Source organism: Nerophis lumbriciformis, linkage group LG06 (assembly GCF_033978685.3).
Source record: "Nerophis lumbriciformis linkage group LG06, RoL_Nlum_v2.1, whole genome shotgun sequence".
NCBI lineage: Eukaryota > Metazoa > Chordata > Actinopteri > Syngnathiformes > Syngnathidae > Nerophis > Nerophis lumbriciformis.
This window is the reverse complement of record NC_084553.2, coordinates 32,769,724-32,913,902: the sequence shown is the minus strand read 5'-3', so window position 1 is coordinate 32,913,902 and position 144,179 is coordinate 32,769,724. Positions and strand designations below refer to the sequence as shown.

At 39.9% G+C, this 144,179-nt stretch overlaps 6 protein-coding genes across 7 annotated transcripts in view; 2 read left to right on the top strand and 4 right to left on the bottom strand.

Annotated features, from left to right (window-relative positions):
- The first annotated feature begins 2,285 nt into the window (after positions 1-2,285).
- On the top strand, positions 2,286-4,830 carry foxf1 (forkhead box F1). Its single transcript, XM_061964182.1, has 2 exons — positions 2,286-3,466; positions 4,560-4,830. The coding sequence occupies exons 1-2, from the start codon at positions 2,494-2,496 to the stop codon at positions 4,724-4,726; spliced, it is 1,140 nt and encodes a 379-aa protein (XP_061820166.1). The 5' UTR covers positions 2,286-2,493; the 3' UTR covers positions 4,727-4,830.
- A 2,690-nt stretch (positions 4,831-7,520) lies between these two features.
- Positions 7,521-18,349, bottom strand: mthfsd (methenyltetrahydrofolate synthetase domain containing). 2 transcript variants are annotated; one of them, XM_061964181.2, is made up of 8 exons: positions 17,754-18,349; positions 17,551-17,654; positions 17,294-17,407; positions 14,914-15,027; positions 14,735-14,825; positions 13,461-13,573; positions 13,011-13,136; positions 7,521-8,382 (listed from the first exon to the last, which is right to left on the bottom strand). In XM_061964181.2, the coding sequence occupies exons 1-8, from the start codon at positions 17,779-17,781 to the stop codon at positions 7,654-7,656; spliced, it is 1,419 nt and encodes a 472-aa protein (XP_061820165.1). In that variant the 5' UTR covers positions 17,782-18,349; the 3' UTR covers positions 7,521-7,653. The 2 variants fall into 2 exon arrangements, with proteins under 2 accessions (XP_061820165.1, XP_061820164.1); XM_061964180.2 differs by lacking the exon at positions 17,294-17,407 and adding an exon at positions 17,128-17,241 and having other exon boundaries at positions 17,754-18,348.
- A 4,245-nt stretch (positions 18,350-22,594) lies between these two features.
- Positions 22,595-55,315, top strand: dbndd1 (dysbindin domain containing 1). The gene is made up of 4 exons (XM_061964179.2): positions 22,595-23,003; positions 28,387-28,542; positions 35,540-35,677; positions 53,804-55,315. The coding sequence occupies exons 1-4, from the start codon at positions 22,973-22,975 to the stop codon at positions 53,956-53,958; spliced, it is 480 nt and encodes a 159-aa protein (XP_061820163.1). The 5' UTR covers positions 22,595-22,972; the 3' UTR covers positions 53,959-55,315.
- Positions 55,316-56,227: 912 nt separating this feature from the next.
- On the bottom strand, positions 56,228-85,895 carry LOC133608706 (mitochondrial inner membrane m-AAA protease component AFG3L1-like). The gene is made up of 17 exons (XM_061964177.2): positions 85,646-85,895; positions 75,747-75,837; positions 75,579-75,638; positions 75,389-75,504; positions 75,147-75,296; positions 74,990-75,064; positions 73,563-73,687; positions 73,207-73,477; positions 72,963-73,100; positions 72,552-72,705; positions 72,362-72,469; positions 68,545-68,670; positions 68,375-68,485; positions 66,298-66,413; positions 66,033-66,233; positions 65,557-65,751; positions 56,228-57,944 (listed from the first exon to the last, which is right to left on the bottom strand). Exons 1-17 carry the CDS (start codon positions 85,763-85,765, stop codon positions 57,705-57,707), a joined length of 2,397 nt encoding a protein of 798 aa, XP_061820161.2. The 5' UTR covers positions 85,766-85,895; the 3' UTR covers positions 56,228-57,704.
- A 2,660-nt stretch (positions 85,896-88,555) lies between these two features.
- On the bottom strand, positions 88,556-105,617 carry def8 (differentially expressed in FDCP 8 homolog). Its single transcript, XM_061964176.2, has 12 exons — positions 105,482-105,617; positions 104,408-104,533; positions 100,997-101,091; positions 100,753-100,902; positions 100,482-100,623; positions 100,115-100,279; positions 98,113-98,240; positions 96,826-96,939; positions 96,527-96,607; positions 95,194-95,334; positions 92,914-93,023; positions 88,556-90,289 (listed from the first exon to the last, which is right to left on the bottom strand). Exons 1-12 carry the CDS (start codon positions 105,486-105,488, stop codon positions 90,202-90,204), a joined length of 1,347 nt encoding a protein of 448 aa, XP_061820160.1. The 5' UTR covers positions 105,489-105,617; the 3' UTR covers positions 88,556-90,201.
- A 23,957-nt stretch (positions 105,618-129,574) lies between these two features.
- mc1r (melanocortin 1 receptor) overlaps positions 129,575-144,179 on the bottom strand; it is a 19,140-nt gene continuing 4,535 nt past the window's right edge. The window contains exon 2 of the mRNA XM_061963525.2: positions 129,575-131,113. Within this exon, the coding sequence (XP_061819509.1) occupies positions 130,134-131,108 (975 nt within the window). The 5' untranslated portion in view covers positions 131,109-131,113 and the 3' untranslated portion in view covers positions 129,575-130,133. The remainder of the gene's footprint in view (positions 131,114-144,179) is intronic.

The window sequence follows — 144,179 nt, the reverse complement described above, 5'->3', positions numbered from 1 at the left end:
TATAAGCTGATTGAACTGGGGTTTTAGTTTGTCTTTATTTCAAGAGAGCATGTTTACATTTTGCCATGTAAACATCCTGCCTTCTCATGTTTATCTTCTGCAAAACTTGGGAGGGTGGTTTCAAATGTGAAGAGCATATACCTTCTGAGGTTTAAAATAAAACATGACACCTTTCTAACGGTGGTGCATGCACCAACATTATTTGTATGTGCTTTTAAAAACAAGCGAATTAAAAATATTATATCTGTTTTGGATTCAAATTTATGGGGTGTCCAATCTTTTTTCCACCAAATACTGAAAGGTCAAAGAATGCAAGGCCATTTTGATCATCTTTTATATAGACAAAATGCTGTAAACAGAACTTATATGCATACACACAAAATTTAGTGTCAGCTTTGTGTTATAGGTGACAAAGTATATTGTTATTAGAAACATCAGCTTGTTTTCCCATTACATTATGATGCAAGCCAACAAAAATGCAGCTGCGGGCTGGAAATGACCCCCGGGCCGCAATTTGGACACCCTTGAGTTAGGAAGTCAATTCACAAATCAATGTGAGCGCCTACAAAAAATTGCAAATGCAACACTGTAAAAAAAATTATGGTGAATTCACAGCAAATCACTGGCTAATAATTGCATTACTTATTTACAGTCATTTACTTAATCTTTGTAGATTTTAATGTAACTGCCGAGCTCTGATTTGACGGTTAATTACAGTAAAGTAAAACAATTATGTCACAGTTGTAGTGTAATTGCAATTAACTATAAAATTACAACTATATGCTGTAACTTCACAATTGTAATTTTAGTGTGAATTACTTTTGGTTAAACAGCATATATACCATCACTGAGTGTGCAATGTAGTCTATGCAACCCCTTGAGAGACAAATCAATCAGTTTGGAGTACCATTAATTTGTTGTGATATTACATGTGAATATGATTACAGTGATTACTGTGAAATATAAGGGTATCATCATTTATACAGTCATTTGTTGTAATATTACAGTACATTTAAAATATAGTATCTTACTGTAAAAAAAAAAAAAAAAGGACTGTGAAATCATGCTGAGTAAATGTTTACAGCAAGGTTTTCCAAGATGTAGTGTGTGAATGTGAGTGTGGATGTTGTCTGTCTATCTGTGTTGGCCCTGCGATGAGGTGGCGACTTGTCCAGGGTGTACCCTGCCTTCCGCCTGATTGTAGCTGAGATAGGCTCCAGCACCCCCCGCCACCCCAAAGGGAATAAGCGGTAGAAAATGGATGGGCAAGAAATAAACATATTCATTTAGCAAATGACTTGCTAATAATTGCATTACTTTTACAGCAGCATATACAGTAAATTACTGTGAAATAACTTTACAGCAATTTACAGTGATTGCAGAGCTGTGATTAATTACAATAATGTTACAACTAAATGCTGCATTTACAGCTATGTTACTGTTAATTACGCTCTACAAGAGTGTGCAACATAGTTTGAATTTACAGTAATTTCGACAAACTTTTTTCACCAATACAACCTTGGAAAATACTTGGCTTTCCATGTATAGCATCATAATGACAAATATTAAAATACAGCGTGGTAGACCTAAATACTCATAAAAAAAAGTTTTATTTAACAACACATAGTTTGAACAGTAACACTTTGTTTGAATATATAATTAAGTGATTTTGTGGTTTGGCAACACTAAATTGGCCCTAGTGTGTGAATGTGAGTGTGAATGTTGTCTGTCTATCTGTGTTGGCCCTGCGATGAGGTGGCGACTTGTCCAGGGTGTACCCCGCCTTCCGCCCGATTGTAGCTGAGATAGGCTCCAGCGCCCCCCGCGACCCCAAAGGGAATAAGCGGTAGAAAATGGATGGATGGATGGATGATTTTGTGGTGTACCACTAGATAGAGCCCGCATACCACTGTTTGAGAATCACTGATTTAGACTATGATTACAGTATTTTACTGTGAAATAACAGTTAATTGCTTTGAATATATTGTCATTTGTTTTTAATGATACAGTATATTTTGATGACAGTATTTTACTTTGGAAAAAATATTGCTAAATCCTGGTGATTATTTACAGTGGAGTTTTGCAAGAATGAAGATATGTTTAATAAAGCTCTAAAATGAGATTTTTCAAGCTAAGGGAAAAAAGAAAAGTAAAAAGTGAGTGCACCCAGATGTGCAAGCTTATAGCCCACCATTGGAGTAGGAGGGAAAGTGGGCGGGTCCCACTTTTTTTTTAGGATGGCCAGAAAGACATGCTGCCTCCAACGCGCTGATGGCAACAGATAAGTAAAAAAGTCAGCAGGACAACACACAGCAAGTCAAAAAGAAACGTCGCTCCTGTTCTGCTGCGACTCTGGACAACTTTTGAACGAGAAAGTCGGCCAGAGGATTTTCCTAGACTTGCGCACTTCAGAAAAAAGCTCAACTTTTGTGTCTCTTTATGCCGGTGAGTTGACGTCGTCTTTTGACAAGAAGCTGCTGTAAGGTTTGACTGATGACGGCAGAGATCCAGCAGCCCCAAGCGCAGACTCCTGCCCAGAGCAGCCCCATGTCTGCTCCGGACAAGGCGCACGGACAGACGGCGGTGATGGAAACCGCCTCCTCCACCACCAAAGCCAAAAAGACCAACGCGGGCATTCGCCGACCGGAGAAGCCTCCGTACTCCTACATCGCCCTCATAGTCATGGCCATCCAGAGCTCTCCCACCAAGCGGCTCACCCTCAGTGAGATCTACCAGTTCCTACAGAGCCGCTTCCCCTTCTTCAGGGGGTCCTACCAGGGCTGGAAGAACTCGGTGCGCCACAACCTATCCCTGAACGAGTGCTTCATCAAGCTGCCCAAAGGTCTGGGTCGACCGGGGAAGGGCCACTACTGGACTATCGACCCGGCGAGTGAGTTCATGTTCGAGGAAGGCTCCTTCAGGAGGAGACCCAGAGGCTTCCGGCGCAAGTGCCAAGCGCTGAAGCCCATGTACAGCATGATGAACGGCTTGGGCTTCAACCACATCCCAGACTCGTATAACTTCCAGGGGAGCGGAGGAGGGCTGTCCTGTCCGCCCAATGGCTTGTCTCTGGACAGCGGGATCGGGATGATGAACGGACACCTGGCCGGGAACATGGACGGCATGGCGCTGTCCGGCCACTCCATGACGCACGGCGGACACTCGTACATGGGCAGCTGCGCCGCGTCCGCCGCTGCTGGAGATTACGCGCACCACGACACCTCCGCCTCGCCTCTCCTCACCAGCGGCGGGGTGATGGAGCCGCACCCGGTCTACTCGAGCCCGGCCTCAGCGTGGGCTCCGTCCCCGGCCTCGGCGTCCATGAATAACGGAGCTTCTTACATCAAGCAGCAGCCTCTATCTCCGTGCAACCCCGGAGCCAACCCGCTGCAGCCCAGCCTGCCTACGCACTCCCTGGAGCAGCCATACCTGCACCAAAACGGCCACACGGCCACAGACTTACAAGGTAGGCTCCGTGCGTAAAAAGAATGATAATACCAGAGGGGTAAAGTGTAGCAAATGCTGTGGACAAATGCAAATAAAGACCGACCACATAATTATTAGTGCTGGCCCATATAGTTAAGTACTTTGTTGACCATATGCCAACATGGGCCTTTACTGACACAACCTCCTTTTTAAACTATTCAAGAAAATAAAGTGAACACTTAACTCACAATGAAATCATGTTCAGAAAACAGATGTAAATTATGTGGAAGCTCCAGCTTGTTTTGTTTGATACAATTTATATTTGATTTATATGTTTGACATGCACTCAATATAAATAAACAAGGAACACTGTCATGGCATTTATTAAATATAATGGTAAAAATGCTTGTATTTTCTCATTGAGGAAATGTTTTTGTTTCAACGTAATTAAATATTTAGATTTAGTATAATGTGTATGTTCTTTTATTTCTTGACGAGCTACTGCACTTTTTAGGGAATCACAAAGAAAATATATTTTCCAAAAAACTAATCTTGTATTAATGTGTCATAGCAAAAAAGTTACTTTTAATTTATAGTCATTTTAAATTAAATACAATTTAACTTTTTTTTTAACGAACTTATGCACTTTAGGGAACAATTTATAAAATCAATAATCTCATATTGTCTAATAACTAAAAAAAGTTTGTTTTAATTTAATTAAATTGTTATATTTAATGCGTGTACTTTTTGGGAACCACCACTTTATAAAATATTCTCATATTAATGCCTCACAGCAAAAGGTTTGTTTAAACTTATTTTTTATTTGTTTTATATTAAGTATCCAACTGTATGTCTGCACTTATTTATGAGCTAATGTACTTTTTTGGGAACCACACAGGGAACAATGTATAAAATAAATAATCTCATATTAATTATTAATAAGAATAACTGCATTTTCTAATGCTTGTTTTGCATAGGAAAACCATAGGGAACAATTTATAACATCATTTAATATGTCTCATTGCACACAAAAAAAGTGCACATTATATTAGGTTTTGAATTTGTTGCAATTACTTTTGGGGGTGCATGTTTATTGTGTAACCCCACTCACCTGTTTCCTTGCATGCACGCAGGCATCCCTCGGTACCACTCCCAGTCCCCCAGCATGTGTGACCGGAAGGAGTTCGTCTTCTCCTTCAACGCCATGACGTCCTCGGCCATGCACTCGCCGAGCAGCGGCTCCTACTACCATCATCACCAGCAGGTCTCCTACCAGGACATCAAGCCGTGCGTCATGTGATGCTGCGTACATGCAATGAGAAGGAAGAGGAACCACTGTGGGACGTGAAGGCCTCACAAAAGAGCGCGGACTACTTTTTTTTTTTTTTTTTTTTTTTTTTTTTTTACTCCCACTTCCACCTCTCTCTCACAATCTCATATCAACAAGAGCAATAGTGATGATGATATAATAATAATATATAATAATACAGACTTTTACCAGTCGTCACCATGGGGCAGCGGGGTAAAATAACGTTGCTGATGTTTGGTACTAATTTCCTGCAGCGCGGATGATCACCACTCACTCCTTTTTTGTATTATTCTTCTTCCATTATGTAAAAAAAATGCACAAGTCTAATTTTCTGTTTTTAATTTTCTTCTGCATATCACACTCTTTTTGGACTCAGTGACATGAACAATCGTGGACATTGCATCTAAATGTCCATTATACTGTATAAAAATGATTAAGGCACTTTTTGAATAGCCTACGAGCGCAACTTTCTATTTATTCTGAAGGCCTGCATTTTTGTTATTAATTCAGGCGAAATGGCCAAGGAGGTGTTATGCTTTATTGGCAATATTTGTCAGAACGCCTATTTGTTTTTAAAATGAAAATGGAGGATATATTGTAAGCACCGTTTATGTCGTAGACCATTAATGTCAGCACTGTATATTATTCTATATTGTTGGAAAATTTAGCGAGGGTCATCTTTATTACAATTTGTAAGAAATAAAAATGAATCTGCAGCTTTTGACGCTTATATTCTCAGAAATATTCATCTTTAACAAATTCAAACCTGAGCTGACTGGGTCTTTTTTTTTTATCTGATTATATTTTTCTCATGTACACAAATTAATTGAATACGTAATATGAATGAATAATAATTTCTTGGATTGGTCTGAAAATGATCTAAGAAAATATTGTTCTTGTCTAAAGCCTCAATCCTAACCTATACAAATTACGTATTTAAATTACGTATTTTAATTATAACATAATATTTCAATGTTTTTGTTTTCCAAACAAAAACTACTATTGCAAAAAAAATTGATGCAAAATTGGTGTAGAACGGGGCTGGTTATGATTTTTGCCCTTGAAATTCATCTTAAAATAAGAAATACCCTTGCCAGATTTAATGCCGATTAATAAAAACACATTGCATGCCATTTAATAATTAACATATCCATGAGTGCTTTAGATTATATGTATAATTTGCATAACGGGTAAAATGCATGGTGCATCAAATCCACAGTAACTGTAATGTTGTATTTTTTCTTGGTTTATTGCCGACATACTTTATAAATATAAGGGTTGTATAATTTTGAGTACAAGTGAAGAAACGTGCAGTGGCATATTTCTCACATCACCAATAATGCTAAACTCATCTGGACAGTGTCAGTTCAAACGGCAGTGTCATCATTTACGGCTACAGTTTTGAGCTTGTGTCAACTTCTGGCTGTCATAAGATTTGTGCAGGCAGTACGTGGAAATTGAACTGGAATGCAAGTTGACTCTGAAGAATAATTGAAAGGGATAAGGTGCATATTCAAGTTTCTGTCTGGTTGATTTTGAAAATAATGGCAAATGTCAGTGTGTTTAGGAAACATTGATGCAATATATGAGGCATGGTGTTGCTCTATATAAAATGACAATATACAGTAATGGATAGGTTTATGGTCACTTTAGTGTGCACCTAGCACATGGGGTTTTGTATCTCTAACTGCAACGTGCATGTGACCGCCAAAACCTCAGGCCTATATAAGCACATGAGATGCAGGGCAGCAGTGGAATCTCACATTGATGACATTGGCTGAGGTGAGGAGCAAGATGACTAACCACAGCTGCTCCCTGACCTGCAGGCCTGCATGCCAGCACCATAAAAAGCCTGAAGGAGGCTGCTGGGTGCAGACTGACATGACTTACTGGATGCATGCGTGTATGTGTGTGTGTGCGCGTGTGTTCCCACACAAACAGCAAAGAGGTACTGTAAAGTGTGTCCAAGTGGCTATGGAGGTGACATAGGAGGCACAGAGGTGCATGTTTCTGAATAGGTGATGAAGCGCAGATGTGGCGTGCATGAATACTTGTTGTAAGACTGACCTCTGCTCTGTTTGCACCCTGGGCTGCAGTTTTCTATGGGAAAACCATCACAAGTGTGGCAAAAGAAGTATTCAGTCACGTTGAAGACATTGCACCATATTTTGCTGGGATATGTTGAATTTCTCCATCAGAATTGCAACAACTTGAGTTTTTAGGTAAGCTTGAATTCCCATAAGTCACCCTTTAAAATTTACACCTAAAGATATCTCGCCAAATGTCGGAATCTCACTGTTCTTGTACAGTTCAGTCATGCGGTGCAGAATGACTATCAGGCCATTTTAATCAATAACAGCACATACTAGCCAAGATATAATTTGATGCGGTTGTAGTTTTAAAATAGTCAACATTCAACATAGTAAACCTCTTACAGAAGATGAACTGGGGTCATTCAATTTAATTAGATTAAATTAAACAACCAGTCAAACTACAATCACAATACAGTTAACATATTGTGAAATGGCTACCGTTAAAAGTGAACATTATCTTTGTAAAGGCAGAATTCTGCGAATACAGCTTGTATTGGTCCAAGACCTGATTGTAAAGAGAATATGTTACAACAGGAGAGACAAATAAAAACAACTTTGCCACAGGGCGGCGCTATTTGCACTTGTCTGACCTTATATAGTGGGAAACCCCATTATAGTACTTGGTACATAAAATGTAACGAACATTGAAATAAGTTAAGAGAAAATAATTAAACAATGTTGATATTCATAAGTCCATTTGTTGCATATTTTATTTAGATGTTGCTCAATATACATTTCTGGCTCTACTGCAATCAATCAGATACATTTCAACAAACCAAAGTGTTATAAGGCATCTCAGGGTTAGTGCAGTTATTTTTTGTGTTTTTACTGCTCAATCTCTTCAGGAGCGTCGCTCTTTGAAACGGTTGCTTCTGCATCACACGTCGGAGCAGTGGGCGGTTTTGGTCTGCGATTAGACGTGCCGGGTCTCTTGCTGCGACGTTGGCTCTTGGCCAGCTCGACCTGCACGCTTTGACCATTCAGACTGAGCCCCTGCAGAGCCTCCAGGGCCTTCTCGGCAGCCTGCTGGTCGCTGTAGTCCAGGAATGCCCGGTGCTGAGCTCCCTGCCAGGTGAGCCTGAGTGGCCCGGCCTCTTTCTCTCTGAGGGCGATCTTCAGCTCACTCACGCGCAGCCCGGTAGGAATCCCGCCCAGATACACAGTGGTCACACCGGGAAGGCAGTTACTTTGGGTCAGATCTTCTCCTCCGCTCTCCTGACTCTTCTCTTTCCTATTACCTTCACCTCCTCTTGTTCTCTTTCTCTTTTCAACACCCTCTCCTTCACTTCCTCTGCTTTCTTTCCTCACTCGAGGTGGACGTCTTCTTGTGTTTGGTTCTGCTTCCCCACTTCTTTCCTCATTGAACTCTTCTTGGCCATCTTCTCTGACTTTCTGCCTTGGCTTGCGTTGGTTTTGCCTTTTGGGGCGAGCGTTTTGTAAAGGTGACTCGGTTGCAGGAGGCTCTGGCCCAAGTGTGACGTCCTTCCCTGCCTCCTCCTCCAAGGCCAAGAACTTCTTCAAGATGGGGATCTTCTCCAGCTTAGCTGTATGCAGCTGAGGACACAAAACTGGGCAATCTCAGTCAGACTGAAAAGGGGCAGGGTATTCTACTGTACATGTAATCCTCCCAAAAAAGCAGCTTACCAGTGGGTTAATAAAAGGTGGACAGCGAAATTAATTGGTGCTACTTCATCATGCCATGTGAGAATAAAGTCCTTCCACAACTGCGGGACATTTCACTTCCCAAGCAGTTATAAATAAAACCACCGTCTTGATTTGTTGCGTCTTGGAGTGCGTTCGGCAACCTTTGATGCTGACCAGTCCAGAGGAGAATATACGAGGCTATTGTTTTTACAGTGGCCCGTTTGACCTGACACTCCAACCCCGCCCCGCCAGCCCCCGCCTTTGTGGAGACGACGCTTTGATGATCACACATGGCCTTCCTGCCTGTGAGGTCAGCGGGTCCTGTTTACTTACACAAGTGCCTTAAGGAGCCCAGAGGTTTGCACACAAACTGTTTGCACTTTTAAGACAAATGTCACTATCATGTCTAATGGGAGACAAAACACACGTCATCGTCAACTGTGTGACTGAATTAAAAGCAGGCTGAGGCCTAGACTTCTGCTTACAGTCAGTGACTTATGGATAAATGTATTAACACACGCCTCAATCAAAAATATAAATACTTTATAAAATGCTTGCAACAGGTTCCAATGCACAAAGCAGGACATTTTCCTTTTAGAGTTAATGTAATGGTCATGTGTCCCAATATTTTTATTAATCAATATTAATTAGGGATTTATCGATAAAGCCGCCACCGATCAATATCCGCCGATTTTCTTGAAAACGTACGTGATCACCATTGTCAATTAAAGCCTTTTACCGTATTTTTCGGATTATAAGTAGCAAGTTTTTTTCATAGTTTGGCCAGGGGTGCGTCTTATACTCTGGAGTGACTTATGTGTGAAATTATTAACACATTACCGTATATCAAATAATATTATTTATCTCATTCACGTAAGAGACTAGGCGTATATCAGCAATCGTCACACACACACGTCAACCAATAAAAATTTGGCGGGGGCGGGTCATGGCAGAAGTGCATTGTGAAAAACAAGATGCTACCTGCTACTACTTCCGTACCTATGAAGATTGATCATTTCAACATTAGCGGTAACTTATAAAAACTGAGATTAGCGATTAAGAGTGACCGCTTGTTTGGTAAACGTATAGCATGTTCTATATGTTATAGTTACTTGAGTGACTCTTACCATAATATGTTATGTTAACATACCAGGCACGTTCTCAGTTGGTTATTTATGAGTCATATAACGTACACTTATTCAGCCTGTTGTTCACTATTCTTTATGTATTTTAAATTGCCTTTCAAATGTCTATTCTTGGTGTTGGATTTTATCAAATAAATTTCCCCAAAAAATGCGACTTATATTCTAGTGCGACTTATGTTTTTTTCCTTCTTTATTATGCATTTTCGGCCGGTGCGACTTATACTCCGGAGCGACTTATAATCCGAAAAATACGGTAATTATGGCAAAAAAATTATCACTATTATTTTTTCATATCATCTAATCACGATTAATATCACTTTTTTTAAATTTTTATTAAAAGGTGGTTTGTCCCGTGCAGGATTATAGCAAGTACCGTTGCAGCCCTACTATTCACTACCGCAGTATCTTGTAACAGATAATTCCCGCCATGCCTGATGGACAGCTGTCATTTTGTTCATATCTATAATTGTGTTTACTACAGGTGCAACGGCACAGGCAACCCACCGTACAGTTAGTACCTGCTTCTAGGGCCACTGTTTTGCTTCTTTTTTCGGTACATTTTGTGGGGGTAAAAAGATCAACTATTTTTCTTCTCAAAGTTCTTTAGTTTTCAGTGGTGTAGTTTTTCAATATCAGTATTTCACACTTTCAAATGGTAAATTATTATTTCTATACTTTATTTGTACATCAGTGCTTCTCATCAGTGCTTAGGCAAATGGCAAGCGATGACCCAGTGGAGGAGTTCTTTAAAACTCAAATACTGTAGCTTATATTTAATAAAAGTACATTGAAGTGCAGATTGAATTTGAGGTACTGTAACATAATGTGTACCAACACATAAAAATGTTTAATAATCATTGCAGGAGCAACATGTTTTTATCCATAAACTCAAAAATTATTTGAACAAAAAGTGTCTGCAGTTTTTTTTTAAGTTTTTTTAGGTGTTATTTCAGAGTTAAATCTTTGCAAACACATTAACAAAAAGTCTGATTGAAAATATTTAAATATAAAATTGTATTTGTCTGATTTAATTAGTGGGTGTGTTTATTCTCCCAGTCGGCACCACTACTATATATATCAAATACAATAGTTCAGTTCAGAAATTTTTTTGAGTGCCTGCAAGTCCGCATTTAGGGCCGGATTACTGGTGATCTGCCGCAGTTAGTGAAACTAAAGTCTGTCACTAAAGCTGCTGCTCCTTTTAAATGTTGTTTTTCAACTTCTATGCTAATGTTAGTCATATTTCTTAAATTTGTTCTTCTGGGCTGCACTTTCAGCTGTGAAAGGAGGAAGAGGTACAACGTTGATGGAGATTAATTACGTCATGACGAGCCTCACATTTGCAATGGTGGAACGGGAGGTCGCCCACACAGACATTTTCACAAAAACACACACAAACACACACAGGATCACGTCAATAAAGGCGGATTGTTTTGTGCAGGATAATACCAATCGTACACCTACGGTTTACTACTACGGTAACTTCTAACAAACATTTCCATCATGTTTGATTGAGGTACTAATGCTAACAGCTGATCACCATGATCAAATTCAAAATAATCGCGACCATTGATAACGATTATATAATTGTCCAGCCCTGCATTCAATGTCAATCACAAACGACGATCCCTTCTGGTTGTTATTGTATTCATCTTTAGTTCCCCGGCTGACAAACTTGCAGCTAACAGTGCATCTCCATACACAGTGTGGAGCCGCTCCCCTACGTTAAAAATAATCACCTCTATTACAGCAAATTAACCGCATTTCTTAGTATCTTAGTTATCATTATGAAGTATTACAAGAAGGCTAAACATGTTACACACCTAGAATAAGTCAAGAGGAGGGAAGGCACTAAACTAGCTAGAAACAACAGAATAAATAAGTGCATCGTAAACTTTAAGAAGTGTAGATGGAACCACATTGCAGCAGAAAGTAAGGAGTTAATAACAGGACACTTGGTTGAGGCGGTTGCATTTTTCCTCCCTCTCTATCGTTCCCCGCGTCGCGTCCCATCGCGTCGCGTCCCGCCCCGCCCCGCCCCGTCCCGTCCTGTCTGCAACTTGTTTATGTGTGCTATGGCGATTTAGGTTTTTTTTCCTGGCCTCAGTCTGGACCTCCTCCCTTGGAGTCCAGCCTTAGACTGAATATTGTTTTACTCATCCCCCGCGCCAATGTTTACCTGTTTCCCACCTTTTTAAGGGGCGCCGGAAGTAGGCTGACCCGTCAGCGGTCCTGTTCTGTCTCCCTGTACTGTTTGTCTGCTCTTGAGTGGGACTGTGCTGAAAATGTAATTTCAATTCCTTGTATGTCTTGTACACGTGAAGAATTGACAATAAAGTTGACTGTTGCCTGTTATGACAATAAGTAGATTAATAAGAGTTTAGAGAGAGGATAATACACTATAACAACAACTGCTAGTGTGTCAGCATTGTGAAGTGAAGTGAATTATATTCATATAGCTCTTTTTCTCTAATGAGTCATAGCGCTTTTACATTGAGAACCCCATTACCTACATTTAAGCTACATTAACATTGTTGTGGATGGCAGTGACAATGATGGCTGAAGTTGGATTCAAACCAGGAACCCCACAAGTTTCTGGCCAGCTGCTCTACCACCGAGCCACGCCACTCCTTTCACAATCAGAAGTCCACAACACTTAAGAGGGCGGATCGATCCATAAATTGGTGGTGTCAACACCAAAGTTGGTACTACGGTGATTGGATCGATATATCAAAATAAATTTTTATGTTAATAATTCCCTGGACACAGGCTAAAAAAGATTTCAATGAGTACCGGTAATAGATAGTATATGATTTTGTTAAGTTATTGTGTACTATTAATTTTTTTTTATCAAACAATTGTAAGTAATAAAAGAGAATAAGGAACTAGTTAAAAAATATTGTGCTGATATTGCTGATATAAACGGTCAATAAACCTCACCATAAACAAATTAAAAAATGTACAGTTAATACATGTGATCGGTATTGGTATTGCCCGATTTTACTTATGGTTGATCGGAATTGGCAGCATAAATCCCTAATATTAATATTTGGATGATTTTTGGGTGTTTGCCAAACTATTTTACCATCCAAAACGTCTGACAAACTGTACAGACACCATATGTCCGCTAGAGGGCAGGGCTAATTAGAAATGTGGCATGATGGGTTGCAGGGCAAATCTCATCTCTGTGATTAAAGCCAAATCACACTATGCACTTCTGTGACAAAATGTATAATTAAATACTCAACATATAAACCTGCTTTACAAAGTAACCACTTAGTTATTAATGGTTGCCATTTCATACATTTTTGGTGAAATGACAGCAGAGATGTTCCCTGCTTTTTCTTTTTCTTCATCACACCGGGTCAGCAAAATACACACATTTTACTTTACCTTGGTCCAAATGATTCCTTGTGGTTTCCTAGACTGGCAGTTTGTCTGAATAACTCTGCTTGGAGTGAGTATGTAGTCCACAGTCAGGTCGTGACTTTCCATCAGCTCATCAGGAATGTCCACTACCTGAAGGACCAAGTTTACAAATGAGTGATGGATTTTTTTATTTTTTTTTCCCCCAAAGGTGATGGCATTTTGCCACTATATTTTGGTAAGAATTAGTCCTCTGCACTTTTATATCTGATTAAAAAGTAGGACTCACCGTAAATTTACCTACACACAAATCGCAGTATTATAAATATTTTGGTTGTATATACTGTTGTGTGTGTGTATAGGTGATGCAATGAATCATACTGAAAGTTGTTGCTATTTTTTTAGTTACATTATTTAGATACCTTAAAAATAAACTCCACATTTCTTTAGAAATACAGTCGTAAACACCCAACTAACCTGACAGTCGTGGACAATAGTGACCACAACAGTAGACTCATTCACAGCTCCCATTGAGGCCATCATTCCATACTCCAAATCTGCGTAGCCTTCACCTTTTCCAATGCGGACACCTGGAACAGCCAGAACAAATTTTAAGTTTCATTTAAAAGATAAGATGCAATCAATTACTCAAAAAAACAACGCTCAAGTTAACTGTCGGTGTAGTGAAATCTGTGTGATTACAAGAAAAGTATGCCAAATAGAACATAATATTTATTTATTTAGACCTGATTTTTTTTTTTTTTTAAGAAAAAGCAATCATAATACAGAAAGTCTACATTATGAAAATACATTTTATTCGGAGACTGAAGACCGTAAGAAATGTATAGATGCAGCAAAGTGGAGACTATGTAGTACTACACTACAATAATCTACTATAATACTTCTGCATTCAGACAGAAGGCATATCAACTGTGTGAGCACATGTTTGTCACTTTGAGCAAAGTAGCCTTAAAAATGACAATGATGCAGCAGCAACCAGCTGTACCAACATCAACCAGACATCTAAGATGTTTTTTGATTGGGCTGTGAACCTCAAAAGAAGAGTTGGTTTTGTCAGAATTTACTTCTGTGTTGAGAGCAATATTTTAAAAATAATAAAACAATGTTTTATAAACTGCAGCCCACTGGGGCCTCTGCTAAACCCTGCGCTTAAATGAAAACCATGTGGCTTTGTCCACTTAGAACCATTTGGGGTTCGGCTGTGCTGCATCAGTTATCTCAGGGAAAAAATGAGCATGAGAATACACTGCGAGAAGAGAGAGGGCAGAAGCCACAAGTAGCTGAATTGATCTGATTACACACAAAGTGCACCGATTCTCATGTCTGGTCTTCCTCAAAAACCTCCAAGAGGTAGAGCGACAATTAATTCTATGATTGCAATGGGATAGACCTAAGGCAAAAGCTCCAACAGTTTTCCAGAGATTCAATTGGACACTTTTCATTAAGGGTTTCCCCATTTGTAACATACAAGATAGTTAATCACAACAACATGGAGCAGACAGCAATGTGCAGTAAAGTTAAAGAGTTTCAGTTGTCTGTGGCTCAATTGAGAAATTCCATGAGTTTAGTGTAGCGTGCCAACTTGGGACAGACATTCTACTTTTTCTGATAGCGTGTTTCACTCTGTAATCACAAAACACCTTCAAACTATCTTGAAACATAGCCAAACTGATAAAACTATTCACAGCTGTGTCATATGTCAATAAAAAGTTGTTACATGGTGTCCTCACCTTTCTCTGACACAGCCACAGAGCCAACCACCACAAGGTCAATCTTGACTTTGCCGTCCAGGTCAATCGGCACGCTAAACTCTTTCACACCCTGCAGACAAAAAACCCTAATATGTACAAAAACAACTACATGGCTTATAAGACAACTTTGAGTGTACATTTAATATATAAGGTTTCACCTGTGAGGAAGAGCATATGCGCAGCTGTTCTTTGTTGGCTCCCTGGGGAGGAACAATCTTGTTAAAAAGGCCAGAGCGAAGACGAGGGGTTGGGACCAATAACGTTTTGTGTGCCTGTTTAAAAATAGAGAGAGAAAAAAAACTAACATTATTACCTTGTATCAGCTGTGAATCAGGTGAATAAACTATTACAACGTAATAGAGTAAGAACTATGTATACAAAACATAAACTGCTGGTAAGAATGCCATTCTAATAAATCATAATCAAATATGCTACAGTGGAACCTTTTCAGTTAAATGGTTGCACAATTCTAACTTAATACAGAAAAATGTTTTCCTTATGTCACACAAAACTTCAAATGCTGAGCCATTGTTCTTGGCTTTATGATCAAACAAAATGCCCAGCATGCTTGTGCTTTAAATAACAGATGTCAGCAAATCTTGTAAGGTCTCACTCAGCTCAGCATATATTTAATTACTATGGACCGATGGAGTGCCTTTTCCTCCAGGTTAAAAAAATAAGGTATTCCAAAAGAAGGACCAATCTCAACACAGGGTTTTACAAAGTAAAAAAAAAAACACGTTATTACAATACAGACTACAACAAGTACACATACTTACATTTAAAACAGAAAGCGTCCAGCGTCAACATTGATGCATTGCGAATGTTAGGAGTAATTTTACATACTTATTTTTACTTGCAAGTATGTTTAAAAAGTGAGATGCATGTGAAGTATCGGCAACAATTCACTTATTAAAAGTTATTAGCCTTTATATGACTGTTTTTTTCTAAACTCAAGGTCTACCAACATACTCGTAGATTTTGTATGACAATTCACATTTTTTCAAATAGAAATAAAGATAATTCTTGTTCATTAAATTTTGAAATTAGTACAAATAACTTGAGAGCTAGTTTACATGAGGCAAAAAAAGATGCAACATTGTTTAAGGCCCTCCCTATGGGCAAAACACGCACTGAGCGTAAGGCTCCAAGATTCATGGGGACCCTATTTTGCGTAAAGAAGCACATGCAAAATGGCAATTAATGAATGTCAAGGCACTTCATATGAAAATTGACCGCAAACATAGTCCGAGCTTCTTCCCGTTTTGTCATTGATAAGAACGTAACGGCAAATTTCTCCAAATATTCTAATCGTCTCCTGTGGCGCACAGTGTTAATGCTGGGCTGGCAATTTGACAGAGTTATAAAGTCCCTATTTGGGTTGTGCCAGGAACATGAGCAACTTTATGTTTTCATTATGTTAACTTTGTTATCCATCCATCCATCCATTTTCTACCGCTTGTCCCTCTTGGGGTCGCTGGGGCCTATCTCAGCTGCATTCGGGCACAGGGCCAACACAGATAGTCACATTCACATTCACACACTAGGGCCAATTTAGTGTTTGGTATTTGCACAAAAACAAATTATTCAACAATACTGTTCCCATTAATAATTAATTAATTTAAGTTTGATTATAAAGTTGTTGTTTTTTTTATACAGTGTGAAATGTTATTTTAATGGTGGCAAGGGTGCTCAAAACAAAATTCTGCTTAGGGCCCCAATTCGAGGGCAGCCCTGTTTAAAGTGGTCATATTATGATTTTTTTCTACGTTTAAAACATTTCCCTGTGGTCTACATAGCATGTAATGTTTCTTTGGTCAACATTTTACATAATTATGTTATAGACCACATTCAAACCGCTTTCTGACCGTCTCTTGAGTATGTGCCGTTTTGTGGGCGGTCTTCTTTACATGGTTCCACTTTGACAGCGTCTTCTTCCCATCAGTGCTTCCATATCGAGTAAACTGACATAAAAGTTAGAACAATAATCTACTTTGTATTCGAAATGGCAACCGCAGAGGATGCATGAGTATGTACGAGCCAGTCTGCCCTACAACAAGGAGCTTATGGACTACAGCGTCGGATTGCAATAGCAGGTTGGTCTAAAGATCTTTGAGTGAATTTCAACCATATATGGCGATATCCACTGACGTCACAGGTCAGAAAACGTCACATGATAGAGCAAATTCTAAACGTATCGTTTAGAATTTGGACTAATTTCAATTTATTGGGACTTATTGGATCTGAAATACAAAAGGGCAGGTACCATCAAGTAAGAAAAGTTGGTTTTGTATAATAGGCACCCTTTAAGACCAAAAATATGTCCGTAATACAGCCATGTCGTAGTAATTTTTGGTTCTTGGTGTTTGCACCTCTAACACTGCCAGTCGAGCACCCTCCAGAGGTTTATCAGGATCCACCTTCACCTCGACTGCCTGGGTGAACACTTGCAGCTCAGACACCTTGGCGCAGGCCGTGGAAGAGTCCTGGTTGGAAATCAGAAAAGGGTATTGCAGCTTTATGTCAGCACCAACTTACTTGCAGCGTGATAAAGCGGGCCTGCTGCTGAGGTCTGTCTGGGTTTATTTTAACTGTCTGGCTTAACTTGAACTCCTGCAGGTCAGCAAGCCTGTCGCAGGCTTGACTAGCACCCTGGTCAGTAAATACACAGACAGGACAAATAGTGCAGAATATTAGCTTGCACTGCTGTGAAGATCTGATGCACTTATGGCAGCTCGTGTGTTCCAGCGTGTCACGCTCTCAAGCGTTCATATCGGAAACGGGTTTAAACTTGCCTTGAAATTGGGGATTCTGTTATGAACGGGCCGGGGGAAGTTAGCCAGATTGTTGTCTTCGATGTAGTCCCAAACTTTCCCACGAATGTCCCATTTGGTTGCTCCTGTCGAGAGAAGAGTAGCAGGCTAGCAGTATGTGCTAAATGATTAGAGTAGTAATGGCGTCGAGTTACGTCCTTCTGTCGAACCCGCTTAAAGCTTACCTGGGTTGATTTTTATCAGCGGCTCCATGACGTTTTGTCACAGAAACAATTCTTCACGATATATTTCGAAGGAAGAACTTCAATGTGAGATGTGATATGTAAGTAACGTAACACGACAGGAACAGCTGCGTGACAATGTTTATTCTCTCTACGGCAAAGCAGGAAGGTCAAATCTGTCGAAACGCAAACCTTGCCACAATGCGGAAATAGGACTTGTGACGACACAGCACGAAGCAAATGATATAGTTTACATTTCAACAGCAGTTCAACACACCATGTATTGTGTTATAATCCAACGTATAGCGTGGTTAGTTTAAAGACAATGATAAAGCATGACGATGGTTAACCTATTTATTCGTACAAGCGTTATGTCCATATATGGTCATTGAGATTTTTAAAATGTTACGGTAATACAAAACTTTAAATGATTTTAATTACATGGTCTCTTTGTATATACTAGTCCACAAAGAACACATACTAGTTTTAAAGGTATAATCATAGCAGACGTGGAGTAGCCAAATGTTACCAAAATGGAAAGCAGTCACAACAAAACGTGAACACTCACTGTCAATCACATACATACGCAAAAAAAAGAAGCCAATTCGCAAGGAAGGTGGTTGTTTTATTAGCGCCACCTCTTATATCACGTGACCAAATTACCGTACACAACCAAACAATTGTGCAACCAAAATACACTATATTGCCAAAAGTATTTGGCCACCAGCCTTGACTCACAAATGAACTTGAAGTGCCATCCCATTCCTAACCCATGGGGTTCAATATTATGTCGGCCCACCTTTTGCAGCTATTACAGCTTCAACTCTTCTGGGAAGGCTGTCCACAAGGTTGCGGAGTGTGTTTATAGGAATTTTCGACCATACTTCCAAAAGCGCATTGGTGAGGTTCCACACTGATGTTGGTCGAGAAGGCCTGGCTCTCAATCTCAGTTCTAATTCATCCCAAAAATGTTCTATCAGGTTCAGGTCAGGACTCTGTGCAAGTCAGTCAAGTTCATCCACACCAGACTCTGTCATCCCGCTCTAAACTGTTCCCACAAGGTTGGGAGCATGGAATTGTCCAAAATGATTTGGTATCCTGGAGCATTCAAAGTTCCTTTCACTGGAACTAAGGGGCCAAGCCCAACTCCTGAAAAACAACCCCATGCCATAATTCCTCCTCCACCAATTTTCACACTCGGGACAATGCAGTCCGAAATGTACCGTTCTCCTGGCAAGACTCGTCCATCAGATTGCCAGATGGAAAAGCGTGATTCATCACTCCAGAGAACACGTCTCCACTGCTCTCGAGTACAGTGGCGACGTGCTTTACACCACCGCTTCCGACGCTTTGCATTGGACTTGATGATGTATGGCGTTGATGCAGCTGCTCGGTCATGGAAACCCATTCCATGAAGCTCGCTGCGTACTGTACGTGGGCTATATGGAAGGTCACATGAAGTTTGGATCTCTGTAGCAACTAGTGATGGGTCCGCGGCAACACCGATGCATCGGCACATGCGTCGAGCTCATAGAGCAAAACACTGTGTCGGTGCGCGTACCGCTTTTAGAAAGTCACGTGACCGATCATGAGCTGTTTTGGTCACGTGACCGATACGCGAACTGTGTCGCACTGACGCCTCCTCTGTGCCCTGTGAGCGTGTCTTTTCTACAGCCGGTGAAATAATAACTAAGAAGAGAAATCGTCTAAAATGTAATACGTCGGAAAAACTTTTTTTTTTTTTTTTTTTTTTTATAAAAATGTGTAAAAAAATAAAATAAAAAAAATTCCCAGTCCACAATCATCCACAACACGTTCTCTTAGATGTCCATGTTATGATACATGTTCACATTATTTATTGACTGTATCTAAAAAAGATACAAATATATTTTTATTTAAATGAAGATATGAAATAATCCTAAATGAAATACAATGACTTGGTTTATATTATTGTATACCTCAATCTCGTTACCTTGCGTAATGACAATAAAGCTGATTCTGATTCTGATTCTGATTCTGATATACTAGGGCAGGGGTCACCAACGCGGTGCCCGCGGGCACCAGGTAGCCCGTAAGGACCAGATCAGTCGCCCGCTGGCCTGTTCTAAAAATAGCTCAAAGAGCAGCACTTACCAGTGAGCTGCCTCTATTTTTTAAATGTCATTTATTTATTAGCAAGCTGGTCTCCCTTTGCTTGACATTTTTAATTCTAAAAGAGACAAAACTCAAATAGAATTAGAAAATCCATGAAAATATTTTAAAGACTTGGTCTTCACTTGTTTAAATAAATTCATTTATTTTTTTTACTTTGCTTCTTATTACTTTTAGAAATACAATTTTAGAGAAAAAATACAACCTTAAAAATGATTTTAGGATTTTTAAACACATATACCTTATTACCTTTTAAATGTCTTCCTCTTCTTTCCTGACAATTTAAATCAATGTTCAAGTAAATTTATTTTTTTTTCATTGTAAAGAATAATAAATATTTTAGCTTCTGTTTTTTCGACGAAGAATGTTTGTGAAATATTTCTTCAAACTTACTATGATTAAAATTCAAAAAAGTTATTCTGGCAAATCTAGAAAATCTGTAGAATCAAATTTAAATCTAATTTCAAAGTATTTTGAATTTCTTTTAAAATTTTTGTTCTGGAAATTCTAGAAGAAATACTGATTTGTCTTTGTTAGAAATATAGCTTGGTCCAATTTGTTAAATATTCTGACAAAGTGCAGATTGGATTTTAACCAATTTAAAACATGTCATCAAAATTCTAAAATTTATCTTAATCAGGAAAAATTACTAATGATGTTCCATAAATTATTTTTTAAATTTTTTCAAAAAGATTCAAATTAGCTAGTTTTTCTCTTCTTTTTGTCGGTTGAATTTTGAATTTTAAAGAGTCAAAATTAAAGATAAACTATGTTTCAAAATTTTATTTTATTTTTTTTCGTGTTTTCTCCTCTTTTAAACCGTTCAATTAAGTGTTTTTTTCATCATTTATTCTCTACAAAAAACCTTCCGTAAAAGGAAAAAAAAATGTACGACGGAATGACAGACAGAAATACCCATTTTTTTATATATATAAATTTATTTATTTAGCTATTCTTGTTTAAATCACACTTACGTGTAACTTACAAATGACAATATATTTATTTATTTAAGTGTGTATCAAACTGGTAGCCCTTCGCATTAATCAGTACCCAGGAAGTAGTTTTTGGTTTCAAAAAGGTTGGTGACCCCTGTACTAGGGCATAAAATCAGTGTCAGTTGAGTCGGTCCATAGGTTGCCTGTAGGGATTTTTAATGTCCAGCAGATGTCAGTATTTAGTGACACAGTATCGACACAGTATCAATACAGTTTTGCAATGTGTCGAAACGCTTCATGACGCCTCATCAACCCATCACTAGTAGCAACTGACTGTGCAGAAGGTCTTTGCACTATGCGCTTCAGCATCCGCTGACCCCTCTCTGTCAGTTTACAAGGCCTAACACTTTGTAGCTGAGTTGCTGTTGTTCCCATACTCTTCCATTTTCTTATAATAAAGCCGTCAGTTGACTTTGGAATATTTAAGAGCGAGGACATTTCACGACTGGATTTGTTGCACAGCTGGCATCCTATGACAGTTCCACGCTGGAAATCACTGAGCTCCTGAGAGCGGCCCATTCTTTCACAAATGTTTGTAGAAACAGTATCCATGCCTAAGTCCTTGATTGTATACACCTGTGGCCGGGCCAAGTGATTAGGACACCTGATTCTGATCATTTGGATGGGTGGCCAAATACTTTTGGCAATATAGTGTATACATGAAATGTACTCTCTGCATTTGACCCACCTTCTCTTAAAGAGCAGTGGGCAGCCACTGTGCTTCTCAAGAAGACATCTTGAGATGTTGAGTGGTATATGATTTGTTGGGGTTTGTCCAATTACTTTGTTATTGTTTATAAAGGTAGAAATCTGAGTGTTTTTGGTATTAATTTATTTTTAGTTTGTAATCAAGAGTTTGAGGTGGTTTTCGTAAAACTATATAGTTTCTGAGACACTTATTTCTATAGACCTTTGTGGTGGACATGATGACTTGGAGTAGCCGACTACTACTTTGTCATATACAATAATGAAGGTGCAGAAATACAGATGTACAACCAAGAAAAACAAAACTGCTTCATATCATTAATAATATGACTGGAAAAATGTGTCATGAAATTTACAAAAAGAAAAGTTCAAATTTAACAGTTTTCAGTGTATTTTTCAATGTCCAATGTTGAATTAAGTGTAGAATTAGATCATTTAATGTATTGTATTTAAAAAAATATGTCCTGTTCCTCTTATCAAAACAGTAGATAAGATGATAATAAATTATTCAGTTAGTAATAGATGGTATTGTCCTGTGCTAAGGAGAATGCATAAAAAAATCTGATAAAAAAACAACTATTGTGTCATATTGTTTTCACGTAAAATTATGCAAAAAAAGCCAACTTTTAATTTTCGGTATCTTTTTACATGACTGCGCGCAGGGCCACATTTACACCACAAGAGGGCAACCTCTCCCTATGTCGGCCAAGGGAGCATCAATGTTTTACAGTGAAGGTGTGGTTTTGGGGCAATACATCAAATGACAGATGGTAATATTAAGGGCGTGAACCTGACTCATCATCATTTGCTGTGACATTTCTATTCCCACATTTTTACACTACCTACCAGAAATCATCTTTCCTTTCCAGGCACATAGTCATACATATATAGCCACCCTCCAATATAGAGCCCTCCCCGATGCCCCATGCTTCCCTCTCTCTGTCTGGGCAGAGAGCCAAGCTACACCCTCCCTTTCTCTCTCTTTCTCTCTCTCTGGCTCTGGATCTCAGTGGATTCTCTACATGTCAAGCAAAGCCTCACAATGCTGCGCTTCCTAAACCCAGGAGCTTAGGAATTTGCTGTGATGTGGCTGTTCCCAGAACCCTCTTTCGTCCCTCTTTGGCGGATTCACTGTGTGAGGCTCTGATGGACGAGCTTGGCAGGTGGACCAAGTGAGCGACATCACCTGTTTGGGAAATCTGTCTTTAGGGAGCTGAGATCTTGCTCTTGCTTACCCACCCTCTTCCTTGCACACACACACACACACACACACACACACACACACACACACACACACACACCTCACACACTTGCCTCTCCCTTCCTTGGATGCTGGTGTAGTGAACAGCAGGATTCTCTCGGCTGAGCCACATGGAGGCGCAGGGAGGGGCTCCCAGCCCAGGTAAGAACCCGTTCTATTGCATCTCAATAATGCTTTGTTTGCTTCTTTGATCATTCTGGATGCGTAACCTGTTAATGGTCATCCTTCATGCCCCTGGCCTTACCCTCGGGTTTTTTTGGGGGTTAAACCCACATGTGGTAACACATTGTGATCATTGTCCTGACATACCATGACAGTTCTATAAACTCTCAAGTTGCAGAGGAGAGGGCCTCTTTTCAAGCATAGGTCAGTCATGCAGAAAGTGTACTGATGAGAGACAAATTTGCGTACAATAGTGGATGCATTGTGTGAAGGCCAATCCGGGGAAGCCCGCTGTATGGGCACCTCACACAATGCCCCTCCATGCTGCATTGCAATGCAACATCTAAACATTGTTGACAGTGTGTAAACTTTGATGCTGATGATTAAAAAAAAAGTTGGGTAGTAAATTATGCATCAGGTATACAAACATTGAGGTTCAGCTCATAGTTGGTGCTGAAACTGCAGTCCTGCATCGAACTGCCGTTATAGAAGGTTATTACTTTAGACTACATCTGCATGAAATAACTCTATAAGCTACTTTGTCAGCATATACTCAGACCCACACTTGTTTGAGGTCCATGATGAAAGATTATTCATTTATGTAGATGAAATTCAATAAGCCCAAACATATAGATTCATTTATGGGCTGGAGGGTCACAAGGAGTTTTATTATGATATCAACGTAGAGGCCACTTTATTAGGTACAGTAGGTATAGATCTGAATTTTCCATTAAATAACTATGCCTCTGAATATCAGAAATACATCCATATATGATGCAGTGTAGCAATTATTATCAATTCTTTATGTATACCTAATGAAGTGTCCAGCAGTGTACAGTATATCAAAGTATAGTTGCTGTTGACGTCACGTTGTTCTGATGAAAGTGAGATTAATTCTTTCTGCCAGTGCTGCAAATGAATAACTATTGATTTATGTTGCTGAGACACTTGGTTTAGCATTTGGCAAACCCACTCCATATATATTTTTTTCTCGTTTTGTCATCCATCACCTTCTGCCAGTCTGAATCACATGGAAGAATGACAGCTTGAGGCAGGCTCTGTTGAAGGTATTTTATATTTCCATCAAACTACCCATGTACCACATATCCCCATCCACAGATGGCCTAACCGATCCCAATTCAGACACCATTTGTCAGGAACCTCTAAGCAGTTTAAAGAGAGGTGTGCCCAAAATGAGAATTTTGGCACATCCAATCCTTTTATTGGCCAAAAGGGTATTCTCCCAAATTTCAGACTGACGTCTTTCAAGCTCAAACAATAATTGAAGACATTTATGGAAGGCTAACTACTGGATGATCTCTACCATAGGCGCCGATCCCGTGGGTGCTCGGGCCCTGAAGCACCCACGGGACAATGCCGAGCACCCATGTGGGATTGATGGCAAATTCTTTCTCACCACCAAGCAAAAACCGCGCATGCTCAGGCCCCTTCTACAATAAGCCGGCTAAGGTTATCGAGGGTAAATCCCACCTAACCTTATCCTTGTCCACACACACAATGGTCGTTTAAGACCCCCTCCGTCAGCCGGCGCAACGCAACCTAATATGCATGCGCGGAAAATATGCAATTCATAGTCACCTCCAGTGTTGCTTTGTGTGCAAGTTCTTATATTTAACTTATCTGAACAATATCCAGTGTTGTGGTATTTCAATTAACTGGAATCCAGTGGGCTGTGGGACAATATTGTAGTGAATCACACCTGAGCCATTATAAATGAATCAAATTTAATAAACATGTGAAAGTACACAATGTGACTAAAAATATTTGACAACAATCAATCTCGGGATTTAGATATCTGAACAGGACACTCCTCACTCTTTTGCCTTCACCTTCATTGTCCATTTGTTTTTGGTGACTTTATATACTCTGGACTTAGACGTTGAGTCTGTGACATACATGGCGGACAATAACTGATACAGTCTGCTTTGCCAGCACAAAAGCATTCGCTGTTTTCCATAGTCTTCCCTCGTTGGCCAGGTAATACAAAGCACACGCTACCTTTTTTTATTACATCCACGGGAGCCCGCATTCTCGTTGACTCTCCTTCGACAAATGGACAAAGTTTTTTGGTAAGTATAGTCACAGCTGACCTGGACAGTTCTCTTACCGTCTGAGAAGTGTTGTATCGGAAATAGCTGCAATCGCTTTCTCTTAAGGTATTTATGTGTGATTTCCACAAGCGTCTGTACAGGCGGAAGGAGAAACATGGGCATGTTTGGATGACTCGCCTCCATATTTCCAGTGGTTACCTCCGAGTTACGAAACCGCTTTATTGTGAAGCTGGCTGTGGCACGTTCTTTCTGACGTCACTTCCTGTGTGGGGCGCTGTCTTTCTGGCATCACTTCCTCTCCGAACTCAGTTTGTACACGATCAATGAGTCCATACAAAGCTAAGAGCTGGAGATTCAAGAAATAGACGGCGCACTTACCCGTGTAAAAAATTGTCCGAGGAGGGGACCCTTAAACGATAGTTTAGTGTGGCGAAAATGGGGCTTAGGCTAAATAATTATTATCCAGCTTAGTGTAGACATAGCCTCATAAAAGTAGCGTCAGATTTGCCGCCCGTCCGAGCACCCACTGGCAGAAATGTAGATCGGCGCGTACGATCTCAGCTACATTATATATGGCGGTATGGGGATAAACTCTTCAGTCATGGGGCTACTGTAGGCTTAAACATAGCTATGTTTGGCCCGCAGCCCATTGACACATTTTTATTTTGGTATTTAGAGGCAAAAAGTTTGGGCACCCTTGCTCTAAGTAGTAGGATGCCAGATTATCCTATCACACCCAATTTCAGCGAGACACATACTCCATATTACATCATCGGGGTTTATACCCCAGAGGTCACCAGTTCCAAGAGTCTTTCTCAACTGAATACGCCACAAACAGCATCACAAATGATCATCTTACTTCTACGCCATTTTTATTGACATACTGAAGACTAGTAACCTCACAACACAGATTTGACCCTCAGTCCTTCGGATTGGAAAACCTAAACAGTGACAACAACTCTAGAGAACCAGGCTATTAGTAATGTTAGCCAGACTACATGGACAACTGTAGTGACGGCATGTACTCGCCCACTGTCTCTCATTTCCAGAGGCGGGTGCATGTCTCACACAGGCTCAACATTCTGATTATCCGGGAACCTGTCCCATATACATTGATCTAGTGCAAAGAGCAGTGGTAGCCTACACCCAGGAGCACCTGCAAACCCCTTTGGACCAGTTCAGCCCAGCTTGCAAAGACTTTAGTATACCCATCATCAAAGGCAAAACAAAGACAATGGGACAGGGTATTACACACTGCAAGCCGCAAACTTCTTAACCAACCTTGGATCCACAATCACTGACAACCTGTCACTCGATGCTGAACTCAGCAGCCACATTGGAAACTCTGCTAGCATTTATTGAAAGCTCACAAGTCGAGTGTGGAATAATGGAAAGCTCACAGTCTACACAAATACGCAGGTTTACAGACCTTGTGTCATCAAAGCACACGCTTGAATAGCAGCAAAACCAGGACGCTATACTCACACCAAAAGCATTGTCTGAACTCTTACACCTTCGCTGCCTGAGGTGCTTACTGGGCAGACAGAATCACCAACAAGACAATCCTGGAGAGAGCACAACTTACCAGCATGTTCTCGCCTTTGAGGCAGCACCGTCTCTGTTGGCTTGGCCATGTCCGGCGGATGGACGATGGACAAATGCCAGAAGATATCCTCTTTGGGCAACTGGCATCTGGTAAGAGATCCATTGGCCGCCCCCAACTACACTACAGGGACGTCTGGAAGCAAGACCTTAAGTCTTTTGACATCAGTCCAGCTACTTAGGAAGCTAAAGCTCACGACCGCTCAAATAGCAGCTCGTTGTCCGCACCGAAATGCTCCCATATGAAACAACCCTGGCCAAAATCTACGAAGCAAATACGAAAAAGAGGAAGCAACTGCAACAGGACACCATACCCCATCATAAGGATTGACCTCTATCTGTGGCTTTTGCCGCCGGAGCTGCCTCTCATGTATTTGTCTTATCAGCCACAGAAAATGTTGCACTAAAATCTTACTCCCAGACACGAGAATTCCGTGCTCTCCAAAGACTGCAATGATGAAAACGAGTGCACAGAGATTAAAACTAGGCACATCACAAATGGCCACACAGATCCAACTTCTGACACCATTTGTCAACGAACGAAAAATCATTTGAACTTGGGCATATTGGATTGAAAGCTTTGTCGCTCTTCCACAATATACTGGAGGAAGGCCCATGTCCTACACTGTGCCCCATTTAGTCATCAACATCTTCGGGTTCTATCGCCCATGGGTCACCTGTCTGAAGAGTTGTTCTAATCTCGCACATAATGGATTGCTTGATTAAATTTGTCATGATAGTCTTAAAAGTACTTGACTTGCCTTTGGCCTTTGTTCACACTTTGAATTTTTTTGCCCATATGCGACCTGTATTGGATTTTTTATGTCAGTGTGAACAGTGCAATTCCAAATTTTTTCATATCCGACCCAGGCCTTTTCGTATGTGGAAATAAATCTTATATACATTCAGGCCCATTCATCCGACCAAAATATCAATAAAAATGATATAATTATTCATTCACTATATTAATTATTCGTTATACTTATTCGCCAAAACAGACTGTTGCAAATTAAATAGTGGACAACAGAGCAGAAAATAGGTTAAAACCTAGAATGAGGTTACTACTTCTCAGAGTTCTATGACACGAATAAGCTAAAACAAATCAAAGCTGTTTTGCGGTGTAAATATTAAGCATTCTAACAATGCCAACAGCAAACATTATGTTATTGTTATCACTCTCTGAGGCAAGCAATCAATAGAATTCAATGATCAATGATAGTGTGTCATGTTCTCTTCCTATCTTCACATATTTTATTTGTTAGGAGATAAAAAAAAATAATCATGCGAACGTAAATGACACTTGCCATCTGGCACAGCCCATCAGCCATCTGTTACTCTTTCATCACACAAAAAATATACACACAACTGCTGCATCTTGCAAAATGCCACTCAAATCTGGCCTAATCAATGCTGTATTTGTAAATGTCTGCATTTAAAGTGCCTAATTCAGATACAACGTGCAAGATACGACAATGTATGAAGAGATGCCAGATAAAAAATGTAAATGCCCAATGGAGTAAAATTTTCTACTTACTTCCCTTTGACGTGTTGCTCAGTTTTACTTTGAGCTTTTTTCCGCATTTGAGTTTTAAGATCGAAATGTTAAATGAGCCAAACATCCACTGAAGTGCATATGGCTACAACTCCCATTACCAATGTCTGCATCCTGTGTGTTTGTGCTCTATTAGAGCCTAATAAAGACATCCAGAAGCTGCTAAAGCTCTCCAGCTCAGGTGACCTTTCTCAGGAGCTGTTCCAGCAGTATGCTGCAGGCGAGGAAGAGGAGGAGGAAGCTGGCTTCGCAGGACACACCGCCAGCCTTCTGCACATCTCCGAGAAGAGACGTGAGTACAATGGAAGGCGCGACAGAGAGAGATCATGAGATGTTGATAAGGATATAAAGTAGGTACTGGTTGGTAAAGGGGATGTCTTAATGGGTGGATAATTGCTTTAGCACATGGGTGTCAAACTCTGGCCCGCCATGTAATTTAATTTGGCCCTTGAGGCAAAATCAAATTAACATTAGAGCTGACCCGCCGGTATTATACAGCGGCGGTGCTGCTGTATAATACCACATTCACCGCAAATACTCATACTTGCCAATCCTCCCGATTTTCCCGGGAGTCTCCGGAATTTCAGTGCCCCTCCCGAAAATCTACCGGGGCAACCATTCTCCCGAATTTCTCCCGATTTCCACCCGGACAACAATATTGGGGGCGTGCCTTAAAGGCACTGCTTTTATCGTCCTCTACAACATGTTGTCATGTCTTCTTTTCCTCCATACAAACAGCGTGCCGGCCCAGTCACATAATATATGCGGCTTTTACACACACACAAGTGAATGCAAGGCATAGTTGATCAACAGCTATACATGTCACACTGAGAGTGGCCGTATAAACAACTTTAACCTGTTACAAATATGCGCCACACTGTGAATCCACACCAAACAAGAATGACAAACACATTTCGGGAGAACATCCGCACCGTAACACAACATAAACACAACAGAACAAATACCTAGAACCCCTTGCAGCACTAACTCTGCCGGGACGCTACAATATACACCCCCGCTACCACCAAAACACCGCGCCCCCCGCCCCACCTCAACCTCTCAACACAATGCCTCAGCTCCGCACCCAAGCTGCTCAATTGCTCTCCGTGTTCGGCAGCACTTATCTATGTAAGCAACTTTTCTCCTCAATGAATATGACGAAAACGTCTCACAGGATACGTCTGACTGATGAACACTTTCGTTTGATAATGAAGGTTGCCTCAGCTCAAAGCCTGAGCCCCGACATTAATGAACTAGCATCCAAGAAAAGATGCCAGGTATCTGGCTTGGGCACATCAGATTAGATCAATGTGTCACAAACTGAGCAGTAAAAAGGCCTGAATGGTTAATTTATTCATTGTTATTTTATTTTAAAATTGATTAGCCTCTGGAAACAGTTAATGTTGATATTTACCTCAGAAGGCTGCAAATAGAAAAGAGGCATTCCATTTTTTATTTAAATTGTATTTAATATGCCGTTGATGTTTTCCCGTTTGTTTTTTGAAAGTTGATTTTGCACTATTAAGTTATATAAGCATTGCTTGTTCCATATTCAGTGTTAAAGCAAATCAGTGTAGCAAACTGAGCAATAATTAACGTTTTATTCATGCACTTTCTCTTGCCACTTCAAGGCTTGAATGTTTGATTCATTCATTATTGTTATTTTATTTTCAAATGTATTATTAGCCTGTGGAAAAAGTTTATTTTGATATTTACCTCAGAAGGCTGCAAATAGAAAAGAGGCATCCAATTTTTATTTACATTTTATTTGATATGCCATTGCTATTTTTTTATTATTATTAGTATTATTTGAAACTCGATTTTGCATGTCACTATAAAGTTATATAAGCCTTGCATGTTCAATATTCAATGCAAAACTTGTTTGGGTCGATATTAAAAGGTTAATTTGTTCAACCTTGGCCCGTGGCTTTGTTCAGTTTTAAATTTTGGCCCACTCTGTATTTGAGTTTGACACCCCTGCTTTAGCAGGTTAACTGATTAATATCAGATGTGTCTAATCATCTATGCAATAAGGATCATTCAAATAAAAAATATGTTTATATTTATTTTTATGCTTTAAAGTACAATTCAATCAAAATGAATGGTTTACTTTCCGTTGTAAAAAGCCTATTATTAACTAGACATTTAAAGTACACTATTAAATCCTTAAACGATGGCTGCAGCACAGGGTTGTAATGCTGAAAGCTCTCATTGTGCATCAGTGCTACACAGCGCTGAATACTGGGGCTCCATGGGTGACAAGGCAGCTTTTATCTGCTTCACTAACTGAACCCTTTTTGACAGCTCATCCGGAGGCTAATGTCTGTGACCCACTAGCCAGCCTTGCCACCTGGCAGCGCAGCTCACCTGTGGGCCTGCTTACACGGCTCCACAAGTCCTCACTGGTTGAGGATACGAGCAGTGCTAGCCAGTGAGCTAAAAGCCACAGGCTGTCGACTCATTGTCCAGCATAGAAGCAGGTTGACACAGCGAACTGTCGCACAGGCATCCATTAGCCCTGGATCATGGCCGTATTTAGACCCTAAAAAATACCTTTGGCAATAGTAGTAATTATAATGTATTTTAATAATCATTTCAAACATTGACTCCAACTCTGAGAGACTGACGACCATATTTTAGTCTACACTAGCCAGTTAGTATCAATTTAAAACACATTGATACTACAAGTCCCACAATGCATTGCAACAGCTCTTGCATTGTCACTTCCGGACGACTTCGAAGCGATTCTGTACCATCATCCGCCGCCTCAGGAAGGGGAAGCAGTGCAATGTCAACACCGTGTACGGTGAGGATGGTGTTCTGCTGACCTCGACTGCGGATGTTGTGGATCGGTGGAGAGAATACTTCAAAGACCTCCTCAATCCCACCAACACGTCTTCCTATGAGGAAGCAGTGCCTGGGGAATCTGTGGTGGGCTCTCCTATTTTGGGGGCTGAGGTTGCTGAGGTAGTTAAAAAGCTCCTCAGTGGCAAGGCCCCGCGGGTGGATGAGATCTGCCCGGAGTTCCTTAAGGCTCTGGATGCTGTGAGGCTGTCTTGGTTGACAAGACTCTGCTACATCGCGTGGACATTGGGGGCGGTACCTCTGGATTGGCAGACCGGGGTGGTGGTTCCTCTCTTTAAGAAGGGGAACCACATGGTGTGTTCCAACTATAGTGGGATCACACTCCTCAGCCTTCCCGGTAAGGTCTATTCAGGTGTACTGGAGAGGAGGCTACGCCGGATAGTCGAACCTCGGATTCAGGAGGAACAGTGTGGTTTTTATCCTGGTCGTGGAACTGTGGACCAGCTCTATACTCTCGGCAGGGTCCTTGAGGGAGCATGGGAGTTTGCCCAACGAGTCTACGTGTGCTTGTGGACTTGGAGAAGGCATTCGACCATGTCCCTCAGGAAGTCCTGTGGGGAGTGCTCAGAGAATATGGGGTATCGGACTGTCTGATTGTGGCGGTCCGCTCCCTGTACGATCAGTGTCAGAGCTTGGTCCGCATTGCCGGCAGTAAGTCGGACCCGTTTCCAGTGAGGGTTGAACTCCGCCAAGGCTGACCCTCTGTTCATAACTTTTATGGACAGATTTTCTAGGCGCAGTCAGGGCGTTGAGGAGATCCGGTTTGGTGGCTGCAGGATTAGGTCTCTGCTTTTTGCAGATGATGTGGTCCTGATGGCTTCATCTGGCCAGGATCTTCAACTCTCATTGGATTGGTTCGCAGCCGAGTGTGAAGCGACTGGGATGAGAATCAGCACCTCCAAGTCCGAGTCCATGGTTCTCGCCCGGAAAAGGGTGGAGTGCCATCTCCCCTGAGACCCTGCCCCAAGTGGAGGAGTTCAAGTACCTCGGAGTCTTGTTCACGAGTGGGGGTAGAGTGGATCGTGAGATCGACAGGCGGATCGGTGTGGCATCTTCATGGAAGGCAAAGTTCTCAATTTACTGGTTGATCTACGTCCCCATCCTCACCTATGGTCATGAGCTTTGGGTTATGACCGAAAGGAAAAGATCACAGGTACAAGCGGCCAAAATGAGTTTCCTCCACAGGGTGGCAGGGCTCTCCCTTAAAGATAGGGTGAGAAGCTCTGTCATCCGAGGAGCTCAAAGTAAAGCCGCTGCTCCTCCACATCGAGAGGAGCCAGATGAGGTGGTTCGGGCATCTGGTCAATGCCACCCGAACGCCTCCCTAGGAAGGTGTTTAGGGCACGTCCGACCGGTAGGAGGCCACGGGGAAGACCCAGGACATGTTGGGAAGACTATGTCTCCCGGCTGGCCTATGAACCCCTCGGGATCCCCCGGGAAGAGCTGGACAAAGTGGCTGGGGAGAGGAAAGTCTGGGCTTCCCTGCTTAGGCTGCTGCCCCCGTGACCCGACCTCGGCTAAGCGGAAGAAGATGGATGGATGGAAGTCCATTGGTCCCAAAAAAAGTCTAATTTAAAAAAAGCAGATCAACTTTGCATGTGCTACTGAGACTGTTAAGTCATGTGCAACATGTCATTTTAGCATGCTGCAGACAAAAAGCCTTCAGTAATTGCTATGATACGAATAGGGGTATAATTAAATAAGCTCTGCTTCTTCCTACTCCTTTACGGACATGCTGTAATGAGAAACTGTAATTATGTGATGTATGATATTATAATTGTATGCATGTTGGGGAAAAACTAACACAGCTCGTTACCATTAAAGGGAAACTGCACTTGTTTTGGAATTTTGCTTATCGTTCACTATCATTTTGAAAGACATGATGACGGTGGTATTTTTTTTAATACATTTGAAATATTAAATAATCGTAAATAAAAGTCCGCTTACAGTGGAGCCGATGGGAGGTCCTCTATTTCACCCATAAAATCCAATAAATAACCATTGAAAAACCGACAACAATACTCCATTTACATTTCGTAATTTGAATATTGACCAAGTATCAGTGATATTGTTCTTATAATCGCAAACGTAGACAAACTTTTTCATAGCTGCGCTGTGATCACTTCTGTGTGTCACTATGTTTACATCATGGTCTGCTGCTTCCTCACTTCCTTACTCCCTGTAAGTTTATTCTAGATCATAAATCATGCATCTCACCTGGACAAAAGACATCTGAGTAGGTATTCCGACAAGTTGGAACACTTTGACAGCCATTTAGGACTCGGAAATGGCCAGAACGACACGAAAAGACGCTAGGTCCACCCCGCCCTCCGCACACACCATTTCTTTGTGAGGATTATGAGTCATTCTTCATCCAGCAGTCGGCATCCTAAAAACAGCAGACATTGTACAGTAAGTGATGTTTTATAATGTTTGTTGGCTCTCATAAAGTTCGCAGAAATCAGTGATCAAGAAAAAAAAAAAGCAAACGTTGTGATGCGTTTTTTAAATTAATGCGCTGTAAATTAAATGTGCTTGTTACTACATTACATATATACTTACATCATGTATATAAAACTAATGGAGGTGTTTGGATGTTTTTTTAAGGGATTTATAGGCAAAATTGCGTGGCTCCCATAGGCTCCATTGTAAGCAAACTTTTGATCACATTAATTTAATATTTAGAATGCAAAAAAAACCCAAAACATTCATCGTCATGTTTTTCATAATGATTGTGAACAATAGGCAAAATTCTAAAAAAAAAAAGTGCAGTTACCCTTTAAGCTACAGACTACAGATTAAGCTACAGACACACACAAAACGGATGTTCGCAGTAGGGCTGGTGACTAAAAGTACTTTTAAGCCGTTTAAATGTCATTAGGAATACACTATAGTGGGACGTCTGGGAGACTTCTTTTAAATTGTTGCAAAATAGCATCTTGGAATTTGGAGATTGATTAAACAATAATTATATCTGTCACATTCATTAGTGGACATGCAATCATTTTCTGTTTCTTGTAGGATCAATGCAAATGCCACATTATATATAGTTTCCCAAATTAATTACCATACCATTGAGGCCTGTACTTCCCACAAATTAATACAATAATAATGAATATTTAGGATGGGATTAAAGGCATGCTGGCAATAGCTGCGATATGTCAAATGATTCGGTACACATTTGACTGCCGGGTACAGCTTTAAATCTTTCATTTGTGGTTTAACCCAGGTGTCAATTCACACACAAGCAAGGCCTACCCTGATTAGCTTTGGCGATGGAGGCAGTTTTTCACCCTGTCTGGGAGACAAAGCGCACTGATCAATTATTTAAGGAGAAGGGGAGTGGGGTAGAGAAAACAAGAGGAATGGGGATTAAAGAAATAGAAAAAAACAAGCCGTGCATAAAAAGAGGTGTTGACATTTTTTGGAAACATTTTCATCATGTATTCTATTTCTTCACTTTCACATTACCATCCCATTCCTTTCATCTCCTCTCCCTCGATAGTGTCTTGGCAGGAGAGGTCTGATCCGTCAAAGCGCCACAATTTATACTGTAATCAGGGATGGGTCATTACTGAACTCCCCAAGGGAACACTTCCATGTGCATCTCAGCACAGAATAGAAAGCCGACAGAGAAAGCTGCCATTTGTCTTTGTTTTCCACAGCAGCGTTACTGCAGCCTGGAAGAGAATATTAACAGCTTCTCGTGGAAGCCTTTTGAACACCCACACAGCCTGTGGAGGGATTCATCCACAGTTGACAGGCTGACTCGACTCACGTGGAAACGCCTCAATCTGCTTCAGAATGAAGAAAAATAGATACTTGCCTTTTGTAGCTGTGACAGCTTCCATTCGTCTGAAAAGACAAAATATTGGAGTGGGCACATTAGTGAGGTCAGAGGTCGCTCAAACTCTCAAAGGACGTATGTCAGGTTTGTTTCACACCAAACTAATTCAAGCAGCCCTTCATGTACCATCCAACCTGCTCAGTGGCCTCGTGGTTAGAGTGTCCGTCCTGAGATCGGCAGGTCGTGAGTTCAAAACCCCGCCGAGTCATGCCAAAGACTATAAAAATGGGACCCATTAGCTCCCTGCTCGGCACTCAGCATCAAGGGTTGGAAGTGGGGGTTAAATCACCAAAATGATTCCTGGGCGTGGCCACCGCTGCTGTTCACTGCTCCCCTCACCTACCAGGGGATGAACAAGGGGATGGGTCAAATGCAGAGGACACATTTCACCACACTTAGTGTGTGTGTGACACTCGTTGGTACTTTAACTTAAACAAATGTGGTGAATTAGCGTTTACATATGCAGAAGGCAAGGATCTGTTTTTGTATCACATAAGGAAGTAGTACAAGTCAACTTCGTTTAGATTTGTTGCTGCCTTTGCAGATTCAAATGTGTGCCTTTACTCTTTACCCACAGAACCTCTGAGCAGTGTGTCATCTTTAGAAGTCCACTTTGACCTCCTAGACCTCACCGAGCTGACCGACATGTCGGACCAAGAGCTGGCTGAAGTCTTTGCTGACTCTGATGAGGAGAACCACAATGAGTATCCACCAGGTGGGACGTAGCACACTAGCACAAAAAACACAACCGATGAGCTGCTCTTGTTGATTTCGTCAGGGTTCGCCACTCACAGAAATGGGTAAGAGCAGTGGTAGTCAAACTTTTTTCACCAAGTACCACCTCAGAAAACACTTGGCTCTCCGAGTAAATATGCTATAAAGTGTAAAATTAGGTGGCAGGAATGTTTAGGATAAACACACTTACTGTAATTGAACACAAACATAATGCTCAAATATTTTAATCATATTCATTACGGCACACATGTATGTTTAAGTGCAAAGAATTGTGCAGGGACATCCACTGTTCCAAGCAAATATTAAAAAAGACATACAGTTTAGTTACTTTAAAGTTATAATAATCCAGTGTAGCACGATAATGTTCACTTCAGTCTCTTTCAACTTTTACTTTATGAGAAACAGTGTCCTCTACATTGGACATCATTGTACATCAGTTCGGAAAATGCTGTTTCTCAGAAATGTTAACTCACACAATGACTTTTGATAATGGAAATGCCTCATAAACTGATGTTTAGCTTCACTGGCTTCCAATATTGATTGATTGATTGAAACTTGTATTAGTAGATTGCACAGTACAGTACATATTCTGTACAATTGACCACTAAATGGTAACACCCGAATAAGTTTTTCAACTTGTTTAAGTCGAGGTCCATGTTAATCAATTCATGGTAACATATAAAATATATTTTCTCTTGAGAGAGACAAGCAGTAGAAAATACATGGCTGGATTGAGGATTAATCAAGTAGTTTGGATTGAGGATTAATAATGTCGTTTTTCATTTTACTCATATTTCCTGCAGTGTACAGTTTTTTTTTTGTTAATTTCCCTCCTTGCGGTGCGCGGTGACCGGCTGGACTGGGGCGCTTTGCTTTTGCAGAACGCAGACTTTCTAACCTCCGCCAAAGAGGTTATGTTTTGGCCAGGGTTTGTTTGTGTGTTTGTTAGCAACATAACTCAAAAAGTTATGGATGGATTGGATTTTGATTATTTTTTCAGGAAATGTCCAAAAAACTATTCCTCTTATCTACTACGAACACACTTCACTTCCTGTCTACGGCGTTCCACACACAGCTTTGTATGCGGCTCTCGCACTGAACAAAAAGAACAAAGGAGATGTATTGAAGTCTGGCTAAAGCGCCAGAAAAAAAACTACACACCAAGTTTTTGTTTGATACCGTCACACGTCACAGCATCATTGTAAAGACTTTAAAATTGCATTACCATGGTATCTATAATAACATTACATCCCTAATATTTAATATTTTTGGCACATTACACACACAATGCACAAACATCATCAACAATGACACTCCACAGTTCATATTTACAGACTTCTATCGTGTACCACTAGACGGGCTACAGTTTAAGACTCACTGCGGAGTCAAGCCCAAAGCCCAGGGGCCGGATCTGACCTGCCAAATAATTTAATGTGGCCTGCGAAAGCCTTAAAATATGTGTCAGTAAAGTGCTTTATCTTTTCTTATAAATGGTATTTGTTCTTTGCATTTTGACAGACAAAACGCATTGCATGCTATTGCATATTTTTTAAACATTAACATTACTTAATGCAATAAATATAATACCATCATATACTGTATTTAAAACTTTTTGTTAGTTAAAATAAAAATAACATCTGCTTGACTTGTAATTTCAAGGCAAGTTATCCATCAAATTGTACCCTACAAAAATGACAATAGATTTTATGGTAAATCTGGCAGCTTATTTGCCAGAATTTAACCATAATGAAACTATAGTACCGTTTTTGTATTTGCAGTAATATGCTGTAAAAAAAAACCTGTAAATATTACGAGAAAAATAAGCGACTGAACTGCCAGGTGAATCCCTTTACATTTATATTCATTAATTATTCACGGTTACAAGCGGTCTTCTGAAGACAGCCATACTGCGGTGTGGCCCTCAATGAAAACGAGTTTGACACCCCTGGTTTAGAGGGTAAAAGTATCATAGTACCTTGCAATGGCTTGTCAATGGGATGGTATTGCTTTGTATGTCATCAGGACTCTGAAATTGACAACTGATTCCTCTTAGTATAAGCAAATATTCTTTATAAGGAATAGCAATATATATATACTGTACATCAAACAGATGTGTACCGATCCGATATCAGCAGAAAAACAAGTACAACAATAAGCTTGCAAATAAAACTTCCGATATAAGCTCCGATACAAGCAGTCCTGCAGCATTTTTATTTGAGCAAAGTTAACAGCTAAATGTCTTTCAATAAGCATAGGGAATCAACATCACTGCGCCATCGTCCTCTGTCCTGGGCGATCTTTTCTAGCTCCCTCCACGTGTAACTGGTCTGCTTGGCGTCAGCCCCCAGGTCCTTTCTCCACGTGTTTCTTGGTCTTCTTCGCTTTGTCTTCCCCTGGGGTTTCCAGGTCAGTGCCTGGCAGGTGATATTAGATGTTGGTTTTCTGAGGGGGAAATCAACTCTCCTCCTGATCTCTTCCTCCACTGGTGCATGGTTTATTCTTTGCCAGAGATCTGTGTGGCTGAAGGTTTCCAGCCAGTAGATGTTGAGGATCCTTCTTAGACAGAAATTGATGAAGGTCTGTACTCTCTTGGTGGTGTTTTTTGTTGATCGCCATGTTTCATATCTGTACAGCTAGACAGATTTGATGTTCGATTTGTACAGGCAAATCTTGGTGCGCGTTGTGATGAGGTGGGATCTCCAGATGTTTCTGAGGGTGATGAAGGATGCCCTTGCCTTTCCAATGCGAGTTTTCACGTTCGTGTCCGTTTCTCCCTGTTGGTTCACCATACTGCCTAGATATGTGAAGGTCTCCACTTATTCCAGGTTGTTGTCACTAAGCTTCACTGGCTCTGTGCTGGTAGAGTTGATCTTCAGGATCTTGGCCTACAGGGGGTGGATGTGGATGCCAATTTGCAAAGCGGAATAGGCTCGATTTGACGTTTTTGCCGTCATCTGATGCGAGACGGGCAAAGATGTCGGCAAAGTCCGGGTCGTCTTGCTGTGACCAGCAGGTCCACTGGATGTCGTTTTTCTTTCCATTCGTCGTGTGCTTCATCACCCAGTCGAGGGTGAGGAGTAACAGAAACGGTGATAAGAGGCATCCTTGACGTACACCAGTTTTTATGTCAAAGCGTCTGGTCAGCTGGCCTCTGTAGACGACCTGGCAGGACATTCCCTCGTAGGATTTCTGGATGAGTCGGGTCAGTTTAGCTTGGATCCTGTAGTGCCGGAGGAGTTGCCACAACATGTCAGGCTGTTACAGGCCTTGAGGAAATTACAAAGTTGACGTACAAAAGGGAGTTCCACTCAAGGGATTGCTTGACAATGATGTGATCTGGTCGATGCATGATCTGTCTCGCTTGAAGCCCGCCTGGTGATCTCTGAGTCTGAAGTCCTCAGCCTCTCTATCAGGAGCGTAATGCCTCCATAGTTCTCGCAGTTACTAAGGTCTCCTTTCTTGACCTTGACCTACCTAAGTGGCTTTATATATCCTCTTGTGGGCGAAGATGCTGCCCCCGATGACGTTGTTGTTTAATCTGCATAGGTCTGCAACTTTCTCTCCATTCTCATTCATCTCTCCGAGAGCGTGCTGTCCAACCACTTCCTCGTACGCTCTGTTGTCTGATCCCACTTTTGCATTAAATGTTCACATCTTTGTCCTTCAGGTTGTTTAGGACTGCTTGTCGTCTGTTGTAAAATTATTATTTGGATTTTTCTTCATGATCATTTGTAGGTGCGTATAACTGGATCATATTCATTTTGATGTTCTTCTTCTTAGTCCTAAAACTTTCCGTAATCATTCTTGAGCCATGTGCTTGCCATCCAATTAAGGCTTTCTGAGCTGTACTTGAAAGCATGATTGCTACGTTCTCTGTGTGTGCTGCGTTTTCGTCTTTATGTCCTGAGTACAACAAGATTTCTCCCGTAGCCAGTCTTGTTTGTCCGGCTTGCAGCCATCTAGTCTCGCTCAGTCCAAGCAGGATGATGATCTGCGCATTTCGGCTGACACTTGCACTGCCTTCCCTGCCTCGTACATGGTCTTATAGTTCCATGCACCAATGGTGGTGGTTGCCCTAGTCAACATAAGGGTTGTGGGCACTGAAGCTCCCTTTCGGTTTTGGCTCCAGCGCGTCATATTTCCAGGACTTTCCTCTCCCAGGACTGGAGTTTCTTGGGTAGTCGTTTTTGTAGCTTCTGTAGTTTTTACGAGGTGACGGCGCTGACCTCACGCCCAACCTTCCTCGAAGGTCCAGGTTTCTTGTTCTGAGTTTTCCTTCTCCTAGATAGGACTGCCTACCAAAGCTAATAAGCTACATCTGCCCGGGTCAAGTCAAGTCAGACTTTATTTGTACAGCACTTAACAACAATTGAAGTTGACCAACGTGCTGCACAGGGCACATAAGACAATAAGAGCAGTAAAACTGTGAATACTACAATATACAGTAAAAAAAAATAACAGCAAATTTTAGTCGAAAGTGTTGTAAAACAAGATAAAATCAAGGTGGTAACTGCAGAGTGCTGGTAAAAATAGGTGTGTTTTTAGCAAGGTTAACGTGCTCAAGTGTTTTTGCAGCCCTAATGTGCGGAGGCAGATTGTTCCATAATTTGGGGGCAGCCACCGAAAAGGCTCTGTCTCCTCTATTTGTGAGTCTGGAGTGAGGGACAGACAAGATGTCAGGACCTGTTATATAGATGTTGTATTTTGGTACAGTGAGGAGAACAAGTATTTGATACACTGCTGATTTTGCACGATTTCCCACTTACAAAGCATGTACTCTTCAACTCCTGCACACGCAAGGTCCCCCTTGCTCAAGTCAGCGCGTGTCAAGGTCTATTTGAAGTTTGCCAATGATCATTTGGATGATCTAGAGGAGGAATGGGAGAAGGTCAGGTAGTCGGATGAGACAGAATTTGAGATTTTTGGTCTGAACTCCATCTGCCGTGTTTGGAGGAAGAAGAAGGATAAAAACAATCCCAAGAACACCATCCCAACTGTGAAGCACAAAGGCGTCAACATCATTCTTTGGGGATGCTTTTTCTGCAAAGGGGACACGACGATTGCATCATATTGAGGGGAGAATGTATCGTGAAATCTTGGCCAACAATCTCCTTCCCTCAGTAAGAGCAGTGAAGATGGGTATTGACTGGGTCTTTCAGCATGACAACGACACGAAACACGCCAAGAAGTGTCTTTTTAAGAATCATCTCAAGGTCCTGATGTTTTTGCGAAGTCGTGACAGGATGAGCTACTTGTGTCTCTTTGAGTCTCTTCCATTTAAAGTGTCTGTCTTCATGAACATACAAAATATATGCTGATCATCAGAACACTTACAATATTGCAATTCAACGCAAATATAATCATTCAGCACACACAATGTGATTGATCAAGACGGATCACTGTTCTGCAGGCACTATTTTGCGTCTTTAATTAGCACGTCTGAAAAGTATGTGCAAACTGACACAGTTACGTGCATGGCTGTGCTCATGCTGCAAAGACAAACGATGGATAGACAATCCTCTGTCCATGTGTGTCAACATATTTGGACATTGTCATAAATAAATATTAACCATGTCGTCTATTAAGTAATATCATTTAATAATTTTACAGTTCCTGCAAATTAAATTAATGTGTTTTGGTGTCGGCTGGCATGGTTTTTTTTTAAATGCTGTTAGTTTTTTAGTTTAGTAAATATATTGTTATAATACCGTTTTTTTTCGGACAATAAGGCACACTCAAAATCCTTAAATTTTCTTAAAAATCGACAGTGCGCCTAATGTACATCATCATAGTAGTTGTGAATATTGACCTCTAAGAAATTGTATTTGTTACATGTACATGTAGTAAGTGTGACATGTAGATAGCAGTCACACATAAGAGATACGAGTGGACTGCAAGTTGACGCCTGTTCAATGAATGACTCTAGCAAGTAGCTGTAAGCAAGTAACATCAAAATGTTTATGTTTCATTAGGAACAAAGAACATCACACATGGCCCTCAAAAATCTGTCAAAATGTTTTTGTATTTTTTAGTATGACTTTGGTACACCATAATACACTTATTATGGTGCGTGAATAAGGAACCCAAAATGGCACCTACTAGGTTATCTGGTGTTTGTATTTCCCAATATTATGCAAAAAACAACTTTTCTTACTTATTGGTAGTGGTGTTTATTTGGAATCTGCAAAGGTCTCAAAAATTGCACGCGTTCGTTGGTGGAGTCTGCGCCAAAGCCTTAGTCAAAAAGCTCTTTCTTTTTCTCTATCCTCTTGTTGTGGGACATTCATCCTCTGCTGTTGCCATGTCTAAAATAAAGTAGCATACAGTTCTAACTTATATCTGCAATTAGACTCGCTATGGAAGCGCTAACAACAACCAGTACAAAAAAGATGACGGGTAGAAGGAGCCCACAAAATGGTGCATCCTGAAGAGACAGTCGGAAAGCGGCTTGAAGATGGTCTGTGAAACATAATCTATCGAACCTTTTAACCAAAGAACCACCATTACATGTTACGTAGACCACAAGGAAGTGTTTTAAATATAGAAAAAAACAAAATCATAGTATGAACCCTTTAATGCGCCTTACAATCCGGTGCGCCTTTTGTATGAAAATAGACCTGAATAAACCCCGCTCATCAGCAGTGCGCCTTATAATCCGGTGCACCCTATGGTCAGAAAAATACTGTATATCTCCTATATGAAAAGACGTCTTTCAACAAGCATTTTCTTGCGTTTGGATCATTACAGACGCATGAATGCGCTGCAGTTACGATGCAGAGCGCTAAAAATAGTTTCTGTTGTCTTTAGATTGCGATTCTAAAATTGTGGAAAAGGTGGTGCAGATTATAGATGTGTGCTGTTAGTTCAACAACATCGCACACAGGTTGGAGAGCAGATATGTGTGGAAGGCAAGTCATGCCAGTAGAACATGCAAAAACTTCATTTAAAATAGGGCAGTCTGCACCACTTTTCATTTGTAGTCTTAGTAGATCACATGCAACACGCCCACTGATAGTAAAACTGTATACGTTGCACATGCTGTTTAGCACATGGTTTTTAGATCTTAGCAGATCAGGCCCTTAGTCAACAATGTGTGTTTGATCATACAAAAACATGAAAAGCTTGATGATAATTTTCGGCCAAGACACAATCATACTAAAATTAGGGTAACACTGCACTTACAAAAAAGGCAAGGACAAGGTCATTGGCGATACTTTCTATACTTAAATGCACCAAAAAGTCATCAGCATCAGGACCAATTAGTGATTCTGGCCTGGTGGGGCTCAAGGGCACTTAGACACCAGCTGACTTTGGAGGTGACACAGTACACGGCCACCATACCCTCTTGAATATTTATAATGTGTATTATTAAAATGATTTGTCTTATAGCCATCAGTGGAGTAACTGGAAATACTCTCACATTTAAAAGCAAAGACGTGAATCCCTCCTCATGGTTTCATGCATGTATGCATAATTGAAAAAGGCACATGAGAGTCCATCCTGCTTGTATTTCACGGCAGCGAGTGCATGAAAATACCTTTGACGCTTTTCCAAAGAAGGCAAAATTGTCCTCCATGTTTTATTCATGACCAGGGTGCCTCATCCTGCATGCAAACGGTGAACTTGCTCGTGTTGTTGCCAACCAGAAAGCTCACCAGATTTTTATGCCAGCCAACACTCCCAGATAATGTCCTCAAATAGAGTATAGAGTGTGTGTGCGTATATAGTTCAAACATGTGATTGTTTCTTGATGAAAATGACACCAATGTGATACATGGAACTTTGTGATAGAGGTGAGGCATGGGCAAGCTTATGCAGCGCCAAAGTGTTAGTTATCATTGTGAAAACAAATAAATGGTACCCAGCAAGCATTTTAAAAAAATGACTACTACCACCTGCAGGCCTGGTGTGGAACATTATCAACTGCAGTTTGCAAAGCGTAAAAGCAAGGTTTGCATTTCTGCCATTCATTTGGCGGAGGTCTGTGCTTTACTGAGTGCTCTTGCAAACTGAGTGATAGTTCAGCTCCAAATATTTCATACCATCAATTAAAATTTTTGGAATGAGCTTTTAGATGAAAATGACAGAAGAAAGCGAAACAAATAGTCTTAAAGGGCCTGATTTACTAAAGGTGTGCGTGTACTAAAACGCGTGCAAACCTGACACCACACGCAAAGCTGATCTACTAAACGTCTGTTAAATGAGTAGAATAAGGCGTGCCATCCATTTTCCGTCTCTGTCTTCATTAATGTACAAATATATGCTATTCATCAAAACGCCCACAATACTGGGAGAAAATGCAACTCTTAACTATTTAGCACGTGCAATATGAGTCATCAACAATCATCACTATTTTGCGTTTTATTTTGCACGTGTCAGAAGGACGTGCAAACTGACACAGTTCCAGACACGGCTGCAGGATCAGTTCTTACGCTGCAAAGACAGACAATGGACAGATGAGAATGCTCTGTGTGTGTTAACATTTTTGGAAGGTCAGAAATAAAATGTTTTAGACATATCGTCTGTTCAGCAATTAATTTTTCATAATTTCATAGCTGCTGGATGACTAAAGGGGCTGGTTAAAATGAATTCAATTGATGCGTTTTGGTGTCTGCTCTGTTTTTTTTTATGTCAATCGTTATTTTTATTTAGGAAATATATTACTAATGCGCTGGTGATGCATTCAACAAGCATTCACACTCACATTGTGACACTTATATTTCCTTTAAAAACAGATCTGGTCCACTACATCATTTTATTGTGACCCGGCAAGTCATTTAAAGTGGTTGTCCGCCTCATATGTGGTCCGCCAACCTATTTTATTTGACCGACCATACAATTTTATGTGGCCTACCATGTTTTTAAATTGCTGCCCAGCGCAGTATTTTATTGTGGTCCACCACATCATTTAATAAGGGCTGCATTATGATTTTATATGTCATTTCATTTGGGCTGCCGTGTAATTTTATGCGGTCCACCACATCATTTTACAGTGGGGAGGCTTCATATGGGCCCCTTCCTGGGTGGATCTCGCGCCAGATGAAGGTGGGGGCTTAAATAATAATTTTGCAACGCAGTCTGTTGAAAATGATGGAAAGTGCCACTCCAAATAGCATTTGACAGCTGTGGACGAAGTTGGAATTGCCACAAAACACATTGTAAGATATTCAAAACTCTACTGGCAGCTAAATTGCCACAAATTCGGCACGTTTCATGTGTCAGTAAACCACTAAGAATGGGGCCATATGAAACCCCTTCCTACTGTATGTGGCCCACCACATCATTTTAAATGGCCCGCCATGCAATTTTTATGTGGTTCACGTATATGTGGCCTGCAAAAAAAATGGAAATAAAACAGCGTTTTCTGGCTAGGTGTATTTGTTCTTTCAATTCCATCCTTCCATCCATTTCCTACTGCTTGTCCCTGTAACAAAAACATTTACTGCAAGCAACTGCATGTAATCTGCATTTTAATATTATTTGATCATGCAACAAGATGCTTTAAGCTTATTTTTAGTTATCAAAAACGAATACTTAAATATCTGCTTGTCACTTTGACTTACAATTTCAAAGCATGTTATCCATCACTCTTTGTAAAAAATACAAAAATCAAAACAGTTGTTCTTGCAAACTGTGTATTGAGACTATTATACTTTTATATTTGTATGTTATTCATTGTTACAGTCAATACTCTGAGGGCAGCCATAATTGCAATGTGGCCCCTCAATAAAAATGAGTCTGACACCCTGCTTGAAAACCTTTTGTCAGCAGCAGAACATTCACTAACTAACACCTTCTACAGGAAACTTCTTGTTCTGGAATCTATTGTCTGCTGTCGTGATTATTCATTTTGGGGCTAACACTTGTTAACACAATGAACCCTGCTTGAAACATCTTCATTCTTTTAAAAACATACACGGTACTATTATTGGGGACGGCGTGGCGAAGTTGGTAGAGTGGCCGTGCCAGCAATCGGAAGGTTGCTGGTTACTGGGGTTCAATCCCCACCTTCTACCATCCTAGTCACGTCCGTTGGGTCCTTGGGCAAGACACTTCACCCCTTGCTCCTGATGGCTGCTGGTTAGCGCCTTGCATGGCAGCTCCCGCCATCAGTGTGTGAATGTGTGTGTGAATGGGTGAATGTGGAAATACAGTCAAAGCGCTTTGAGTACCTTGAAGGTAGAAAAGCACTATACAAGTATAACCCATTTATTGTTTCTGTGTGATATTGCACTTCTCGGTGCTGCTTGTGAAGTGTGACTTCTCCTCCAGTTGGGCCATCTGCGTTATATACTTTAGTCTGCTCTGCAGCAGGTTTTAAAGGCGGTATACATCATCCACTGCAGATGAACATTGGGAGTGCTGTGGTGGTGTGAAGACGCTAAATGGAGAATGGGGCATTATCTTTAAATCTTTTTCACTGTACAAAAAAAAACACTCGATAACTGAGTGCAAACAATTTCATGTATGACCTTTGGTTCCAGCAACCTGAAGTCTGTAGGACTACGCAACTTTTTACATTTTCCTTCTGTGACATGAAATAACCTTCTCACCTTTTTTGGCTCAGTGATGTAAAAATAGAACAATTGTTTATCAAGGGCGACATAATTAAAGTGCTTCTATTGCAGGGGTCGGCAACCCAAAATGTTGAAAGAGCCATATTGGACCAAAAATACAAAAACAAATCTGTCTGGAGCCTCAAAAAATTAAAAGCCATATTACATACAGATAGTGTGTCATGAGATATAAATTGAATCAAGAGGACTTAAAGGAAACCAAATGAGCTCAAATATAGCTACAAACGAGGCATAATGATGCAATATGTACATATAACTAGCCCAAATAGCATGTTAGCATCGATTAGCTTGCAGTCATGCAGTGACCAAATATGTCTGATTAGCACTCCACACAAGTCAATAACATCAACAAAACTCACCTTTGTGCATTCACGCACAACATCAAAAGCTTGGTGGACAAAATGAGACGAAAAAGACGTGACATAAAACACGTCCGAGAAAGTCGGAGAAAGTTATACATCAAACTACGGTGAGTTCAACGACCGCCAAAATTAGTAGGACAAAACGGCGCTCGTCAAATACTCGAATCAGTGAAGCATGTTTAATATAAACAGTGGGATTTATAACAATTAGGGAGGTTTGTGTCATGTTTGTCCTCCTACACAAACCATATTAAAACAAAAAATAACAAATTTTCCCCTCATCTTTTTCCATTTTTCATACATTTTTGAAAAAGCTCCAGAGAGCCACTAGGGCGGCGCTAAAGAGCCGCATCGGCTCTAGAGCCGCGGGTTGCCGACCCCTGTTCTATTGTGACCTCATGATCACCTCTATTTATTTTTAAATGTATCATCTGCAAGAGAAAACAGATCAGTGATACAAGATGCAGCAAACATGTCTTTTCAGTCCCAAGTGTCGCTGACTTTTTGCTCCTCCCCAGCGCACACACCCAAGCCACAAAGACTCTCCTTTATGACATTTGCTTTCATATACCTGTCATTTTTTTTATTTTTTACAATTTTGAACGTAGGCCATAGCGCTCACCTTTTAAACACCTCATTTCAGCATGTTTATCTTTTGTGATCTTTGTTCTATGGAACCATTAAATTATGCTTTTCACGAATGTTCGACGGCTCTGCGATGAGGTGGTGACTTGTCCAGGGTGTACCCCACCTTCCGCCCGTATGCAGCTGGGATAGGCTCCAGCCCCACCCCCCACCCCCGCAACCCAGAGAGGGACAAGTTCAGTTCAGTTTCAGTTTCAGTTTATTTGGAACATGCATACGATACATTGTAATGATCACATATTTCCAGTTGTTTCATTGCAGCACGTCCGAAAAGGAGTAGGAGGAGCAAAGCTTATTTAATTCTACCCCTTTTCATACCATAGCAATTTTATCCAATTTCCTTGTTCTTTGTAACAGAACAGTGAACAAATAAATAATATACCGTAGTAAGCAAACAAATATTAAATACATAAATAATCTTTGTCTCAATAAAAAAAAGGGTTCAAGATGTTCATCACAATTCTTGTTCTGTGTACTTTGTGAACACTTGTAGTTTGAACAGTCTCTTCAACTGAATCATATTGGTGCTTTGTTTGATTTCTTTGGTTAATCCATTCCATAATTTAATTCCACATACTGAAATGCTAAAGGTTTTATGTAAGCGGTAGAAAATTGATGCATGGCCAATGTCGACAAAGTGCAAGGCCGCTTGATGAAGGTCATGTGACTTAATGCAAGTGAGGATAGAGGTTTAAGGGTGAGAAAGTCCATGCTAAATGTGGCTCCTTAAATAATTAACATCCCCCTGAATGGAACACAACTGTAGTTCTGGATAAAAATACATGAAACTTTAAATTGCGAGGTTTGTACTTTGTTTACATCTTTTTCATCAAGCTACTTTGTTTGCACATTTTAACGGGCTAAAGAGGGTAATCACATCGATTCTGCAAAGTGACGTTAAACCAATTAGGATCTAATTTGAACAGGGAAACTAAGGAGATGGGGACTGTTGACAAAACAAGGCACGAGTAGGGTGATAGATCAGTGACGTGCGGTGAGGTTGATGGCTGGTGAGGCACTGACTTCATCACAGTCAGATTTACAAACATATGAACCCTAAAGAGTATCTTATTCACCATTTGATTGGCAGCAGTTAACGGGTTGTGTTTAAAAGCTCATACCAGCATTCTTCCCTGCTTGGCACTCATTCAAGGGTTGGAATTGGGGGTTAAATCACCAAAAATGATTCCCGGGCGCGGCGCCGCTGCTGCCCACTGCTCCCCTCACCTCCCAGGGGGTGAAGAAGATGATGCAGAGGACAAATTTCACCACACCTAGTGTGTGTGTGACAATCATTGGTACTTTAACTTAACTTTAACTTTAACCATACAAACTGTAGCACACAAAAAAGCACATTTAATTAAAAAAACCTTATTATGGTCTTACCTTTACTTATAAGTGCGGGAACAGTGGTGTTCGTGTTGGAGGAGTTGTGAATGAATGAAATATGAAATCCGTGCTGCAGTCTGCAGGTGTACATAATGTTGTGTCCCTGCAGTCGTTCACGGCTCCTCCGGGGCGAGCATTGTTGTTTTTGCACTTTTTGGCTTCTTGTTAAGTGACTTTTTTTGGGTGGATTCGGTCTTGCACGTGGAGGGTTTGAGTGTGGGCTTTGGTTGGTGTGGCGCTCCCGTCGGGGGGTGCACTCTGCGCGGGGGTGCATTAACCGGCACCAGGAGGCAGGATTACTGCGAGCCTCACACAGTGCGTCTTCGCAGCAGTTTTATGATTGCTCAGCACAAGAAATACTTTACACACATACAGTTGTTGACAAAATACATTGTACATTATATACCTCAGCTAACTAAACTATGGAAATGTATAATATAGTTCATATAGCAATACGGTCTCACTGCACAGCAGGCCAGCAGTTAGCAGAGTCCGCAATCCATGTTGAGGCACAATTGAGTGACGTGCCTCAACTGGCTGCTGATCACCGCAAGTCTCTTCTCAGTATTTGAACGGCAAATGTGAAAATTCAGCGATTTTGAATAAAAATAATCGAAAACTGGTGAAGTTAAATGGAAAATAACTTTATAGTATAATCACTGAATACATATAACAATTTAATTAATTTGTTTTCTTTTTACATTTTTTTTCTTTCCATGATGGCAGGTGAGGCCCCGCCTCACCTGCCTCTAGTGACCGCACGTCACTGTGATAGATGCTAGGAGAAGTAAAAAGCTGATTGGCTGAGGTACTGTACAAGAAGAGGTAGTAATATGGAGAATAAATTAGTTTGTGCTTTCAGAGAAACTACCAACTACAGTCACTCATAATCCATCCATCCATCCATCCATTTTTTTAGCGCTCGTCCCTTTCAGGGTCACGGGGGGTGCTGGAGCCTATCTAAAGTTAAAGTTAAAGTTAAAGTACCAATGATTGTCACACACACACCAGGTGTGGTGAAATTATTCTCTGCATTTGACCCATCACCCTTGATCACCCCCTGGGAGGTGAGGGGAGCAGTGGGCAGCAGCGGTGGCCGCGCCCGGGAATCATTTTGGTGATTTAACCCCCAATTCCAACCCTTGATGCTGAGTGCCAAGCAGGGAGGTAATGGGTCCCATTTTTATAGTCTTTGGTATGACTCGGCCGGGATTTGAACTCACAACCTACCGATCTCAGGACGGACACTCTAACCACTAGGCCACTGAGTAACTGCATTCGGGCGAAAGGCGGGGTACACCCTGGACAAGTCGCCACCTCATCACAGGGCCAACACAGATAGACACTCACATTCACACACTAGGGACCATTTAGTGTTGCCAATCAACCTATCCCCAGGTGCATGTCTTTGGAGGTGGGAGGAAGCCGGAGTACCCGGAGGGAACCCACGCAGTCACGGGGAGAACATGCAAACTCCACACAGAAAGATCCCGAGCCCGCGGATGATCGAACCCAGGACCTTTGTATTGTGAGGCACATGCACTAACCCATTAACCACCATGCTGCCATCAATCATAATAATGACTAACAATAAATTAATTATATTGAATTGGTACCATTCACTCTCGAAATAAATTAGAAATGTTCCCTTTTTTCAACTCTAAATCTGATAATACAGATATTGAACTACCCTCCGTGTGTGTTTTAGCCCGTCTTAAGCAACTTAACTTCAGTGTTCTACAAGGTTTCTATGGTGAAGATAACTATTTTGAGTAACATGGTTGAAAGGAACAAGGATTAATTGTTAGCATAGAACTAGCAAATACATGAAATATAGCCATAATAGCATGGTGACACATTGCAGTTATTCAACTGAAATATTTTTTAAAATCCAAAAACTCACACAGATTTCTAAAGGGTTTAAATTATTATATTTCATGGTAGGGTCTAATTTTAGATTACGGAAACAAACAACAAACACCATTTCACCCATGTTCAAGACAGTTTGAATTAATTTTTGTAATTATATCTTTAAATATGCATTTAAATAATATCCCTTTCGGGACAAACGGTAGAAAATGGATGGATGGATATGCAATCAGATCAATGTGCATAGAAAAACATTTTATTTACTGGGGGACGCAAATGGAATGGCCCTTGAAGACAGTCTAGAACAGGGGTGTCCAATGTGCTGCACAGGGGCCATTTGCACAGTTAGTTTATTTTTGACCCGCCACACTTTTAACAGGCAAAATAAACACGTCATGGATTAAAACATTACACAATAATACAAAGAAAAAAATGGAACTGGCCCAAATCCCTCTAAAAAAGGGGACCTGACAACCAAAATGGCCAACGACCTGTATACATTCTCTGTGCTGTTGATGATATTCGTGTGTCCAGTCATGATGAATGTGTACACATTTCTTGCAATATATGCAGGTTTTTGAGTGTGCTAAAGCCCTTAAAATGTTTTCATTGGCAGAATAATAATATTGATATTAGTCAAGAATAGTAATAAATTAAATATCTTAAGGTGGTTAATTGGACATTACACTAATGTGCTTTTGCTCAGATAGTTTAGCACACTGTTTCTTAACTTTAGGGCCCCCGAGAGGACGGCCAAAAAATATTTGTTCATCAGCTGTGATCCGTATGGGCCGCAGAGGTACTCAGCTGTAGTACATTTTTCCACCACTTGTGCCATCCATCCATCCATCCATCCATTTTCTACCGCTTATTACCTTCGGGGTCGCGGGGGGCGCTGGAGCCTATTTCAGTTTCTTAAGCGCAAAAAATATGACTAAAGTGGTGAAGCTGTATTTTCATTTGCACTAAAATTGTATTGATAGTTTATTTAAGAAACGTGTATATTATTTATTATTAAATAAATGGGAATTTATGTTGAGTTTGAGTTGTTGAGTTTGAGTTTATTTCGAACATGCAAGCATACAACATGATACATCACAATTTCCAGTTTGTCTATTCAACATGTTCGAAAAGGAGTAGGAAGAAGCAGATCTTATTTAATCCTACCCCCTTTCTTTTACATAACAGTTGCTAAATCTTTTTGTTCACTTCCTGTTCACAATTTATTCACAATATACTCCATAAGTAATCACAATAAAAATAAATAAATAATAATAATTTAATAATAATAATTGGTGAAGTAAGTCATATTTCATATGATGAGATAAATAAGTTTATTTTGAGAATGAATGAATGAATGGATGGATGAAATAAATTGAGAATGTTTGTCATGGTTCTTGTTCTTTGTACTTTGTAAACACTTTAAGTTTGAAGAGTTTCTTGAAGTGGATTATATTAGTACATTGTTTGATTGCTTTGCTTAATCCATTCCATAATTTAATTCCACATACTGATATACTGAAGGTCTTAAGTGTTGTACGTGCATACAAATGTTTTAAATTACATTTTTCTCTAAGATTATATTTCTCCTCTTTTTTTGAGAAGAATTGTTGTATATTCTTGGGTAGCAGGTTATAGTTTGCTTTGTGTATAATTTAAGCGGTTTGCAAATTCACTATGTCATGGAATTTCAGTATTTTTGATTCAATAAATAAAGGATTTGTATGTTCTCTATATCCAACATTATGCATTATTCTAACTGATTTTTTTTGTAACACCGTTAGTGAATGAAGTGCACTTTTGTAGTTATTTCCCCATATTTCTACACAGTAACTCAGATATGGTAACACTAGTGAGCAGTAGAGAATATGAAGTGATTTTTGGTCTAGAACATTGATTGATTGATTGATTGAATCTTTTATTAGTAGATTGCACAGTGAAGTACATATTCTGTACAATTGACCACTAAATGGTAACACCCGAATAAGTTTTTCAACTTGTTTTGCTTTATTCATTTATTATGTAATTTAGGACTGCGTAAAATTTGTGTAAATGTATTTTTCATCAGTTTTTTACAAGTCCCTTATTTTGCAGTATATTTGTTTAAGAAACGTGTATATTATTATTTATTATTAAATAAATGAGAATTTATGTAATTTAGGACTGCGTAAAATTTGTGTAAATGTATTTTTCATCAGTTTTTTACGAGTCCCTTATTTTGCAGTATATTTGATTGGTATATATTTTTGTAATCAGTCCAACCTAAGCCTTGATAATAATCTTTGCGATTAACACGTGTTTTATATCATTTGACAAGGTTTATCCTGTCAAGTGATATCATTATTGAATATGATTAAAATCAAGAGTAAGATTACGAATTCAGTCTCAGTATTTGAGTGGTCCTGAGGTCAGAAAGGTTAAAAACCCCTGGCTAAGCATGTATTGACTGATCTAGGTTGTATTGGTTTTAGAATCGTTAATGTACAAAATGTATCAAAGTGGCCCAAGCAATCTTTTCTGTATACGGCCCTCATTGGAAAAAGTTTGGGCACCCCTGGTCTCGAACCTTCAGCACCATGTATTAATTAAAAGTGTACGTATATGTGCCTGTATATAATTTGTGCAGACAATTCCTTTCGTTAAAAATCACTAGAGTTGTACATTGGAGGAAAATACATAAAATTATCTGTTAAAAAAACTCATTTGGTAAACAAAGTGAAAATGACATTTATGTCCATGATGTTCATGTAAACAACTAAAGTGCATGCAGCCACACAAATGAAAAATACCTACATAATAAGCAATAATAGGAATTAAGTGTCTGTAGTACAGCGGACTGATCTGAGCAGATCCTTCTCATGGAGAAGCCATCAACCTTCTCAGGTCAATATTTGCCCCCCGCCCTTGTGTGTGTGTGTGTGTGTGTGTGTGTGTGTGTGTGTGTGTGTGTGTGTGTGTGTGTGTGTGTGTGTGTGTGTGTGTGTGTGTGTGTAAAATGTGAGGATATTGATGTGGCTGTGCGTAGACTTACGAGCAAGCACTAAGAATAGTTGACTATTGACTCTTTGACTGAGCAATCAGATGGTCACTGACAGGCAGATTGTCTCCTCCTAATTTGCAAATGTTTCTAAGAGCTTGCACATTGCCACCTTGTGGTGATAAAAGATAATTGCTACAATACAGTATTAATGTGTGTACAGGTCACTCTACTGTTTTTACTGTAACACTGTTCAACGTGTACGTTATTGTGTGTGTGTTTGTCAGGTTCCCAGCAGTCAGTGCTGGCCAAAGGAGGTTACATGCGTTCCCCGTCGTGGACACGCTGCAGCAAAGTGGAGCACCCCAGGGAAAGGAAGCATCACAGCGACTCAGACACCACAGAGCCCTTAATGAAGCTGGAAAGGCCAAAACAACCTTGACTTGTGGGGTGTGTGTGTGACACAGGTGGAATGAAGCTCAGAGCAGACAGCCAGCACAAGAGTAGACCACACAGTGTTTTATGGCGCTGGTGAACAGTTGGGGAGTTCATGCTGAACTGTGGACACATTGCTGTATGTTCTAAAGATGTGCAGTAAACACACACACACTTGCCTTCCATCTCTGATTGCACTCTTGATGATTTGAAGTTTGGTTTTGGAGTGACAGACAGGGTAGTAAGACAAAATCTTAGTGGAATCACTGTTATTTCCCAATAGCCTCCATTATATTTTCTTTTCCCCCATGTTCCTAACATCGTGTAAAGTGACGACTGCCGCTATTTCTTCTCTATTCAAGTTGGTCATCCATAGCTCCAAAAAAGGCGAGAGGAAAGGAAGTAACTGAGCTAATGTGAAATTGCATGAATGCCAAACACACAATCAAAGTGCCAATACTTGTCATTAGACAGTCCACTTACTTGATTTGTTTTGAATTCAGCTTGTCAATACCTGGACAGATAATCATCTTGAATAGGGTGAGTGACTGTAAGAAGGAAAAAATAAAAGTCTTGGAAAACTGTGCTTCTTTGTTGTGAAATGCAATTAGTTAGAGAAAGATCCATTAACTATGACATGATTCTTTGGTTGAACTTTTTTAGGTTAGGTACTGTGGCGAATGCATATATTTTATATAGTTCTTTATTTTTCAATAGTCATGTTTAAAGCAGCTAATATTTTCCCATGTGTACACTATGTGCTTGTATCTTATGTCCGCTAGTAAACTCTGGGCCTTACCTTGAAGGCGCTGGAATGTTGGGGGTATAATGAACTCCCTTTTTACCTTATCTGCTTAGAACATTAAGGCTGTATTTCTGACTCTTTCCGTTTGATTTTTAGACCGCTTCTAGATGCCGCTATTAACGCATTGTATGACTGGTCTCCTAAAGCTTTAGTAAAACTTGGTAATATTGCTATTCTGTCTTGATGGTCCTTCTTACTCAACATATATGTCATCCGAAAGAATTTGGGATTGACCAGTGACTTTTATTCCCTGAGAGGAAAACTGGTCTGACGCAACAGTACCCACCTTATTGTTGATTGTTAATAGTTTCCCCCATAGATGAACAAGTCAGTCAAAAGCGCTTCTCTGTCACAGGCAATGCTGTGCTAATATCCTCAATCTTCGCATCAACACGTCGATCTCATAAATCACATCCTGGATTAAAAAGGCAAAATCATTAGTTTAACTGAAAGTTTGAGCAAAGCTCGGGGATTCAGGAGTTTAATTTTATAGTTGAAGAGCAGAATAACTGAATGCTGCCTTCCTAACTTCTGCTCCTGGGAACGTACAGTTAACCTTTCCCTGATGTTTGTCTCCAGCATTGTGGACCAGCTGGAAACTGTGTTTTAAGATACCATGACAATACTCAATTCTGCGAAAAATAAAAACTTTTATTTCATTGTCACTTTTTGTTGTTCTTTTTACATCTTTTACCTACTCCAATCTTTTTCGTAATAAATATTATTTATTTAATTTTTTGTTTGCATCAGGGTCTAATACTTCAGCATGACTGGTGAAAATCATTCATATTAGCACGTACATTATGTGTTAATACCGCTATATCATGCTTCAAAGCTCATGACTTCAGTACATCGCAGATTTTTTAGGCATATACTACATGTTGCCTAAATTAAGTGTTCGATTAAGTCTTATTTATGTATTATGTAGTGCAGTAATTGTTGTGGTGGTGTTTAGTTATTCATCAATGAGACAATCTCAAGTTGACCACATTTTGGCAGAACAACTCTTTGATGGACTTTATCTTCATCACCTGCCTCATCAACAACACATCTCCACATTAATGAGACTTTGATGCGAGTGGATTTCAATAAAAGAGACGCAAGACAGATCACACTCGATTATTACTGACAAGACTGCTCTCAGCTATCAGTGGTCTGGGTAATTTTAAATGGAGATGAATTCCTCAAGATTAGTCCTATTTATGTTGCAGCTACTATTATTAATTAATATTTTGTATCCATTTTCCAAATTAGTGCTGTTGTTGTTGGATGTTTTTGTTTGTTTTGAAGTGCTTGTCCATCTTAGTCTCTTTCTCAACTTCTTCTCTATTGTTCCACAAAAAGTGTATTTTATTTTTAATTCCAGAAATGTATTATCAGATTTTTGTCTAAAAGGACAACACTACCTAATCATTCATATTATTTTTAATAAACCTTCAACATAACGACTAAAAAAAATTGCAGGCCAATGTGTATAAAACATGTTTAATATTTGTGCATACCAATAGTTTGAAATTGTTTCCTTAATTTTCGTCACATCTTACTGCATTCAACAAGAAGTGAAACTTTTCAACAAAAAACAACATTCATGTAATAAAAAGGTAAACAAAATAAAAAAAGAAACACTTTCATTGATACTGAATAGGCACTTGTCTGAATTTTGTCAGCCAGTACAAACATTAAAACTCTTATTGCTCATATAGAAATCTATGTGAGCTGAGCCTAAATAACACTTGAGCAGAAATGAAAATATAATTGTCTTTATAAGCATTGACTGTGAGGTAGTGAGATTATTGCACTGCATCAAACACTCCACACACCAGTACAAGCCTTCCACAGTACCTATGATTTAAATTTATAAAATGCTTCCTTGTTAAAAAGCTATTGCCTGGTCAGACATGTTAACAGAAAGATTAGCTTATCATAGACACACAACCTTATAAGTGCCTGAATTAGCAACTAAAAAGGTGTCAAGTTTTTTTTAATTTTATGTTCCATATAGCACTAGATAACAACATAAATCATTAAAGCTACCTTTCATATAAAAATGGTATATAACTTATTCTTGTATTTAAACTAAATAGCCTTTTACTACTAACACTATTTATATGACTACATATAATTTAGTTTTGTTTGTTTAAAAGGAGCAATCATATCAATATAAAGATTTGAGAAATACCCGTGTGTCTGCACGTGTTTGTCCTACTCGTCTCCATCTGGTACACAGAAATGTTTGTGTGTGTGTGTTTTAAGGCAATGAGTATGTGTGAACATTATAGCTTTTTAAAATGACAGGAATATACTTGCGCTAATACTGTACATACATACATGGTGAATTATTTACTGCACTTGGGCATATGTATGCACACACACACACACACACACACACACACCCCTACCCCCCACCCCACGCCTTCACCACTGCTTGAATCCGTTAGGGGTGATGGACGGCTGAACAGCGCTTTAGATAGCAGCAGCCCGCCACCCTAGCCCCCACTCCCTCCCCTCTGTTGCAAGTTTTGTGGATTCTATGTAACATGTTTATGTGTGCATATGGCTATTGAGTTTTTTTCTTGGCCTCAGTCTGAACCCCTCCCCAGGAGCCAAGCGTGTATTTTTTTCCCACCCTATTAAGAGACGCCGGAAGTTGGCTGACACGTCAGCGTTCCTGTTTTGTCTCCCTGCAATGTACTGTATGTATGCTCTTGAATGGGATTGTGCTAAAAATATGAATTTCCCCTCGGGGACTAATAAAGTAAACGAATGAATGAATGGTAGAACATAGGTGGAAATCACTGGCAGTGACATCAGGCTACAAAATGGCTGCTAAATAGAAACTTATCCAGGCTATTATTGACTAGAACAGAACAATTGCACATATCACGATCACCATTGTGTTGACCAAAAAAAAAACAGGCGGCAGTTCACCTCTCTGAAAATCCAGAAGCTTATTTTTGTTGACAATGCATCAAGAAAACAGCAGATTTGTTTTGTTCCTGCTGTGGTTGTTTTTCGTCCCGTTTGTTCCAGTTCTTCAGCCCCTCAGGGAGTGCGGTGTCTTCCTCCAGATCCCCGAGCTCCTCCACAAACTCCTCATAAGAGGATTTCTCTCGAAATGGACGCGGCCCCAGTAGCTCCACCATGTCAGCCTTTTCTAGAATGTCTCTTTCTAAGAGACGTTTGGCCACCTGTGAAAAGTGAGCAAAAATAGACATACATGTATTTACAATGAATAAATCAATACATCATACTGGGCTGGATTAACATTACAGCTTGAGAAAAATAAAATATATTTAGCCTGCTAAGATAACATCAGCTATCGAGACAGGTGATCCCCGGTTTGCAACGTTTTGTGGTTTTGAACGCACTCCCATAAATGAATGAAAAATGTATTTTTGGTCCATCAACAAGAGATTGGGTCAAGAACTACTGTGGTTACAGGCCGCACAGGAAAAAAAATAACAGTAGTCTGTGTGTGCACGAAGCAGCCAGCCGCGTGTTTCCACTGAGTGTGAGACAGTTCAACTGAAGAATACAGTAATACAGCTTTTTTGTCCTCTTTTACACCCAGGCAGCGCGCCAAAGAAAAATAAAGTAATCACCATAGAAGTGAAAATTAATGTCATAAAAACTTCAGTGAGAGGACAAACACCCACCAATATTAGCATGAGACAATATTTTAAAAAGGTTAAAAAACACCTGCAAGCCAACCACATGGATAAAAGTAGGTGTAACAAAGGTATAAGCCCTCCTATTTGTATTATATCCTATACATATCCAGAACATATATACATACATACATACATATATACCTACATATACATTAGGGGTGTAACGGTACGTGTTTTGTATTGAACCGTTTCGGTACGGGGGTTTCGGTCCGGTACGGGGGTGTACCGAACGAGTTTCTAAGCTAAAGTCTTAACAAGCTGCTTTGCTTCTTCTGCCTCTGTCTCAGCACCCAGCATTGTCCCACCCACACAACCATCTGGTTGGTACACACAAAGCGGTAACAGCCAATCAGCAGTGCGTATTCAGAGCGCATGTAGTCAGCGCTTCAGCATCGAGCAGATAGGTGTTTAGCAGGTGAGCATAAGGCAGGTACTCTCCCCAAATTATAATATAAACACCTCCCAGTTAACTACTAGTAACATCACTATGAGCCCGTTGACCTTCTAGAAACTTCACTGCAGCTCAGCTCGCTCGCAGTCCTGGCTTGAGGTGAAGGCTAATTAGGTTTTAGCGTAGCGTTAGCTCATTTTGCGGTGTGTGTGCGTGTGTGTGTGTGTGTGTGTGTGTGTAGTATCTCGTATTGCTATTGTACCATTTTATCAGCTATATTTACATTAATCATTAGTAATGGAGCAGCCTAGTTTTGAATGGCAGGGTCCCTGCTATCACATGTTGATAAAAATACAACATTTACATAATACAAATCAACTACAGGCTTCCCAAATGCTGTAATAAATTAAGCATGATGAGTTGACTTGAAACTGTTCAATGTTGCACTTTTTATATGTAGAAGAAAGGTTTTGTCATTCCATTTAATCTGAGCATCAACTTGAGGCAGTTTAATGTTGATTAACATGGGCAGAATTATTATAGTGTTCCCAATGTTAAAAGGATAAAGCCATTGTTTAGAAATTTGGTAAATAAATAAACAAAAAATTTATATTTTGTTGTTTTCTTACTGTACCGAAAATGAACCGAACCGTGACCTCTGAACCGAGGTACGTACCGAACCGAAAATTTTTGTGTACCGTTACACCCCTAATATACATATCTATATATATACATTAGGGGTGCAACGATACACAAAAGTCACGGTTCGGTTCAATATTTTAGTGTCACGGTTCGATATTTTTTCGATAAAAAAAAAAGAGAAATTCCCACGCCTTTTTGTACTTATAGTTAATTAAAATTATCAACATTTTTATTTCAACTTAAAAGTACAGTTTTTAAATTAAATGTTATTTATCTGGTGCAGCTACACCTGCCCCATTTCTGCTGTGCATACTTAGCACCATATAAAACAAAAACAGCAGCTTGTAAAAATAAATAATAATAAAATAAAATAAATGCATCTGATAAATCACTCATCTTTTGTGGTGCATTCTTAGCAGCAGAGTAACTGTCTTGTTGTACAAAACAGGAACTACGGTATCTGTAAAATAGGTTTCTGAAGGGATCTTGTAACGGAGCTTAAGTGTCCGCAGCAAACCCTACATTTTCAACAGAAAAGGGTCGCATGTCGACAGCAATAAAAGTAGCAATCGCCCGATTGATTTCTTTTGCCCTCTTTAAATCATGTCCTATGCAGTGGTCACCAACCTTTTCGAGGCCAAGATCCCTGGTCTCAGTCAAAAACCAAAGAAAGATCTACCCCTCCGTCAACTATATACACACGCATATACATATACACATACATACATATATATATATACATATATATATATATACACATATATATATATATATATATATATATATATATATATATATATATATATATATATATATATATATATATATACAGAGTGGACCGACACCAGCAGATGACATGGCACCCCAAACCATCACTGATGGTGGAAACTTTACACTAGACTTCAGGCAACGTGGATCCTGTGCCTCTCCTGTCTTCCTCCAGACTCTGGGACCTCGATTTCCAAAGGAAATGCAAAATTTGCATGGTTGGGTGATGGTTTGGGGTGCCATGTCATCTGCTGGTGTCGGTCCACTCTGTTTCCTGAGATCCAGGGTCAACGCAGCCGTCTACCAGCAAGTTTTAGAGCACTTCATGCTTCCTGCTGCTGACCTGCTCTATGGAGATGGAGATTTCAAGTTCCAACAGGACTTGGCGCCTGCACACAGCGCAAAATCTACCCGTGCCTGGTTTACGGACCATAAAATTTCTGTTCTAAATTGGCCCGCCAACTCCCCTGACCGTAGCCCCATAGAAAATCTGTGGGGTATTGTGAAAAGGAAGATGCAGAATGCCAGACCCAAAAACGCAGAAGAGTTGAAGGCCACTATCAGAGCAACCTGGGCTCTCATAACACCTGAGCAGTGCCAGAAACTCATCGACTCCATGCCACGCCGCATTAACGCAGTAATTGAGGCAAAAGGAGCTCCAACCAAGTATTGAGTATTGTACATGCTCATATTTTTCATTTTCATACTTTTCAGTTGGCCAACATTTCTAAAAATCCCTTTTTTGTATTAGCCTTAAGTAATATTCTAATTGTGTGACACACGGAATTTTGGATTTTCATTTGTTGCCACTTCAAATCATCAAAATTAAATGAAATAAACATTTGAATGCATCAGTCTGTGTGCAATGAATAAATATAATGTACAAGTTACACCTTTTGAATGCAATTACTGAAATAAATCACGTTTTTCAAAATATTCTAATTTACTGGCTTTTACCTGTATATATACACATATATATATATATATATATATATGTATGTATATATACACACATATATATATATATATACCGGTATTCCCTCCGGGTACTCCGGCTTCCTCCCACTTCCAAAGACATGCACCTGGGGATAAGTTGATTGGCAACACTAAATTGGCCCTAGTGTGTGGATGTGAGTGTGAATGTTGTCTGTCTATCTGTGTTGGCCCTGCAATGAGGTGGCGACTTGTCCAGGGTGTACCCCGCCTTCCGCCCGATTGTAGCTGAGATAGGCTCCAGCGCCCACCGCAACCCCAAAGGGAATAAGCGGTAGAAAATGGATGGATGGATATATATATATATACACATATATATAAATATATATACACATATATATATATATATATATATATATATATATATATATATATATATATATATATATATATACATACATATATATTTATATATACACACATATATATATAAACACATATATATATATATATATATATATATATATATATATATATATATATGTATAAATATAAATACATATATATATATATATATATATATATATATATATATATAACTATAAATACATATATATATATATATATATATATATATATATATATATATAACTATAAATACATATATATATATATATATATATTTATAGTTATACATATATATATATATATATATATATATATATATATATATATATATATATATATGTATAAATATAAATATATGTATATATATATATATATATATATATATATATATACATATATACATGTGTATATATATAAATGTACATATACAAACCCCGTTTCCATATGAGTTGGGAAATTGTGTTAGATGTCAATATAAACGGAATACAATGATTTGCAAATCATTTTCAACCCATATTCAGTTGAATATGCTACAAAAACAACATATTTGATGTTCAAACTGATAAAACTTTTTTTTTTGTGCAAATAATCATTAACTTTAGAATTTGATGCCAGCAACACGTGACAAAGAAGTCGGGAAAGGTGGCAATAAATACTAATAAAGTTGAGGAATGCTCATCAAACATTTATTTGGAACATCGCACAGGTGTGCAGGCTAATTGGGAACAGGTGGGTGCCATGATTATAAAAACAGCTTCCCAAAAAATGCTCAGGCTTTCACAAGAAAGGATGGGGCGAGGTACACCTCTTTGTCCGCAACTGCATGAGCAAATAGTCAAACAGTTTAAGAACAACGTTTCTCAAAGTGCAATTGCAAGAAATTTAGGGATTTCAACATCTACGGTCCATAATATCATCAAAAGGTTCAGAGAATCTGGAGAAATCACTCCACATAAGCGGCATGGCTGCAAACCAACATTGAATGACCGTGACCTTCGATCCCTCAGACGGCACTGTATCAAAAACCGACATCAATCTCGAAGGGATATCACCACATGGGCTCAGGAACACTTCAGAAAACCACTGTCACTGAATACAGTTGGTCGCTACATCTGTAAGTGCAAGTTAAAGCTCTACTATGCAAGGCGAAAACCGTTTATCAACAACACCTAGAAACGCCGTCGGCTTCGCTGGGCCCGAGATCATCTAAGATGGACTCATGCAAAGTGGAAAAGTGTTCTGTGGTCTGACGATTCCACATTTCAAATGGTTTTGGAAACTGTGGACGTCGTGTCCTCCGGACCAAAGAGGAAAAGAACCATCCGGATTGTTATAGGCGCAAAGTTGAAAAGCCAGCATCTGTGATGGTATGGGGGTGTATTAGTGCCCAAGACATGGGTAACTTACACATCTGTGAAGGCGCCATTAATGCTGAAAGGTACATACAGGTTTTGGAGCAACATATGTTGCCATCCAAGCAACGTTACCATGGACGCCCCTGCTTATTTCAGCAAGACAATGCCAAGCCACGTGTTACATCAACGTGGCTTCATAGTAAAAGAGTGCGGGTACTAGACTGGCCTGCCTGTAGTCCAGACCTGTCTCCCATTGAAAATGTGTGGCGCATTATGAAGCCTAAAATACCACAACGGAGTCCCCCGGACTGTTGAACAACTTAAGCTGTACATCAAGCAAGAATGGGAAATAATTCCACCTGAGAAGCTTAAAAAATGTGTCTCCTCAGTTCCCAAACGTTTACTGAGTGTTGTTAAAAGGAAAGGCCATGTAACACAGTGGTGAACATGCCCTTTCCCAACTACTTTGGCACGTGTTGCAACCATGAAATTCTAAGTTAATTATTATTTGCAAAAAAAAAAAAGTTTATGAGTTTGAACATCAAATATCTTGTCTTTGTAGTGCATTCAATTGAGTATGGGTTGAAAAGGATTTGCAAATCATTGTATTCCGTTTATATTTACATCTAACACAATTCCCCAACTCATATGGAAACGGGGTTTGTATATACCATATTTTTCGGACTATAAGTCGTTCAGGAGTATAAGTCGCACCGGCCGAAAATGCATAATAAAGAAGGGAAGAAACATATATAAGTCGCACTGGAAGTATAAGTCGCATTTTTTGGGGAAATTTATTTGATAAAACCCAACAGCAAGAATAGACATTTGAAAGGCAATTTAAAATAAATAAAGAATAGTGAACAACAGGCTGAATAAGTGTACGTTATATGACGCATAAATAACCAACTGAGAACGTGCCTGGTATGTTAACATAACATATTATGGTAAGAGTCATTCAAATAACTATAACATATAGAACATGCTATACGTTTACCAAACAATCTGTCACTCCTAATCGCTGAATCCGATGAAATCTTATACGTCTTGTCTCTTACGTGAATGAGCTAAATAATATTATTTGATATTATACGGTAATGTGTTAATCATTTCACACATAAGTCGCTCCTGAGTATAAGTCGCACCCCCGGCCAAACTATGAAAAAAACTGCGACTTATAGTCCGAAAAATACGGTATATATATATATATATATATATATATATATATATATATATATATATATATATATATATATATATGTATGTATATATATATTAGGGGTGTAAAGGTACACAAAAATTTCAGTTCGGTACGTACCTCGGTTTAGAGGTTACGGTTCAGTTAATTTTCGGTACAGTAAGAAAACAACAAAATATACATTTTTTGGTTATTTATTTACCAAATTTGTAAACAATGGCAATCATACATATACACACAGAGTCCATTGCCAGGGTTAATGTGGTCAACATATATAAAATAAAACTAAATAAGATAAGGCTCAAAATGGTTTCTTAACAAAACCTTTATACATATAAAGTGCTTTTTTTGATTGATTGATTGATTGATTGATTGATTGATTGAGACTTTTATTAGTAAATTGCACAGTACAGTACATATTCCGTACAAGTGACCACTAAATGGTAACACCCCAATAAGTTTTTCAACTTGTTTAAGTCGGGGTCCACGTTAATCAACATTAAACTGCCTCAAGTTGTTGCTCAGATTAAATAAAATGACAAAACTTTTCTTCTACATATAAAAAGTGCAACATTAAACAGTTTCAGGTCAACTCAGCCTCAGATTACGGTAAGTTTTCTCCCCCCCCCTAGCCTGGCTAACTTGGCAGTAAGAGGATATATGGGCTCATTGTTCTTCCACCATAGAATTGGGTCAAAATCTAGTTTTTAAAGCAATATGGACTTTTATCGGCTGCTATAAAAACATTTGTTATTGCTTTAGCCCTGCCTGACTCGCCGAAGAGAGGGTGCTTGAATGCGGTGGTGACGCTTCAAATGGGTTAGCATGTGTTATGAGAGTAGCGTATGTGTGTGTGGCCCTTTAATATGTGACAGCATGTGAGGTGAGTGTGTGGGCGAGCGAGGTGAGGGAGCGGTAGCATGAGTGCGGGGAGTGGCTAGTGTTTTGTTGGATTGGGTGCGTGCAAGACCTCAATAAAGCCACGATTTTCAACTAATCGCCGGACTTGTCAGTTACCCTGGAGTCCGGAGCTATGGAGACCCACTGCCGGGTAGAGTGAAGGGTGTTGCCCCCGAGAATACATCGGCCCTGCAGGAGTGTCTCCCCTGCACTCCTCGACTACGGTCTGGGAGCCGGAAGCAGGAAAGGTGCAACACATGTTTGACGTGTTGTCAGAAGCAGCCAAAGTGTTCCCAAACGGGAGATCTTAACGAGGCAGGAGGGTCTTCCAGCTCTGGCTTTTACATGTTTTCCTAGCCCGGTCGCTGCGAGCATGTGTACTCGTTCGGTACATCTCCGAACCGAACCGAAACCCCCGTACCAAAACGGTTCAATACAAATACACGTACCGTTACACCCCTAATATATACATATATACATATTAAAATTGTTTCTGCATTGCATCATATACAATCGCCTCCAAGGAGGTCTCACCTTGTCCACCATGGCTTTTTTCTCAGTGAGGAGCTGGAGTGTTCTCTGGAAGGCGGAGTCAATGAGCTGGCGGACTTCCTGGTCTATGAGTTGAGCTGTAGGCTCACTGAAGGGCTTCTCTGTCACCATGTCCCCCTGCTGGGGGAGCTCAAAAGACATCTGACCTACTGCCTTGCTCATTCCAAACTGCACAACCTGAAATATAAGAACACATTTGAAGTGATGGCAAAATAAAACATGGCAAACACTTCTACTCCCTGTCATGTGCCAGATTTACTGAGGCGTAGTTACTAGCAAGATACAGTAGTGTTTAGGATTTTTGAAGGATTTGTTCAAAAATGAACATAAACTCAAATATTTAGTACAATATTGGTGTATTGTTTCTATTTGACAAAAAAGCTAAAATCGTGTATTGTAGTATAAAACATATCCACAAAACATTAATATGAGGTTTAAACACAGTTAATGGTGATCACCTGTGCGTACGCAGACTGTGTGACCTTACGTAGGTCATCGTGCGCTCCCGTGGTGACCCGACAAAAAAAAACCTGTTCAGCCACACGGCCCCCAAGCATCATGCACATTCTGTCAAAGAGCTGCTCTTGTGTGAAGAGGTGCTGCTCCTTAGGTAGATACTGGGCATAACCCAGGCCCTTTCCTCTGGGAACTATAGACACCTGCAAAACGGACAATGCTTAACATTGAAAGATGCTGACAATGCAAAGAAAAAGATGTGTCTACCTTCAAAAGCGGGTCTGCATGTTCTAGTAACCAGCCAGAGACAGCATGTCCGGCCTCGTGATATGCCACAGTGGTCCGTTCTGGAAGCTGCAATACCTGAGATTTTTTCTCTAGACCTGGGAGCCAAGATATGTCCTTTATTAGAATGACACTAGACCAGACAACTGTCAGGGTTCTACCTCAACTGACATCAGTGCATCTGCATGCCACGTCATGGTTCATGGAGGTCGACATTTGATGACTAGAGATCGGCATCAAAAACCGGTTCCATAATAGCACTGCTGCGGACTTACACAATAGTAGCCACTCCAAAAAAAGAAGTTATTATTTCGGTGCAAAATGAATGCAGACTCAGTAACCTGCAACCAGTGCTTCACAGTGATATTGTACAAATAACGTCTTGTATGTAATTTAGCATCCCAACAGCAGCACACAAAGTCTGAGGCTCTTTTTAAAGACGTGACGACGGATGTATTTTTTTTAATGCATTCTAACTCGTAAATAAAAGTCTGCTTACAACAGAGCCAATGGGAGGTCCTCTATTCCACCCATAAAACCTAATAAATAACCATCCAAAAACCGCCAACAATACTCCATTTACATTTCATGACTTGAATATTTACCACGTATTTGTAATACTGTTATTATAAACGCTAACTCACACAAACTATTTGTAGCAGCGCCGTAATCACAAGCTTGTGTGCCAATGTTGACAATATCGACTGGTCAGCTGCTTTCTTGCTTCTTTGCTCGTGGAAGTTTATTGTAGATCATAAATCATGCCTCTCACCTTGATAGTAGATGGATGAAGATGTAATCCGACAACTTGGTACACTTTGACAGCCAATTTATACCCGAAAATGGCAAGAACGACACGAAAAGACGCTTAATTCCACCCCCTTTTTTTCGCAAGGATTATGAGTCATGCTTCATCAAAACGGGCAAAAAACACAAATGTATCAGTTGGCATCTTAATGACAGCAGACATTGTGCAGTAAGTGATGTTTTTTTGTTTGTTCGCTCTCATGAAGTTTGCAGTGAGTTTTAATCAGTGATGTAGTTGGAAAAAAAGCAAATGTTGTGCCGTGTATTCCTAAAATAATCCAAAATACGTAAATATTAAATGTTATTATGAATGTGCCTGTTACTACATGACATATTTACTTACAATATGTATATAAAACCTTAATAGCGGTGTTTGGATGTTATGTTTAGGACTTTATAGGCAGGCTAGAGCGTCTCCTATAAGCACCATTATAAGCAGACTTTTGATTGCATTTATTTAGTATTTAGGATGCATGAAAAAATAAAAACGTATGTTCTTGTCTTACATAAGTTTTGTGAATGATAGGCAAAATTAAAGTCAGTAGTCACAACAACAACAACACAGGACTTCCTTGTTATGCACCAATGACAGTTACGGCGATGAAGGTTGCATTAAGAAACACCCAGAATTTTGAGCATCAAACATTACAACTCAAGTAAGTAGTTTTTTTTGCATGACCTCTATCTTCTGTATTGTTGCAATAATTACAACAATTGGTTGTGGATTTTATTACTTTTTTATGTATTACTTAGTTATCATTTAACCTATATCAGTGAAGTATTTAAATAATTAGTCTCGTTTAACATGAAAGTCATAAAATTCCATACAATTCAAAAGGCACAGTTTTTGTTTCACAAAAATGTGCATGTTTGAGTTTTTAGGTACCGGTTTGGGCACAGTTTAAGCATCACCATCGTTTTAAATCTAGCAGTGGGAATATGACTCAAATGGCAAATAGAGAAAATCCATTAGAAAATAACATAACATTACAAACCCATTAAGTGCCATATTTGTGTTTGTTAGTTGGTTGGCACCATCATATTTCCTGGAGTCTGACACTAACGTTACTTCATCATTAAGTATTACACCATATTGACTCGAACACAAAACTATAATTTTTCCACCCGGAGGAAAAAGCTTGTACACCAATAGGTGAAGCCAAAACAAGTGAGTAAAAGCTTTTCTTCCTGTCACTTACATACACCAGTGTTATTCAATACAGTAAATACATTAATACGGTTGATAACTCACCTCCAATGACCCGGTCGATGGCCTGTTCAAAGTGCTTGGAGTTGATATGCTGGTGGAGATGGCGTGCCGCTATTAGTGCGGCCTCATTACAGACATTTGCAATGTCTGCCCCTGGGAGAAAGATAATCATCACACGGATGTGACTAACAAAAAGTAAAAGAGTTACTTACCAGTAAAACCTGGAGTTAATGAAGCCAACTTTTTGGCTAAAGTTTCGACTTTTATACTAGGTGCCAACTTAAGAGTTCTCAGATGCACCTTAAAGATGGAAGCTCTGCCCCTTATATCTGGAGGACCTAGAGAGAAAGGGCAGCAATGAAAGGCAGTATTAACAGATAAAGATAGCTCGAATGATAAAATATTATTTAAAAGAGATTATGTCTGTGAAAATTCTCATTACTCCAGGTCATTAGATTCTGAGGTAGAGCTGCATGATTAATCAACATCAAATCGACATCAAGGTTTTAATTAGTGAGATTACAGAACCGCAAGAGGCTGAGGTTTTGTTTTTTATTCTCCACCGTTAACGGCATTTGAGTGACAGTCATTTTCACCAATCAGAATTGTTGAGGCTCCCGTTTGTTCATCTCTCACTTCAAACAGGAAGAAAGACGTCTCCCTCTTTGCATCACTCTCAGTACCTGAACACGTTTATTTAACAGTAGACTCAACTGAACAGAGTGACCCCTCTTTTCAGTCATTCACAATCTTTGTCTTGGCGGAGTCTAGAGTAGGGCGCCAGCTTTACGCACACAGGAACCAAAGATAACTCAGTGACCCACTTGAGAGAAGTGCCGCAAAGTGACAAAAATTAAGAGGTGTTGTAAATATCAGCTTTAAATCGGATGGGGGATATGAGCCCATTGACGAACGATGGCAACAAAGAAAGACAACGCCTATCCTCTTTTTTCCATCCATCCATCCATTCTCTACCGCTTGTCTCTTTTTGGGTCACGGGGGGTGCTGGAGCCTATCTCAGCTTCACACGGGCGGAAGGCGGGGTACACCCTGGACAAGTTTTCCAACTAGGAAAAAATGCACTTCAATATTTATTTCAGTTACATTTTTGCTTACAGAAATGAGGGTCTATCTTATTTTGTGTTTGTTTTTTTAATTTAAGATAAATGATTTACGTTCTAATCAAAGTACAGTGGTAAACATTTCTGGAGTAATGAGTAACAAAAGTGTATATACTTTTAAATGGTTACTTGCATTAATAATATATATTATGATTACATTACATTATAAATACTGTATAGTTGTTATCAATTATTAATTCAGTTAAAGAGCATAATGTAGACACAATCTCTGAGTCTAATTGCATAAAGTCAAATATTTTTAAAGTAAATTATTGCATATTGTTCTAATGTGTGGCACTTTGAGACAATCAAATGTTGATTGACATATCGGGGGAAACGCGAGCAGAGGAATAGACCTACAGGAATTATCTGCACCGGCACAGAGAGCCACATTTTAGTGATCACGACTAAGCGACTGAGTACCGGTATATTCACCACTAAATTCTCTCCGGATGTGCATGCTGAAACTTTACGCACTTATATGCCTGAGAAGTTGGCCAATAAGTTTGTCACATGTAGGAAGATTAAATCGCATGGCAGCAGATTCGGCTCATTTCATGTCACCGCAGATTGTAAAGAAGTGGCTGACATGTACAGTCCCCAAATTTGGGCAGCTCGAGTATATGTTAGGAGGTATTTTGAACCACGTTGGCACAAAGCCTCTGCTAGCAATATTCCTGTGGGTGGAAACGAAACTCTGGCTGCATCCTCATAAACTCTAATGCGTGTTGTCTCATATAACTGCCGCGGGTTGCGCCTTAGGGGGACAGAGCTCGATGTATCGAGGTGGATAAACTTCTTCAAAATTGGGACATTCTGTGACTACAAGAGACATTCCTCTCCAAACAGGATTTAGGGGGGTTGAACTCTGTTCATGATGACTTTCACGGTGCAGGAGAGTCAACTACAGATTTCTCTAAGAGCATCATCAGAAGGAGAATTCTTGGGGGCGTGGCTATCTTGTGGCATAAAAAGTTTGACACAGTGATTAATTTGGTAAGACTGGAAACTGACTGGTGCATTGGTATTCAGGTTAGGATGAATAACACAGAGTTTATTATTCTGAACATCTACACACCATATGAGTCTAGACAAAATTATGATGAATATGTGAATAGGCTGGCATTTATTAACTCTTTTATTGATGATAATTGTTGCATGACCTTTATGTTGTGGGAGACATGAATGCTGATATTTCGGATAATGCTTCCTCCTTTGCCAAGCACATGATCTAGATGTGTGAAGACAATAATCTGGTACAATCTGGCCAGATGTTTCTACCTGCCGACAGCTTAATTTATTACAGTGAAGCCCACAAAACAAGTGAAGTGAAGTGAATTATATTTATATATAAGCGGTAGCAAATGGATGGATGGATGGATAGCGCTTTTTCTCCAGTGACAACAAGCTGGCTTGATCATCCGATTTGTACTGTAGATGCTCATGCAACACTTGGGTCTATGAAAGTACTGTATGAGGCTACCACAACTGATTATTTCCCTGTTGAGATCACGCTTGACACTGGCAGTCTCCCTGAGATGTGGGAGGACAATAGCGCAAGTGAGGCTAAGATAAACTGGTCTCCTCAGAGGATGTGTTATTGGACAAACCCCAAAACCAGTGAAGTTGGCACGTTGTGTAAATCGTAAATAAAAACAAAATACAATGATTTGCAAATCCTTGTCAACCTATATTCAATTGAATAGACTGCAAAGACAAGATACTTAACGTTCAAACTGGAAAACTTTGTTATTTTTTTCCAAATATTAGCTCATTTGGAATTTAATGCCTGCAACATGTTTAAAAAAAGCTGGCACAAGTGGCAAAAAAGACTGAGAAAGTTGAGTAATGCTCATCAAACACGTATTTGGAACATCCCACAGGTGAACAGGCTAATTGGGAACAGGTGGGTGCCATGATTGAGTATAAAAGCAGCTTCCATGAAATGTTTAGTCATTTACAAACAAGGATGGGGCGAGGGTCACCACTTTGTGAACAAATGCGTGAGCAAATTGTCGAACAGTTTATGAACAACATTTCTCAACGAGCTATTGCAAGGAATTTAGGGATTTCACCATCTACGGTCCGTAATATCATCAAAAGATTCAGAGAATCTGGAGAAATCACTGCACGTAAGCGATGATATTACAGACCTTCGATCCCTCAGGCGGTACAATATATATACGTATATACTGAATATGCACAAGCACTGTTTTAATATTATGCGATAATGCCTTTTATACCGTATTTTTTATTGTTTTATGTACTGTATGTGATGGTATGTCTATTTGGACGTTGGAGTCTGCAATAAAGCTTGATTGATTGAAATATATCACTTGTTATTTTAAGTTTTTTGCATTACATGTATCCATCCATCCATTCTTCCATTCTCTGCCGCTTATCCCTCTAAATATAAAAATCACTAATTGAATCACATTCACAATTTCAAAAGAAAAATAGCAAGCCCTATTATTAGGGGATAGACGTTTTGTCTCTCGTCCGAGTATACTTCATTACTTCATGCTCTCAGCTTTACATAGGACAGCGAACATAGGAACATAAGCACCAAAACAAGATCGCCCTGACACATTCCCTCTACACATGTTCCAGTTTCTTTTTGTTTGATCTGAAGAGTAGTGGCCATAATGTTCTATGTTTACCATTAATTGCATTTTGGAAAGCACAGGGAACAAATCATGAACATGCTAAATGCCAAGATAAAAGGAAATAGCACAGGAAGTGCGCACATTACAGGCCAAGTACAGTGAACAGACTTGAGAAGAAAAACAGGCAAATCTAATAGCCTTGAAGCTGTCTTATGTTAACTGGGGTAAAAATAGAAAGCATATTCTAGTTTGTGTTACAGTGTGACATTCTGCAGGGAGCATGAGCAAATTATTTAACGTACCAATGTATATGTGTCGATCAAAGCGTCCTGGCCTCACCAGGGCGGGATCCAGGACATCGACACGATTGGTACCAGCCAAAATAACCACATTGGTGCTACTGTTGAAGCCTGCATAGAAACAGCACATAAAGACTTCATGAAATCTTGACACCAAGGTTGCATGGGCAAGAATAGTCACAATTTTGTTTACCGTCCATTTCGACGAGTAACTGGTTTAGAGTGTTTTCTTGTTCACTGTGGCCTGCCATGTTTCCTTTTCCCCGCTTTCTGCCCACTGCATCAATCTCATCAATGAAAAGGATGCAGGGGGCGTTTTTACGTGCCATGGCAAACATATCTCGCATCTAAAAGAGAACGGACATAGTTATTTCTTTGCGTTTCTGTCATTTTCCACCAGCGACGAGGTGCATATCAGAAAATTAAGCATCAACACTTTCTTAACGCTATGATGACTTTGAGGGAGCATGTATTTCTATTTTCATATATCACATCCTTCCTTTTATTAATCAGAGCAGAGGCCACCATCTTTGTAGTTCAGCATATAAACCTAAAACACTTTTAAGTTCCGTATAGATGATAAAAATAAAAAAATGTGACAAACCCTTGCAGCGCCCACGCCAACGAACATTTCCTGGAACTCTGAGCCGCTGACAGTGATAAAAGGAACATTAGCTTCTCCTGCAGTGGCCTTAGCTAGCAAGGTCTTTCCTGTTCCGGGTGGACCCGACAATATTGCACCCTGCACCAAGAATTAGGCATTAATGAGACATTATCACACTGAACTGTCCTAGAAAGGCTTTGTCACCAGTGCCCCTCTAAAGTCAATACTCCAAAAATAGGCCCACCTTGGGGATCTTGGCTCCGAGCTCCTGGTACTGTCGAGGATTTTTTAGGAAGTTGACAAACTCCAAAATCTCTAGTTTGGCTTCCTCACAGCCTGCGACATCCTTAAATCCCACACCAATGTCGTTTTTGATTATCTTGGCTTTGGACTTACTCATTTTGAAAGGGTTTGCTCGCCCTCTTGTGCTGCGGGACCCCACCATCGGGCCCAGCCGAGTCGCTATGAAATAGCCAACCAGAAGTAAGGTTGGGAAAACGCTATAAAACAGCGTCCTAGGGGAGGGGGTGTGGGCAGAGAATAGGCTGTTTTTACTATGTTCACTATTTGAACTGAAAATCCTGAGATAAAAATTCTCACCCATCACTCTCACTGGTGTAGAAGACAGGTACTCTGAAGCTGGAGTCCAAACCTAGTTCCTGCTGTGCTGCTTCCAGGTTATTCTCAAATGAGTCCACGCTACCAATGTTGAACCATAAATAGCTCTGAAACATAATACGGTACATTTAAAATGAATTAAATACATAAAGATACCATGCTGTTAAAAGATGTAATATTTTTTATCAGCTCAATCACCCTTTTGAATTTAGATTAATTATTACTAATGTGCATCATTTGGGCTGTTTGCAACATTTACACAGATGTCTGGAGGGCACTATACCGCCCTCTTCCGGCTTCTAGGACGTAACGACGTAACTACATCCCTACTTTACACATGCATGCACATAAGCTTTACTATTGTTAGCTAATGATACTGTTTTGGATAGTTAGTGTTAGCTATCACTGAATATATAATAGCAAATTGTTCGTTGCTTCTTTTGGACTGCTTTTGTACGTGTGCACGCGCTGCCTGCGCGTACATGTTGACGAGACAGGGTGAGTGACCGCCATAAACATCAATCATTTTATTCGGACCGGTAAAACATTTTATTACACAGACTTAGTAATTGTGAAAAACACAAATGTGTTCTGTTTAACCACTAATGGTAACATAAGCTAGCAAATGGTCATTTTAATATAGTTTTTGCTTTGAAAAATGTAACTGAACAAGTTGTAAACAGCCCCTTTAACTTAAACATGACCCCAATATTTGGACGCAAATGCTATTTTATTATCATAATTACACATAAGAAACTGTTATAAATGTTTTACTTGTTCAAAACGTGCTAACTGTTTTATCTAAAGTCCAGTCTGTGTGTATTTTGAAGTTAAACTTAACAGTGGTCACACCAGTTGGATTCTCCTCACTCATCTTTATGGATTGATCTGATCAATGACAGTATTACAATGTACACCTTTCAGGTAACCATCTGCGGTTAAGATAAAGGAGCAGGTGCGCTCACAATAAATTGTGGGATTAATCTGCGTTCAAGCATGGTTAATGCAATTATCTTTTAAGTTAACGTGTTAATTTTTAACTCTAAAAATACAGAGTATAAATATATTCCAAATCATATCAGTATGGTTATATTTACAGTGCTTTACATTACGTTCTGGATACAAGCTTTGATAGATCTTTCCCACAGTCAAATTTAAGCATCGTCAGGTTTTGTAATGAAAGGGAAAAGTAGAGGAACCTAAGAAGCTGAACATGTAATGTAATAATAATGTTAAAAAATAATGAACTTTTAAAGCACAATTCAAATATTTGAAACACGCAAGCCTTTATGTTTTGAATGCTTTTCCTCATAATTGTGCTAGCTGTCCCCTGAAAGTAAAGGGTTTGGCTTTATCACAATGACAAGTATTTAGGTAAATCTGAGACAATTGGTATAAGGAATACTAACCACATCAGATTTGTTCACACCATGTGCTGGAATGACTTTGACATATTGTTTATTGACAACTTCCAGGTGATCAACCTGTGTAGACAGCACAAAAATGTATATTGATATTGGTATTGGGATACTGTAGAAGAAAACTCCAACAACGCTCATCTCTTACCAAACCTCTGCTCAAGTAATGGTGCACAAAGTCTTTCCAGGAGATCTGGATGCCAGTCTCCCGAAAGTAAAAGTAGAGAAACGCAGAAGCCATGCCAGCTGCGCCAATTGCAAGGTTCCTTAGTGTTTTTTCATCCAATGGAAAATCATCCTAGTAGAAAATAACATGAGAAAGTGTTTGGGTACAGTATAGTTTGACTGTTGCAATAATTTAATTGATTTCAGGTTCAAACGAGTAAGCACCTGAAAACGTGCCCACCAATCTGGTTCTTCCTCCTTTTTTCCTCCTCTTTGACCTTCATTGCCCTTGCTGTCCATCTCCCCTTGTTGTTTACCCAAAAGTTCCTTGTTTTTTGCATCTATTTAGAAACAAAAAAGCTGTCCAACATACAGGAAAGACAGGGCACAAACTGCTTCAATGTGGCTTCCTTACTGTCAGCGGATTTGTCGGCACCCGTGGTCCCTGCACTTTTTGGGAAGAACTTTTCAAACCCTGAATCAATTCCAAAGGAAAAAAGTGAAAAAGCTTGTAATTAACCCCAACGCATTTGGATCATTCTGGGTACTATCCTAGCCCCATTAGACGCTTTAAATGCATTACCTCTGGGTGGTTTGGCTGAGTTTAGTAAATGAATAAAAGGACATCTGTTTTGGTGCAGTCCTGCACATTTCCTCTGGATCAGTGATGTCTTCTGCAATAAATATGTTGGACATGTTAACAGTGGAGGTGAATGACCTGTTGAAGAGAAACATACAAAGTACATGGTGTTATAGCTTTAAAAAAAATACAATCTCACATCGAAAAAAGCCTTGATTTATCCAGGTAACGTTTCCTAAATAATTCATTGTAAATGTGGTTTATTTAAGAAAAATACTGGAAATTCAAATGAGTCACACAATATACTAAAACAGCAAGTGTATGTATATTTTTATTGCAGGCTATTTGGGGACACTACATACAGAGTTGAATATAAGATAATGCAATCAATGCACAATAACGCTATCATTTGTTTTGCCCTGTGATTTTATATTGTTTCAATATAATTCCCCAACAGCAGCAACATTTGAAATACACTACTTTTTAAATTTTACCACCCACATTAGGTATATTTGCACAAATATCACAGATAACAGTCTGACTTTTACTCGATATCGGATTGGAGAGAAAATCAGTGGTATCGCACATCACTACACAACACCAGTGGTGCCCGAACACTGGTCCGTAATGCATTTGCTACCGAACCGCACAGAAACATTAATTAATTTATAAACTATTTTCTCCGACTTAACTTTCGCCTGTCCCACTAAACACACCAATAAGCGTGTTTATAGATGTATATTACAACTCCTGATAGGAAGTTGCCATTTGTTATAGTACATGGGACAATGCACATTAATGAACATATAAAATGTTAATGTGCCAGATTGTAGCCAAAGGCTAATTTCCATCTATATGTTCATTGTACATACAAGGTTTGAATTTAACCATGGCAGCCACGGAAAGTGCAGCGACTGCCCTTGCCACTTGGCGTAATGCCTTAAAAAATTGACCAGCATCGACGGCAAGAACATTCCGTGACCGCCCTTGACTTTTTACTTGTTAATGGACTAGGGATGTAACAATAAACGGTATAATTATAAACTGCGGTAAAATTCCAGACGGTTAGTACCGGTAATACCGGCAACTGCTTACTTCCTGAATACTGAAGCGCCGCAGCATCTGCGCGTGCGCACTAGGAGCCGTTGGGCTCGGGAAACATGGTGGCGACTTCACAGACTTTACTTTGAAAATGTTCCCTCTGAGCTAACGGAGCCGATAACTTTGTTTCACTTCATTTCAATCGCTTCTACTTCCGTAGAGTCTGTGTGCGATTAAGAGTCTAATGCTGTCAGAGAAGAAAAATATTTGATGTTGCAGTTTAATTTTGAATGTACAGCTCGCGTCCTTCCATCAGCTGCTGGGACTGAGATTTAACATGCAGCAGGCGATGTGTCGGGAACGTTGCCACAACTTATTTATAAATTCTGTAATATGTTGACTGGGATGCTCACTCATCCTTTATTTTAACTGCTAACTTTGTTAGTGTTCCTATAACATCAATACTAAAATGTTTTGTCATCTCATCGAAATGAATGCTGGCTGAGTTGTCGGTGAGGCACAAAGATTGTATGTTAGATGTGAGAGGTATCACTCCTCTATTTTTGTTGACCAAGCTGTTGCACTGAAGTACATGGTTGTTATTGTTGAAGAACAAAGCTTGTTTGTTTGATTTTATCTTCATTAGCCAAACTGGAGAGGCGTGATTGGGAAGAATGGCCGCCCGGATCTGAACCCGAGTGGTGTTTTGTTATTGGACTTTTGTGCCCGTCACGGATTGTCCATAACGAACACCATGTTCAAGTATAAGGGTGTCCATATGTGCACTTGGCACCAGGACACCCTAGGCCGCAGTTCTATGATCGACTTTGTAGTTGTGTCATCGGATTTGCGGCCTCATGTTTTGGACACTCGGGTGAAGAGAGGGGCGGAGCTTTCTACCGATCACCACTTGGTGGTGAGTTGGCTGCGATGGTGGGGGAGGATGCCGGACAGACCTGGCAGGCCCAAACGCATTGTGAGGGTTTGCTGGGAACGTCTGGCAGAGTCTCCTGTCAGAGAGAGTTTCAATTCCCACCTCCGGAAGAACTTTGAACATGTCACGAGGGAGGTGCTGGACATTGAGTCCGAGTGGACCATGTTCCGCACCTCTATTGTCGAGGCGGATGATTGGAGCTGTGGCCGCAAGGTAGTTGGTGCCTGTCGTGGCGGTAATCCTAGAACCCGTTGGTGGACACCGGCGGTGAGGGATGCCGTCAAGCTGAAGAAGGAGTCCTATCGGGTTCTTTTGGCTCATGGGACTCCTGAGGCAGCGGACAGGTACCGACAGGCCAAGCGGAGTGCGGCTTCAGCGGTCGCGGAGGCAAAAACTCGGACATGGGAGGAGTTCGGGGAAGCCATGGAAAACGACTTCCGGACGGCTGCGAAGCGATTCTGGACCACCATCCGCCGCCTCAGGAAGGGGAAGCAGTGCACTACCAACACCGTGTATGGTGCGGATGGTGTTCTGCTGACCTCGACTGCGGAAGTTGTGGATCGGTGGAGGGAATACTTCGAAGACCTCCTCAATCCCACCAACACGTCTTCCTATGAGAAAGCAGTGCCTGGGGAATCTGTGGTGGGCTCTCCTATTTCTGGGGCTGAGGTTGCTGAGGTAGTTAAAAAGCTCCTCGGTGGCAAGGCCCCGGGGGTGGATGAGATCCGCCCGGAGTTCCTTAAGGCTCTGGATGCTGTGGGGCTGTCTTGGTTGACAAGACTCTGCAGCATCGCGTGGACATCGGGGGCAGTACCTTTGGATTGGCAGACCGGGGTGGTGGTTCCTCTCTTTAAAAAGGGGAACCGGAGGGTGTGTTCTAACTATCGTGGGATCACACTCCTCAGCCTTCCCGGTAAGGTCTATTCAGGTGTACTGGAGAGAAGGCTACGCCGGATAGTCGAACCTCGGATTCAGGAGGAACAGTGTGGTTTTCGTCCTGGTCGTGGAACTGTGGACCAGCTCTATACTCTCGGCAGGGTCCTTGAGGGTGCATGGGAGTTTGCCCAACCAGTCTACATGTGCTTTGTGGACTTGGAGAAGGCATTCGACCGTGTCCCACGGGAAGTCCTGTGGGGAGTGCTCAGAGAATATGGGGTTTCGGACTGTCTGATTGTGGCGGTCCGCTCCCTGTATGATCAGTGTCAGAGCTTGGTTCGCATTGCCGGCAGTAAGTCGGACACGTTTCCGGTGAGGGTTGGACTCCGCCAAGGCTGCCCTTTGTCACCGATTCTGTTCATAACTTTTATGGACAGAATTTCTAGGCGCAGTCAAGGCGTTGAGGGGATTCGGTTTGGTGGCTGCAGGATTAGGTCTCTGCTTTTTGCAGATGATGTGGTCCTGATGGCTTCATCTAGCCAGGATCTTCAGCTCTCACTGGATCGGTTCGCAGCTGAGTGTGAAGCGACTGGGATGAGAATCAGCACCTCCAAGTCCGAGTCCATGGTTCTCGCCCGGAAAAGGGTGGAGTGCCATCTCCGGGTTGGGGAGGAGATCTTGCCCCAAGTGGAGGAGTTCAAGTACCTCGGAGTCTTGTTCACGAGTGAGGGAAGAGTGGATAGTGAGATCGACAGGCGGATCGGTGCGGCGTCTTCAGTAATGCGGACGCTGTATCGATCCGTTGTGGTGAAGAAGGAGCTGAGCCAGAAGGCAAAGCTCTCAATTTACCGGTCGATCTACGTTCCCATCCTCACCTATGGTCATGAGCTTTGGGTTATGACCGAAAGGACAAGATCACGGGTACAAGCGGCCGAAATGAGTTTCCTCCGCCGGGTGGCGGGGCTCTCCCTTAGAGATAGGGTGAGAAGCTCTGTCATCCGGGGGGAGCTCAAAGTAAAGCCGCTGCTCCTCCACATCGAGAGGAGCCAGATGAGGTGGTTCGGGCATCTGGTCAGGATGCCACCCGAACGCCTCCCTAGGAAGGTGTTTCGGGCACGTCCGACCGGTAGGAGGCCACGGGGAAGACCCAGGACACGCTGGGAAGACTAACTCTCCCGGCTGGCCTGGGAACGCCTCGGGATCCCCCGGGAGGAGCTGGACGAAGTGGCTGGGGAGAGGGAAGTCTGGGCTTCCCTGCTTAAGATGCTGCCCCCGCGACCCGACCTCGGATAAGCGGAAGACGATGGATGGATGGATGGATAGACAAACTGCTTTGTGTTTTATATTGTTACTAAATAGTAAACACCATGTATTTTACATTACTTGTGTTTTTTTTCATTCCACAAAGAAATTACTTTAATAACCATTCACGTGACAGCATTTTGTTAATGTTTAATCCTACACGACACATTTCTGCTCAAACTCTCAATGGATCAGTCCCAATACAGCATGTACATGTAAACACATTAGTACATGTAAATGAGTGTACATAACTTAAAAAATACCTTTCTCTATGAAAATGTAAAAATAGAGGCAAAGGCATCATGTAATAAAAAAATCTGACACACTGATACTATTAATTAACAAAAAAACAAATATTAGTCTTTAACTATATAGATCTAGAATCTAGAGCGTTTTTTTCAGATATTACAAATTACATGATGGCGTCGCATTCACACCCAAACACTGTTTAACCAAACATAATGAATGATCATGATTAATAATTGTGATTTCAATATTGATGAAAATAATCTTAATTATCATTTTGCCCATAACTGTGCAGTCCTATATGCAAGACTAAATCTCATATATGAACACTATTTTTATCTACATGGACAAAAAGTGCAGTTACGTCTTATGTCAAAAGGGTGCCATCTTGCGAAATTTTCAAATTTATTTATAGTATTATTTTGATTCTGCCATATTATTTTGTTTATAATGCTTGTGTTGCTTTCATATGCACATTCAACTTTCTACTTGAGGTACATACATACATTTTGAATATGTTATTTGTGGGTTTAAAAAAAAAATAAAGTCGTTTTTGAAAATTCTGAGCACATTTAAAATTACGATAAGGTTAACCGCAGTGAGAACAGCCGAGTTGTTCCAAGATTTTCCGAGATACACTAGGCATCAGGGCCTGGAAGGACGTCAGGTGTTCGGTGAACTTAGGTCAGGCAGCTCTCAAAATGCCGAGTAAGGAACAAATCAAAAAAATAAAACACAAACAAAGGCTATTGGGGGAAAATGTAGCAAGCTACACAACTTCTTTAGGTCGGTTAATTTCATGGTTTAAATGGAGTGTTAATTTAGTTGATCGTTTGCCTTCGAAACTCAGCAGTTCTAGACCTGTCAGAGTCGTTTATGTGCTGTATCGTGAATGTTTATTTTGATTCATGGCTGTCAACGACCACGTGTATAACACACATGGATTTGAACATAAGTCCCTGATGTAAACAATAATGGAATGAAAATTGCATGGCATTTTATAAATGTTTATACACAACTGTACTAACGTTTACTACAAGTTAGATTTTATCATATAGTGTATGACCTATTTCAATTTATTGACATTTGATTATTTGTATATCATATACTTGTGTGTGTGTATGACCTCGCGACCCAACTTTTCCACTACAGAGGGGCCGTGCCACTCCAATATCAACACTGAATTAGTAATCTTACTCTTGATTTTGATATTACTCTTGATATTCAATAATTATATCTAACCTACTTACAGTTGACTACATTGTCAAATTAGATAAAAGCATGTGTTAATCACAAAGATTATGATTAATTTAACAAACAGACCTTGGGCTTAGCTCAGGCTGATTAAAGAAATAAGTACTAACCAAAAAAACAATACATTTACATACAATATGTATTATGTTGTGCTAAAATATCCATCCATCCATTTTCTACCGCTTATTCCCTTCGGGGTCGCGGGGGGCGCTGGAGCCTATCTCAGCTACAATCGGGCGGAAGGCGGGGTACACCCTGGACAAGTCGCCACCTCATTGCAAGGCCAACACAGATAGACAGACAACATTCACACTCACATTCACACACTAGGGCCAATTTAGTGTTGCCAATTAACCTATCCCCAGGTGCATGTCTTTGGAGGTGGGAGGAAGCCGGAGTACCCGGAGGGAACTCACGCAGTCACGGGGAGAACATGCAAACTCCACACAGAAAGATCCCGAGCCTGGGATTGAACCCCAGACTACTCAACACCTTCGTATTGTGAGGCAGACGCACTAACCCCTCTGCCACCGTGGAGAGGGGTTAGTGCGTCAATAAATTAGCTAAATGCTAATTTATTTTAGCATTTAGCCCAAATGCTAAAATAAATTAACTAAATTAATAATAAATGTTTCTTAAATAAACTGTCAATAAAATTAAAGTGCAAATAAAAATACAGCTTCACAAATGTAGTCATCATTTTTGCGTTTAAGGAATTTCTCTATGACATTCGCGCCAGACTTCTTCTGTTTGTTTCATATAGTCATTATTGCCACAAGTGGTGTAAAAGTGTATTATAACCTGTGTTGGGACTGACGCGTTACAAAGTAACGCATTACTGTAACGCCGTTATTTTCGGCGGTAACTAGTTGTCTAAAGCGTTATTTTTTTATATTCAGTAACTCAGTTACCGTTACTACATGATGCATTACTGCGTTATTTTACCTTATGTTTTATGTAGTATCGGCTAGAAACTGAGAAGATCTGAGTGTGTTTTATTGGAGAGCTGCAGTGTCGTTCTTCTGAATCTTCCTGTGTCACAAGGAGGAGAAGAGGTGCGCTGTGTTTGTGTGTGTGTGTGTGTGTGTGTGTGTGTGTGTGGGGGGGGGGGGGGGGGGGGGGGAGCCGAAGTCGAGTTTCTTAACATGGAGATATTGTCACTACTTTTCTTTTGTCGAGCACAAAGAAAATAACATTTTAGTTAAATGTAAGTTGTGTCTTGGATCAAATATCCTATCTACTGCCCAAAACAGCAATTCAAATCTGCTGATACACCTACAAAAGCAACATGCTTCGACGAAGCGAGTAAAGAGAGACACAGAGTCCGATACCACTTCACCTTCACCACCACCTAAGCAACAGCTGCTGGATTTTAACGGAGGGACTGCTAGCCAGGAGAAAATTGATAGAGCCATTGCTGTGTATGTGGTAGAAGACATGCAGACTATTTCTACAGCGGAGTCACCCGCTTTCAGGCAGCTAATTAGCATGACACCGGGCGTCAAACAGCAAATGGTACGGAAAACATTTTCCAAGTACCTGGACAGTGAGTACATAAAAATGGAAAGCAAGCTAAAGAAAACGTTTGAGGGGCTGGACTACCGCAGACATTTGGTCTGCCCAAATGTGTGCCTTCCTTGGGTGAAGCCAGGTTTACAACTGTGTTGTAACTAGGGTTGCAAAATTCCGGGAATATTCAAAGTTGGAAACTTTCCATGGGAATTAATGGGAAATGAATGGGAATAAACATTTAATGTAACATGCTGCATCTTGCAGCATGATTATTAGATAAAACAACCTGATTTAATGCAAATTCAGTAGAATTTCAACCCTTCACTGTGCATTCCTCCATCACATGTGCAGTGCATTATTCCATCACATGCACAGATAATTCCCAGCATGCCACACACTACAGCAGGGCTATTAATTTCACATTAGTATTTGAGCCCAAGGACTTCATCCAGTCAGGTAAGTTTTAATGATAGTACTGGGGTAAATATATTTGATCTATGGTATTTAAGTTTAATAGAGGTGTAATTGCTTGTTACAGTATGACTGTAGACTACTCTAGCAGACTTCCACTCAAGCTAGCTAGCTGTTCCTGTACTTGTTAAATGATTTTGGGGCCAATATCTCTAGCTAGCTAGGTTTAAGTACCATCACAGTCTCATAATGAACCGAAAATATGTCTCCGTTAGCCGTGATGCTAATTTTCTCTATGTTAAATCCCATTCATTTATGCTAACAACATTAGCGATCCGAATTGACCTTTGTTGTGATCTGTAAAGTTCAACTAGCAAATACTAAATCAAAATGTGTAGTTTCCTCTGCCTTCTGTTCTGCTAGCCATTCTGTTGTCATACAAGAATGTAGGTTTTAGTTTGATTTAGCATGAAAATTGAGTGTTCATTTATTCATCTAGCCTATTTCTATTCATTTGTCCATCAGTAAAATATTTTTAAAGACTACTCCAATTGTTTAGCGGACTATTTATATCTGTGTGTGGCATTGCATTAGTGTTTTACAAGCTTCTCATCCTATTCTGCAGAATAAGATGGACGGTGTCCAACTTTGAATAATCAAAAAATGGTCAAAATTTCCAAACTTCCCGAGCTTAAAGGCCTACCGAAATGCGATTTTCTTACTTAAACGGGGATAGCAGGTCCATTCTATGTGTCATACTTGATCATTTTGCAATACTGCCATATTTTTGCTGAAAGGATTTAGTAGAGAACATCGACGATAAAGTTCGCAACTTTTGGTCGCTGATAAAAAAGCCTTGCCTGTACCGTAAGTAGCAGACGAGTAGCGTGACGTCACAGGTTGTGGAGCTCCTCACATCTGCACATTGTTTACAATCATGGCCACCAGCAGCGAGAGCGATTCGGACCGAGAAAGCGACGATTTTCCCATTAATTTGAGCGAGGATGAAAGATTTGTGGATGAGGAAAATGAGAGTGAAGGACTAGAGGGCAGTGGGAGCGATTCAGATAGTGAAGATGCTGTGAGAGGCGGGTGCGACCTGATATTCAGCTGGGAATGACTAAAACAGTAAATAAACACAAGACATGTATATACTCTATTAGCCACAACACAACCAGGCTTATATTTAATATGCCACAAATTAATCCTGCATAACAAACACCTCCCCCCTCCCGTCCATGTAACCCGCCAATACAACTCAAACACCTGCACAACACACTCAATCCCACAGCCCAAAGTACCGTTCACCTCCCCAAAGTTCATACAGCACATATATTTCTCCAAAGTCCCCAAAGTTACGTACGTGACATGCACATAGCGGCACGCACGTACGGGCAAGCGATCAAATGTTTGGAAGCTGCAGCTGCATGGTACTCACAGTACCTCGTCTGCACATCCAACTCAAAGTCCTCCTGGTAAGAGTCTCTGTTGTCCCAGTTCTCCACAGGCCAATGGTAAAGCTTGACTGTCATCTTCCGGAAATGTAAACAATGAAACACCGGCTGTGTTTGTGTTGCTGCAGTCGGCCGTAATACACCGCTTCCCACCTACAGCTTTCTTCTTTGCTGTCTCCATTGTTCAATGAACAAATTAAAAAAGATTCACCAACACAGATGTCCAGAATACTGTGGAATTTTGCGATGAAAACAGACGACTTAATAGCTGGCCACCATGCTGTCCCAAAATGTCCTCCACAATCCGTGACGTCACGCGCTGACGTCATACCGAGACGTTTTCAGCAGGATATTTCCCGCGAAATTTAAAATTGCACTTTAGTAAGCTAACCCGGCCATATTGGCATGTGTTGCAATGTTAAGATTTCATCATTGATATATAAACTATCAGACTGCGTGATCGGTAATAGTGGGTTTCAGTAGGCCTTTAAATCGGTCCCTGGTGGAAAATAGGTTGGAGACACTTGCACTACACTACGTTAGATATTTTACCAAAATACTTACCAGTGTACCTAACAGTCTGTTAAAATATGTGTCTTAAAGCTGTCATTTTCGTAGCCACATGTAGCCACGCCCTCTTCTGAACCACATTACGAAACGAAGCATACAAACAACATGCGTCGACGAGTGATAACATTACTGACTTATGAATGACACCAGTCATTCATTGGGACAAAATAACAAAAAAACATAATCAAATTAACGTGTGTCTACACAGCTGCCAAAATTAGCAATCATATTTGTGCATATTTGGAGTAGAAACCAACAAGTTCCCACACAGACAGTGTATGTAAACAATGGCCATACTATACCCGCGCGAGAGCCCCGCCATAACGACAAGTTGCTGAAATGGATGCGAAAAGTCGACTCCATGTCCGAACAGTCCGGACTCGGTTCCGAAAGGGGCCAACACTGACAGCGAAGAGCCCCATGGTGTTACCACCGTTGTGCGGGCTTCAATCTGGAACACTGACATCCACACACACACACACACACACGGCCAAGCAAGAACAGCACGTATCTTGCAGCTCGAGACCGTCTGTCAAATGTCGCGAGAGTTTGCTTACGCAACAACTTTTGAAATGTCCGTTTATCAACTTTACTCAGTCTGCTGTTATACTGTCAAACAGGTTCATAATGTGTTTGTGACTCAAATTCATGGTTTTTAAAGTACTTTATAAATGTGTATGCTATTCAATGTCAACACTCATCAGACTCTTGACTGCCATCACAATAAATGACACTGACTTTCGTCTCGATCAACATTCTAACTTCTGCCCATGCCGACAATGTAATTCGCAGATAACGACTTGTCCAGGGTGCACCCCGCCTTCCACCCGAGTGCAACTGGGATAGGCTCCAGCCACCCCGAGATGGACAAGCGGTAAGAAATGGATGGATGGATGGATATAAAACACCCGGAATTTTGAGGTGTGGTGAAAATTGTTATAAAAAAAATAATGCAAACGTTAAGCTATTTGTGACCCTCTGCCATACTTGCCAACCTTGAGACCTCCGATTTCGGGAGGTGGGAGGGGTGGCGTGGTCAGGGGTTTATATTTCATTTAATTTTGAAGATTTGAAGTGGCAACAAATGAAAATCCAAAATTCCGTGTATCACAAAATTAGAATATTACTTAAGGCTAATACAAAAAAGGGATTTTTAGAAATGTTGGCCAACTGAAAAGTATGAAAATGAAAAATATGAGCATGTACAATACTCAATACTTGGTTGGAGCTCCTTTTGCCTCAATTACTGCGTTAATGCGGCGTGGCATGGAGTCGATGAGTTTCTGGCACTGCTCAGGTGTTATGAGAGCCCAGGTTGCTCTGATAGTGGCCTTCAACTCTTATGCATTTTTGGGTCTGGCATTCTGCATCTTCCTTTTCACAATACCCCACAGATTTTCTATGGGGCTAAGGTCAGGGGAGTTGGCGGGCCAATTTAGAACAGAAATACCATGGTCCGTAAACCAGGCACGGGTAGATTTTGCTCTGTGTGCAGGCGCCAAGTCCTGTTGGAACTTGAAATCTCCATCTCCATAGAGCAGGTCAGCAGCAGGAAGCATGAAGTGCTCTAAAACTTGCTGGTAGACGGCTGCGTTGACCCTGGATCTCAGGAAACAGAGTGGACCGACACCAGCAGATGACATGGCACCCCAAACCATCACTGATGGTGGAAACTTTTACACTAGACTTCAGGCAACGTGGATCCTGTGCCTCTCCTGTCTTCCTCCAGACTGGGACCTCGATTTCCAAAGGAAATGCAAAATTTGCTTTCGTCAGAAAACATGACTTTGGACCACTCAGCAGCAGTCCAGCTGGTGTCGGTCCACTCTGTTTCCTGAGATCCAGGGTCAACGCAGCCGTCTACCAGCAAGTTTTAGAGCACTTCATGCTTCCTGCTGCTGACCTGCTCTATGGAGATGGAGATTTCAAGTTCCAACAGGACTTGGCGCCTGCACACAGCGCAAAATCTACCCGTGCCTGGTTTACGGACCATGGTATTTCTGTTCTAAATTGGCCCGCCAACTCCCCTGACCTTAGCCCCATAGAAAATCTGTGGGGTATTGTGAAAAGGAAGATGCAGAATGCCAGACCCAAAAACGCAGAAGAGTTGAAGGCCACTATCAGAGCAACCTGGGCTCTCATAACACCTGAGCAGTGCCAGAAACTCATCGACTCCATTCCACGCCGCATTAACGCAGTAATTGAGGCAAAAGGAGCTCCAACCAAGTATTGAGTATTGTACATGCTCATATTTTTCATTTTCATACTTTTCGGTTGGCCAACATTTCTAAAAATCCCTTTTTTGTATTAGCCTTAAGTAATATTCTAATTTTGTGACACACGGAATTTTGGATTTTCATTTGTTGCCACTTCAAATCTTCAAAATTAAATGAAATAAACATTTGAATGCATCAGTCTGTGTGCAATGAATAAATATAATGTACAAGTTACACCTTTTGAATGCAATTACTGAAATAAATCAAGTTTTTCAAAATATTCTAATTTACTGGCTTTTACCTGTATATATATATTCTGAAAATATGCAAACAAAACTGTGTTTAGATAATTGAACTTGCATAAATATAACATGAATATAACATAACTTGGCTTCTGAGAGCTTCAAAATGTAAATAATAAAATGCTAAAGTTGTTGATAAACAAGCAATTATTTTAACAATTAAATATGGTCATTTTAAATTAATTATTATGATAATTTAAAATTAATTATTTCAAATATGTTTATTTTAATGTACCGGTATAATTCTATGGCTGGAATTAGGAGTCAGAAAAAATACAAATAAAAATACAATTATTTTTGATGTTTTCAGCAAAATATAGTAAACATTTATTTAGTTGTTTTTTTTAAAATTAATATATATGTTTATTTTTAGGTAAGATAAACATAATAATACAATGTATCTCTAGTCTGGATGATTTAGTTCTTGTCACCCTGTTGTCCTCCCGTCGTGAAAAAAAGGCTGTCCTCACTCAGGTCCGCATGGAGCTGGAGGGGGCGTGGCCTCCAGCTCCGGCTGAAAATCGGGAGATTTTCGGGAGAATATTTGTCCCGGAAGGTTTTCGGGCGAGGCGCTGAATTTCGGGAGTCTCCCGGAAAATTCGGGAGGGTTGGCAAGTATGCCCTCTGCAGAAATGTGGTGGAAGCAATGATTTTAAACAGACGCCTTCAAGTATATCAATACTTTATTCATGCTTCACTCTTATTTTTTATTTTTTACAGCAGAATAGGATTCACTGACACCAAAGATGTCTATTACTCTGAGAGGAAATCAACAATGCACCATGCTGAAAGATAACACAGCTAAAGAGGCTTTATTTTAAAACAAATATTTTAGGTCAATATTTACGCTTTTTCAAAAGTGCATTTTAACATATTTTGGGATAAAATGTGCTTTCAGCAGTGGCGGGCCGTGCGATTCCCACCTAGGCCTTCAGTGATGTCCTGCTTAGTCCGACTTTAATAAATACCTCTCAAAATACCATAATTTATGTCACCACATGACCATGGCTGGAGAAATACTATACAGAAACACACGTGTGCACTACTGAGCAATGAACCACCTCCACATTGTACAAAATGGGATATTTTCCGGCGCATTTAAAAATCACTAAACTTGCATCAGCAATTAAAACATATTCTTACGTGGTACTGTCAAAATTAAAATAATTGTAAAAAACATTAAACGTGAAACATTTCTAACACCCATCCGACGCCGTATTAACCAGTAGTACCGCTCGTAGATGGTAGATTCGAGTGGAAGTGGCGGGCAAACCATTTCACCGCCGAAACAGCTTAGATAGCTTCCGTAATCGACCGACATCGTCTCACAAGATCTAGTTTCTCTTTAAATATCCTTGTTGAAAATACGCCTTGCAAATATATATCTGCCGCGTAATCAACGTTTTGCTCTGCTTTCTTGTGGGTTAAAAAAGTGCGTACCGGTAATTTATCTGGTGCCACTTCCTGTTTTCGTAATTCACAACTTGTTATTGTATACTCAATTGGGAGTGACAAGTGAGTATCTAATTACAGTCACGTTTAACTTAAGGCTACCTAGATGGGCTACTGTCAACAACTCGTGATCTGATTGGCTATCGCAGCTTTATATCAACTGAATGTCCGCTAATGTAGATTCAGAAGCCCTGTGGCAAAATTCACATAGCGCTGGCAACGAGCTGAATTCTGATTGGATGAAAGCTCTAGAGTAAAAAAACAAGTAACACTGGAGCCTCATATGACATGAAGAAAATATGATACTTTTATATGCATGGAAAGTAAATAAAAAATAAAATACACTTTTATTAATATCTGATCATGATTTATGCTATGCCAGCAGAGAAGGCCTTGCTGGCCCTCACGGCACACCACTGCCTTTCAGTAAATTATGATAGAAACCATTAACATGTTGCCAAGTGTATTAAGACATTTGGTTAACAGCTTTATGTAACCTGACAATCCTGGGCACACACTGTGCATGAGTGTTCACATCAACTGGGCTTAGTACACACAGACAGAGAACACTCTGGAATGAATTCAATGTTTTGAATGAAACATAACAGTTCACATATGTATCCTTACAAGAACAAGTACAGATGTGTTTTAAATACACCTGTTTTAATACTGTATATGGATAATATTTAAGTTCTGGGCTGACAAGTGATACATACATGACAAACAACCCTGAAATTTTGAATGTCAAAAATACATACATTTTGTTTACTGTTAAGTAGGTGGGATAGCATTTAATATGTAACATTGTCATATTTACATTGTAATACCAGATTGTTTTTATTTCGTCATGTACGGTAGACACAAAGTTCCTTAACGGGGTCCTTCACTTCATGCATCTTTAGTGTCTTCATCTTGCCTGCGTTCCGTCATCCGGGCACATCGTGGACACGTTGTTGAGTTGTCATAATAACAATCTCTAAGGAGAAACACGACAATTACCTGTTAACCATTGTACGCATTGACTGTGAGTCAGCATTTGGAGAACTGTACTCTGCTCAATGCTGAGGATTGTGATGTGTCAGGCATAACAGATACTGTATCTGTTATCTACCCGGCCGCAAAACTGTTTCATGACTAGCTGGTTGAATGGATACAACAAGCTGTTGAGGAATTGTAACACAAAGTAAATAAAGGTTTGTTATAAATATATAAATACCAACAACCCAAACTGTGGTAAAAAAAAGAATGGAGTGAGGTTTCAAAGACGTGAAGAAAATATTACATACTGTATTAACTACTGGTGTTCAGCTGCAAGACTGACTGAGCTGCTTTCATTTGTAACATGCTCATGTTACTCAACAAGTTACGGTAATCATTTTGTTTCAGATGGTTTGTGAAGAGACTAAGGCTAAAATGATTATAATTTCTACCTTTCCATTTGACGTTGATCTTGTGTTTGAATTAGGCAATTCAAATGTAATTACATTTTTTTTTTAAACATTTGTTTTTGGAAATATTTAGTTAATCATTTTTCCCTCCTATGTATTTATCTGTGATATGAAATACATATAAATAGTCTACAGTGGTAACTCAACTTACGAGTAATTTGAGATACGAGCCGTCTCTCTGCTTTTTGTTATGTTTTAAAGAGGAACTGCACTTTTTTTGTAATACTACCTATCATTTACAATCCTTATGTAAGACGAGCACACATGTTTATTTTAGTGCATTATAACTAGAAAATAAATGCGTGCAAAAGTCAGCCTAAAATGGAGCCTATAAGAGTCGCCCTATTCTCCCTATAAGGGGCTTAAAAAACATCCAAACCCTTCAATCAATATTTTATATACACTTTCTACACTTTTTCCTTTAACAACAACACTGATTATTACTCACTGCAGACATCATAAGAGCCAACAAAAAATAATAAAACGTTACTTACTGTACAATGTCTGCTCTCACTGGGATGCCAACTGTTAGGCTGTTGATATATTCCCGTTTAGATGAAATATGAGTTATAATCCTAGCGAAGGGTTGAAAAAATGGGTGGGTGTAATCCAGCGTCACTTGCGTGTCTTTCTTGCCATCTCTGGGTCTAAATTGGCTGTCAAAGTCTACCAACTTCTCAGTTTATGTCAACATCATTTTACTATCCAGGTGGGGGGCATGATTTATAATCTACAATTAACTTTCATAAGCTCAGAAGCGAGAAAGCTGTATTGATGATATCCATGCAGCATAAGAAAGTTACCTCTCTCTGATTAATGCGCCTCTAAATGTAGGTCCTTAAAATGAGCGTTCATAATAATAATATCACAAATACAGTACTTTGTTGATCTTCAGGTCGCAAAATGTAAATGGAGTATTGTTTGCGCTTTTTGGATGATTATTTTTGGGGTTTTATGGTCAGAATAGACGCAATGACGACATTGCTACCACTGTTTCCATTGTAAGCGGACTTTTATGTTTATTTACGAGTTGGAATGCATGAAAAAAAGTGTTCTTGTCTCTCATTAGGATTAAGAATAATAGACAAAATTCCAAAAAGTGAAGTTCACCTTCAAGTTGTGAGCATAATTGGAGTTACGAGCTCAACACGCCACCGGGTTGAAGTACCGTAATATTCGTCACAGTGTTGTGCTGTTTGAGCAATAAAAGTTAGTATAGTTTTACATGTTGGTGTTTCCTGCTTTGTTTACACAACAAACAAACATACGTGTTGATTCGACAATTGATGTGAGCCGTTTAGAGATCAACACAATCCCGCCCACCAACCACTGGAACTGAGAAAGTTAGTGCTAAGGAGAAGAAGTGGATGGCCGAATCGGAGAGAACAAACCATTAAAAATACGTCCTACTTGTTAGCAGCTTACCAGACGAGTCAGCCCTGCCGCGGCATGAGTCCGCATCACACAAGCTGCAGCTAGCATCCGCAGAATGCAGCCACACACATCTAAACTACGAACATTTATTCATAAAAATATTGAGAAGCTGCCGATGTTGTGTTTCAATTTGTTTTGTCTAGTACTGACTCAATAAACTGCACGATCAGGCTTTTACCTTTTGGTACACAGAAATACATATCACTTGTCAACTCTGACCACTCCGGTCTGTCACTCAAATATGTCTGTGTGCAACATAAACAACAATTTCCTAGTTCCTATTGTTACAAGACAAAGAAGCAGCCTGTAGAAGAGTCTGCTCCCAAATGTAAATGCTGAACAATACAATTATATTATTTCATAAAACTACTGTAGTTGTTTGCAGAAAATGCTATTGTAATAATTTTCAAACAATATTTCCAATCTAAAAGTTAGTTTTTCTTTTTAAAAGGCATGTTACGTGTTAAATTGTGGTGTTTTGGGGTATGGGCAAGCACGTATTAAATGAATTTCAAATAATTTTTCAAAGGACGCAGCTAAGTGTTTTGAGTTACAAGCTCTGTTGTGTAACGCAATTTGCTCGTAAATTGAGATGCCAGTAGCACTGTAGTTCCTAGTTCATTCGGCTGAACTAGAGTGCTTTTAACAATGATTACAGCACAAACTGAGTGATTATTTGGTGATAAAGTAATCCCTCGGCTGAGTGTGGATAACAGACCTGTGAAAGACGGCAGCGCAGTCATGGCAAACGGAGGTGTGACTGTCAAAGGGGAAGAGGATATCACCCTCCTTACACAACTCACACACAAATCCTTTGGCTTGGCAACGCTGCGTGGACACAAAGAAAAAAGGTGACAGGATGCTTAAAAACTCCTCTGTGTATACACTTCCAAGCTGCTTCATTAGTAAACCTGTACTATCTAATTAGATAGCGTATCAAATCAGATCCATGCATATTGCTCATACAACCCCGAAGGGAATAAGCGGTAGAAAATGGATGGATGGAATATTTAAATCACACTGGCACTATCATATAAAAAAAATGTTTTAACTTTTTTTTAGGAATATCATACTGCATATTGTTTTTGGCCTGAATTAAGTGTTACATTAAGTTTTATTTATGAATAATGTGTTCCAATAATTTTTGTATGTATTACATCTGTTTTATTTTCTATTATGACAGTATTATTTTATAATTTTGGATTGTTGTGCTTCGAATGGTAGAATGGCTGTGCCAGCAATTTGAGGGTTGCTAGTTCAATCCCAGATTCCGCCATATTAGTCACGGCCGTTGTGTCTTGGGCAAGAAACTTCACCCACCTTGCTCCCAGTGACACCAACACTGGTGTATGAATGTGCAGGACTCCCTTGAAAAAGAGATTCTTAATCTCAATAAGACTTTCCTGAGTAAATAAAGGTTTAAAAAAATCAATATTTTAAAATATATTGTAGCAATTGATAAAGATATTCCGCAAGCGGGTCCTCCGCTTTATGGGTTAAAGGTGAACACTACTAACAACAAACTACAAGCGGCTAATCTTGGCGCTATCTTCACCCCGACAATTTTAAGTTGAGTTTTGGCAGAACAACCTTTTGATCAGACTTTATCCTTAACGCCTGTCTCATCAATAACACATATCCACATTGGTGAGGTTTTGAAGCAAGCGATATCAAAAGACGACAGCAGAATGTAGCATAACAAGACTAAATATACATAAATTATGATATAATATAAAATATCAGCAGCTGTCTGGCCAAAGCGGAGATTAACTATTTTGCTGCACATCATCTTCGACATTAATAACACAGCTTTGGCTTGTGCGATGTGGAATGAAACCGCAGACACGCAATGCTAACAATACAGAATGCAGACATCACAGTTCATAGACAATATTTCCGAGTGTTAAGTTGACCAAGTGTTTGCAGAACAACTTACGTCCATGGTTTCAGCACATGAAAGCCCAGTTCTAACTTAGAAGAAGTATTTCCACGTCGTGGCCATGTTTTAGTGGCTGGGCGACGACCACAGCAATGATGCTTGGAGGATGCTACGGGCAACCGGTGAGTACTGTAACCTTCAATAGAACACACTTATGGCTACTACAATGGGTGAAATGAGTGTAAAGGTGGACTAAATGGGTGTTAATTACCGGTAATGTTTAGAGGGCTCTAATTATGTTAAGGAAAATGTATTTAGAAGGTTGTAATCTGTTTTTTATACTCTATGAAAATATTTGATTTATCAATAATAATCCTATTTTGCGGAAATATGTTTACCACGATCATGTCTGGTACCAATTGAAGGGGCTGTTTGCAACCTTTACGCAGATGCCTAGAGGGCGCTAATTTTACAATGTAGTTTAAGTATTATGCTACAGTATATCCACGTAACTACCCCCATATGTAACACATGCGGGCGCATTAGCTTTGTGTGTTGTTAGCTACTGATAGCTATTTAGATAGCTAATGTTAGCTATCATTGAATGTACCAGTTTGTTCTATCATAAAAACAACATGACTGCAAATTGTTCTTTGCTTTTCTGGGACTTCTTTTGTCTATGTGCACGCGCACTCTGCGTGTACGTATGGCGAGATAGCGGTGAGTGCGGTCTAAACGCCAAGCAACGTTTTTGGGCTGATGAGTAATTTTTATTCAATAATTAGTAATTGTGAAAAACATAGCAACTTTTAAGAAGTATCCATCCATCTATCCATTTTCTACCGCTTCTATGTTCTGTTAAACCCCTAATGGTAACATAAGATAGCCGGTGGTGTTCTAGTCATATTTTTTTGGTTTGAGAAATGTAACGTGAGTAGGTTGCAAACAGCCCCTTTAACCGCGATAATCGAGGGAAGACTGTACCTTTATAAAGGCAGACATGTTGGTACGTCATTTAAATTAGACTTCATTAAATTGTTTCAGTGTATCTAATTGTGGCCAGTGAGTGTAAATTGCTTTTGTGTGAAGTGGTACAAAAATTGGCTCTTTTGTCCTTACATCACAGTCCAGCTTGATGTGTTTTGCGAATGTGGTGTGAACTTCTGTGAGGGAACAGCTGAGTCTACCGCTGGAGATGTCAATCAAATCCTGTAGTGAGTACATGTCATCGTTCTCTACAAAGTGCTGGCGGTCCTGAAGCTGAAATAAAAAACACAAAATAATCTAGATTAATACATCCTGTGGGTACAATATTGGCTGTCACACATGCGCGCACACACCCATGCACACAACTACCTACAAACACACACGCACGTGTTACACGCAGAATATTAAAGGGCCCCTATTATGCAAAACCAACTTTTCTTACCTATTGGTACCAGATTTTGTGTATTTGGGATCCCCATAAATCCCGACTATTTGAACTTAAACTATGGAATATGAATATGGCGGAGATATTCATAAAACAATCTTGACTTCCTTCCTACTTCCTTTAAAAAAGCGGTTTGCGACGTATTTAGCATTAGTTACGTCCGCAGATATCTCTTATTATGGTAGGTTTACCTGAAGAGCTTTGCCATTTTTATTAAGTTGTAGTCCAAAATTGTAGTCAGTAAGTTTCTTCTATTTTTATTTATTGGGTTTATTTGATAGGGACAAGTATGTTTAATGAGCACATATTACATACTACAGCATTTTAGCTATGGCTAATACTTAATGTATGTCCCAAGTTGGACATTTACACACCTACACACTTATTTTTCTCTATCCTCTTGTGGTGGGGCAGACTGGCTTGTACATGCACATGTATGCTAAGGTCCTTTGTTGTAGCTATTTAAAAAAAAATGTAGCGTATAGTTCTAACTTATATCAGTCAGACTATGGAAGAGCTAAAACCTACAACATGGCTCACGTGGTGATGACGCAGGGGGCGTGGCCTCGAGGCACATAAATAAGACCGCCCACAAAACAGTCCATTCTGAAGAGACAGTCAGAAGACGGGTTGACGATTGTCTGTAAAACATAGTTTATGTAAAATTTTGACCAAAGAACCACCATTACATGTTATGTAGACCACAGGGAAGTGTTTTAACTGTAGAAAAAAAATCATAATATTTAAAACATTTTCAACTTTATATTGAGCTACCGGTATTCAACAAAAAACGGGTTTTGTGTTTTACAATAAGGTTTTTTTGCACTATTTTGCAAATACAGATATAGCAATTATTTAAAGAATGTAAAATATTTTTTTCAACTAATTATTAGTATTAAAGAAGCTTGCCTATACTAAGACATCCACATGTTTGTCCTACGTGTGTTGCTCACTAGATGCTGCTGTTGTACAAGACATATAGCGTGAAAGCAGCCTATGGAGTAAGAAGATGCTGCTGACCTGGAGTAGTAGCCGAGCTTCCATGGCCTCCTTGCAGGTAATAAAATAAGGTTTCATAAGTAAAATATCTTGGCGAAGTTTCTACAATGACAAACAGAAAATCAGCTCTCATTTTACTGCACAGAGAGACATTTCCAATAGGTAAATTATCTCCCTCTTTGATTGGAGCATCTGATGTTGTGCCCGACACATTTGTTTTGAGGGCATTGCTATGGAAGTGCAGTGACAAATTAACATCTGATGAAATTATTGTGATGGGGCATACTAAGCTAAAACCTGGGGATCAATTAGTAACTCACTCTGATCTCAACCAGTTCTTCTACAAAGTTAAAGAGAAGTGGGTTAATTTCTTTCAGCTTCAGAACAGGCCGTGGCATCATCAGGGCCAGGTAGCGCAGTGAGGAACGACAAACCTGGGGGAAAAAACAGAGTGGGAAAATATTAGGCGGCCTTTGTAGACTGTCAGAGCAAATCGTTTGACTGCTCTTTACTGTTGAAACTAGATGAACTAGGTCAGATGCTGTCTAAGTTGTCCAAATTAGCTAATTCATCAGATAAGGCCATGTAATTTCCTAGAAAATAAATGTTAAAGTCACATCTGGTTGACTGGCTTTTAGTGACATGATAAAAGCTTTTTGTTTTACAGGCCATGTGAATCATTACTTTTTGAAAGGAGAGTTAGGTATCCTTTCTCCTTATGTCTTCTTCTGTTCTCTGTGATGTATCTTAATTGTCAATCAGGGTATAACATCACCTCTCTTTTGTAGAGGAGCTATACAGATGCATCGCAATACATTAGAATCCACCCATCCATCAATTTTCTATCGCTTGTCTCTCGTGTAAAATGTATTTTATATATATATATATATATATATATATATATATATATATATATATATATACATACATACTGTTTATATATACATACTATTTCAATGATTCTATTCAGGCCATGTCTACAATAACACATTTCTTAAAAGATAATAATAATAATTTCGAAGTGTTTTGGCTAACTGTAACACTTGCAAATGTGGGTTTTTGTCCCTAAAAACAAAGCTTTTGAAAAACTCAGCCCGGGTGGAGAACTTAAAAAATGTCAGCTTCAGCGTTTGTGTATGGATGGGTGAAATTAAGCTTTTTGGTTTGTGTCAAAATAATTGTGAAATATGATCCTGTGTTTTTGTACCTTATTTAACAACAGAACATGATATATATAAATTAACTAAATGAGCATGACAACCGGTAAATGTGTTTTTTTGTGAAATGAAAATATTTTTAAAACTCCACTTGTCTGGATGCATCTTAAAAAAATAACCGTGTAAGACATGAGAAAACAAAGCCAGCTCTAAACGCTTATACAGTTTTTTTTGTTGTTTTTTAAATAGAATGAAAACATGTGGTTTAAAATTTTTTACCACATTTTATGAGATATTGATTTTTTTGTTAATTCTATATATTCTTAAAATATTTCACTGTGTGCAGTAAATCTATAGACTATAATAGTTTATTTTTGTATTGAACCACTGAAATAAATTAGCTTTAAAAAATATTAAATTCATTGAGATGCGTTAAGTATTTGAAGGTACCTTGTGAGGTTCAAACTCCCAGTTGTGGATGACTCGTGCTGGGATGATGGCTGTGTCATTCCAGTGACATGTGCTGCAATAATACTGGCCTGTGTAGTCACACTGTCTGGCCTCACTCGGCACACCCCCTACCGGATTAACACAGCAGAGTGCAGCACAGCATTACTTTTAGAGACTCTTTACGTCAATCATGGGTACTTTAACTTTAACTTAAATACAGTACGTATGTCTCAACCTCCGGATGATTATATTCCTTACAGTGTGGTCTGATTTGACACTTATTAAATTGAATTAACACATTAACTACTTCAAGAAATGCTGCTACACGGATGGACTATTAATTAAAATTGAATGTCCTATTTTTGCTGATCATATCCAAATCATGAAACAAACAACAATCCAAATAATTCTGGTTGTTTGTCGGAATGCAGTTGACGATTCAACATATTGGAGGCTTGTCAGAAAGCAGTTTGCGTAAAAACGCCAGACCAGATATTAATATCTGGGTTGTTTTCTGCCATGTTATTGAGTTGACATTCAATTTTAGAACACTAGTGTATTTTATTTGTTTTAAAAGGCAAAACATGTTTGCCCTGAAAATGACTCGTTTATAATCTAACCTTTTATTCATAGTCAAACTAAGCATGCAGAAAAATATGTTAGAGTTTGATAAGATCATCACAATTTGTGAGTGTTTTATCTTTTTTTTTAGAACTGAGGCTTTTGTCAAAGTGAAGGAAATTATAAACGGTTCCAAATACTATTCAAATCCTACAGAAAACTTCCAGGGGTCTGCTAAAACGCTGATAATTAAGACTTTTTGTTTTCTTTTTTTGCAAAAAAGTAAATTTAAGTTTTGGGATTATTAGGCAGCGCCCCAAAACAGAAGTTGCATCAGCAACCTGACAAACCATTGCACATTTATTGTATCAAATAAGACAGGCAGCAATCTAGATTTGTTCTGCAAAAATATGACATTGCTTGACTTTACCTTACTTTTTGAAATAAAAAGGCACATAAGCAGTATTAATTTCAGTCTTCAAAGTTAAATTATGTTTCTACTGAATTACACAGCTAAACATTCCAATTACTGTATGTGTAAAGTTTGGGTTTGTTTAACCTTTTGATGGTTACACTGTTTATTTTGAGCCAACACATAGGGTATTTACAATATCCAGTCTTCACAAAAACCTTGTTGTCTTCAAATCATGTCTTGTTTTTCAAGAAAATCTAATCACATCCAGACGATTTTTTTTTTTTTTCTTCTTTTGTTTTGTTTCAAGGATTGTTTTTTCAGATTATCTGATCAGATATGTTGTTTTATTTCATATTAACCAAATAAAAAGTAATACTCATGCTTGCCATGAATGACCTAAACATTTCATTGACACTTTATACAAAGACCTCAGTTACTTTAAAGGAGAAGGAAAATTGTTTGAGAGAATAATGTGTCCAGTACTGTTCATTCATCCCCGAAACACTCAATCATGTGTGCTTACGGACTGTATCCCTGCAGACTGTATTAATATATAATGTAGGAACCAGAAATATTAATAACAGAAAAAAACAACCCTTTTGTGCGAATGAGTGTAAATGGGGGAGGGAGGTTTTTTGGGTTGGTGCACTAATTGTAAGTGTATCTTGTGTTTTTTATGTTAATTTAATTTAAAAAAATAAAAATAAATTGTTTTAATTCTTGTGCGGCCAGGTACCAATCGGTCCATGGACCGGTACCGGGCCGCGGCCCAGTGGTTGGGTACCACTGATCTAGACCACAAGGAAGTGTGCTAAATGTAAATTAAAATAGGAATAGGTCCCCTCTAAAATAAATCCATTGCATCCTTAGGCATAAAGCAGCAGTTTCTAATTGAATATCATTTTAAAATTGTGACTGGAATTTAATTTTGTATCATATGTGTGGTTCGTATTTTTTCCCTCCAAAGTATAACAGTTGTGTTAACACAGTTACTTCAACATTGCCGCTCTTTCCAGTCATACTCACTCAGCGAAATGGGTGCGCGACATTCCGCGCAACGGTAGTCTTGCCGATCAAGGCCGACCTCAGGACAGATGCTTAACTCATATTCAGACTGATGGCTGACCTTCGACCTCACACAAGGCTTAGTGATCAGGTTCATACATTTGCTATGGCAGCGGTAATAGCAACCTAAGAAAAGAACGTAGAATCCATTTATGTTATTTAGGTCTCCAACTCGGTAGGAATGAACAGTTGACATACATTCTGATAAATTATGAGGCAATTAGATGTAAAAGTCTGTAATGTAAAAAGTATATACTATACATACCACAGATAGGCTAAATTAAGCAAGTAAATAAATATGTTAGCAGAGGGGATGTGTGTATCTCACCTGTGCAGGTGTACCATGTTTGTATGAGGCCCCAGATGATGGCGCTACATTTATCACATGTTTGTTTTACGCTCTTGCTCTTCTCCTTGGAGAATCGGTGCTCAAGAACAATTCTCAGGTTTGGCTCATCCTCATCCGGGTCCTTTATGGGGGCACATTGCCAAAAAACGACATTAACTACACCATCAATAACCATTAATGTTTAAAAACACACAGACTACCAAACAAAATGAAATGAATGCCATTGTCAGGACATCCTCTCAGAACCAACATTCAGCTCCTGCAGTTTGAGCCGAAGATGGATCAGTTTCACCACCGCGTCCTTTTGTCTTTCCGAGTGTTCTGGCAGCTCCAAGATCAGTTTCTTGCACTCCTCAATGGCCTGTTTCAGCTGCTCTATGTCGGAGGCCACAAAAGAACCCTGCATCGTATAACAACACCAAAGAATGCATTAGAATCCTTCTGTCGCCTCTCACTTGCAACCAAATTGATTTATTAGCATAAAATCAGTTTACCACCGGTCTTGAAAAGTGGTCCTCAGCTAATCCAAGGTCCATGGTTACGTCTGAATTTTGGATTCTGGTCCCAGAATATAGCTCCTGTCGCGCTTCTAGAAGATGAAACGGGCAAAAAGCGAAAAATGTAATGCGACTTGTCACAGAAGAAAATCCTCATGCCTCATGACATACCTCAAAAAGAATAAGAATGTGTGTCCAACTCGGCAACCATCCAATTAAATCTTCTTTACACCACATAGTCTGAACTTTGGAACTCATCACTTTGTGTCTTTTACAGCACTTCAGTTTGTTACAAGCTAATTGGTCACATATCACATCTTATAACATTGCTTGCTTATAGATTGAAAAATACAGTTCGGGCAATTTCATGTCAAGTGTTAAATAACGCTGCCAGGCATGATTATGATGAGTCTACCGTAGAAAAATAGCTTTTTTTGCACGGTTTAAGAGGATGCTTGACATGGTGACATGCTGATCATTATACGCTAGCTGCTTTTATGTCATTTCATGGCCACTGGAAGCAGCTGTAGCAAACGATACACGATTTGAACTAGAATGGCACCCAATAGAGCACTTACCTAAGATGCCAAAAATGAACAACCCTAACTTGGGTCAGCACCAAAATCTTTTGTGCCTAAATTTCGTCAATCAATTTCAAGCATTATTACACAGACAAATATTTTCGTTGCAAAATCTGGATGCAACATTAATGCAACAAAAAGTTTTGTGGAACCCAATTTACTTTACACTAAGGCTGTCAAAAAAAACAAGTTAATACGTGATTAATCACATGAAGTTATCGCATTAATATACGCACATTAATCAATGCAATTTATTTTGACTGCACATGCTTGTTTGCCGAAACCGTGAATGGTTACCTAAAATGCAGCGCAAGTTGTTGTATGGTCAGTGATCAGGTCAATGCATACGCCTGTGCAAAGATGAGTGAGAAGACTCCGACTGGTGTGCTCACTGACAAATTTCACTCCAAAAAACTCTGACTGGACTTTATATAAAATTGTCACCCAATTTTGAGCAAAATAATTAAGTCTATTAAAGTAAAACAGTTAAAAATATTTCCTGGATGACATTCGAGAATAAAATTGCATTTGTGTCCAAATATCGGCGTCTTTTTTCAAGTTAATTTAAAGTATAAGTAAAATGGAAAACATAGGTTCCTCTATATGGAAGCTATAATCATACATATATTATTTCTAACACCAAAAGACTTCCACAGTTTGCGAATAAATAGATACGATCAAAATAGTATCAAAATCACAGAGACTTCCGAGCCATTTTGAGAGGTAATGAGCAAGCCAGTCACGTGATCCGTGATGTAGAGGTGGGAACCACAGATCCCTTCACCACTAACAACAAAACTGAAGATATTCGGAGCGGAATATTCAGATTGACCGTCTGAAAATGTGGCATTTTGTGATGTTTAAACAAAATTTTTACATACTTTGTGGATTGGAAATACAATTGGACATGGTTTAATGGATACAATGAAACACAATTAAACATATAAAGTCAATGTGTTTTCCCGTTCTACAGGTACTTTAAATTATGCAAGCGAGCAACCTGTGATTAATCGTGATTAATCCAAATTCAAAAGTATGATTAAACTGATTAAAAAAAAAATGAATTGACAGCATGAGTTCAAACATAATTTTGCCCCCTAACATCCATCCATCCATCCATCCATTTTCTACCGCTTGTGCCCCCTAACAAAGAAACAAAAATAGCGATGAAAAAAACACCTCAATTGGCAGACATAATTAAATTTAATTTTTTTTAAATTTAAATTTAAATTAATTCTTGACAATTCTTAAGCATTTATAAAAGCTATTGCTGGATATTATATTATACCTAGAGGGGCTAAAGATAATCAAGTGTAGTTAACTAATCTATCAGGATAAAAATATTAAAAACAAAAGCCACTTGAAAAGATCGCACAGCTGCACCAAGGATAATGACAACTTTACTACAAATTCTCATTACCTGTATATACCTCTGAGCCAAACATGGCAAGAGCAGACAATGAAGCAGAAAACAGAGAAGACACAGCTAACCTTGTTGATCAAACTGCTTGGAACTCAACTACCGACGTCTGTTGTAGATGAGCAAATGTAGGAAGTATCACCAAAAGTAATGCTTACACGAGTTTTTCATTTCCTCAAACTGAACAAATGCCTATCCAACAACAAATTTAAATTGGGTTACTTGCTTTTCATAACGAGCCAAAACCCACGATTGCCTCAAAGCATGCCAATTATAATTACATTAAATGAGAGCAAAATACATCATGTAACCAACTAATTGTTGTGACAGAAAGTTTGCTCCCATAGTCAAAAAGTCCAGAAGTATTTTCATGTCAGCACTCTCGTTGGTGTGCCTTTTGTGATTTTTCTCTACCTTTTAAAAGAAACGTAATGCATAACTTGTCCAGTTAACATCTTAATGAATATGTTTGAAGTCCAGAAGATGAGTGGGAATTCAAATATATTTAATAAAATGCTCCAATGAGGCAAGCTTACCCATACTGTGCTGTAGGTGGGTTAGGGTGAGCAAATCAAGTGCTGCTTTTCCCCTACCTGTCTCAAAAATATCGAGCTTTAACACATCAAACCTTATCAGCCATATGAAACGCCATCATCGCTATGACAGTGTTTAAAAGCCTCTGCTGAAGAAGCGACCCCAAAGCTCGACGCAAAAAAGTGTACATAAACTACAGTTAAATCTACATTTAAAAAAATGATAAATATAAAATAAGATATCTGTATCGTTATCAGCTTGAAAATTAAATGTTGTGCATCCCTAACTAACATGCATGTTTTTGCACAGTGGGGAAAAAACTGGAGTACTTGGAGAAAACCCATGCAACTTCACACAGATGTCCGAGCCGAATTTTAAACGCAAAGTTCTATTGTATTTTAACAAAAAGCTACAATCCCAAATGCAGTTAATTCTAAAATATAGTATTATGGAACTAGTAGTACTACAACTACAGTACTTTATTTGCAGTATACAGTTATGTGAATGTACTTTACCATACGAAGCTTAAGTTTTAGGCCACCACTAAATTTAATGTTACGATTCTATTTTTTGCAGAAATATTTATGATGCCGTAAATACAGTAGGACACACACAATCAAGAGGATTACACTCAAAATACAAGACTGATTTCCACCAACTGTTTCAGAGGGGAGGCCACATGAAACTTTTGCGCAGGACTGTACTGTTTTCTTTTTCAATTCATCTCTTAAGTTTTAGTGTGTAAAAAGTGTAAGCAAATAAGAATTAATGTTATGTTTAGCTTTGCTCTGAGCAAAACAAACTGAACTGACGATGACAATGACCCTCGATTTGAGTTTACGAGTGAACCTAGTGTGATGTGATTGCCATTACCCTGCAGTGTGGGCGTCCTGCTCTTTTGGAGACCGCCATCCTCTTCCTCACCGCGATCGAAAGGATTGAGACGTGTTTGGCGGAAGTGTGCCAGTTTCTCACCGTACTCCATTTCATCGGTTACATCTACGAAAAACAAAAAAAACATTTGACATGTGTCAGAGTCATGTAACTTGGTCTAAGATGAGAAGTTGGGCACCAACTACGCCATGGGAACTCCTCCGGCCAGCCAGCATTTTCCTGCTCAATACACTCATGGAAACATAAATTCAGTCGGTTATTTGTAAGTCTGGGCATGCTTGTTTTGACTATTATATTTGTTTTACTGATTCTAATTATGTTACTTCATGAATTACATCATTATGTCAATGTGCTCAACCCACTGCAGCCGCAAATTGATTGCAGTTATGTGGGATCTCACAGCATTACTTTAAATGCCACAGCCTGTGCCCCTGATTGTTTTCAAATGTCAATCTTTTATTGACATGCCAAAACGTATCGTTTGTGGTTGCTTTTCCTGTAGGGGTTTACTTGTACAGACCTAAATTGTCATTAGACCTTAAGCCAATAGACAGTTTCGCCAATGCAAGTGGATTCTAGTTATACAAGAAAGTCATACATGTTGTGCATGACTGTCAATATGATGCAGTGTAGTTCAACACCACTGCAGAAGACAATAAGAAATACAAAAGTTTTGTCTTTTTATTGCCAAAATTATTCATACTGCTCTTGCACATCATCTCGTTACAGTGTGCATCACATTAATACACATATTCTATACAGTAATGTTTCTAATAATGTCTCAAGACAAATCACAACAGTGTGAGTCTGCTCACTTACTCGATCCTTAATATAATTTACAAGTAGTTTATAGACTTGAAAGACTTCTGTAAATAATATGCATATTTTCACAAGCAATAACGTCTACAGTTGGTTAATAAATGACCTCGTTGGGAAAAAGCACATCGACGAATGTCAACAAGCTAAAGCTACATGGCTAACAGTCATGTTTTGACGTTAAAGCGTTGACTAATTACTAAGGTCTGGCATTAATCAGACTAGTTTTGAGCTTACTTGTCATCGAGTCAGCAGTTCTTTATTGAATGTAACATTCGAGGCGTGTGGTGATGAATTTAATTAGCAGTTATGTCCCCCTGTGTGTCTAACCAGCAACACTACGATGAAATGATGAAAGTTGACAATTTTATTAAATGCTACTGTTCCGGTCATTTTCAAAATAATGTTATGTCATATGATTGCATCATTATAATGTAATACATCCACCTAACACACAAATAAACTACTTTTAACCATACTTTACATACTTTCATTGAATTTAAAGTTAAAAAAAAGTTCATATATCCTCCATTATTGCAGATAAATAAACCGTCAAATCTCTTATTTTGAAAATAAAACTCTTCCTTCGGATCTCCAGTTTCCTTTCACAAATTACCAACCCACTTATTTCAATGTATTCGTAAAATTTTAGAAGATGGTAAAAGGAAGAAAAGCCCTTAAATTATTATCTTTATTGGATGAATTTAAAATGTTGTAAATAAACCCAGTTTTTAATTTATTTTATTTATTTTTGTATTTTTTATTTTAATCTCATTTGTATTGTCTCAGGTTTGTTTGTAAGAGGATTGTATTTAATTAGATTTATTTTATATTGATATGTAAATTGCTCAACGGGGTGAAAGATATTAAAAAATATTGAATCGTATTGTATTAAAAGTGCCTTAATGTGTTTGTACGTTGTATAAGTATGTTCAATTGTTAAAAAAAAAACAGAAATAGAAACAAAAAACAACAACTTACTAACCTACTTTCACTAGCCTTCTGAAGCCCGGGAAAATAAATGTTAAAATGTCATTAAAAATCGTCTTAGATACTGAAAGAATATGCTACAATAGTTGTTGTGTCAGAAAAATGTTTTTTTAATGCAATGCAATTTTAATGCCATTTCCTGACATTATTCATGAGTAATCACATCTCAATAGTGTGAATGATCTAATGAAAGCATGTGAAAATGTGATCATTTGACAGCATTGATATACACACATTTTTAATTACCGTACGTAGATTAATGACACTTTTAAAATGTGATTACTCATGATTAACCTCAGTAAATTACTTGCTCGCATAATTTGCCTTTAAAAAAGACCACAATATTTTGTCACAAATTCAATTTCAGAATGTCGTACATTGATATTTTAAAAACGTTTAACACAAAACCTGGTCACAGTTTTATCTAAAGTCCAGTCATGGTGTATTTTGAAGTTAATCTTGCCAGTAAGCACACCAGTCAGAGTCTCATCACTTATATTTGAGCATATATATATATATATATATATATATATATATATATATATATATATATATATATATATATATATATATATATATATATATATATATATATATATATAAACCTGATTCACTGCTCTTAAAACCATCAGCGCCGCCTTTCAAGTAACCATCCATGGTTGAGATAAAGGTTCATATGGGGTCAAAATAAATTGAGTAATTAATCTGTGTTAACGTGATCAGTGTGATAATCTTTTGTGATTAATCACAAAGCGTTAACTCGATATGACAGCCCTAATATATGTAAAATAAACTTGCATTTTTATATTCTATTTCTACACAGTTATACTAACAATTGAAACATGTGCTTTATAAATAAAGTTGATTTGATTTGATTTGGAAATAACAACAACAACAAAAACTAAAAAAAACAAAGCTTGGACTGTTTGACAATTTGTAGGGTTCATGCTACACATTTTCAGTCATATACTTATGCAGTAAACAAAAAATTCTCTGCTTGGTTGGACATTTTTGTATCTTAATGGATCTGTTGCATCAACTATCTCTATCGTTTTCGATTAAATTTAGTAGTAAGTCAAAATGTGATGTTTTAGTATCAGTAGTAAATGAAACATTTTTGCATAATAATCACTTTAAAAAGACAACTGGATAAATGTACAGTTATCATTCGCCACACAGCACTTCGAAGTTTGTGGCTTCACTCTATCGCAATTATTTTTTTAATAGAAGTATATTTAACTGGCTTTTTTGTGTGTAGGTTAAGAATTTTAAGCACGAAAATGGCTAAAAAAAAAGTAAAAATATCACTAGAAAATGGTGCTAAAAAGGACTATCCTAAATACATCTTAGATGGAAATGTAAAAAATGACAATATGAACAAAGTAGTTGAAACTTCAATAAGTACTTTATGAACATTGGACCAAATCCTGAGTCAGTTGAGGACTTGAATGACACTATAGACAGAAACCCCAACTCTATGTTCCTAGAAGGAGTGACAAAAGAGGAAATAATCAATATTGTGAAAAAAGGTAAATCCAAGACCTCAACTGATTGCAAGGAAATTGATATGAAAACGATAAAAAAGGTTATTGAAGAGATTTCAGAACCTTTAACATACTGTATATCAGCAACCTATCATTTCAAACAGGCAAATTCCCAGATAAAATGAAAATAGCAAAAATCATACCGATGTATAAGACTGGAGACAAACACCAGTTTACAAACCACAGACATGTTTCTCTTCTTCCACAGTTTTATAAAATCATTGAAAAACTGTTTAACAACAGATTAGACAAATTCATAAATAAAAACAAAACACTCACAGACAACCAATAAAGTTAAAAGTTAAAGTACCAATGATTGTCACACACACACTAGGTGTGGCGAAATTATTCTCTGCATTTGACCCATCACCCTTGATCACCCCCTGGGAGGTGAGGGGAGCAGTGGGCAGCAGCGGTGGCTGCGCCTGGGAATCATTTTGGTGATTTAACCCCCAATTCCAACCCTTGATGCTGAGTGCCAAGCAGGGAGGTAATGGGTCCCATTTTTATAGTCTTTGGTATGACTCGGCCGGGATTTGAACTCCCAACCTACCGATCTCAGGACGGACACTCTAACCACTAGGCCACTGAGTAGGATACAGAGCCAACATCTTAACATCAATGGCATTAATCGAAATAACGGAAGAGATCACAAATGCAATAGATAGTAAAAAAATGTGCTGCTGCAGTGTATATGAATTTAACAAAAGCATTTGACACATTTAATCACAGCATCTTAATAAACAAATTAGAACGGTATGGCATCAGAGGGTTGGTCTTGAACTGGATAAGAAGCTACTTAACCAACAGCAAGCAGTACGTGAAGATAGGCGAACACACTTCCACAAAACTAAAAATATCTTGCGGCGTACCTCAGGGATCAATACTGGGACCAACATTTTTCAATCTCTATATAAATGACATTTGTAAAGTTATAAAGGACTTAAAGTTAGTATTATTTGCAGATGATACAACGACGTTTTGTTCAGGAGAGAACACACAGAAGCCAATACAAATAATAACAGAAGAAATGAACAAATTAAAATAGTGGTTTGACAAAAACAGACTATCTTTGAATCTCAGTAAAACTAAAATAATGCTATTTGGTAACAGTAGAAGGGAAAGTCAAACACAAATAGACGGAGTAAATATTGAAAGGGTAAAAGAAAACACATTTTTGGGTGTAATAATAGATGATAAAATGAATTGGAAATCTCATGTAAAAAATATACAACATAAAGTAGCAAGAAACACATCAATAATGAACATATTTGCCAACCCTCCCGGATTTTCCAGGAGACTCCCGAAATTCAGCGCCTCTCCCGAAAACCTCCCGGGACAAATTTTCTCCCGAAAATCTCCCGAAATTCAGGCGGAGCTGGAGGCCACGCCCCCTCCAGCTCCATGCGGACCTGAGTGACGTGTTGACAGCCTGTTCTCACGTCCGCTTTCCCACCATATAAACAGCTAATGATGGAGGGCGAGTTCTTGGTTTCTTATGTGTGTTTATTGTTAGGCAGTTTCATTAACGTCCTCCCAGCGCGGTAACAACACACAACAACAGCAGTCAAGTTTTTGTCCCCCGTAAAGCAGTTCGTCTGCCGTAAACAGCAATGTTGTGACACTTTTAAACAGGACAATACTGCCATCTACTGTACATGCATATGTGACCCACCCATAATGTGTCACATTTTTGTGTTGATTTATTTATTTTATTTTGTGGTTTGAATTCGTTTTTGGAGCTGTCATTACACATTTATCAGTATTCACATTGGTCAGTAGGGGCCAGTAGGGCGTTTCTTCTCAATTGAATGCTATCACCGGCAGACCGGAAGTGTCTTGTCATTCTGATGAGCGCGACCAGTCTGTGAACAATTGAAACGTCATGTGTGCTTTGTCTTCCTGTATAACAGGTTAGTTTTGGTGTATCAACTCACTGAATAATATCCATGTGATCTTTATAAGTTTAAGTACACATTCTGATGGTGGAGCCTAACTCTAAAGTGTTTGTGAGTTGTAGTTTGTATTTGTGAATGAATCCAGTGCACAGCTGCAGTAATCAATACAAAAAGGCGACGTGAGTGCGCAACGTTTATATAGGAACTTCGGATCCTAATTCAGACTCCCAAATTAGAGCTCCCATTTTCTTATTGATTTTATAATGTATATTGGTATAATGTGTGTGTTCTGAAATAGTGACAGAGAATAGAACAAGGATGGACAATTCAACCCTTAACTCAACAATGAGTAGATGAGTGTTATGTGTGTGTAAATGTGTAAATAAATGAACACTGAAATTCAAGTATTTCTTTTATTTATTTATATATATATATATATATATATATATATATATATATATATATATATATATATATATATATATATATATATATATATATATGTATACATACATATATATATATATATATGTATACATACATATATATGTATATATATATATATATATATATATGTATACATACATATATATATATATATATGTATACATACATATATATGTATATATATATATATATATATATATATATATATATATATATATATATATATATATATATATATATATATATATATATATATACATAGCTAGAATTCACTGAAAGTCAAGTATTTCTTATATATATATATATATCTTAACCACGCCCCCCACCCCCCACCCCACACCTCCCGAAATCGGAGGTCTCAAGGTTGGCAAGTATGATAATGAATAAAGCAAAACATGTTCTAGACCAAAAATCACTTCATACTCTCTACTGCTTGCTAAAGTTAGTATATCTGAGTTATTGTGTAGGAATATGGGGAAACAAATTTGTGCTTCATTCACTAACTGTGTTACAAAAAAGATCAATTAGAATAATACATAATGTTGGTTATAGAGAACATACAAACCCTTTATTTATTAAATCACAATTATTGAAATTCAACAATGTGGTGCATTTGCAAACAGCTAAAATGATGTATAATGCAAACTATAACCTGCTACCCAAGAATGTACAACAATTCTTCTCAACAAAAGAGGAGAAATATAACCTTAGAGGAAAATCAAATTTAAAACATTTGTATGCTTGTACAACAAGCATACAAAAACATTTAGTATATCAGTATGTGGAATTCAATTATGGAATGGATTAAGCAAAGAAATCAAACAAAGCACCAATATGATTCAGTTTAAGAGACTGTTCAAACTACAAGTGTTCACAAAGTACAGAACAAGAATTATGATGAAGATCTTGAACCCTTTTTTTCCCCCTTTTTTTATTTTTATTGGGACAAATATTATTTATGTATTTAATACTTGTTTGCTTATTATGGTATATTATTTATTTATTATTTGTTTGTTCACTGTTCCGTTACAGAGAACAAGGAAATTAGATACAATTGCTATGGTATGAAAAGGGGTAGGATTAAATAAGCTCTGCTTCTTCCTACTCCTTTTCGGATGTGTTGTAATGAAACAACTGGAATTGTGTGATGCATTGCATTGTATTGTATGCATGTTCAAAATAAACTGAAACTGAACTGAACTAGATGTGACCAAACCAATCAGAACATGCTGTTCAGTACCGTGGCCACTGGTTGGCTCAGCCTCAGGCAGCATTATTTTTAGATTTAATGAGTGTAAAGGAGGTTATTGTCACTCTCGTGCATTGCTGCGGTAGTTGTCATAAACAGGTTTTTTTATGCTCTAGCTATTATAATTTTAGATTTGTAATGAATTAGTCCTACTTCGCTAGAATCAATTTACCACAGTCTGGCCTGGAACCAATTAACAGTGATAAACAAGGGTTTACATCTCTTGTGCCAACAGAACATACTGATTTATATGACAGCCATTTTGGAAAGTAACAGGCTAGCTATTATTTTTAATCTGACAAACCCAACAAATCACATATAACTGGGAAGCCCGGGATGTCCTCTCCAAAGCAAAACAGGACATATTCTTGTACTGTATCGTGTTTTTCATTTGATTATGAAACACATTCATATAAAGAAGGTTTGTCTATTAAAACCTGAATAGTAAAATTGTTTGTACTTGTTTAAATACATGTATTATCAGTAGGCCAGATGAACCTCTTAACTATATAAAACACATGTGTATCCCTTATACAGGACAAATATGCATTGCTGGGTCTCTGGACAATTGATAAACAAACTGTTCAGTGTATTTTTTTTATGACTGTGTAACACGGAGTTTTGCAAGAGTAAAAGTAATCAATTTAGTACTTATCAGTGAAATTACTGGCCAAAATATTTGTTCCTGATCATATTCACACAAAAGCATTAAATCAAGCACATTAATTTGATGCAGGTTTATGTGCAAGACCAAAATAATCTTAAATTGTTCAAAGTCACAGCAAACCACTAATCTCCACTAAAGTGGCTATGAAAGGAAATTGTGTTTGTGCCAAAGAAGAGGCGCTCTGTTTAAAGTTTCCTGACTGTTTTAGGCAGAAGCATGTGTCCAACCGCTGACACTATAGAATCCTGACTTTGTATCATCACATGTTATTCTCCGAAGTCACAGAAGCAGGAATTACAAAACCAAACCAAGGCCTGACCACACCCCCGCAATCATCGGAAACTTGTGTATTTTGTGGAAATAATCAATTCCAATCCAGTCTTCTAACATATGTTTTCAAGCGTTAACGAGTCCTTTAAGGAAATATTCAGGCTCTCAATAGCACTCTTGTCTCACATAAGGGCTGTGGCAAAATCCTTAAAAAAGTGCAGTTTGTCTTGATTGTGTTTTAATCAATGGTAATTAGTGGAGATGTCCGATAAATGCGTTAAAATGTATTATCGGAAATTATTGGTATCGTTTTTTTTATTATCGGTATCGTTTTTTAAATTTTTTTATTAAATCAACATAAAAAACACAAGATACACTTACAATTAGTGCACCAACCCAAAAAATCTCCCTCCCCCATTTACACTCATTCACACTCATTCACACAAAAGGGTTGTTTCTTTCTGTTATTAATATTCTGGTTCCTACATTATATATCAATATATATCAATACAGTCTGCAAGGGATACAGTCTGTAAGCACACATTATTGTGCGTGCTGCTGGTCCACTAATAATAGTACTAACCTTTAACAGTTAATTTTACTAATTTTCATTAATTACTAGTTTCTATGTGACTGTTTTTATATTGTTTTACTTTCTTTTTTATTCAAGAAAATGTTTTTAATTTATTTATCTTATTTCATTTTATGAATTTTAAAATAAAGTACCTTATCTTCACCATACCTGGTTGTCCAAATTAGGCATAATAATGTGTTAATTCCACGACTGTATATATCGGTTGATATCGGTATCGGTTGATATCGGTATGGGTAATTAAAGAGTTGGACAATATCGGAATATCAGATATCGGCAAAAAGCCATTATCGGACATCCCTAGTAATTAGTGTTGCGCGATACATACCACATATATGATATATATTTGGCCAGCGATAGTTTTTAATACTTTCGTTGTACTGTGATAATGCATGTTGATGACACATTCTGGCCATGTCTCGCAAATTTGACAGCGTTAAGCGAGTGTCCTCAGAAGCGGCTAAAGTCGGCAATCCTCGCCTCTTTGGCGCCTCCCAAGTATCATCACTGGAGGATAAGGAATAGCTAAACATGCTACAGGTGGGTTACAATCACATGACTTTGACGCTCATCCGGATTTCAGGCGATGAGCTAAGCCCCATTAGGCCACTGTTTATTTACCCAAATCAGTGCGGATTTAGGCGTATTTTGAACGGTTTAGAGGCAAATATAAAAGTGATCATGAAAAAATATTTTAAATGGGACGCAGTGGATTTTTACACTCTTAAGAAAAATATATTTTAAAAAGGTTTAAACCATTTATTATGACCAAGAGGTTACTGCTACCTCACTTCACTTGACACTTACGGTATTTAGAGAAGAAAACATTGACGGCACATGTATTTACATCTGGAGGGGTCCACAAATTAAGTATTAATCGGTGAAAGACAAAGTTGGATGTATTTGTGCATCACTAAGTAACATACGTATTTGATTGACATAATGAGTGCCGTGCTGCTGTGATGATTACACTAATGATGAAAAAGATAGGTTTGTTTGCAGTTGAGTTCCTGCTACAAATATTAGTCTCATCTAAAATTCATGTTTGCAGTTGTTTTTATGGTGTGAAGTTCATATTTAGTCTCATTCAGCAATGTTTGCCAGCGATATCAAAACTCAGTATATGCTGCCTATCCTACGAGAGAGTTATTAATATATTTTATTAATACTATAAATAATATTTTGTTGATGCTAACAAATGTCACCAAATATGCTATAATGTAGTCATCCATGTTGAATAAAGAATGCGGCTTTCCTGCACAACAACTAAGCTTTTAGTTTCTGTCATGAAAATTGACAACAAAAATACGGTAGATTGGACCAACAATAATAATATTTATCACTAGGACTTAACATGACGTTAGTTTATTTGCACAACCAGGTCTTCATAGTTATATTAAGGATTAGCATCCACAAAAGAACACTAACTAATGTGATCTCTTGTCCTATTTTTACGTTTAGTTCGGCTTTCAAACACTACTAATAAAGAGAATAAACTCAATTGCATGACAGAAAGTTTCTCAAACAAATCAAATGTTCAAACAAACATTTTACAAAGTGATCGCTGCAGACACAAGCATGCTCTTTCCTATCTCTCTATTTGAACGACTGGAACACCCAAGAACAGAACAGCAATACGGCATTTTCAGCTCAAACTCTACACTCACTCTCACTTGTTTTAATGCTATGCTCAAACTGCTTGACCATCGTGTGAATTACGCTGCGAAGAAGAAAAACGGTTGTGATGTCATATGCAACCCTCCTATACTACACACCATAGGGGGATATGCTAACCGTTAACTGCAAGCTGTCAGCACGATGAAACAGGGGTTAGTGCATGTGCCTCACAATACGAAGGTCCCGAGTAGTCCTGAGTTCAAGCCCGGGCTCGGGATCTTTCTGTGTAGAGTTTGCATGTTCTCCCCGTGACTGCGTGGGTTCCCTCCGGGTACTCCGGCTTCTTTGTTGATTGGCAACACTAAATTGGCCCTAGTGTGTGAATGTGAGTGTGAATGTTGTCTGTCTATCTGTGTTGGCCCTGCGATGAGGTGGCGACTTGTCCAGGGTGTACCCCGCCTTCCGCCCGAATGCAGCTGAGATAGGCTCCAGCTCCCCCCGCGACCCCAAAAGGGACCCGCGGTAGAAAATGGATAACTGCAAGCTAGACTTTTGAATGCAAACAAAAGTGGGCGCATCGAAACAAATAGCAACAGTAACGGAACCAACTATAGTATCAGTATATGGTTGATACACAAGAATATTTATATTATCACAAAATCCTTTTCAGTTTTTGTTATTGTTTACAAACTCAACAAATAAGTCCCAGGACACAAGGTGTTTTTCAGGAGTCTTCTTCTTTGCACCTTGTAAACACTTTGAGTTTGAACAGTTTTTTAAAGGGGATCATTTTAGTACATTGATTTCTTAGCTTAATCCACTCCATAATTTAGCAGTTAACAAAGACAAATCCAAAGATTAGCCGCACCGTTATAAAAGCCACAGGGTTCAAAGCTTGGGAAAAGAGTAGTACTTTTTTATAGTTCGAAAAATACGGTATATCATTATCGCAGTAGGCTACAATTGCCATGACCGGGTTCACCACAGTAGGACCCCACCACAGAGCAAACATGATAACAATAATAACAAAAAGAGCACTCAAAAAGGACTGAGGAAAAATCACGAAGAAAGAATCCTCAGTACGTCTGCAGGCCCCGTGTTGAAGACTTTTCTTGTAGTATGTTTACTAGTGACCAGTCCAGGGAGCACCCTGCCCCTCACCCAAAGCCAACTGAGATAGGCATCAGCCAACCTGTGACCCTGATGAAGGTCGATAGAGGTTAAGATTGTTGCAATAGTATTGTACAGTGAAAAAAAGATGAACTGAAATCTACCAAAATGTTGTAGGCATGAGGACTTTTCCATTTGTCATTTTTGTGTCACGCTTATTTACTTTTATATTTTGCATTGGAATAACTTTTTGTGTTTTATGTTATTTTTGTTCACCCTCAAGGGTCCATCCCTAAAGGGGCTGTTTTGTTGTCTGCGATACAGAGCCCTGATCTTCCTATCTTGAGTGAGGCTATTGTTTGGACAGCTTTCTGTGAAATTCCCTTTGCTGTAAACAGAGCTGCTTTGTGCCGCTATGAACAAGTTATTAGAGTGCTACACTGTGGATACATGTAAACCAGGCTCCAAAATCTTTCTATTGGAAATAATTAACCTTAAATAAGAAATGACTGATTTATTGAAAAGCAATTCATAAGCATTGAAGCAGTAAATTAAATTTTTAAATAAGCAAACCATTGGAGTTGATTTTTATGCATTAAAACAATTTAAATTGTTATTCTAAAAGTAACATTCGGCATAAATGATATTCAATTAAGTAAAAAAAATTAATAATTTCATCAAAGTTGTAAAAAATTTGAAAGCGATGTAAGTAAATGCCAGTTAGTCTGGCTGTGCATTGGTTAAACCGCACTACCCGATGCCTTAAGAGTTGTGCTGGACAGTAAATATATGTTTAGCTCAATGACTGGCACTGCTCGACTTAACTAGAGATGTCTGGTTACCCATTTGAGCTTGTTTGCAGGGCCGGACTCATCACGCTCCTTTACGCCTGCAGCCAGCATTGTGTTTTACAATCTGCAGTTAAGGCCTCGATTAAATAGGCTTCCCAACTAGCCAATTATTGAGCTAGCTGTTGAGATCAATACATGTCAGAGAGATTCAGAGCCTGATTTAACCAAGGGTTGCATGTACTAAAACACGTGCAAACCTGATAGCACATGCAAAGCCGATCTACTAAACGTGTGCAAAGTGGATTGTGTCTGTTAAGTGAGCAGAATAAGGCGTGCAGTTCATTATGCGTCTCTGTCTTCATTAATATGCATAAATTATGCTGATCATCAAATCACCCACAATACTGGGAGGAGAATATGCAGATATAACTATTTAGCACATGCAATGTGATTCATCAACACTCTACACCGTTTTGCGACTACTATTTTTATTTAACAGGAGGATGCGGAAACTGACAATTCCACACACGGCTGCCGGATCAGTGCTTGCACTGCATACACAGACGATGGAGAGGCGAGAATCCTCCGTCCTCCGTGTATGTGTCAACATATTTGGGAGGTCAGAAATAAAATAAAAAAATCTATTCGGCAATTTCTTTTTATAATTTTATAGCTGCTGGATGGCTTGTTATTGTTTTTTTTCATTGAGGAAATATATTACTATAATAAATGTCCAACAGGGGCAGCACGGTGGACAAGTGGTTAGTGCTCGTGTCTCACAAAAATATGGTCCTCGGAGTTTGCATGTTCTCCGTGACTGCATGGTGTTAAGTCTTAGACGGGGGAAGGAGATGGCACAACAGTGAAAGTACAAACTCAATATATTTATTGAGAGATTGATGATTAAGTAGGGTGTGTATGTTACTATGTGTTTGAATGTGAACTATGTGCTGGAATTAACATATGAAGATACCGTAAGGAGGGCTGTCAAGCGTGTTGAATGAGGACGTCCAAATCCAGAGGGGAGAGGCAAGGAAGTCCGGGGTCCAAACGGGGTCGTGGTGCAGGAGAGGGCGTCCGAAGTCCAGGCAGTGTGTTGGTGGATCAGGAAAGCAATCTGGGTCCAGGGGAAAAGGCAGCAGAAGCTGAGACACGGGACTGTGGAAGAAATGGGAGACTAAGAAGATCAGAACGGGACACGAGGAAACAAGCAACGGGAGAAAACGCTGGTGGGAAGTCAGAGACGTGAAGCTTACTGCGAACAGGGCTACGTTCCGACGCAGAGTAGTCAGCGGCGAGGCTCTTTATCCTGTCGTCTGTAATCACTTCCAGGTGCGTTGATTGAAGATTGCCTCCGGCTGCGGCGGTGTGTGGGCGCGGTCTGCGCAGCGCACGTGGGGGCGTGTCTGGATGCGCTCACAGTGGAGCCGCTGAGTGCTCCCGCAGAAGAGGGAGAAACAGACTGCGCGTGCGCCATAACAGTGCTCCCCCACCTTATGCGAGACCCTCGACTAGCGCCGAAGAGCTCCTGGATTGGCCTGATAGAATTCTTCTAGAAGAGATGAGTCAGAAGGTAGGAGGCCGGAATCCAAGACCTATCTTCAGGCCCATAACCCTCCCAATCAACTAAATAAACTAGCCCCCACCTTGCCGACGGACCCCGAGAATTTCTTTAACGGTCCAAACGAGGTCCCCGTTGTCCAAAATCCTGGGGGGAACTAGCAACTGGTTTCATTTGGGAAACGTGGACCACGGGGTGTCGCTTGACTGAGGGAGGTAGAGAAAGTTTAACAGCCACAGGGTTAATTATGGCCTCTATAGTGTATGGGCCCTACAAACTGGGGTGCGAGTTTACGAAATGGTACCTCAAGATGAAGATCTTTAGCCCGTAGAAGAACTTGTTGACCCGGAGAGTACGAGGGAGCCGGGATGCGTCGCTGATTAGCACTGCGGCACATCCTTTCATAAGACTTAAGTAGTGAGGCCCGGGCGGGTTTCCAAATTTGATGGCATCTTTTGATGTGTTTACGGGAAGAGGGAACTGCAGCTTCAATCTCCTGTTGAGGTAACCTAAAGAGCACTCAAAAGGTGACAACCCGGTAGCCAAACTCTTCAAGGAATTATAAGCAAACTCGACCCATGGCAGAAACTAGCACCACCGGAAATCGATTTGCACCGCCAGCTCGATGACATCATCCAGATTTGTCTGAAGTGACAGCGGGATCATCATGTGACGAATCTCGTCCGCGAGACCCAGGAAGAAGGCGTCCAACAGCGCAGAGGGACCCCAGTCACAGTCGGCGGCCATGGTGCGGAACTCGATCGCGTAATCCGCGACCTGTCGTGAACCCTGTTGCAGCCGGAAAAGGGATCTCGCTGCCTCTCTACCTGGGAGTCGTCGTTGGAAGATTTGCCTCAAGCATTTTGAAAAGTTTGCGTATGTGGAGCTGGAGGTGGTCTGACGGTTTCATTCAGCAGTCGCCCAGGTGCCAGCACGGCCAGACAGGTGGGAGATAACAAACGCTACCTTAGCCCGCTCAGAGGTGAAAGCGGAAGCGTTTAGCTCGAAATGTAGTTCACACTGCGTCAGGAATTGTCTTACTTCTTCCTGTTCTCCGGAAAAACGTTCGGGTCGGGATAGCCGTATGTTGCTGGTACTTGCGGGTTGTGTGGGCTGGGTGGATGCCTGGTCAGGCACGGTGGTCGAGGTGGGTACGACGGTGGCTAGCAGCATGTTGACTCGCTCCAACATGGCGTCTTGACGCTCCGACAGCCCCTGGAAGGCCTCGGCTCAGGTGGTCTAGCTGGTCCCCCTGCTGGTTGATCCGTTGAGCCTGGCCTTGCAATGCTCTTTTCCAGGAGTCTGTCTCTGCGGGTTCCATAGTATTGGCCGGAACTTTTTGTAACGATCTGGTGTGGTGGATCCCAAGGATGCAGAGATGTTTAGCATGCTGTCAATAGTCTTTCTCTTTATTCAAGAGGTAGCACACAATAACAAAAACAAAGGCGATGGTGGCAAACACACAAAAACACACCATGTAAAAACTACCAAAATAAATTACCTACAAAAAACCAAAAGCGCTAGACAAGGCAAGGAGAAATACTTCATGAAAGAAGTAATACTGAAAAAACAAAGTACAAAATAAAAGCGCTAGACAAGGCTAGGAATAATACAAGCAAACCTGAGATGATGCACAAGACGAACTAGTGAGTCCGCTGGCGAGTCTAAATACAAATGCGTCTGAAGCAAGCAGTAGACAAAGTTCCGGCGCTCACAGGTCGTCAGCAGCCAGGTTAAATAGGCTGCCCCTAATCAATGTCAGGTGTGTGCTGCTGCCTCGCGTCAGCTGCACTCCATACTGAGGATGAGAGAGAGAGTGAACATGGTGTGCAGACAAAACAGAATTGAGCAAGGAAATTTCAGATTTCCACAAGGACCTTCGTATTGTGAGGCAGACGCACTAACCCCTCTTCCACCGTGCTGCCCAGAATTAAAATTAAAATCATAAAATATACTTATGATTAAAACAATCAATTTCAAATTAAAATCAAAGAGTGTAGATAAAATACTTTCAGTTGTCCTATGCACAATTAAATAGAAGTGTTTTCAGCCTGTCTCACATCTTTAGGAAGACTACTCCAGATTTTAGGAGCATAAAAGTGAAATGCAGTTTCACCATGTTTGGTCCTGAATCTGGGCACCGGAAGAAGACCACTCTCTGAGGTTCTCAGAGCCCGAGATGGTTCATATGGCTCTAACATGTCAGAGATGAAAAGAAGACTTGTACACAAGCAAAGCTATGTTAATGTCTATTCTCTGAGCAACAGGAAACCAGTACAGTGGCTTCTATCGTCATATTTCTTGGTTTTAGTCAAGACTCGAGCAGCAGCATTTTGGATGTACTGCAGCTGCTTCACAGCTCATTTAGAGAGCCCAGTGAGAAGGCCATTACAGTAGTCTAACCTGCTGGAGACAAAGCCGTGGATTAGTCTTTCTAAGTCTGATTAAAGCAATATTCCTCAGATTTTGGCAATGTTTTTCAGGCGGTAAAAAGCTGCTGATGTTATTGACTTAATGTTGCTGTTAAAGTTAAAGTCTGAGTCCATTATTACACCCGGATATCTAACCTGATCGTTAGGTTTTAGGGGGACGGTCTTAAGGTGATTAATAATAGTTTATCTTCGATTGTGTAAGCCAAAGACAATGATTTCAGTTTTTCCCGAGTTCAGTTGAAGATAACTGTTTTGCATCCACACACTGATCTGTTCGATGCAGCGACAAAGTGAATCCACAGTCTGACGTTCACCTGCCGTCAGTGACACGTAGATCTGGGTGTCATCTGCATGGTTGTGGCAGGACACATTGAAGCTGCGTATTAGCTGGCCGAGTGGCAGCATGTACAAGTTAAACAATAGGGGTCCCAGAATCGAGCCCTGAGGAACCCCACAGGTCATAGCTATTTGGTCAGAGACGCAGTCACCAATTCCAAGTATGTCCTGTGATTGAAATAGGACAGAACCAGATATTCCCACACAGTTTTTTCTAATAAATGGGGCATCATTTAAACAAGAACTAACAGGATTTCCAAAGCTACACTGCAAAAACTGAAATCTAAGTAGATTAAATATTTCACATAAGGGTGATATTTGCTTATTTCCTGTCTGATAAGATAATTCTTCTCACTAAGCAGATTTATGTTAGAGTGTTTTATTTGTTTTAAGGGTTTTGGTCCTAAATTATCTCAGTATGATATTACAGCTTGTTGCTGAGATTGTATGACCTATATTGAGTAAACATGCTTGAAACTAGAATATCAACTGATGCAAACTGTGTCATCAACACTCACAAGTATAAAACTACTTTTTTAAAGTAATAATTTTTTACTTCAAGCATGAAAAAAAAAATCATGATGCCGAGCGCATATCATTATGTCAAGATAATGGCACGAGCATTTACTTAATTTAGGAATATTTTTCAACATATTGTGCAAAAAGGTCTCTTTTTTTCTACCAAGAAAAGTGCACTTGTTATTACTGAGAATATATTTATTTTAAGGTATTTTTGGGTTCATTGAGGTTAGCTAATTTTACTTGTTTTGGAAAGTCTTGACAAGCCAAATTTTCTTGTTCTATTGGCAGATCATTTTGCTTAGTTCAAATAAAATAGCCCTCATTTTTGTATTTTTTGTTTTGTTTTTGAACACTGACTTTTTGTAGTGTACAACATTGCAAAATATAATAACTTTCCAAACATACAATTATAAATGCAAATTCTTTAAAAAAAAGATTAGTCCTAAAATACGTTTTTAAACCATGTGTGATGGGACACAAGTAGGGGATTTAATTTTTTTGTTTCATTGCCATGCATGTCTTATAGTGTTTTATTGCTGTGGATTTTAATTGCATGTTTTTACATTTTAGAATTTGATTGTCTTTTTAATTGCATGTTTTTACTCCTTGTGGACTTTGCTGGTATTTTAAGACGTTGCCCCTTTTTAGCTTGTTGCCCCTAACAACCGAAGTGCCCAATCAAACGACACCTGAAGTTAGATGCACCTGTGGAGCATTAGAACTGCACCCATTTAAAAGAGAACAGGCAAGATCGACGAGGAGGGAAGCGACAGCAGAGCGATCGGGGAAGAATCGACAGGCTTTGCCAAGAGCGACCGGGTGGACGCACGCAGGCTGGGAAGGAACCCCCCGGACTACACAGCAGGAATAAAATAAATATATATATATATATATATCGCTAGAATTCACTGAAAGTCAAGTATTTCTTATATATATATATATATATATTTATATGGTGAATTCTAGCTGTAAATATACTCCTCCCCTCTTAACCACGCCCCCAACCACGCCCCCGCCCCAACCACGCCCCCCCACCTCCCGAAATCGGAGGTCTCAAGGTTGGCAAGTATGCTGTGGGGGAAACCAACTGTCTTGGGCTGTGGGCTTGTGGGCTCGTGTGTTGTACGCTGGCTGTGTGGTTCTGTGGACAGGGGGCGATTAGGACCCAGAGACCTGCGGCGACCCCCGGGAGCGACCAAGAGGCGGAGCGAGACGGGACGGGACGGGTACGGCCACGCAGGTCCCGCGAGTGGCCGACGACTGGCGAGGAGAGTGGGCGTACCCAATACTTCGACGTGGAACCACAGCAGGGGCAGGGGAAACCCTGCCTTGCTTGTAAGTGTGGCGTCAGCCCGGAGAGCATCTCCGTAGTTTTAGAAGATTTTATCCTCGTGGCCTGCCTCCGTTTTAATTCTGGGTGCAGGAGGACGCCGTGGAAGTGGGTGGAGCCAGGACGCTGACCCTCTACGCCTGTCGCGGCTGTACCCTCACCATAATATTGGTTACCAATTGGTATTTTTAGTATTGACAACTGGACGGTTTAATGTGTATTGTAATAAAGTGCGGACAAGCATAATCATCTTCCCTTATTTTGGACAGCTGCTCTCACTACATTGGGTTCTTAATATTTATATTTGTTTTAAGCAACATTTTTATTAGATTTTAATATTCCACCACTCGGGTCCATTACACATGCATTCATTGATTTCCGCCCTCAAACCATTAAAAACAATTCACTTCAGAAATTCCCACTTTTTTCAAAGGCGTTATTCACAGCAATTCGACACCACTTGATCATGGGTTCAACATCAAGTATATCAAATAGCCAATAGCCAATTCTACTTAACAATAACAATATATCTTTATTGTGAGACAACCACTTAAAAACTACACTAAAGATCATATTAAGATCATATTAACTGAAAACTCTTTAAGGGAAATTTAGGGTTTACCGTTCCAGAAAAAAGGATCAAACACCGAGTCAATCATTGTGATAACTTGGTCATTGAACCGAACCTGCTCGCCGGCAGGTTTTTGTGAACAAACGCTGTCTCCTCCTTCCTGATAAAAGTGAAACAAGCTGTCAGACATGATGACTTTGGGACCAGCAGACGTCCTTACAGATTTTGTTCAGATTTTAGATACACTGAAAGTATACTATGAATATATATATATATATTATATATATTATATATATGTATATAAGAACAAATATATATTTTTAGTCAATTGAAATTCTTTATTTTTATTTTAGATATTTATCAATAATGGGGGGTCGCCTGGCCATATGTCCTAGTCAGATGACGGCAATGAGTAGAATGCCTCCGCGGCTGGCGAGGCGTGTGCCCACAGAACGGCCACATTGACGAGGCTGCGAGTGGCCACGGCACACCAACAGCTGTAACCGTCCATGCCCGGGTCCTGGGCCTAGCTGCTGATAGCGCGGAGGGCGTCCAGAAACAGCCACCTTCTTGGCCGACAAGGGGCCGCGTGCTGGCAAGATGGAGGTCGCGGAGGGGACGACGAGCCTATTAGAGACGATGATGGCAGCGGCGTGGAAAGACCCGCTGAAGCTGATGATGGTGGCGTTGTGGAAAGACCCGCTGGAGACGATAATGGCTGCGTTGTGGAAAGACTCGCTGGAGACAATGATGGTGGCGTCGTGGAAAGACCCGCTGGAGATGATAATGGCTGGGTCGTGGAAAGACTCGTTGGAGACAATTATGGCGGCGTCGTGGAAAGACCCGCAGAAGACGATGATGACAACTGGACCGTCTGCGTCTGCAGAGTTGGAGCAACAGGCGGCTAGACTGTCGGCGTCTGCAGAGTTGGAGCAACAGGCGGCTGGACTGTCGGCGTCTGCAGAGCTGGAGAAGCAGGGCGTAGGCCGAGCAAGGCGTCGCACAGGCGGCGGAGGCCGAGAAGGAGGCAGCAGCCTGGCTGGGCGCAGGACAGGCAGCAGAGGGCGTGCAGGAAGTGGCCACTCGGCTGGATGCAGCTGGGCCTCCCCAGTTCCACAGCTACCAGCAAATGGACAACAAGTATAAACACTCAGACACTAGTCAAATGTGGAGCCCAAAAACCAAGATAATCGTTCGGGGCGAACAGCGAGAAAGTCTAAAATTAGGAAAATACAAACGCGTGGTGAAAACAGGAACCAAAGTCAATGTTAAAAGTTAAAGTTAAAGTTAAAGTACCAATGATTGTCACACACACACTAGGTGTGGCGAAATTATTCTCTGCATTTGACCCATCACCCTTGATCACCCCCTGGGAGGTGAGGGGAGCAGTGGGCAGCAGCGGTGGCCGCGCCCGGGAATCATTTTTGGTGATTTAACCCCCAATTCCAACCCTTGATGCTGAGTGACAAGCAGGGAGGTAATGGGTCCCATTTTTATAGTCTTTGGTATGACTCGGCCGGGGTTTGAACCCACAACCTACCGATCTCAGGGCGGACACTCTAACCACTAGGCCACTGAGTCGGATGAATGAGCAAGACTGCTAGGCAGAGTGAGGCGCTAGGCAGGAATAAATAGCTCTCTGATTAGTAACCGGGGTCAGGTGAGCGTCCGGACCACTAATCAGAGGCAGGTGACAAAAATCAGCACCCATGGCAACTAAGAACCTCAACGGGGGTGCTGAAACAGAAATAAACAACTAAGAAATACTAAACCAAACATGTCCCGGCAACGTATCATGACACATTACTTTTTATTTTAATACACTGATGTATTTTTCAATTTTCAACATCAAAACCTGAACATTCAGTTTCAAAGTACATTTTTTAGGTACAAAACCTTTGGCCGTGATTTGCCTCCATGCTTTTTGTGGTTTTTCATGTCAAATTCTAAATGTTTAGCTCCTTAGTATATGTCTTTCAGGCTTTTACACAATAACAGAATAATTGTTATCTTTAAAAGTGTGACGGGAAAGCAGTTTGGATCGTTATCAGCCTGCGAACACAGTTGTTAGCCTTGATGCTATACCACAGAAATTCAAGTTGGGTTTGGTCATCACATTCTCTTTGGGGTTTGTTGTCTTGTATAGTCATATACCGGTATTCATAAATATCACATATTTTACATATACATTTCAAAGCCACACCATTACCAGCTTCAATTTAATGTAGGAATGACTATTAAATTACAAACCCTGTTTCCATATGAGTTGGGAAATTGTGTTAGATGTAAATATAAACGGAATACAATGATTTGCAAATCCTTTTCAACCCATATTCAATTGAATGCACGACAAAGACAAGATATTTGATGTTCAAACTCATAAACTTTTTTTTTTTTTTTTGCAAATAATAATTAACTTCATTTCATGGCTGCAACACGTGCCAAAGTAGTTGGGAAAGGGCATGTTCACCACTGTGTTACATCACCTTTTCTTTTAACAACACTCAATAAACGATTGGGAACTGAGGAAACTAATTGTTGAAGCTTTGAAAGTGGAATTCTTTCCCATTCTTGTTTTATGTAGAGCTTCAGTCGTTCAACAGTCCGGGATCTCCGCTGTTGTATTTTACGCTTCAAAATGCGGCACACATTTTCGATGGGAGACAGGTCTGGACTGCAGGCGGACCAGGAAAGTACCCGCACTCTTTTTTTTACGAAGCCACGCTGTTGTAACACGTGCTGAATGTGGCTTGGCATTGTCTTGCTGAAATAAGCAGGGGCGTCCATGAAAAAGACGGCGCTTAGATGGCAGCATATGTTGTTCCAAAACCTGTATGTACCTTTCAGCATTAATGGTGCCTTCACAGATGTGTAAATTACCCATGCCTTGGGCACTAATGCACCCCCATACCATCACAGATGCTGGCTTTTGAACTTTGCGTCGATAACAATCTGGATGGTTCGCTTCCCCTTTGGTCCGGATGACACGATGTCAAATATTTCCTAAAACAATTTGAAATGTGGACTCGTCAGACCACAGAACACTTTTCCACTTTGCATGAGTCCATCTTAGATGATCTCGGGCCCAGAGAAGCCGGCGTCGTTTCTGGATGTTGTTGATAAATGGCTTTCGTTTTGCATAGTATAGGGACGAACTGTATTTAGTGACAGTGGTTTTCTGAAGTGTTCCTGAGCCCATGTGGTGATATCCTTTAGAGATTGATGTCGGTTTTTGATACAGTGCCGTCTGAGGGATCGAAGGTCACGGTCATTCAATGTTGGTTACGTGGAGTGATTTCTTCAGATTCTCTGGACCTTTTGATGATATTATAGACTGTAGATGTTGAAATCCCTAAATTTCTTGCAATTGCACTTTGAGAAACGTTGTTCTTAAACTGTTTGACTATTTGCTCACGCAGTTGCGGTCAAAGGGGTGTACCTCGCCCCATCCTTTCTTGTGAAAGACTGAGCATTTTTTGGGAAGCTGTTTTTATACCCTATCATGGCACCCACCTGTTCCCAATTAGCCTGCACACCTGTGGGATGTTCCAAATAAGTGTTTGATGAGCATTCCTCAACGTTATTAGTATTTATTGCCACCTTTCCCAACTTCTTTGTCACGTGTTGCTGGCATCAAATTCTAAAGTTAATGATTATTTGCAAAAAAAAAAAGTTTTATCAGTTTGAACATCAAATATGTTGTCTTTGTAGCATATTCAACTGAATATGGGTTGAAAATGATTTGCAAATCATTGTATTCCGTTTATATTTACATCTAACACAATTTCCCAACTCATATGGAAACGGGGTTTTTATGTTTGATGTCAAACTACGGTAAAAAAAGTGACAATCCACTCGACAGTAAAATCTTGGATCTTGAGTTTGCCACTTCAGGTGTACTTTACTGTCAGTATGTCTTTAGTAAAGCACCACGTATCAACAAGGTGAGTTGCATTGGTAATACTGGAAGGAATGAGGTCTAATATACAATCTTCAGAAATCTACATTTGTACAGAGGTGGGTAGTAACGCGCTACATTTACTCCGTTACATCTACTTGAGTAACTTTTGGGATAAATTGTACTTCTAAGAGTAGTTTTAATGCAACATACTTTTACTTTTACTTGAGTATATTTATAGAGAAGAAACGCTACTTTTACTCCGCTACTTTTATCTACATTCAGCTCGCTACTCGCTACTAATTTTTATCGATCTGTTAATGCACGCTTTGTTTGTTTTGGTCTGTCAGACAGACCTTCATAGTGCCTGAGTTTCAACAAATACAGTCACTGGTGACGTTCCCTCCGTTCCACCAATCAGATGCAGTCACTGGTGACGTTGGACCAATCAAACAGAGCCAGGGGTCACATGACCCGACTTAAACAAGTTGAAAAACTTATTGGGGTGTTACCATTTAGTGGTCAATTGTACGGAATATGTACTGTACTGTGCAAACTACTAATACAAGTTCCAATCAATCAATCAAAAGTGTGAAGGAAAAAAGACCATTTTTTATTTCAACCGTCAAAAGCCTAAAGACTGACTGCACAGTTCCTGTCTTCACAATAAAAGTGCCGCTCCATCGCGCCTGCGCTTTCAAAATAAGAGTCTCCGAAAGCCTGCGCAAACAAGCTAGCAAGGGACGGAGCTTGCCGCCAATGTATTTCTTGTAAAGTGTATAAAAACGAATATGGAAGCTGGACATATAAGATGCCAAAAACCAACCACTTTCATGTGGTATTAGACAGAAAGGAGGAACTTTTTTTCTCCTCCATTTGAAAACGTGGACGTTTGTCATCACTACTGTCTGATTCCAATCAATGCAAGTCATCAGAATCAGGTAATACACCAACTTATATTCTTGTCTTCATGAAAGAAAGGAATCTATATGTGTTAAACATGCATGTATATTCATTAAAACACTATTAACATGTAAACAAAAACGGCAAAAAAAAAATATATAAATTATATACTGTATATATCAATGTATGTATATATCAATGTATATATATATATATATATATATATATATATATATATACATATATATATATACATATATATATATATATATATATGTGTGTGTGTATATATATATATATGTATATATGTGTGTGTGTGTGTATATATATATATATATATATATATATATATATATATATATATATATATATATATATATATATGATATGTGTGTGTATGTTACTCATCAGTTACTCAGTACTTGAGTAGTTTTTTTACAACATACTTTTTACTTTTACTCAAGTAAATATTTGGGTGACTACTCCTTACTTTTACTTGAGTAATAAATCTCTAAAGTAACAGTACTCTTACTTGAGTACAATTTCTGGCTACTCTACCCACCTCTGCATTTGTAATAATTGTAAGGCAAATTTTATATGTCAATCCATTATTGAAGTTGTCAGTCATTATTCTACGTTCAAAAATGATATTCACAATTTGTTTTAATTTGAAAGAAAAATACAATATACATTAGACTTCTTGTAGCACATGGTATTTAGTTCATTTATGCAAATATATACAGTACACAATCACTATTTTTCAACATCTAACAATTTTGATAATTTTATGAGCACTATAGCCTTTAAAAAGTAACACACAGAAGCAGCATATTTCACATTGTCAGAAAACAAAAATAACCATATTTATTAATAACAATACGATGTTGGCTGGGTGCAGGAGAGTTCCAATGCTGAAGTCCAGTTCCAGTGCATGAATCCAGTTCCAGTGCATGAATCCAGTGTTGAATGCATACTTGGACTTTGAAATCCACTAATTCATGCACAAAAAACAAATAAGACCAATATATCACAGGGTGTTATTGACAGGCATCAGTTTAACAGTCACGGATGAGCTTACTTCAGTCCCCGATATAACGTGAACCCACCACCCCACAACACACACACACACACACACACGCACGCATGCACATAGGAAGAGACACTTCCAGTTTCCACCAAATGTGTATTTAAAAGTGAAATGTTAAGACTTACGGTAAATGGATATTTTTATGCCAATTGGTTCTGCATGATTGTATATTGTAAAATACAAAAATACTGTTTTGTATGTCCTTGAAACAACATACAAAAATATTGATTGAAGACAAACCTTTTTTTCGAGAATATACTCAAGTTTTTTTTTCTGTGAAGGTCCCTAATTAAAACCTAAAAAAAAACCTACAGTATGCTTGTGCTAGAAATCAAATTTTACTGTAAAAATGTTTATTGTAAATTCACAGCAAATTGTTGGCTAATAATTGTATTATATTCATATAAATATCTTTACAGCACTATACTGTAACTGCAGAGCTTTGATATTACAGTAAATTACAATACAATTACAACTATATGCTGTAACTTCACAATTGTAATTTTATAGCTGATTACTGTAAAATTAATTACAATAAAATTACAACTATATTCTGTAACTTCACAATTGTAATTTTATTGTTATTCACTCTCTTAAGTTCAAAAAAACATACCACTGTACAAGAGTGTGCAACATAGTGTACAGAACCCATTAGGAGAAAAATGAGTTTGAGTTTACAATAAAAAATACTTTTAAATGCTGTGAAATCCTAGTCAATTGTGCCAGTGTACATAAAGTGTAATGTAAACGATCGTATGGTGGAGCTAGGAACCTGTGCATTGGTTGGCGGAGAGAAATCAAAAGTAAAAACAAAAGTGCCAAATTTTTAAACTACAAGTAGGATTGAAAGGATTTTTATGTTTACAGTCAATAATGGCTGCAAAAAACACAGCACTTGACTTTGTTTGCTGCATTTCTATTTTTGTTTGAGTAAGGCTGTCGTCATAAAAAAAATAATATTATCCATATTTCGGTTAGCCTGTTCCACAAAACTGTAAAATGTTGTTACTGGAGCAACTTTGAACAAGCAAAAAATGCGAAACGTTTCAAACAAGTTAAAGTCATGAAGTATAGTCAGTCAGAGCCGAATAACCAGGAGCACAAGAGAAGCTCCTTGAGTGTTTTGCGCAGCTCATGGCTCCTGTAGGCATAGATGAGTGGGTCTATAAGGGAGTTACAGATGATAAGGATGAGAAAGAGGTTGAAGTTCTGGAAGAAGCAGTTGCAGAAGGGGCTGGTGGGGCAGGTGAGGATGAGGATGAGGTGCAGGAAGAAAGGTCCCCAGCATACGATGAAGACGCCCAGCAGGATGGTGAGCGTGATGGCTCCCTTCATGCTGGTAGAAGGCCGCCGCTTCTTATTAAAGTTGGCGGGGATGCTCCGCGAGTGCATGCGCGCCAGAAGGAACATGTGCATGTAGAGCACGGCATTGAAGACCAGGCTGGAGCAGAAGAAGGTCACCAGGCACACGATGACGGCGTTGTCTGTGTGGTAGACGATGAAGAAGATGCTGGAGGTGATGCTGGCCAGCCACACGGCGGCGATGATAATCACGGCCCGCTGCGTGGTCATGATGCTGTGGTAACGCAGCGCGTAGAAGATGGTGATATAGCGGTCCGCCGCGATGGTGCTCAGGAAGGAGAGCGAGGACACCACCGAGCTGCAGATCATCACGTCGATGATGTTGTCCAGGTGACGCAGAATACCCGGGTACATGTCCATCAGGCCGTGGTCGTGCAAAAGTATGACGATGGTCTCCACCACGTTGCTGACGCTCACCAGCATGTCGGACACGGCCAGGCAGCAGATGAAGTAATACATGGGGGAGTGCAGGTTGCGGTTCTTGATGATGGCCACCACCACCAGAATGTTCTCCAACAGGCTGATGAGGCCTAGTGACAAGAACAATTCCTGCGGGATCTGCAGCTGTAAGCAAGCCATGGAGTTGGGTTCCGTGCCGCTTGAGTTGGTCTCATTGTCCTTTGTCATGTCACCAGAGTAGTCATGGAGGATGAAGGGGTTACCTTGGGAACTATTGGAGAACTCCATAGCTCCTGAAAGGGAAAATGTAGACAGTTAAAAAAAGTTTTAAAATGTAGTCTTATCTGACTTATAAATGTTGTTACAACGACAGATACTCGTGTTGAACAATGCTAAAGCATTAAATCAGGGGTCCCCAAACTTTTTCACACGGGGGCCGCATTGGGTTAAAAACATTTGGCCAGGGGCCAGGCTGTATATATATATATATATATATATATATATATATATATATATATATATATATATATATATACATATACATACCGTATATACACATATACAGTATCTATATATATATATATATATATATATATATATATATATATATATATATATATATATATAGGCTCCACACATCCCCCGCGACCCCGAAAGGGACAAGCGGTAGAAAATGGATGGATGGATGGATATATATATATATACATATATATACACACATATATATATATATATATATATATATATATATATATATATATATATATATATATATATATATATATATATATATATATACATATATATGTATATATATACAGTATATATATATATATATATATATATATATATATATATATATATATATATATATATATAAACATATATATATAAACATATAAATATACATATATATATATATATATATATATATATATATATATATATATATATATATATATAAACATATATATATAAACATATAAATATACATATATATATATATATATATATATATATATATATATATATATATATATATATATATATATATATATATATATATATATATATATTCAGAGCGTGATGATCGATGGGAATATGCATTTTTAGACAATATGATTTGCCTGTGCGGCTAGGAGTCACCGAGAGTAACAACTGGTAGAAAATGAATTAGAAAGGACAGATTTAAATAAATGATCATTTACAGAAAAAAAATGTTTTTTTTTTTTTTTTTTTAACTTTTGACTTCCCGCGTGTAGGATTTTGGACGCTGATGGGCCGTATCCATAGTTTTGGGACCCCTGCATTAAAGCATAATGATTATGCAATTTGGCGAGAACTTGCACGCAGTTTTCGCTGGATTTTGGAGTCCGCTACGTCGTGATGTAACAGCTAGGTGGACGTACTTATTTGGACATTATGCCAAACCATCGGCCAGAAGGAGAGGAGCGCAAAAAAAAGTAGGATACATATCATAATTAAAAAAAGAAAGGATAACATTAAATAAATAATACAATAATACTTTGTCACATTGCGCTTCAAATATGCTGCTCTCCACGTCGCAGATTTATTTTTTTCGTCTCTCTGCCCCACGGACCCCTCGCGGATCTTGGACCCCTTTTGCCTTGCCCTCTTTGGACTTGTCTGCTTTCTCATCAACACTTGGTAACACACTTCAGATATCTACACACATAGTCTTACACCACACACTCTTGTATTTTGGTCACACACTCCATTCTATAGTTTAGTTGTATTGTTTGTTATTATATGTATATATATATATATATATATATATATATATATATATATATATATATATATATATATATATATATATATATATATATATATATATATGTCTTAATAAGGTTATCCAAAAAATAGTGCTCGATACCGTAGTAGAGCGCAATATATGTATGTGTGGGGAAAAAAAATCACAAGACTATTTCATCTCTACAGGCCTGTTTCATGAGGGGGGGTACCCTCAATCGTCAGGAGATTTTAATGGGAGCATTCACATACCATGGTTTATATAGGGCACAGAGTGGGTGGGTACAGGCTGGCCTAGGGGCGTGGTGATTGGCTCATGTGTTACCTAGGAGGTGTTTCCATCTATGGCGTCATGTTGTTACAATTTCGCTGCGCTTGTTGAGGGATGACAGGTCTGGACGGTAAATAATAAACAGTTTGAAGGCAAGTCTGAAAAGGTGGGTTTTGAGGGCAGTTTTAGTTGGGACCATGGGTGGACCACTCCTCTATGCATCAGTCGCTGACGTATCGGCGCCCCGACTTGTCTACATGTAAGAGGATCCCCCGCTGACCTCCCGGTAGACTGGACTCTCACATTATTAACCGTATCCACTTGGCATCCATTGCAATTGTTCCCATTGGGTTGAGTTTTTTCCTGCCCTGATGTGAGATCAGATCTGAGGATGTTGTTGTAGTTTGTGAAGCCCTTTGAGGCATTTGTGATTAAGGGCTATATAAATTAACTGTGATTGATTGATTTAAACGAGGACAGGAAGTGGTTTCCACAAGGAGGGGGCAGAAACCGTCGCCCCAAGTCCGGTGCTTGGTCTTGGGGATTTGCAGGAGGTTGGAATCGCCAGACCTGAGGGATCAGGAGGGCACATAGTGGTGGAGGAAGTTTAGGATGTAGTGGGTAGCTTGGTTGTTAAGGGCCTTGGAGGTGGTGAGTAGAATTTTGAAGTTGATTCTGTATCGGACTGAAAGCCAGTGAAGGTCACGGAGGACTGGTGTGATGTGTTCTCTGGAGAGTGTACAGGGTAGAAGGCGGGCAGGATAGTTCTGCACATACTCTAGTTTGTTGATGCCTTTCGTGGTGGCGCCATGGAGCAGACTTTGCAATAATCAAGCCTTGATGAAATTAAAGAATGTATGAGTGTTTCTGCAGCAGTGGAAGACAGTTTGGGTTTGAGGCGGACAATGTTTCGCAGGTGGAAGAAAGCAAATTTGATGGTCTGGTTGGTGTGGGTCAAGAATTAGAGGTAAGAAGACTCCGAGGTTACGGATTATGGGAGAGGGGGTGATGATGGGGCCATTAATCTTGAGGGAAAAGGTCTGTGTTGAGTGGGTAAGGGAGTCTGGGGCAATGATTAGGACTTTTGATTTATTGTCATTGAGTTTCCGAAAGTTTGTTTGCATCCAGGTTTTTATGTTGGTCAGGCAGGCTGTGAGGATGGAGAGAGTTCTAGAAGTGACGGCTTTGGAGGGGAGGTAGAGCTGTGTGTCATCAGAGTAACAGTGAAACTGAAGACGATAGTGGAGAAAAATCTGTCCAAGGGGAAGAATGTAGAGGATGAAAAGAAGGGGACCAACCACTGAACTCTGGGAGACACGATGGGCAACAGGAGCTATGGCAGGTTGGCAGTGGTTTATGGAAATTAATTGGTCTGTCAGAGAGATAGGATTGAAACCAAGAGAGGGCAGTGCCGGTAATGCCAAAGGTGTATTTGAGACGTGAGATAATAGTGATTAAAGGTATTGAAGGCAGCACTCAGGTCGAGGAGGATGAGGATGTTGAGGAATCCGGTGTCAGAGGATAACGGAAGGTCATCGGTCACTTTGATGAGGGCAGTCTCTGTGCTGCGTTTGGAGCGGAAACCAGTTTGGAACTGTTTAAAGAGGTTATTAGAGTCCAGGTAGGCAGTGAGTTGCTTGGCTACGACTTGTTCCAGAACCTTTGGCAGATTTGAGTTTGGCCAGTAATTGTTGGAGGAGTCAGGGTCAAGGGCAGGTTTTTTGAGTGTGACTGCAGCAAGTTTTAAGAGAGAGTGACTGGAACTAGAAGAGAGGGAGGTGTTTGCCATTTTAGTGATGAGTGGGAGTAGACTGCGGAGGCAGGCCTTTAGGATGCGGGGTACCCTGTGTGGGTCCAGGTTGCCGGGTCAAGATTTCATTCTTGAAACTATGGCGGACAGGTCAGATACGGTGATGCTTAGAAATGAGGAAAAGGAGTGTTCGGTTGTCAGCAGGGGCACAGGTTCAGGTCCGGGGAGGAGAAGGTGGTCATCTGGTCATGGATTGTGCTGATTTGATTATTGAACAAGGATAGAAAATGATTGCATTTATCAACAGTGAAGGAGTGGGAGATAGTGCCCACGGGTTTCAGGAGTTTGCTGATGGTGGAAAATAGTACCATTGGGTTGCCATTGCCAGATGGGATAAATCCTGAATAGTAGGAAGAGCGTGGTGTTGAGGGTGTCTTTGTATTGCTGTAATGTTGCTTGTACATTTCGGAGTAAACAGTGAGAACTGTTTACTTGGCCAGCCGTTCTAGTTGATATCCCTTGGACTTCAGACAGCGCAGACCATACGTGTACCAGGTAGTGGTGTGTGTGTGTGTGTGTGTGTTTATTGGATTAAAAGATTGTAAAGGTGATACAAGGGTGTTATTTCATGTCTACAGGCCTCTAATGATGTTAAAAAATATGTCTTTAGAAGATCATAATTTTATTGATGCTCTAGCTATGAACATATTTGATTTATTTTTAATCATTATATTTGATAGTTTCTACTTTGCGGAAATTCATTTATCTGGGTCATATCTCTAACCAATTAACAGCGACAAACGAGGAACGGCTATAATCTTCTGATCTGTGGTATAAATATAGTTTCCGTATCATTCCATGAATTTTTTTTATTTTTCAACTCGTTGAATTTGCGCATTTTCCAATCAAATCCAGAGAAGACACGCCCTCTTTCTGTGTCTCAGCCAATATAATGTTTGATTTATTATCCACCCTGACTTTCTCCAGCTGGAGTGGTATCTTTCATGTAAGCGTGTCATAGGGATGGGCAATACGGACTCAATTCTATATTGCAATGTACTCTGCAACCTCCTGCGGTAAGATATATGTCACAGTATAGTATTTGGCATATAAATTATAATAGAACCATTTCAAAACAACAAGGTTAAAAAGGCTCCTAATTTAGAGGTTGAGATGACATAGTGTCATTTACGCTTGTATTATTTTCTCAAAACTATTACTAATCTACTTACAAATTTACTGTTAATATCTGGTTACTTTCTGTTGTAACATGGTTCTATCTACACTTCTGTTAAAATGCAGTGTTGGGCGGTAGCTCGTTACATGTAGCGAAGCTACGTAGCTTAACTACATTTCCCAGTAGTTGGGCAGTAACTTCGCTACTTTTTAAACGAGTAGAAATTTCCGTAGCTTACGTATAAAGCTACAAGCTACAAAAGAAGAGAGGGAGAAGAGAAAGAGAAAAGACAGAGAGAAATGGACTAATGCAAGGCAGGGGAAAAATCCTTGATGACTGGTTGGTTTACTATGATGAGTCACGATTGGTTACGATTAGGGCAAAACATTATGGGTTGGCCAATCAGAGGCAAGAAAGGGCGGGTCATCGTACCAGGAAGGGAAATCACAACAGACACGCACGTCCCACATGACGACGAGGGAGTCGGAGAAGAGAAGAGGGAACTGGGGATTAAAAAAATGAAAGAAAAAAACCCTAGTTGAAGATGGCAGAGGGATTCTCTCCATCAGATGTTTATTTTAGCGATGTAGACGACTTTCAAGAAACCCACAATGAGTCTACTTGGCCACATTTGGACAAATGTGTGCGTTTGGATAAAACAACGCCCAAAACATTTTAGTTGTTTACCTTGTAAACCCAAATCTCGACATGGAAGACATGAAACACACATTTGAGAACACACATTAAGGTGAGTTGAGTTTAAAGTTTTACTGCACATTACTAACACACAAGTCCTTGTTTTTATGTCATAATTATAGATGGATGTTGTTTTTATTTACCAATGAATAACATTATAGGGTTGGGCCAAAGAAAAGGCACACTAACATAAAAACATACATTGGGGTGTGGGGACCCCCAGAGGGAGTTGTCGGGTGTCCCCTGCTAAATGGCAGATAGTTAATAGTTAAATACTCGTATTGGGGCCATTTAGTTACATATGTACACTCTCAGTTACATTTACATTAATAAATGTTTACATTAAAATGAAAAAGTTGGAGAGGAATTTCATTTTGTTTGACTCTGTTCCACAGTCAGGAAATTATGTTTACTTTAAATATGTTCACTTTTGTTGATTTCCATTCATGTAAAGATGTAGTTTGTTAAAGGGGAAGTGCACTTTTTTGAAATTTTGCCTATAGTTCACAATCATTATGAAATACATGACAACAAATGTATTTGTTTTAATGTATTCTAAATATTAAATAAATGTGATCAAAAGTCTGCTTACAATGGAGCCCAAGGGAGCCACTCTATTCTGCCTTTAAAGCCCTTAAAAAATATCCAAACACCTCCATTAAGGTTTTTCATACATGATGTAAATATATATATATGTAATATAGTAACAGGCACATGTATAATACGATGTAATATTTACATATTTTGATCATTTAAAGCATATGTTTGCTTTTTTTTTCCAACATCACTGATTATTACTCACTGCAGACTTCATGAGAGCCAACAAACATAATAACTATCACTTACTGTACAATGTCTGCTGTCATTAGGATGCTGACTGATAGACTGATATTCTTGTTTAGATAAAGAATGACTCTTTATCCTCACAAAGAAAAGGGATGTGGAGCCAAGTGTCTTTTTGTGTCGTTCTCGGCATTACCAGGTTTAAATTGGCTGTCAAAATGTACCAACTTGTTGGAATTTGCGTTTATTTTTCGTTTATTTTTTCCTCTTGCCTGGACTTTTAACATGGAGGATTACATATCCAAAATAAAACAGCTTTCTAAACTGGACTTTCAATCGAAGCAGGAGGTAATACTTAAAGGAAGATCTCCATCGAGACAGAGAGACTTTTAAAACTGAAGAAAGATAAGGAAGACTTCTATAAACAAGTTATCGATGCTTTTGTTCAGAAGGAGCTGCGCATGGACTTCATTTATAAGTAAAGGTAAGACCATAATAACGTTTTTTTTAATTAAATGTGCTTTTTTGTGTGCTACAGTTTGTATGTGTAAAGTTAAAGTTAAGTTAAAGTACCAATGATTGTCACACACACTATGTGTGGTGAAATTTGTCCTCTGCATTTGACCCATCCCCTTGTTCACCCCCTGGGATGTGAAGGGAGCAGTGGGCAGCAGCGGCGCCGCGTCCGGGAATCATTTTTGGTGATTTAACCCCCAATTCCAACCCTTGATGCTGAGTGCCAAGCAGGGGAAAATGCTGGTATGAGCTTTTAAACATAAACCGTTAACTGCTGCCAATCAAATGGTGAATAAGATACTCTTTAGGGTTCATATGTTTGTAAATCTGACTGTGATGAAGTCAGTGCCTCACCAGCCATGAACCTCACCGCACGTCACTGCAATGTTCATACTTAAAATGTTCAGGATCATTAAATTATTAAATTTTTGATTATAACTTTAATCCGACAAAAACACAGTTTGGCAGTGTAATAATATCAATCGATATTTGAATTATTTCCTTCTTCCTTGATATTACATACCAAATGTATAATAAAGTCTATAGTGCAAAAGAACTAAACACAAGCCAAAACTACTATTGGCTCTTGTTCGTAAACAATGACAAAAAACAATATTGTGAAAAGAAAAAAACATCTATCCTATCACTTTGTATTGTTACTGTTTATATTTGCATATATACATTCAAGAGCTCTAGCTCTTGAATGTAATGGGGCGGTATAGCTCGGTTGGTAGAGCGGTCGTGCCGGCAACTTGAGGGTTCCAGGTTCGATCCCCACTTCTGCCATCCTAGTCACTGCCGTTGTGTCCTTGGGCAAGACACTTCAACCACCTGCTCCCAGTGCCACCCACACTGGTTTAAAAGTAACTTAGATATTGGGTTTCACTATGTAAAGCACTTTGAGTCACTAGAGAAAATGAAACGACGTGGTCGCATAATGATGCGGGTGTGGTTCTCCCAAGGATGCAGACGGCTTCGGACACAGCTTGCAGGTAGGAAAAATGATTTATTTTAAATATAAATCATATGAAGAATAAACAAAAGACATGCACGTAGCACAAAAGGCAAAACAAAAGGACTAGCGTGGGAGCTAGCAGGAAAAAATAGCATAGCATGAGATCTAAGTAGTCGTTAACAGTTGTATGAGAACAAACTACGAAGCCAGACAGAGTGAGGCCAGAGCAAAGACTAAATAGCCCTCTGATTAGCGCCTGGGCAACAGGTGCGCGTCCCGAACACTAACCAGAGGCAGGTGCGTACAATCTGCCGTCATGGCAACAGAAACAAACTAAACTCAAGGTGCTGAAAACGCGTGACACATACATAAACAAACTCTGATCCGGGCAGCGGATCGTAACAGTACCCCCCCCTTAAAGGACAGATTCCAGATGTCCCTTGACACGAAATAAAACTAGAACCCAAAAAACAAGAAACAGTTCAAGAGTCCAGGGAGGGTGGAGGGAGGATTTGGTGGTGGGTCGCCAGGCCACGTGTCCCCGAATCCACCGGGGAAGAGTCAGGTGGCGGCGGCGAGTGGAACGCCGCTGCCGCAGGCGAGGCGGGCGACCACGGAAAGACCACATTCGTGGCTGCCGAGAAGGTGGGCGTGAGTGGCGCCAGAAGTTCAGCAGCCGGAGAGTTCTACGACTACGTCTCGGGTGTCGCTGCTGTTTGCGCCACTGGCGTCCATAAACAAACCTCCGAGAGCGCCGCTTGCGCAGCCAGACCACTCGAGGTCGCTGAGACGAAGACAAGGAGAGAGCAGACGTCGCCGTGGAAACAGGAGGAGCCGACGTCGCCGTGGAAGCAGGAGGAGCCGACGTCGCCGTGGAAGCAGGAGGAGCCGACGTCGCCGTGGAGGCAGGAGGAGCCGACGTCGTCGTGGAGGCAGGAGGAGTCGACGTCGCCGTGGAGGCAGGAGGAGCCGACGTCGCCGTGGAGGCAGGAGGAGCCGACGTCGCCGTGGAGGCAGGAGGAGCCGACGTCGCCGTGGAGGCAGGAGGAGCCGACGTCGCCGTGGAGGCAGGAGGAGACGTCGTCGCCGTGGAGGCAGGTGCAGGTTCTGGTACCAGCCGTGGAGCAGGTGCAGGTTCTGGTACCAGCCGTGGAGCCGGCGCTGGTGTGGGTACCAGCCGTGGAGCCGGCGCTGGTGTGGGTACCAGCCGTGGAGCCGGCGCTGGTGTGGGTACCAGCCGTGGAGCCGGCGCTGGTGTGGGTACCAGCCGTGGAGCCGGCGCTGGTGTGGGAACCAGCCTTGGAGCCGGCGCTGGTGTGGGAACCAGCCTTGGAGCCGGCGCTGGTGTGAGAACCAGCCTTGGAGCCGGCGCTGGTGTGAGAACCAGCCTTGGAGCCGGCGCTGGTGTGAGAACCAGCCTTGGAGCCGGCGCTGGTGTGAGAACCAGCCTTGGAGCCGGCGCTGGTGTGGGAACCAGCCTTGGAGCCGGCGCTGGTGTGGGAACCAGCCTTGGAGCCAGCGCTGGTGTGGGAACCAGCCTTGGAGCCGGCGCTGGTGTGGGAACCAGCCGAGGAACTTGGCATGGTGGAGCTTGGCGTGGTGGAGGTACTGGAGACGAAGCTTGGTGTGTCAGCCGAGGTGCAGGAACAGGTGCTAGCCGAGGTGCAGCTGGAGGTGGCCTAGCTGGCGGTTGTGGCTTAGCAGGACGAAGGACTGGTGGCGGTGGCCGTGCAGGAGGTTGCGGTTTAGCACGCCGAAAGACTGGTGGCGGTGGCCTTGCAGGAGGTTGTGGTTTAGCACGCCGAAGTTGTGCCACCGCACTAGCACAGTTCCCAGTACTAGCCCCCCCCTCAAGACGCGGATACCAGACGCGCTCTTTGCGGTTTGGAACCGTCTTCAAGGGTGGGTGGGGGGAGGTAAGGAGGGGGGTATACTCCTCCTCTTTAAATTGTCCAAATTGTCTATTCTCACCCCCCACTTGAGATTGGGTGAGAGAACAGGGGGAAAAAATATGTGCAGTGGGCGGAGCAATAGTCACTGGGGGCGGAACCAAAGTCACTGGAGGTGGAGTTTGAAAATCAGAATGTGACTGACTAGATTTACACTTAATAAAAATGTCCTGATAATGTTTTATCTTGGAATACAAGTTATTTGGAATTGGCTGACAGAAAGAAGCAGATGATGGAAAAAAAAATTCTTGCTCAATGACGTCATCGGGAGTGGGCGGAGTTACCTCTTCGGGGGGCGCCAATGAAATGACGTCATTGTTGGAAATGTCCATGTGACTGACAGCCCAATCAGAGAACTGTTTGGCGAAGTGGTCGATGGGGTTGCCAAACATCTGAGGAGGGGAAGTTTGGGCTGAATGTAGCTTGCTTCGGTCCGGGGGAGGAGTTTGCAGGAGCGGCGCGTCTTGGCGGCGAGGGAAAGACCTCCTGGCCGGCTTCCGTCTTTGACGGCGCGCACGGTACTGCGGTGTAGCGGCGATGTCTTCCGACCAGAGGGAATCGATGGGGATAAGAGAGCCTCCAGCTCCTCACATGAGATTCGACCTCTCCTCCGTCGAATAGCGAAGCGTCTCGGCTTCCATCGCTCGCAACACCATGAGCGTACCTTCGTCCCACTCCTCGTTAGCCAGTGCGGGAGAATTGTCTTCTGCTGGCTTCGTACTGAAACGACGTGGTCGCATAATGATGCGGGTGTGGTTCTCCCAAGGATGCAGACGGCTTCGGACACAGCTTGCAGGTAGGAAAAATGATTTATTTTAAATATAAATCATATGAAGAATAAACAAAAGACATGCACGTAGCACAAAAGGCAAAACAAAAGGACTAGCGTGGGAGCTAGCAGGAAAAAATAGCATAGCATGAGATCTAAGTAGTCGTTAACAGTTGTATGAGAACAAACTACGAAGCCAGACAGAGTGAGGCCAGAGCAAAGACTAAATAGCCCTCTGATTAGCGCCCGGGCAACAGGTGCGCGTCCCGAACACTAACCAGAGGCAGATGCGTACAATCTGCCGTCATGGCAACAGAAACAAACTAAACTCAAGGTGCTGAAAACACGTGACACAAACATAAACAAACTCTGATCCGGGCAGCGGATCGTAACAGAAAAAGCGCTATTTAAATATAATTCACATCACACTTCACTTCACTTAGCGGTTAGCTATGCTTTTTGGCCTCATGTTTAGCAATTCCTTGTCCTCTAGTCCTCCAGTGATAACGATACTTGTAAGAAACTTAATTTATTTGCGGCCATGGAGAAAAAAATTAGTAATTTACACTGTTGAGGAATGTTAGTCACTAGCCTGCTAACGAGGACGCTACAGTGCATTGATGACGCGTTCACTCACTTGTCACTGTCAAATTTGCAGGGCCCAGCTAAAATGTGTCATCGACATGCATTATCACAATATAAAAGTGGTATTAAAAACTCAATTGTCAGACATTTATATAATTTATATCGTTTATATTGCGCAAGCCAATTGTGACATCATTATTCTTGCTGATTGACATTTGACTGTAGCTAAAACGTATCCAGTGAGGCTTATAGTACTCTGTAATGTACCTACGTGTAGATCTCCAAAGGAGTTGCTGGCAAGTAAAAACACTGTTTTAAAAATACACTTCTGAATGAATAAGACAGGGATTACAAGCAGTGGTGCATGTGATATACACATGGCAGAGTCTTAAGGCTCTGTTTGAATAAAGATAGTTGTTAATGTTTGTCTTAACACAGATCTTATGAAAAACACAAACAAATAAGAACTTGTCTGTCTCAACAACCACTTGGGGGCAGGCTTTGTTGGCCCTTGTCATTAATATTTGGGAGAGGAGCAATGGCATTAAAGAAATGACACGTCTTCATTACACACCCAAAAGTTCTCACGATGAAGCAAACATGTTGTGTGGTCTATTTTGAGCTTTTCTATTTCTATTAACCCTCTGAGGACATTCAATTTTAATCATCTTTAAAGCCAAACAAGACATTTAAGTTCTTAGGTTTTTGTTTACTTTATTTTGCTCAAATTTAAACCAGTCCTAACCAAAAATATCCAATATGAAAATGTTTTTTTTATCTTTATTTTGATCAGATAATGTCAAATGTTTAGATTGGTAAAATAACACATTTTATGCACATTTATAGTAATTGAAAATTTACATCACAAAAAAGATAATTTGATCAAAAGGCCTTCCAAAGGTTAAAATAACATAACATGTTTGTTTTTTTTGTTTAGGGCTAAAGTTGATTGAGAGATTTGAGAAAAAAAAAAAAGTACAACAAAAAATAAAATATTCAAAATGTATTAATGCTGTGACGACCTGGTCACATCGTGATGCGGGTGTGGTTCTCCCAAGGATGCAGACGGCTTCGGACACAGCTTGCAGGTAGGAATATGATTTATTTAAAATATAAATCATACGATGAATAAACAAAAAGACATGCACGTAGCACAAAAGGCAAAACAAAAGGACTAGCGTGGGAGCTAGCAGGCACAAATAGCATAGCGTGAAAAGCTAGCAGAATCAAAGTAGTCGTTAACAGTTGTATGGGAACAAACTAGGAAGCCAGACCGAGTGAGGCCAGGGCAAAGACTAAATAGCCCTCTGATTAGTGCCCGGGCAACAGGTGCGCGTCCCGAACACTAACCAGAGGCAGGTGAATGTAATCGGTTGACATGGCAACTGAAAACAAACAAAATCAAGGTGCTGAAAACACGTGACTCAAACATAAACAAACTATGATCCGGGCAGCGGATCGTAACAGTCTTTGAGCTGGCGTTGGTGTGGGAACCAGCCTTGGAGCCGGCGCTGGTGTGGGAACCAGCCTTGGAGCCGGCGCTGGTGTGGGAACCAGCTTTGGAGCCGGCGCTGGTGTGGGAACCAGCCTTGGGGCCGGAGCTGGTGTGGGAACCAGCCTTGGAGCCGGCGCTGGTGTGGGAACCAGCCTTGGAGCCGGCGCTGGTGTGGGAACCAGCCTTGGAGCCGGCGCTGGTGTGGGAACCAGCCGAGGAGCCGGCGCTGGTGTGGGAACCAGCCGAGGAGCCGGCGCTGGTGTGGGAACCAGCCGAGGAGCCGGCGCTGGTGGAGCTTGACGTGGTAGAGCTTGGCGTGGTGGAGGTACAGGAAACGAAGCTTGGTGTGTCAGCCGAGGTGCAGGAACAGGTGCAGATGCTAGCCGAGGTGCAGCTGGAGGTGGCCTAGCTGGCGGTTGTGGCTTAGCAGGCCGAAAGACTGGTGGCGGTGGCCGTGCAGGAGGTTGCGGCTTAGCACGCCGAAAGACTGGTGGCGGTGGCCGTGCAGGAGGTTGCGGTTTAGCACGCCGAAAGACTGGTGGCGGTGGCCGTGCAGGAGGTTGCGGCTTAGCACGCCGAAAGACTGGTGGCGGTGGCCGTGCAGGGGGTTGCGGCTTAGCACGCCAAAAAACTGGTGGCG

Excerpts from the sequence above, each read along its gene's own strand:
- foxf1 (XM_061964182.1), top strand. The coding sequence starts at position 2,494 with ATGACGGCAGAGATCCAGCAGCCCCAAGCGCAGACTCCTGCCCAGAGC. Across the intron at positions 3,467-4,559 it reads CACGGCCACAGACTTACAAG|GCATCCCTCGGTACCACTCC; the intron begins GTAGGCTCCGTG and ends GCATGCACGCAG.
- mthfsd (XM_061964181.2), bottom strand. The coding sequence starts at position 17,781 with ATGGAGCCGCTGATAAAAATCAACCCAG. Across the intron at positions 13,137-13,460 it reads CTATTGTCCACGACTGTCAG|GTAGTGGACATTCCTGATGA; the intron begins GTTAGTTGGGTG and ends TTGGTCCTTCAG. Across the intron at positions 8,383-13,010 it reads AAGGAATCATTTGGACCAAG|CTGCATACAGCTAAGCTGGA; the intron begins GTAAAGTAAAAT and ends TTGTGTCCTCAG.
- dbndd1 (XM_061964179.2), top strand. The coding sequence starts at position 22,973 with ATGGAGGCGCAGGGAGGGGCTCCCAGCCCAG. Across the intron at positions 23,004-28,386 it reads GGGAGGGGCTCCCAGCCCAG|AGCCTAATAAAGACATCCAG; the intron begins GTAAGAACCCGT and ends GTGCTCTATTAG. Across the intron at positions 28,543-35,539 it reads GCACATCTCCGAGAAGAGAC|AACCTCTGAGCAGTGTGTCA; the intron begins GTGAGTACAATG and ends CTTTACCCACAG.
- LOC133608706 (XM_061964177.2), bottom strand. The coding sequence starts at position 85,765 with ATGGGGCTCTTCGCTGTCAGTGTTGGCCCCTTTCGGAACCGAGTCCGG. Across the intron at positions 75,297-75,388 it reads ATTGGTGGGCACGTTTTCAG|GATGATTTTCCATTGGATGA; the intron begins GTGCTTACTCGT and ends ATTTTCTACTAG. Across the intron at positions 72,470-72,551 it reads GTTACTCGTCGAAATGGACG|GCTTCAACAGTAGCACCAAT; the intron begins GTAAACAAAATT and ends GTTTCTATGCAG.
- def8 (XM_061964176.2), bottom strand. Across the intron at positions 101,092-104,407 it reads CAGGACGCCCACACTGCAGG|AAGCGCGACAGGAGCTATAT; the intron begins GTAATGGCAATC and ends TTCATCTTCTAG. Across the intron at positions 96,608-96,825 it reads AAGAACTGGTTGAGATCAGA|AAACTTCGCCAAGATATTTT; the intron begins GTGAGTTACTAA and ends TTGTCATTGTAG.